The sequence below is a fragment of the Aythya fuligula genome, chromosome 7 (genome assembly GCF_009819795.1).
Source record: "Aythya fuligula isolate bAytFul2 chromosome 7, bAytFul2.pri, whole genome shotgun sequence".
Lineage (NCBI taxonomy): Eukaryota > Metazoa > Chordata > Aves > Anseriformes > Anatidae > Aythya > Aythya fuligula.
The window spans coordinates 36,728,329-36,871,426 of record NC_045565.1 but is presented as its reverse complement, the minus strand read 5'-3'; the positions used below and the strand labels follow the sequence as shown (position 1 = coordinate 36,871,426).

The window sequence follows — 143,098 nt, the reverse complement described above, 5'->3', positions numbered from 1 at the left end:
AGGATTTGACTTATGCTCTTCTAGATACCCCTCTTTGGCAAAGAGTGGCAAAATCAAATCTGTAGGTTTAAAAATCAGATCTACCTTTACATTTTCAGAAAGGCCTACCATTTTGACAAGGATTTTGTAGTTGTTTTTTTTAGAAGCTGATGGCAATATGTATTAGTAAGCACACATTATTCAAAGCTTAGCTTTGTTGAATGACAGCTCATTTCACAGTTTACTGAAACTTTGTGTACATCTTTTTAACGCCAAGGAGGCGAAAGTAGGCGGGGAGGACAGCACTGGCAGAGCTGCAGAGCAGGCGGGAAGCTGCGTGCTCCCAGAGAACCCTGGCAGGAAAACACTTGTGGAAAGGGAACGTGCCTCTGCAGTGCTTGTGCTGGTGATGGGGGCTGCTGAGCCCCAGCCCCCTAACCAGCCCATGCAGACTGGCCAGTGCCCGCTCATATAAGCAGATGAAAAGGCACCAAATACTCTCATTTTTACCCTATAGATAGAAAGGGTTGTGAGGTTTCTGGTGTATGTGTTCTTATACAGCCCAGAAGGGCCACGTCCCACCTTTGCATCCCCGTGGGCTATTTCTCACGTGCTTCAGCAGTGAACGTGCCTTTCCTTTTATTTGGCAGTATGTTATGATTTCCATGACAGCCTCTGCAGTGATGAAGTTCTATCTTTTGGTTTCTTTGTTTGTTTATTTTGGTTTAGTATTCTCAGCTCGAGTCACATTAACATAATTTTCCAATCTTTTCTACCAGATTTAGTCTGTGACAGACTTGTATATTAGCAGCTCGTCGGGAAGGATGGTGCAGATGCAAAATTTAAGAAGTCTGTTATTGTACTAGACCAAGTGACTTGCGGATATGTTCTGGTTTCTCTTTCTGCCATCTCTTTCACTTCTCTAACTTAATATTTTTGTTAAGAGAATATACTGGTACTTTGTGCTCTGCTGGAATTGCTGTTTTTATTAGAGGCATCGGAAAGCCATCACTGTGTTGTATTTTCTCCCATCATGCCTGGACACTTTAACTCTCGAGCCTTAGTAATTCATCTAGACACGTGGATCCTGCACGCCACCAAGCACTCTACGTACTGCACAGTGGTGCTCTTCAGCACGTTATTTAATCCAATTTTTATTCTATATATTTGGAATGCAGTGATATAAAGCAAAGAGCTGAATATCAGAATAACTTGCATTAAAGTTCAAGGGCCTGTGGATAAGTTGAAGTTCTTATCAATCTGTGTTTTGTTGTCATTTCTATAATGATAATACTTAAATGGGCTGGTTATACATTCTCAAATATAGAAATGTACAATTTCCTGCATGACACTGAGTGAGGGATTTGACCTGTTTAAGTCTCAGAAGGAAATAAAGAAAATCTGCATAAGAATTGTCTCCTAACATTGAAGACACACAGACCTGCAAATATTGCTTCTGACTTCAACTGTTTCTGCATGTCCTCATAGCATCAGGACACCTTGGGCAGCTGAGAGCTGTCACAGCACCAGTACAGCACTTAAAGGAGTGAAAACCCACAGCCAGATCTGCACTTTCCAGACCCATCTGAAATCCATTTATTTTTTATTTATTTATTTATCTGCAGGGAGCTCCGTGGAGCCAAACCTCTCTTCCCAGAGCTGTTGCTGAAGATAATTGGGTTCTGTGCAGGTTCCTGTCCACCTGCTACCAGGGGGCCATGTCTCAGGCCATGACAAAGAGTATGTTAAATGCAGAGACTCTGTCAGGGGAGGAAATCTGTGTGCCTTCAGGCAGAATAAGGATTCCTCCACCACAGAGGTTTGGTTTTGGTGGGGTTGGAGCAATGTGCATTGTTACCCCCCTCCTGCTACCTCTTTGAATGGTACCAGTGCACAGCCTTCATTTTCCATTGATTTTTGTTTGTTTAGTTGGTTTTGCTTGATAATTTCCACAGGGAAAGAAAAATGGAATTTTGTGTGGCAGATTTTGGCGAGGGGAAAAAAAAAGGAAAAAAGGAAAAAATGATTCATAGTCAAGCTGATATTTCATTATTATTTTTCAAGCTCCTGAACAGAAAACTCATGTATTTGCATAACTCTTCAGCTACAACTGTGACAGAAGCACAGGAAGATGGCAAATCTCCAATGCTTGCATGTTGTGGTCTGCGTTCAGATTTTTGTCATCATTCTAAGGAAAGCTGAGTTTCTCAGCACTTACTAGAAAATTTGTGTGGAATACTGCTGGGTTGGAAAGATGTACGTGAACATTTGTGTGGTGGAGGTAACTTAATCACGTACAGGGTGGAGTCTGTTTATAAATGACATGGAGGAGAGTTTGAAATCGTGTGTGTGAGCAGATGGTTAAACCGGACACCAACTGTTACTCTCTTTTGCTGTTTACTGCAGAAAACAGAATGGTTTAAAAGGCACGTTCTTGTGAAACAATGGAAAAATACTTTAATCCTGGATGAAAAGTTATCCTACTAAGAAGAAATGCACCTATTGAAAGTGCCATGACTCCTGGAGATGCAGAGGAGAGCTTTGCTGGGTGCTGGAGCTGGGGCTGCTGTGCACACCACTGCCAGGAGAAGACAAGCTGGGCAGGCTCCGCGGGGTGCTGCCCCCCTCCTGAATGCCTCTGCACAACCCGGGGACTTTTGGACGAAGCCTGCAAAAGCACAGTTATTTAACCCAATGTATTGCTGTAATACTTGAAGATGCACACCCTGTTTGGGCTGCCCTGGTGTGTGCAGGTGCGTAAGTAGTTGTGCAAAGCCTGCTGCACTCAGGGGCCGACGGCAGCACCTGTGGGACAGGGGAAGGAAATCTGCAGCGACTGCTTCCTAGATGGATAAATGTCACTGGGTACATTTGCCTTGCACCAGGAAACATTGTTCTGCCATGCACCTAGGCAGCATTTATAATATCACGATTATAATTTTTAAGTGGGCTTTTTTATACGCTGGAAGTATAGATTAAAGACTACTGCATAATTTTCATGGTGCGTTGTAGCTTTTCCTTCTTTCAAAATGCAGAGCAAAACTGCTTTGGAAACAGCAAACACCAGCTGAAGGTTCGCATGGTTACACAACCTAATTATAAACATTCAGCGAGCTCCAAAAGCACAGCGGAGTAAATAAATGTATCACACAGCTGAAGAATGCATCCCTTATTGTCAGATATTTAACAGTTTTGAAAGTAATTAAAAGCAAAGTATCCGTTTGAGTCTGCAATTTAGCAGAAGTTTAAATTTTATTTTATAAATTGGAACGTAGCTGAGGATAACCCCCTATGCAAACAATGGCAATGATTATTCAGATTTCTGGAGTTGGAAAATGAGCAATTTCTGTTGAAAAGATAAACATAATGATTTATTTTCATTCATCTTATAAAATGAAAGGCTACACACATTAAATAAATGACATCTCTTGTTCTGTTGTCGCAGGTTATTATACAGGGGACTGCGATGGGGACTGGACTGCAGGCTGGGGCTACTTCAGCACAGGGAGCAAATGGACCCGTTAGTTCATTAGCAGCATCTCCCCGCTCTGTTGTTTGGTTTGAGAAACCAAAGTCCATTTTACTGCTGAATTTTATGTGATGCTGGAGGAGGTATTCTTGAGATAAACAATATTATCCACCAGAGACTGATATGAGATGATAAAAGGCATTTTATTTACGGTATTTTCAGCTATCTTGTCAGTGTAATGTATAGCATCATGGGAAAATGCTGGATTTATTTTAACCTTGCTCTGAGAAGTGGATTTGTTGTATACCTGTCCACTGAGCCACAGCTCTCGTCTGCTGATTTTTGATGCTGTGATTTACGTTCAGCTTTCTGGGTCACAATAGCTGTGGCAACATACTGCATATTACGCCTCTCCTAGAAGTATAGCCATGAAGGCAACGTCTCTTATTTTAGCACTAACAAGTACATTTACTTCACACTGCCTCGGGAAGGGCAGAGGACACTTACATGTATACCTTGCCTACGTAAGGGCCGTTTCCTGCAGCTGCCCATGCCCTGCAGCCACTAGCTCTGCCACCGTGCTTGCAGGGCAAAACACATCATGCTAAGAAGGGCCAACTCTTATACCCAACCCAACCAACCAACAACAAAAAAAAAAAGTAGCCACTACATGATAGCAACTGCCCTACCCTGAAAATGAGTCCGTCACATTTTGAGGCAACTTTTCCCTCTGAGGGAAGTCCATTTTTTCATCTTGCCCAGCCAGGTGTTTGGGCTCTGTTTTTAATTCCAGAGCGTGCTGAGCAGAAGCTCACAAGGGTGTGATTGGCAGCCCTGCCGCAGACCTTCGCCCGGCCAGTACTGAGTACTGTCAGCAGGAACCTCACATCATTTATGGTGTTCATGGTGATGACAGGGATATCACGGCTTTGGGTCTGAAGAGAGATTGGCTGTGTGCTCTTCCTGCCAGTGGAGCTCTGTCTGGAAGGGATTTCATCCTAGAACGATGCCCAAGAATGGACCAAAAATGACTGCTGGTGTGGGAGGTCAGTGCTGGCTTTGCTGGTGACTTTTTGTGGGTTTTCCTTTCTGGTTTGCTGTTCATTTGCAATTTGTGCCTATCAGAGACAGTATTGGTGTAGCAGCACACCAACCTAACTCTGCCTTTTAACAGCAAAGAAATAGTAAGTACAGCTTAAAAGGATGACTGCTTAATCATAAAAAACTGCCTCCAAACATTGAATTCAACGTGGTTCCATTTGTACCAAACTCAAGAAAGAAATTTATTATTCAGTTGCAATGAGGCCTCCTATCAAGACATCTCACTTGCTCTCTGGATCCTCTCTCGTCCCTGACCTTTTCCATTTGTTTTCAGAGTTGATGTTGCTTTCAGTGAATGGATTTTAACTGCTGCCTTTCGAGGTTTAGCAGAGTTCTGTAGAGATAAAATTTGAAAGTCTGAAAAATTGAAAGTCTTACCAGAAGAGAAGCAACTTGGAGACAAAAACAACAGACTGTTTTTATAAACCATTTTGTCACTGTGTAGACTGTTCTGGTTTAAACCTTCTCACATGTGCTAATGTAAGCTGAGCTGATTCAGAATAACAATCTGCAGGTGTTTTGTTCACTTACTGTGTGATATGTTGTTGACTTTAAAGGCTATTCAGACTATATCTAATATATGAGGACATGTTTTATCTTTTGCCCCTAATACAACACCATAAATTCTCAATTATTTAGCTCTGAATTTTTTATATTTTAGATTTTTGTCATTAAAACTTTGTTTAGAAACATCTGCAGTTTTTGTGAGAGAGCCCCTGATATCATCCTTATTCAATCAAAGCAATGATTTAAATCTAAATACATGTATATTTAGTGAGATATCACTCGAGTTGGCTGTGGCCAGAGCACGGCAGGGCTTGAAGCACAGCGCATTTGGTGGTTGAGCTGCCTGCGATGACCCCTGAATGATCACCCCGTTTTGCATTTCCCCTGTACCAACACACCGCTGCTGCGCTCTTCTCAGTTTACTCCTCTGATGTGTGACCTCGATGTAACGGGTGCTGCATCCTGTCCGCAGCTTCCAGAACTGAAGTCCTCGCTCTTCCTCCCTCCTTACCCACACAGCTGGGTTGTGCTGAGCTCCTCCAGCCCTGCAAGCAGCCTGGGCATGGGGCTGCCAGCTGGAGGGCCCTGGCAAAACGCCACTTCATGTGGCAGCACGGCTCGTGGCAGAGAGGTGAGACCCTAAGCAGGCACATGTCCACGTGGGGTGGAGGAAATCAGCCAACTGGAATGAGCTGGAGTTTTGAACCCTGTCCCAAAACCTGTTTTTCTTTCTTCTGTCCCCTTGTCTCTATAAAGCCTTTCTTTACTTTGCCCAGAGAAGCTGTGGGTGCCCCATCCCTGGAGGTGCCCAAGGCCAGGCTGGGGGGCTTTAGGCAACGTGGTCTGGTGGGAGGTGTCCCTGCCCATGGTAAGGATTCAGAATTGGATGGTCTTTAAGGTCCCTTTCAACCCAAACCAGTCTGTGATTCTGTGATTTAAAAAGTAAAATACAATAGGTTTTTGAGATGTAATTTGGTACATGCTGGGTTTACCTTAGGAGACAATATTCAAATGCTAGAAGAAATAAAGGCAAAGGCTGTGGTTAATTTAACTGGTCAGGCAGGCTGCGGCTTCATCCCCAGCCCCTCTCCGTGCCGGCGTGCTGTGCTGTGCAGCAGTGCAGGGGCTGCTCCCCTGCCTCGTGAAATCGTGCTGGGGGAGTGTGCTTCTGGGAGCACTCTCACAGTGCTCAGAAATCCTGTTCGTCTCAATGTCCACCAAAATGTTTGCTTTCTGCCTGGTATTCCAGTATGTACATACAGAAACTGCAGGGCAAATTGAATTTCCAAAGTAGTTTGCTTGTTTTCTGTGATTATTAGCAACAACCCAATGAGTTTTTTGGTTTATTTACTGGACATCTGCTGTGCGTTTCCCTGTTTTGTCTGGGCTACTCAATTTTGTTTTCTTATAGCTTGAGATGCTTACAGAAAAGACTAACCTTACAGGTTTTGTTGTTGGGTCTTTGCAAATCTTTGAAGGATTATGTAGACTATATTTTATTACTGCATAACAGAACTTACATCCTGCTAGAGTTATTCTGATGTTGCCATGTTGAGCATCACTGCAACGTTTAGAATTATTTACTAACTTACTATTTACCTCACTGCATTGACCTAATTTTGCACAGGCTTCTCATTAGAGGAAGTCCTGTGCTTTTGCACTTTTCCTCTCTTTGCAGCATTTCTTTAACCAGTCATTGCAATGCACGAAATACGTACACACAGCATGTTCTAAAGGGTGTGCATTTTGCCATGGGGCAGCATGATTGATCTGGCTATCTGGTCCCACCACCCAGACAGAGCTATTCTCTCTGCCTTGCAAGAGAAATAATAAAGAAAAAATCAAATTAAGGATTTCAATGCAAAGAAGTTTGCCTCTGGATCCCAGCACTTAAAGGGAATGCATCCATCCTGAATTATACAGGAACGCACAAGAATGATAGTAAGCTGGAAAATCCAGTCAAGCACACAGCACTGCTAACCATCAGACCCCAAGGATTTTATCATCATGGTCTTGCTTACTGATGATCTGTTAAAAGTGATTTATTTGGTAATGATTTACGTTACATCCTAAACATAATCTCTGTGATTCGCCTTGGAGAGCTTTGCAAAAGTTTGCTGATGAGTTAAGGGAGTTTCTTCTCAAAATCAAGCCTGTTCCAAGCAAATACGGAGATTGCCTCACCAAATCATGTAAGAAGAAAGAAGTTTTTTTACCTGGGCTAAATAAGCACATGCTCAACTACTGGACTCGACCAAGATGTGACTCCTGCTGACTTAACAGCACTACTATGTAAGACTGGAGGTTAGTTTGCATTCCCATGAAATAAAGAAAAAAAACGGTAAGCCAGCATCTCAGTAAGCACTCACTTTACATTTCCTGCTTTTTGTGTCATAATGTTAATGCTATTTTAGATTCAATTTATCTATTCAATTTCTTCCCAGTGATATGGTTAGTAGGTTAGCATTTGAATGCTAAATCTGCCCTGGCAGCGGATGGCATTTTTTTGATTGTCAATGCACAAATAGGTGCAGTAACACTGCTGTTTTTTTATTTTTGTATTCATTTTGTTATATTGTAATTGACACTATGCCTTAGGCATAGCATTATCTTATTGTTTGTTGTTGCTGTTTAATAGAATAGTATTCCTGACAGTTTTTGCCTATGGATTTTACTACTTTTCATTCATCTCTTGTTGTTTGCTTAAATATTGCAAAGCACAGTTAATTGTAACACAGAAACAGTACAATACCTGTGGGTTTACTTGAATTCTTCATCTAAACATGGATTAAGAGCAAGAGGCTTCATTAGTTAACAAGAGATCTGAACAAGAATGTAGGCTACACATGCTGAAGTTTCTATCTACATATTTTATTTTATTTATTTTAATTTAATTTAATTTATTTTTATTTTTAAAGCATGATTTGTATCACATCTGCGTGTGGCAATGTCAGTTTTGTAGTCTGTGGTGAAGATGTAAAAACTGGAGTAATCAGGAGCATTGGCAACAGCTGGGGACTCAGGAAGAGAAATGAGATCAAGCAGGTAAAACTATGGAAGACAGAAAGTGGGAGAAGCCCCACTTCCCAACCTGTTTTGGACAGGGGATTTGTGAGGACATGGAATGCTAACCATAGAATCACTAAGGTTGGAAAAGGCCACCATGTAACTGATGGCAGCAGAGCTGCACTTTGCATGTTTTTTAAAGCTTTTAACTTGGAACTGTGAGAAATGAGACATCACATTTATCTGTCTGGCAAATTTAATTATTTAATTTGGAATCTATCCTTGCATTAAATATTTAATTTATATGTTAGTATTAATATAAGTAGTTGTTTATTGCCTGTGTTGCTACAGTAATTATTATTTCAGTCATATGAAGAATCAATAGCTAAAGCTTTAACTTTCAAATCCAGTTTCCAAGCTTTGTATAATTGATTCTGCTTATTCTGGTTTCTCAGCAATGGGATATCTTCTTTAAATGCTCAGAGCCCAAAGCCATAGTTTATTGAGTCACGAACATACATTCAGAGTACTCGGCAATATTGTGTCATACAGATAGTCTTTCTATTTTAACAATTTTCCACCAGGTTGTTTCTATCTGTATGGCTAGAAATTTCAGGATTTACTCATTTTTCCCTGCTGCCCTAAGATGATGAGTTAGTTTTATTCTAATAAGCCTCTTCTTTCCAAGGCTTAGAGCTGTGCTATCTTTTTGGAAAGAGAAATAAAAAAATATGTATATATACATTTTTTTTCCTATATATTAAAGGAACCTGACACAGTAACAGAAGTTCCTTGCTCTCCAGAAGCATTGGTGCTCACCTGCTGCTTTGAGTCACATGTAAAATACTGGATGCCTCTTCCTTCGGCTGTGCCTCTAGGGTTGCTGCACACTTTCCAAGCACTTTTGTCAATTTTTAATGTTAAGGGAAAGCAAATCCAAAGAACTGAATGGTCTCACTTTTCCTTTCTCTATCCTGTGATTATGTAAATGTAATGGAAGATGTTTTACTATAATTTTTGAGGTTTTGTATGATTTCAGGTTTAAAGAGGATTAATATTTTTTTTCTTCAGCCCACAGGAATTTTCTAACTCTTATTCTTAGACCTGTTGTGCTGGCATAACACTGAAATTATGTTGTCTTTTATTTTCTTTGGGGTTTGCATTATACATCTCATTTTACTGTGAGCATACATCAGCTTTTACTGAGCATGGCTCCAAAGCAAATTTTTCTTCTGGTGTGTCAGTTTGTTGTTTACTTAGTGCCAATTGTGGTTTTACAGCACACTTTGCCAGTTGCCCTTTAGTTATATTTTCAAGGGGTTGTCACATATTTCACAACAACTTTTTTTCTATGTTGCTTAGAGAAAGGTTAAGTACATTCTTGATTACTCAGGTACTTTTTTTTTTTTTTCATAGTACTGTTGAATTAAATGCATATGATTTGTTGCATGGCTTGAGTATCAAATGTACACACTACATTATTCTTCTACATTGAGTTGAAGCTAGGAATTTTTAGAGAGTAAATATATATGCAAATTGCCTAGGCTGAGAAGACTTTCTAGATTTTCAGTTTGCAGAAGATGTATTTATTCCTTGGGAAATATATCAACAAAAAGACCAAAACCTCTCTAGTCTGAAAACATTCCCAACCTAAAGTTAGATTCTTCTAGTTAAGCAGGAGATGCAAACTGGTGAGGAGTCTGAGTACTATTGGTAAAGAATTTGTTGTGCTGCCTCTTTGTTGTGCCATCAGTACCACCAAGACATCCAGCAGAGCCTCTTGAGGAACAGAGGCATGAGAGCTCCCACAATCTCCAGGGTGGTGACTTCCCTCCTGGGGCTGCAGGAGAGGCAGAGCAAGCTGCTGGAAGGAGAGGTGACCCACCAAGACCGTGTGCGTGGCTGTAGTTAATTTAGGATGAAGTGTGTGAATTCTGCATTTTATTGGGTCTAAATACACACACACACTTTTTTTCCTCTTCATGTAGGTAATGATCAATGAACGATGATCTCAGGGCACTGCTTGGAGAATGCAATGCTGAGCTTGAGACATTTTAACATTCCTGATATGTGCACATGTGTTCAGTCCCGTTGTCTGATGAGCTATATCTCAGGCAAGGCATTTCTCCTCTAATTCTGTCTTGATATAATTTCATAGTATATAACTTCGTAAGGTACAACATAAGGGTCATTTTTAGGTTAAGACTTTGGCAAGTTGATAGGGTCAGATTTTGTTCCTACGGGATTTACTCCTAAGGAGGTCTGTCTCGGTATGTTTTTTGTGCTGGGGACTGCGTGTGCTGGGAGTACAGGAGGTGAACTCTGCAAGCACCATCCCAAATTGCAAAACTCCTTTCCATCAGTAGCAGAAGTTCCTCATCCCCAACCCCACGGGGGAAAGCCGGGTCGCTGTGACACAGCTCTGCCTCTGTGCCATCAAGAGGATATCTCATAAACCTCCTTCCCAAACATCTTGTTGGCGTTGTGGGCTTCATGGGCAAGGTGGGACTTGGCTGGAGGCTGCCTGGCTGGTGCCTGGTCTGACCTCTTGCCATGGGTGAGGGCCCCTGAGCTCTGCTGCCCGCAGGCTCCTGGCACTGACGCTGCTTTGACAGCTTCCTTGGGGAGCAGCATGGCTCGGGAGCCAGTGGGCATTTATTCTGCTCGGGCTGCTGCCAGCATCGCACCTCCACGCTTGCCACTAGCGACAAGGCGCCCCTGAGGAGGGATTTCTGTCCTCCTTCAGCCCTGCCATTGGCACTCGGGATATAAATCACCACGGCTGCAGTTCTTTACAAAGCAACAACTTGCCTCCTGTCCCTGCAGGTGAGGGGTGCAGAGAGCACATGGCCAAGGCCTGGTTTCTGCTGGGAGCCGGCACAGCGACGTGATGGATGGCACCGCGCAAAGGGCGCCAGCTGTCCCGCTCCGAGGGCTCTCAGAAAGCTGCCGTGTGTGACAGAGCAGGCCACTGAAACTGTAATTAGTCCTCTTCCCGTTAAGTAAGGAAATTGCAAATTTTACGCACTGTTTTATAAACAAAAACCACATACAAGTGAAATGAGTTATTCCGTATGTACCATTCCTTTGGCGCACTAAATAGGGGCTCATTTATTATCATACTTCTCATGACTTGACATTGTTCTCTTGTTTATTTTTGCCTAAAAATATGTGCTTGCTCTGCTGTAGCAATTTCCAGGTTCCTTAATTTGTTTTGTTTGAAGCGTTTTTCTGGCAGTCACATACTACAGCATGATGATGGTATAGAAGTTGTTATTTAGCAACTAATTTAAATGAAAATAGACATAATTTAAATAGACTGAAATGTCTTTAATACTATTTTTAAAGACTAATGGAAATGCTATGCTGGCTTGTGCAGTGCAGTGTTGAATACAAAATAAACAGAATTGTTCAGATGCATTTAGATGATTCTTTCAGCCCTTCATGGGGTTGTTTCAATGCAGAAAAACTCTGCAGTGATAAGATTTATCAAAGGAATTGTGAATCGCTTTGATACAAAAGAGATATTTATTTCACTGCAGGCTTGCTTTTCCCCAAGGAGATATAAGTGTTTTTTCTTTTGCTGAAATATGGCTTTAAACAACTCCCAACTCCAGCACTACAGCACAGGACGGAGGGTGACGATGTGCATCCCTCACACGGCTGCAGGCTCTCACTGCTGGAGCTCTGGAGGGCATCACAGCTGGGCTGGGGGCATTGATGCTGCACAGGAGCATCCCTGCATCCCCAGACACAGACACCGATAGTGAAGATGGGGATTTTTCTTTATTTTTTTTCTTTATTTTTTAAATTATTTTTCTTCTTAATGTAAGAAACGGCTTTGTTCTTTCCGAGTCCAGAACTTGCGAAGTATCCGAGGCTTCCCCAAGCGCGAAGAGGAGTGCTGCGGTTTGTCCTCACCCTTTCTTCCCTGGCGTCTATCTGGTAAGTTGGGGAAAATTTAAGAAGGGTTTGGAAAAAAGAATAGAAAAAAAAACTCACAAAGTCCAAAGTTTTCATTTCTCAGTTCCTAGTGAAACAAATGCAGGTGAAAGTGAGTTCAGGAGCTGCATGCCTGGAATTCATGCTTTAAACAACCGTGAGCACCTGTGCTCGCTCCGAGCAGAGGTTCCAGTGCTGATCCCCTCCCGTGTGTACCAAATCCTGCCCTGATGGTCCGTCGGTGTGATGGGGAGAGTGGGCAGTGGGTGCCCCAGACCGTGCTGCCCGTGCTGCCCCTCAGCACCATGCTCAGCCTGGCTGAGCACCGCTTCCCCCACCTTGTCCCCTGCCTGCAGGCCCCTCGAGGCAGCTTGGACAAGGAAACCACAACGCTTCCCTGCTGCCCTGCCTTTGCAAGATGTTTCCCCACCTGCCTTCCTGGAATGGATGGCGAACAGAGGAGGGTCCTTTGTGCCCTGCTGTCCCCCCGTCATGGTTTGAGCCCCGGCTTGGTGCCTTCCCGGGGGCAGGTTCATCTCCTCTGGGACAGGTACCAGCTGCAGCTTTTCAGGGGTGCACGTTGGGGTTGGCACGGCACTGGCTGCATGAAGACATTCAAGTTTCAGATTAAAGTTTCTGACCCAAAGACACCCAACTGTTATTGCTGATTAAGAGATGTAAAGCAGATGTGGCTCCTCTCTCCTCAGGGCAGACAAGTGGCTGGGTGCATGGGCAGCACTGGCACAGCCGCTGCAGCACTCTGGATGTGCTGGCATGGAGAAGCATCACACCCTGCCTCGGGCAGGTGATGGGAGCACTGAAATCTGGTAAATTCAGGAGTGAGGCAAACTGTCCAGCATGGGCAGCTGAAATCCACCCAACCTGGGTTTGAAATCCACCCGGCCCGTGTTTGTCTATGCCACAGGGAAAAAAACTTGGCCCCGGCGTACACATAAGTATTAAATATTGGCTTCTGTAGAAGTTAATTTGTGTGACCTGTGCTACTTAATCTTATTGAATAGCTGCTCCAGGAGCCCAGTCCCTGGTGCATTGCCTGTGCCCGGCACCTGGGGCTGACAAGCACGACAGCGTGGGAAAGGCAAACTGCATTAAGGAGACAGCATCAAGCTGTTAAAAGAAAGGTGTTTTTTTTTTAATTTTATTTATTTTTTATTTTTTTTGTTGTTTTGTTGGTTTTTTTTAAACCACACACTACACACACACAATAGCATAAACTAGAGGCATTGAGAGTTTAAATTTTCTTCTGCTTGTTGTTAATGTATTTTTGCACTTCTTCCTGTATAAGAAGATTGAAATTCCTACAAGAGTAGTATTGGCATAATATAGTAAAATCAGACTATTGCAACAAATCATTGTCATAGAAGATTTAAAAGCAGAAAATGAATGTGGTTTGAAGTAGTGTAATTACAGTTGACAGTGCAGTATGTGTAGAATTCAAAAAATATTCTGCTTATTTATGTTTTCCTCATATGAATGTGGTTTTGAGGTAAAAAGTAGGAGAATATGTATATAAAAAAAAAAGTCCTTAGTGTTCCTAAATTCAGCTGCTTCTCTTTTCATTCCTGGGTAACTCCGAATGTTGCTTAATTAATCATAGAAATAAGAGGTGTGGAAAATGGAAGATGCAGCATGAGGCAGTCAGCTTCTTACAGGCTGCAAGAACTGGACCTTTTTTCCCCAGGTAACTCCACTTTTATGTAGCCAGGGATGTTTGAAAGAGAGCTAGCATGCTTAGACTTGGTTAGAGGAAATTTTTAATTTCGTCTTTAAGAATATTGTATAGTGTAAATTAATAAATGTTGGATTCCTAGGTTGGATGTCTCAGCTTCCCAGCATCACCCAACGCATTGTGCTCCTTGTCTGGTGCCCTGACATCACTCATAAAGGTTATAGAAGCCTCTCGCCTGGCACCCGGGGAACCCAAACTGAGGTGAGTCCTGCTGAGGAATTACAAAATGACTTTTTAAGATGTGATTTTGAGTATTGTTCCTATTTCATCTTTGCTTCGTATATCGGACAGGCACGCCTTGCAGCTGCTCAAGCAGCACCGGGTGCATGTGAACTGGGGTGCTATTTCATGAAAACAACTTGAACTGAATAATGTCTGTTTTAAGGCCAAAATGATCTGTTTGATGTGAGATGAGATCTCTTGGGAGGATGCAGAGCCCATGGGCCAGTGGCTGTGGTAGCTCCCTGCTACCTGACTGCTCCTGCTGAAGAAGAGGCATGGCAGGGGGACAGTGGGAGGCAGTAGATAACATCCCATTCTTCACTTTCCATGTTTCTCCCACTCTGGTTCCTTGACTTCTCAATTTCTTCTCATTTAGACCTCTCTAGATGGCTGCTACTGAATCAATGTAATGATAAATTTAGTTTACTTGCATGTAAAATTTATAAAAACATTGATAACGGTCTTCACAATATGGCCAACATACATTTATTAGGACAAGGCATCCAGTTTCTAAAAGCGATGGTTTAAATTGACTTCAGAATTTCAGAGCTGGGTGTGAATTATTTGCAATAATTTTCAGTACTTCAGGTTTAGCATCAATAGCCCTGTTTACAATTTAAATGACTGTAAGGAGAATCCAGTAATAGACACTAAAGTGTCTCGCCTAATTTTTAAAGCTCTGTATACATATTCATAAGGCAGGGTGATGGAGATGGAGAACGACAGTGAGGAGGAGGGAAATTTCTTTTATTTGCTCTCTCTGCTATGTTTCCTCTTATGGTTTCAGACCCATTTCTTTCTCCATCTCTCCTTGCTCTTTCTCCATCCACAGAGATGGGGAAATTCTTCCACAGTTTTGTTATATCAGAACCAGCTGTAGGGTATCAGCATTCACAACATAGCCACCTAATATTTTTATTCTAAAGGCATGAATTACTTATCTTATTTTTTTTTTTAAATATTTTCCCCCTGGGTGGTAGGTTTTAGCTTGTTTTGGGTACCTAAGAAATGGGAATGAATTTTGTTCCTGTTCCTCTGTGCCTAACAACGTGTGGGAGTGGGTGTATTTGTCTTCATTTTAGAAGTGTGCTTTTTTTTCATAGCCACTGAGTTTTACCAGGAAGAGAGCCAGACTCCACAACCAACATTAACAGAGATTTTATTAGTTGTTTTTATTCACTAAGAAACCCAAAATACCTCTTTTGACCCAGTGTTTTCTCTCTGGGGAGCCTGGCAGCCCCTAGCTGTGATGCTGTTGCTGGGGGATGGTTGGGCAGCTGCAGGGCTTCACTGTCCAGGTCAGGAGCAGCTTCATGAGTATTTCCAAATCAACATTAAATCCTTTTTACACATTGTAAGCTTTGCTCTGTTTGTCAGCTTCAATTTAAAGGAAATACTGCGTGATCTCATTGGCCAGAATTTGGGTTGAGGTTCAGGGTGAACTTTCCTAACAACCCTCCCAATTACGAACCTCGATCTTGCAGAAACAACCACAGTTGTATTTCGAGCACTTCCCAGCTCTGACTAGACAAAAACACTTTTAAAATCAAATTACTTATTTATTTTTTTTTCATTTTCATTTCTATTTCTTCTTCTGTTTGGAGTAAATTCAAAGGTGCAAGAAGAGGAGGAACTGCTAAGGTTTAGGTGTCGGATCAGAAACATGAAAGAGGTTTGCAGGAGCAGTCCCCGCAGCCTCGGGGCTGCTATGTAGGCCAGCTTCCTTTCTGCCTTTCTCAAGCAATTGTGAATGCCAGGACAGGGTGAGAATGGTTTGAAGGATAAAAATAGAAGCATTTCACAGCTTCCCGCTGCACTTCAAGCCTCCTTACATTCCGTGGGTATCCCAGTGCGGCTCTTTGATTTCTGCAGCTCTCCTGGGCTGCTGACTAAAAGTCCCATCGCTGTGCTGTGCGTACAGCTTTGAAAAGCAGCGGTGTGCTTAAATAAGCAGCAAACTCAGCCCTTCAGCACTGCTGAGCTGAAGTTGTTGGGCTGGGCCTGCCCTGCTGTAGGCACTCTCAGCAGCACACAGCCTCTGGTGCCACGGGCGGCCGCAGCAGGGCTCCATGTGCGAGGGATGCTCCGAGAGCTCCCACCTCTCCTTGGCGTTTCTTGCTCCTTTTCTCTTATTTTTTTTTTTTTCAACAAACAGGGGAGCCAATGTTCAGCCAACACAACTTGTGGAACACAGGCACGTGCCTCAACTTAGAAATATTTTTAAAATGACATTGCCCTCCTCTCCTCCATCAAGTGAAATCATCTCAAAACTGTTTTTATAATATCACAGATGCTTCTCATAAGCTTCCTAATGGACGGGAAAGTCCCTGGCACACACAGCAATCATGTTGCTCTGCGGTTGAGAGTTTAGTCAAAAATATTTTTTGAAAATTTTATTGACAGTTCTCTAAGCTTTTTTAAAAGCGTGATTTATTCAGAGATGCTTAAATAGATCTGTAAGTTAGGCTGTTACATTTTCTCTTGGACTTTCTGTGCTGTTCTCTGAATTGTTTGTTGTAAATTTTAGCAAATTTTGCTTCCATCCAGAACAGTGTGTTGTATTAAATGAAGTTCAGGTAAATCATGTTTTTCCCTTCAGTCCTGTCATCCAGCTAGTTCGATTGACTGCTTGTTCAATCCTTTCATGTCTGAGAGAAAGGGAGGAAAAAATGATTAACAGGAAAAAAATGTATGTTTTGTAAGAACAGAAAATTTCTATAATACTAACTTTTGGTTACCTTTGTGTCACAGCAACAGCGGAGTTGTGAAGGCTCAGGGATCGTTCCTTGTGCCTCACTTGTGGCACACACCAAAGGAGGACACAGATCAGGAGGAAGATGTTTCCTTGGCAAGATCGCTCCTGCTCGGCACCCATGGGTGGGAAGCTCTGGGGGTGCTGCTTCGTTATCTGCTTGCTTGTCTTACCGGCTGCCAGAGCTCTGGTTCTCCACAGTTGTGGTTTCATGCATGGTTATCTTTCTCCAATTTACCTTTTAAATAATTAGGTTATTGGTATTGTCTCATGATTTCACAGTTTTGTGAAACTCGTAGCGCAACGTGGAAATCCCTGCCTTTCCAACAGCTTGACTCCTGGCAGTGACTGGCATTCACACTCCAATTTTATTTTGGGGAAAAAAAAAGTTTGCACTACCCAAATGTTAGCACCCTTTGGAGATCAGTGAGAAGCCCAATGATGAGACAGCAAGGATTTAACTTGAGAAGTGTGCAGAGCTCCCCTCCACACCGGCGGGCGGCCCAGGAGGGCAGCAGCACTTGCACTCCAGCTGAACTCCCAGGGGACGAAGAGATCTGATCCTCTCCATCATCACGCCGAACACGGATGTACACCCTGTGAGTTGGCTTATGAAAGTAGATGGGGAGGCTAAAAATTCCCCCCACGTCTTGATTAATAGCTGAACACAGTTCTTAAGAATTGCCTACCTTGCAGAATGGATGAGCTTTGCCATTTGGGACCTGTCCAACCAATTATGCCCTGTTCAGACGATCACTCAGCATGAATGCTGGAGCTACTCCGTCTAAGAAAGCTGCTGGTCTCCATCACTTTTCTGACAGGTCACTTAGTGACCGCACCACTCGTGTACTTTTTGGTTCAGAATAGCTCCATCTTTCTACACCTGATCTTTTCAAAGACTTTCCAAAGCTTATCCATCAAGACTTGTCTCCCTCTTGGGGCTTTAAATACATCTTCAGCTTTCATATTGACCTCAACATTGTGCAGAAAGAGCATCCTGGGAGGCAATAATGTGAGCCGTGGGAGCTAGCTGAGCAAGCCCTAATGGTGCCACTGTGGTTGGCAGCCTTTGTAAAGATAACACTTTTCTGAACTTGTGTATATAAATTTATGTATATGTATATCTTGTTGATACAGTATGTATATATTTTGGATAGACCTATGAAGTGTGTGATGCCACCTCTATTTTTCCAGGTCTCCATCCATTGCAATGAAATAAAGCTTGGATTACCCAGCTCCTCCAGCAGCCCCGTCCCCCTCCTTTGAGGTGCAGCACTTTCAAGCTTCCTTGGGACTGTTCATTTATTTGCAAAAAGATCAAAAGGTCAAGCAATTTCAGCTCAGTGAAGCTTCAAGTGAAGCTTGAATCATGCATAAAATTTTGCTATTTTCAAGCTAACAAACTTCTCCTATGAGGATATTTTGCTCACTTGAGCAGAAAACAGGCTGTGTTAGCAGCTTTTCTGAGCAGTGCTCTGATAGCAGATCAACGTATGGGCCTCCGGACCTCCCCTGGACATAACACCAGCTTCATGGTCTTGTGCTGCCCTGAAAGGCTGCCCACAGATGTGCTTCTCATTTATTCAGCAATTGCTTGGATCACAGACAGGGAAATGAGCATGCACACAACAGCTGAGAGAGGTGTGCAATAACGGGTTTTCTTTAAGCAGCACTATGCACATAAACATGATTTTGAATATCTGCTGAAGGTCCCCAAACCTTCGGAAGGCAGCAAGGCAGACAGGGTCCCTCACGTCTCCACAAGGACACACGGGGTCTGACTCCCTCCTCCCCATCCCGGTGGCTGTGCACACCTTGATGGGACCTCTGCAGGCTGAATGCAACCTGAATGTTCCCATTTGCTGCCCTTAGGGAAAGGTAATTCCCAAGGAAAAAAGATTTTAAAAAGCTTTCTTGCCCATATGGACTTTTAATATGTGAATATAAATTTTGAATTCTAAACAGCTCAGCCAGGGAAGAATTAGTGGCACCCATAATAATCAGACTGCGTGAGTTTATAACCTTCCTCGGGCAGGAGAGCAGTGTTATGGAATTAGTCTTTAAACAACAAATTTTGGACGGGCTTTTGTACTCTATGCCTGTGAGCTTGGGAGCTTTGTTAGATGAGCAGAGGGACAGCCCGGTGTGGCATGGGCTCTGATGGAGACTTGTCCAACTTGAGGCCAGACTCTGCTCATAGCAAAGGCATACAACAGTTTAAAAAAGCAGTAGTTTTTCTGTGATTCTACAGCTTTGTAACATGGAGACTGACAGCAGAGAGTGACGACGAATTATGGGGGGGACTGCCATACCTGAAACAGCCGTCCGAGCAGCACCCACCCACCTGCCTTTTGCAGAACACCCTGCTGACAGCGGTTTGAAAACCAAACCTCTAATAAAGTGCTAAGCCATTTTCCCTGTGACCTCTGGCTCTTTGCTTGAGGACTTAGCGCTGTGGTTTGGGCAGCTCCAGGCAGCACTGTCATACCGCAGTGATACAGGAGATAGCACAGGATGCATAAGAGAGGCACGATGAAGCAGGATTAATCTGTTAAAGTACACAAAAATTTATCACAAATATTAGTTTGCAGCTCCTAAGTGTATGCCCTGAATGTTGAAACCAGAAATCTTTCGGCAAGCGTGGATCCATGAAAACAAAGCCCTTGCGAAGTGGAAAACAAGCAAGTTTCCCCGCCTGTCACAGCTCCATATCACTTGTCACCCGTTCGTGGGGAGTGAGAGGAAACGAAAGCAGAACTGTGTGGTGCTAAACACTGAGGAGTCTTAAAAAAAAAAAAAAAAAAAAAAAAAAAGGAAAAAAAAAGTTGCCAGCTGAATAAAGTAGGCTGCACAGTAATGTTCTGCAGGAAGGTGTTAGTTATGCTCTCCATGGGTTATTTCTGACCAGACCTTTGGTCTAACAGGGGATGAAGCCTACAGGCTCTGCCACTAGCTCTAATGAAGACAGATTTCCATGTAGATGGCTGTGTTGTGCTGAGCTGCATGTTGTTGCCCAGCTGTGGAGATGAGGAGGTGCCGCTGGTCCCCCAGCTCGTGGAGCACCTGGGCTGCCCGGGGGGAGCTGGCAGGGGTCAGCCTCCTGCTGCTGCACCCAAATAAGTGGCTGAGCTCTGCCAGGTGCTGACCAGGTCTGGGTTTGTTGGCTTTGCTCTGGGGGGTTTTAGAGCTCCCTGACCCACAGGATTTCCTCTGTGCACTGCTAGGGAGGGCGAGAGCAGCCCCGGCCTGGTCTGCAGGGACGGGGGAAAGAGGGATGCTCCAGCACACTGTGGGACACTTGTAATGGGGGCAAACCGATGGGTGGGGCACCCAAAACATGACTGAAATAGGTGCTGTGGGATATACCATGGCTGCAACATGAGCTGGAACAACTGCATGGAGAGGAACCCAGCACCCAGAGGAGAGGGGAGGGAGTCAGAGCTGGAGGAAACGCTGTGCCTGCCAGGACTCTGACAAGAAGACACCCAGTTTACCTTTTGATGTGGAGTTCAGCTCCGTTAAGCTTTCTCCATCTCTTTAATGCTGCTTAAGTATGGCAGCGCAACACAACTACATGCCGGAGTAAGATAACGCACACAATTTTCTTAGTGAATAGCAGCATTATCTCTTTTGATTAAACCCCAATAGATAGCACGCTGTATGTAGGTATGTGTTTAGGCAAGGCCTATGAATTTTAAGTCCTATCACCTCCAGAATCACATATCCAATTATTGCAAAACAGCAAGTCCTTGGAAACTGGCAGCTAGCCAACACTAATGAAAAATTTGTAGCGTGGGTAGGAAATGCTGAAAAATTGGAAGTGCTATGCTTGTGGCATCGCTCCTTGAACTGCAGGAGCTACACACATCACCCCTCTCAGGTGTGCATTTGCACTTTGCCTCGGTCAGATGGCACCTGAGGATGGGCGCTGCTCTCCAATGAAGCCTGTCCTGCATGCCCTAGTCCGAAGGCAGAGGCTCTTGGATCTGTTGGTGTGCAGTCTGTGTTTGCTCAGTGCAGAGGGTGGCTGGGCAGAGCCGTGCTTTGGGGCAGTGACACATGCCTGTTGCCACTCACCTGAGCTCCTGTTTTTCACAGATGCCTGCCGGTCTCTTCTGCCTGCAACTTTTAATTTATTTATTTATTTATTTATTTATTTTTCCCCATGTTTGATTTGTCTGGTGGTTTAAGCAGAACACAATGGGATTTTGCAGTTTGGCCATTTTTTAACCTTTGAACAAAAAAGGGGGTTACTTATTGAGAGGATTTTTTCCAAGTACCCTCATGCCTAGTTCCTAATCAAGTCAGACAAACAGCAAATGCAAAACTACACAAGAAGCGTTTTTCTATTTCACATCATAGTGCCTTTAAGGACACGTCAGTAGTGTCCACACACCTGAAGTGAGACCAGCTTGTTTTTCGTTAGCACCACAGAGCCACTCACTGCTGACCTGCTGAAGAAGGGGCTCTGCAGCAGCAGGATCCGAGCCCCGTAGGGCTGGGCTGGGCTGGCTCAGGTGAGAGATGTGTCCCTACTGACCCCCTTAGCGTCCTCTGCTTGGTCAGCTGCAGTTGTGCCAATGTGGCTGAAAAGCAACATTTGGACAGGATCTGACAGTCCCTGCACACACAGCCACGGAAAGTTAATTGTGTGTTACAGATTATTTGTATTTGGCAAAAGGCGTTGACAAGAACCCGTTGTTGCAGACTGATATTGGATATAAACAGAGCATTGCTAGTGAGAAAACACGCTGAAGTGTTCAGAGCTGGTTTTGTTTGGAAAAATACCGCGCAACTGAAAGCAGATTGGTAGCTCATAACATAAAAGTTCTGAAAAAAGAAAAAATGACAACTTTTGTAGATGCCTTTAGCTGCGTAATAGATTTAAATAGAGGCTGTGGTTTTGGTTTTGCCTATTTTACTTTAGCTTAGAGTTTAAGGTGCTCAAGTCCCTATATCTGACTGTCTTTCTCGTGCTGTTGGTGGTGGCTCCAGCCAGCGCCCTCCACGCTGACCTCCCTTTGCTCAGTGGGAAATTCAGTGCTGTGGTGGGGCTTTTGTGAGGCCAAATCCATGAGAAGAGACTCCTATGGCTAATGAACTTCCATTTCTAACGTGCAAGATTTTAAAACGCTGTAACCCTGCTGGTTTCCCAATTTTTGTCCTGAATTCTGAAATTAATTCCAAATGATTTTATTCAAAAATGAATTATGATCAATCTATTTTAATAGGAAAAATGAGACAGGCAGGTTGTTTCATCCAAAGAAAACATTTCAAAATACATTAGCTGCATAAAAATGAATATTTGGGGGAATCTTTTACAACTTAATTCTGTCCATACATTCTATTTTTAACCATTAATCAAAGCTCCTGGCTTTTTGGGAAATATAGTAAATCTTTGTATCCCTAAAGCTTTTAAATTATTCACTGTGCTTGCTGTTCTCTTCCCGACAGGAGATTATCCTTTAAAATTGGAAAATTTCTGTTTTTTTTTTTTTTTTTCTTTTCTTTGTGTGTGTCTGGGATGTGTGCAGGTCAAAGTGCCCAAGCAGGAGGGAGGCAGAGGGCGTGCGGAGCCTTCCCACCAAGCACACCAACCGTGGCAGCTGTGCTGGTGGCACCCAGAGCCCAGCTCTCTTTAGGACTTCTTGTGTCCACTAGCGAACTGCCGTCCTGCAGGTGCTGCCTTTAATCATTACTAACACAGGTGGTTTATGCAACCAGGTGTATTCACCTCATGCTTTGTGTGCTTTAGACCCAGCCCTGTAGGTGACCCACGCCGGGCTGTGTCGGGCCCTGAGCGCATTCCTGCCTGTTTGCCCCTGCTTCAGCGTGTGTCAGCTCCAACCGTGAACAGCAGTAATCAAGGAATCACACTTCTGTTACCTCCTCTCTAGGTTATTAATGAAAAAAAAATGTAAATCACTCTAAAAGTTGTTGGTTTTAAGTCTTTGGGTTCAGTCTGGAAGGAGCCACGGCCAGGTTTTACCTGTGATGTTTAATGACACTTCAAATTTTTCCCTCTTATTTCAAATCTATAGAAGTTACCTTTTAATTCTCTGAAGTTAGGCTCATGCTTTAAATAAGGCATTCTTCCTCGATGTCTGTCAAACTGGTGAGACCCTTGGGGCTGATCCCTGTGCAAGATGAGTGGGAGGCTTTGGCCCAGGGCTTGCAGCAGCCCCGTCCCCACCAGCCTCTTGCGGTGCCCACAACCTGTGAGCAAGCGCGCCTGAGCCAGGAGCAGCTTTGCAGGAATATTTCCACCAGCTCCTTCCCAAAGCTTTCATTTTTTTCATACCAGGCCCACAAATTTCACATAGTTATCCACTCGCTCTGAACCTCTTGAGCTGAAAATTTCATGAGAACAGTCTGCCTCACGATTTTCTGCTATTTCATGCTTTCTCTCTTGATGGCAAATTGCTGTGAGAACAGCCTCTTTTGTTGATTTCAGGAACTTGCCTTATTTTTTTTGCTGCTCTGAATTGCATTTGAAAGCATCTCCCTGCACAAGGCAAATATTGGGCACTGTGGAGAGCCATGAACTAAGCTGCTTTTGAATCTTAAACGATTTGTTTTGAGCTGCTGATGCCAGGCCACGACCTGCTGTGTTTCCACACAGGCGCTGCCTCTGCAGGCGTTTGCATGTGTGTTTGCCTCCAGCCCCTGCTCTGGCTGCGGGGGCTCAGGACCAGCTCTGTCCCATCCACCCCTTGCTGTGTGTTTCACTGCCGTGTGGCATGCATTCCTCCTCTGGTGTAGGACAGAAAAGGGTCAGGAATATGTTCATTTTAGGCAAAAGAGTAGAACACATCTACACAGCCAGGTGGCTAAACCAGCACCCAGCATGCCACGGACTGGCCTTCTCCTAATAAACACAACAATTATTCTGACAACTGCTTGGTTTTCATCTCCTCGCCCAATAATGCCATGTTTTGCCATTTCTAGTGGCAGCACAGACCAGCCTGGTCCAGGTGGCCGTGATGCTCTGGTTGCTGGAGGCTGGTGCTGGTTTAATGGCGTGCACGTAGCATCATTTATTTGCACCTGAGAGGCTGCTCCTGTCCGGCTGAGCATCCAAACCCTGCAGAATATTGGCCGAGTCTGATCTGTGACAAGCGGTATTTAAATGAATTATGATCTTATGATTTATTTAGGCCACGGTGCAGTTTAATCATTAATGGTGTTACGCCGATTTATAGAGGAGCTCTGAAGGACTCATTCACTTTGCTTTAGATGTTTGAAATTCCTAATGGTCCCCGAGGCCCTGCATGGGTAATGAGTTCTTCCTTCTGGTACTCATAACAGCAGCGAATGGAGGAGGGAGGGCGGGAAAATAGAACAGGGAAGCCGATACCCGGATTGTTGTTAGCACAGGCAGGTCCCATGGGCATTACACGTGTGCAGCCCGTGCCCCGCGATCGCTCCCTGCTGCAGGGTGGGTGCCGAGGCTGTGCTGGGGGCTGCAGGGGTTGGGGTGCGTGGTGCTGGCCTGACCTGCACGGGGTCCTGGCCTCCCCAAAGGGGAGAGGTCAGCCCTGCTTTTCTGCCAGTGACTTCCACTTGAGATGCCACTGAAGTCTTTGCTCATCCCGATTCCTGCCCCCTTTCTGGTTTGAATGAAATTTTATCCCTGAAAATGTTTTGTTTGAATAAATACAGTTACGCATTCTATTTTGAACAGAGATAAATGGCTTTTTGGAAAGAATTTCAGCAAATTCACCCTAGAAGGAGGATCGAGACAGAGGTATTATTACTGGCAATGGGTTAATGAACATGACATATTAAGATGGCATTCAGCGTGCCACGAAGCAAAACCACATTACAAGTGTTCTTAAACTCTAATACCTTAAATGTATTACTTACTACATCTCGACTACTAGCTTTGTGGCTCAGGAACAATGAAATCCCTTGAAGAGTGCACCGCAGAACTTTCCCTGAACAGGGCATTTTTTCAAAGAACTGTTGCTCAGCACAGGCACGGTAATAATTCAAAACCCAGAATAATTCGAAAGCCCCGAATGTTCCATGTTTTGTTACCAGCCCATTACCAACGACTGCCCTCAAGGAGTGAGCCAAAGCCCCTGCCTCCTTCCTGCTTCCCCCCAGGTTGCCGACATCGCCCGTTTGCACGTCCTTCTTCATCCCTGGCACACCACAGTTTACGGTGATTTTGCTGTAAATTAACTCTGAGACAAGCAGCCTTCAACGTAAGGCTGGTAAAGAGCTGCTGAAGGGATTTTTGTCCATCCAGCCAGCCAGCAGCGAGCAGTTCGGCCGCAGAATCAAGGGCAGGTGGCCGGGCGTTAAGCTGAGGGTGCTTTCGCTGCCCTTTAGCTCTTGGTATCTCTTCAGAGGTGGTGGGGAAAGGATTTTGCTGGAGAGCCATGATTCTGCAGCAGGTCAGAGCTCAGGGCGCGGGAGCCAAAAGGCAGGTCGGCGAGAGGCAGCTCTCCTTTCTCCTTCACCTCCTGCCCGTCTGCAGCAGAGACAAGAGAGCCTGATGAATACAAACTAACAGCGGCAATGCCTTTAACCAGTGCTCTCTGCTACATGCGACCCATGAGCAAGCAGGGAAGGAAAACCCATGCTCGCATTAGTATGGGCCTCGGTGCGTGCTGCAGCAGTGCTTGCCTCCGTCGGTGTCAGCTGGCACCGCTCCTGCTCTGCATGCAGCAGGGGAACCACGGGCTTGGTAAGCGTGCGTGTTATGGAGAGGCTGTGCACTGTAGCTGTGCTCCAGTTCAGAAAACAAAACTTCTATTCCAGCACTTCTAATTCAGTGCTAGAAAACCACAATATTAAAACATTTTTATTTTTATTTTTTTTTAAGTGATTTCTACAGCTTGAGCTACACCATGCAAGCTAAGAACAGGCATATGGATGATTTGATGCTTTGGTTGGGGTTACAGTTTATTTTTGGTTACTGCTGGTAGCACAGCGTTGAAGTTTTCAATGTCATTCAGTATTCCTTAAATACAATTAATCAATACCTTAATAACAAATGCACGGTGATGCATGCGGAGGTAATTATCTGTTTAGATTCTCCAGCTGTCTGGTACAGATGTCACTAATGGAGTCTGGGCGAAAGGCATCCTTTAGTGTCGGCCTGGGGTGGGACTGCTGCGGAGAGACATAAAGCTGCTCAGGGAGTGCTGCTGGAGGCTGGATCAGTGGATCCCGTGCATCGTCCTATCTGGGAAGCTCCAGGCTCTGTCAGGTATTCAAAATCCCTTCTGGCCTGTCTTGAGGAATTTTTGTGCTTGTTTTAAGACCAACACTTAAGGCTGGTCTAATAGCAAATTATCCGGATTCCGGATTTCCATTACAATATTCAAACCTTACTATAGCAACTCCGAAGATGAAAATTTGGGCACCAATTTTAGATAAACTGCATTCACTACTGCTACAGTCAGCTCACAGTCATGCCAAGGGAAATCTATCAATATAGTCTCACTACCTCTTAAAATACACAATGCTTGTGGTAATAAAGGATGGCTCTTCCAGAAAGCATGTGTGTTACAATTTTAATAGTGCATGTAAGTTGAACAATACCAAAAGTTAATTCAGGGGTTGTGGACCACAGAGCAGAAATACTGTCACACAGAGTGGATTTGCAGCTGCTTGAAAAAACTACAGATGTCTCAGGAAAACAGATAACACAGTTTTAACAGAAGGCTGAGACTACCAAAAAGTGCTTTGTCTGAGTTGCCTAATGGGAGTGGAGCTGACTAATGTGGGTTCTAAGAAGTGAACAAGGAAAATGTGAACATTTGCTGATTGCCTTCCATGGTCTCCTTACATCAAAATGCTTAAAGTTCATTGGTCTTTTTGTGAGTGAAAATTATAACGGTTATAACATACATCCACAAAATGCATGTGCATCTGTCCACAGACTGTCCAAGCCACTGCTGTTAAAACCCAAGTGAATGTGAATTAAAATTGCCTTTATAATGTAAATAAAAACAAAGCTTGTCTTAAGTGGCAACCTCCACTTGGTTTTAATTGATCTTACAATTACTGGGAAGGGTGGTTTTATTGCAGAAGGTCTGCAATAAAGATGGTCTGCAAGCCCATGAAATAAGCAGTGCAGACGGCGAATGACTTGGCTTGCTGTTTTCTTCTCTTTTTTGGGCTGCTCACCCTGGGGCCTCTCTTCCCATGGGTCACGGTGTGACAGGGACCCCATGCACTCCTTTGTGCCGTGCTGGTCTCTGTGCTCCCTGCCCAGCACCAGCAATATACACCTTGCTTGGTTACTAATGCATTTGCTGATGCTGTGGTAGAGCAAAGAGCAAGGCCAGGATACTGTCCCCATGCAAAGACCCAGCACCTCCCTGCTGCCGATGAGGGACCTGAACCCCAGGGGATGGTTTCACCCCCCGAGTTGCCTGTCATGCCCCAAATGTGCATGTAGCAGCAGTCCCCGTGCCTGCAGCCCCTTTCGGCTCAGCCCCGAGGTGCTGCAGGCACCGCACGTTGCAGGGTTGGAGGATCCCGCCCATACAGTCTGCAAGGCCAGGGAATGCATTTAAAAGATGAATTAGTTAATATTAGCACACACCCCGTACACAGGGAGAGCGGATAATGTATAGCACGAGCAGGAGACACTGTCTTCACCTCCAGCCAGAATTGCCAGCCTTTATTTATGGCCAGTATTATCAGCAATGTCCCGAGATTGTGTGCGAGGCTGTTGCTTGCAAATAGCTTAAATGTTTTTAGATGAAATACAAGATGGATAAAAAGGATCTTTATTCTGTCAGTTTGATGAATAATTACAGTATGGGAGCTACTAAAAAGCTCTGCTTGTAACAGGTTTCACCATCAGAGTTATGGTTGAAAGAGAAATGCTTTATTTTTACTATATTAACTAAAGCTACATTTACAGTCTGAAAATTGACTGGATAGCTCCAGTCCTTCAGATGTGGATTAATACCTGTTTAATTCAAATATATGATGCCAAGTTTGGTGGTGCTGAATGTAACGGTGTTTCTAGCAAGGTGGTCCTCTCTTAAATCCTCAGACTCCAAACATTTCCCCCACTCTACAGCTTTTACAGCACCCATTTTTTTGCAATTAATGAAAATATTTGAACTTTCCTCAGTGTGAGGCTTGCTAATTAAAAATCCATGTCAGTGATGAAGCTGTTACGCGTTTAAAAAGGTTCATTTAGGGGGATTTTTTAGTCTTGTGCCTACATTTTTATGCACCTAGAGTTTATCTGTGTGATTGAACACTGCCGTAGTAATGGGTGGGAAAACGTGCAGCCTCCTCATTTGCATGCTCAGGTATCTGGGTTGCAAATGTAGCCTCAGAATCAGAGTGTGTTTGCCCACAGCTCAGCTCTGTAAACACGGGCTCAGCGCTTGTTGACATACAGGGAATGGGCAAAAAGCCTTCCACCCTTCCCTGTGAGGAATCCTTCAGTGCAGGAGCACATACTGAGAATGAAAAGCTCCAAACCCAGGTTTGGGTAATGGCTCAGGATGCAACGTCTGCCGTTATCAGACTGGAAAGAAGGTGGGTGAAATAACCCAAAGTACCCAAAGCCTCCAGAAGGAGGTGAGTGGAATGTGCCTGACACCAGGGAAACACCAAAATACTTCTCTAAGTGCCTCCTCGTCTTTTGAGGAACATTTAGTTTGGAACTGAGCCCAGAAAATGCATCTGCCCCTGCAATTTACACCTCATTGGTTAAGGCTAAAGAGGGAGGAAATGAAGATGATTAATTAAGGAAAAGTAAATTAGTCTCACATTGTATGTAGCAACTGTTGGTGATTTTCCTTATTAGAGAGAACCTATTTGTGAGCTGGCTTATTAGCCCTTTGTTTCTGCAATGAGGGTGTGTGAGCGTGAGCCCCTAACGAGCTGCGGGGCAGCAGCTCAGGGGAGTGGGGTGCAATTTGGTTGGGGAAAGAAACTCACACTACATCCCCAAAGTGCTCCCTCGCCGTGGCTGCCTTTCTCTCCTTCCATGAGGTTTTGTTCTCCCTTTGTTGTCTGCCAAGGATGATGGTAATATTGCTATTTTTGATGCAAGTGATTAAAAAGAGAAGTCAATAGCTTCTGAGAACAGATTAAGCTCTCCCGAAAGTATGCTTATCTGCTTAAAACCAAAATAAACAACAACAACAATAAGAATAGTGTTTTGTTTTTATTCTTGTGATGTAAATGTTCCAAGTGTGGTTCTTTCCTGATGCCAGTGTAAATCAGGAACAATTTAAGGAAAGTCTGGCCCTCTTCTGGGAGTTACAGGGAATGAAGTTTTTATCCTGGACTGTTTGGTGGGAGGCTCAGTTTTGCCAGCTGGGCACCAGGACAGGTCAATGAAGACCCCAGCCGAGGAAGGGGCAGGAAGCCAAAGGGGCAGTTCTTCCACTGGAGGCTTGGGTAGGAGCTGGAAAACCATTTTTTCCTGGCCCTGTGCAGGTGGAAACACACTGAGGAGTGGGGGGCTTCCCCCCAGCCCTGCCTAACACCAGCCAGGGGCTGTGCGGTGCTGAGAGAGCATGAATGTGACAGGCAAAACGGAGTGCTTGCAGGTGAAGGGAAAGCTGTGCGGAAAGCTGTGCAAGAACAGCACCATTCCTTCATTACACGTAGCATCTGCAGAATAACATTCCCGTTGAGTGGGAAATGACAGGTTTGGCTGTTTTTTAATGCTAGCGCTGCAATTTCCCTGCTCTACTTTCTCAAAGCAGCAATGGGAAGCCTCCTCTCCTGCCGGTGAGGTCTGCTGCCCTGGGGGCTGCCTGCAGCAGAAGAGCTGCCGAGCCCCCGCCTGGCTCCTCGCTGCTCCCCAGCTGCCTGCATGTCCCTGGCACCCCTCTGGTCCCTGCCCTCCCCGAGGCCCCTTCCCTGGCTTTTGGGACCCCGGGCACAGAGCTCTGCTGGCCCTGGTGGGGAAGGGAAGCAAGCCTTGGAGATGTGGGCTACACCAAGGAACCCTCCCAAGAAAGCTACCACTTGCGTGCCACCAGGTCGTAAGGACCCTGGGGCACCTGTAGCACACGTCAGGTGCTGTTACCAAGTGCTGAGGCACATCCCAAGGGTTCTGCAGGTGGTCCTGTGCAGCTTCCCTCCTGAGCAGGGGGCTGTGCAACCCCTGCCTTTGGGCTCTCGGTGCCTGACCACCCCAATGCGCCTAGCGCCGTGCTTTAGAGGTGAAAGAAGCATTGTTTCTTGAGAAAGGACCCAGCCTTCCACTTCTTGTATTTCTGTAATGTGGTTTGATTCATTTCACCCTGTTCACAGAAATGGATGGCTGTCCTCTGCTCCTCATTACAGAGAGAGCTTTTTTGAAAATGCAGGCTCTCCTTTCTGGCACAGCAGAGGTTTAGGTTCATTTCAATTCATCATAATTAGAAAAAAATGATGAAGATTAAAAGACACATGACCATCTCCTTTGGACTTTGCTCTGTCTCCAGCAGCAGAAGCGTCTCTGCTGGCTCCAGTGGTAGAGAGAGAAAATCCTCTGAGATAATGAGACTGGCAACTTATATGTAAATACCGCGACTTTCGCTTGGAGTGGAGAGCACCTAATGAAAGCATCGCCCGTTTTCATTGCCTGGAAATCAAATAGCCAGCGGCGTGCGAGATGTCCTCCTGGGTGCCTTCCAAGGTCACCCCCAGTGAACGGAGGAAGTGGATGACGCCGAGAGCTGGCCTGAGAGGAGGAGGACGAACAAACTTCGAGCTGAACAAAGGCAGCGGGGGGGGGAAGCATTTTTCACAAGTATTGTCTGCATCCAGGAGCCACGTAGAATCGCTCCAGATATTGAAACAATAATTTGCTGGCTTTTTGTCTTTGGTGAGCTCCACACAAACCCTCTTATTTCCTGGCAGGTAGACATTTATTTATGTGCTTTTCAACAAAATCTTCTTCTAAATCTTTGTGAGAGGGTAATGGCTTTGCACTGCCAAAACTGACAGCTCATTGAGTTGCTTTTTGCATATGAAGAGTTTTGCTTTTACAGGTCGTGTCTGGACCCTGCTTGCAACAGCACGTCCCGGAGGAGGATTTGGTCTTGCAGAAGTCCCTTCTGGGACCGCTCTAAGACTGCAACTGGTCTGAAAGCCTCGGCTGGAGATCTGTGGGAAGGAGAAAGGTGGGGAAAAGCTCAGGCTGGTTCACTTCATCAGATGTCATCTTCTTGTTCAAAAAGCAGCCAAAGGAGCAGCGCTGTGCAAGTAGCACCTTGGGGGTGGTTGTGGTGGGACCCTTGGAGCCCTGCTGCGATTTGCAGGGTTTTTTTTCCCATCCTGGAACATGGCACCTCTCCACGGCTGGGCTTTGGGAAATTAGTTCTGTTCTAGCGAGACCGAAACTTGCTAAAAGTCAGTCAATTAAGATAATAGGAAGCGCATCCTCACTCTAGGAAAAGAGTACATAAATGAGCAGCACAGAGAAGTGTAGTATTTTCCTCTGCAAAACCACAGGTACTTAGATTAAATGGATCAATAAGCCATCTGTATCACAGTAAGAACGGTCATAAATCACTCAAAAATTCAGTTTTTGAGCAAGTCTTTGGGCATATGGGCAAAGACAGAGCCACTAAGCGCTGCTGCTGGGAGCCATCCTTGCGTGTGGCAGGCTGAATGGTTCCTTCTGCTGTCACGGGAGAGTGAGGGATGGGGCGGCAGAATGGGCTGCAGTAATGAAGAATTAAGGTAACACTGAATAAATGGAGTAACGAGTTTAATTTGGGTGCTGTGCAGCATAGCTAAAATCCAAGCAGTGGTTTCGTTTCTGAGCCTGAGCGAACCCCATAGCACGAGACGCATTAAACACCATCATGGGAGAAAAAAACAGATCTTCAGACTTCCCAGCTAACCATTGCTGGCACAGCCATGGGGAATCTGGGCAGGGTAACCCTGCTCGCCCTGTGCCACGGCTCACGGCACTCACTGCCAGCTCGTGGGGCAGCTTGGCCAGGTGCCTGCCTGGCTATCTGTGCTATAAAAGTGAGCTAATGATAATTTAAAGGCATTAACTTGGCCCTTCGTGCCGCTGCCAGCTCTGGTGGTTTTATAGCTATTTGCTGACAGCTAAAAGTGATTTTCTTTTCCCTTTTTGTTGTGTTACCCGTGCTGGGGAGATGGAGTGAATGAGTGCAGAGAGGAAACACGATGCTACACAAAATGGTGTTGAAAGCACAAAGTGGAAACAGATTTTTTCTCTCTCCTCAGCTCTCCAGTCCTTGTCACGATAAGGAGAGCTGGTGTTTGCAGACCAGACGCGCTTGCTCAGGTGTGTGCCATCGGTGGGAAGCAGGGACAGACCGCTCCACAAATTGCCCCTCACAGGCAGGCAGCTGTACCGTGGGCCGGGGGAGAGCAGCAGAGCCACCAGGGAGCAGCTCACACCAAAACTGCCTCAGTTCACACTTGTGCTGCCCCGTAGGAACACGGGACCTCAGCTACCGGGGCAGGTCCTGGTACTGATGCTGCGGGGAGAAGAGGCTGGATGGGTCCCGGTGCTGGGGAGGTGACCCGGTCCCTTCCCTCCCTCCCATTTCTGCTGGGCTGAGCGCTGTGGTGAGCCTCCTGCGCTCCCCAAGCAGCCGGCTCTGCTGGCCCCAGCTCCTGACAGTGACCATTCATCCCCTCTAAAGACCGGCACGCTTTAAGGGATACAGATTTCTTTTTTCCTCTGACTTCTGCTGAATTAGATTTTATGACAATGCGGCGTCAATAGGCTTGCAAGGTTTCCGCTGAAGAGACTCTGCGGGTCTGAATGATTCCTTTGGGGGATTGCTCTGCAGTTTGCAGCCTTGTGCATGAATCCTTCCTGTGACTTTAGCGGGAGAAGCAGCAGAGGGGAGGGGAGGATTCACCCATCGGTGACTTTATCTCCTGCTTCCAAAGGTCATATCAAGAAAATATTTTAGCCGGCTGTGTTATCTGCTACTCCATCTTCATATTGCATAGCATTTCTCAGGAGGATATTTTAATACCATTTTTTCTTTGCTTACCAGAAACTCTTATATTGGACAAACAAGATGCATGGCTCATAGCTGCCTGCCGGAGTTTATCCGTGGCTCAGAAATAAAGTATAAAAACATATCTTTAATAATGCAGGATAGGGCTGTTCCTTAAGTGATTTATAAACTTCATAGATATAGCGAGTCACTGCTAAAGTAGATTTACTGCTATCTCTACACGAACATCATAGAAATAATAAGGCAAGCAGATGCAAAGTTAAAAGAGAGTCCCCGTTTGTTTCAGCATGGCTGGGAGGTAAATCTGTCTTCCCATGTCACGGATTTGAGTTTTGCTTGTGGGCCAAGCAGAACTTCTAGGCAGAAAATAGAAACAAGTGCTGCGAGGAAGAAAATCATTAAGAGACAAGGAGGGGGCAGGAAAGTGTATGCAAAGCAGCCCTGGATCTACCGCGCATCTGTTCTCCAGAGAGCTGCAGCACCAAAAGCTCTTGTCCATCCTCCCCACCACAGCCCACCTTCGCCTGGACACTGCAGGCTTGGTGCAGCCAGCTGGGGACGGATGCCAGTTTGCCTGGCAGAGACTGGAAAAAGTCTTTTGTGCCTCGTTGTCCTGCCCACAGCCGGTCACTGCAGCGTTTTCATGGTCTGACCCCACCCCACAGTCCTGTCTGTGGCTTCTGCCCTGAAAATCAATCCTCCCCGACCACAGGTGGTGTAAGGGCAGGCACTGGGAACAACAGGGTTTGCTGACCGATGTCAGCTCCTGACCATGAAGTAGTAGTCTTGGAAAATCTGAAATGTTATCTTTTAATATGCCACGTTTATTCTCTGTCAAAAGGAACAGGCCTCAGTGGTGAATGGACTGAATGCAATGCAAAGCTTGAAGATCTCGTGGTGCTGGGTTTTGGCGTGTTCCTTCTGGAAGGGAAGGAAACCACAGGTTGAGATTGATGCCCACACAATGCCTTCCTCGGGATTTTCCTCTCAGGAGATACCCAAACGCCTCGTGGCATGCTGTACCAAGTGAGGAAGGAGGAGGTTTGTCAGTGTCTTCAGTCTCCGCTGCCGTCAATATGGAAACCCAAATGTTATAGCCAACAAAAACACAGCAGGAGTGGGCTGAAAACTTTGAACTCTTCAGGGGAAAAAAAATGTCATTTTATACAAATTCCATTAAAATACAGGTTCTTTGTGTTCCCGGGGCTGTAAGGGAGGAGCCTGTTTCCCTTCGCAGAATGGAAGAAAACATTGCTGATAGCTGCGTTAACTGATGAAGGGGTGGGCAGAGCTTTTAAACAGACTGGGAGAAGGACTCTTCATCCATCTATTTTCTGCCTTCAAATGAACAAACGGGAAAAATAAACACGTATGGTTTCTCGGTCCATTATTCTCCCTTCATTGTCAAAGCAGATGCTTGCTCAGTTAAAAAAAGACGGAAAGGTCCGTGGTTCCTGCAAAGGGCATGTTTTCATTTCAGCTGACACTTTCTGAAGCGATAAGGAAAATGATGTGCTATTTTTTCTTGCCAGATATCTGTTTATCCTTGTTGCTGTGTCTCAGCCCCGGACCACTGTAACACGGAGGACTTTTCCTCCCGTTGCTGGGTGGCTGCACAGCTAAACCTGGTGAGGACGGAGGTCTGTGGCGTGCCCTTTCCTCTGCCCAGGCCATTGCTGGGGTTATGCTGGGGCCCCACACATGGTCGTGGCCGAGCATCCCGCACCCACAGCCTCTGCTGCCTCTGCTCCTGGCCCCAGCCTCGGCCCCTGGGCCTCCTGCAGGATGGGGGCTTGGTCGCTGTGCTGCTGTCCTTGCAAACCCATGGCTGAGAGTTTCGGTCTGCGGCGCGCAGGTGCTGCCGCAGGTGAGCGCTGTTAAAAGCATATGTTTACTTACGCTGCTGAGATCTGGAAAAGCTGTTATTTAAAGAGAAATCCTTCAACAGTCTGTGCAAGCATTGGCAGCCCTATCTTCTCAGCTGCAGACGTAGTCAAATTGTATTTGAAAAACAATTTCAGGCGTGCAGAGATTCACTTAGAGCAGTTTAGGTACAAAGTCAACACTACAGACGTAGGGAGCTGGTGTCAGGTTCTGGGTGTATATTTAAGATCTGAATATGTTAAAAAATAGGTTTGTAGCTTTTATACTTAAATAGTACTTACAGCAAAGGTGGCAAGGCCAAAGAAATGTGTTTTCTGGGAGCTGAGGTGCTGGGGTCAGTGGCAGTGCTGGGTTTTCTGGGATGTCTCTGCAGCAGCCAGAGGCGTGCTGCTCCTGCCCCACAGGAGCATGGATTGAGGTTGCAGAGGACACCTCCCCAGAATAAAAGTTTCCACCTATGTTTCCTCAGAAATAACTAGTCAAAACTAATTCTGCGGTCCTTCCAATGAAATATCTCCAGTAACTTTCCGGGGAGCGTTTGGTAGGAGCAGGCAGCCATCCCACTGTGGGAGTGCTTCTGCAGAAAGCCATTGCAGCTGCAGGGGAAGCAGTAACTTGCAGCCATTGTAGACTCAATGACTACAGTATAATTTTATTTATGGGTAAATAATACTTAGCGCTGAGCTCACAAACATTAATCTTAAAGCAAGGGTTTTACTTCTAACATTTCCTCCTATTGTAAAATTAATAACAGGTAAGACGCACTGGTGAATTTAAAGGGCTGTTGCTGTGCTGTCACGGAGGCGCTGTGGAAGCACCTAGGTTCGCTTGTTTGCAGACACAGCTGCACCCCCAAACCTCTCCTCATGCAGATTTTCTGAGAGCCTGGGATTGCTCTGAGTTCAAGCAATAACAGCCAGGTGCAAAGCCAAGGAGACGTTTCAATTGCATCCTCTTCCACTGAATTAGAGCACTCTATTGATATAAAACCAAATCTGTTCTGAAGGCTTCTGTGAGCTGCGTTTCACTGGGAAATCTTCATGTATCACAACAGAAGAGTTGAAACAAAAAAAATGGTTTGCCAACCCAGATTCGTAGCTCTAAATATCTGTGATCCTGATGCTACCAGGATATGTGGCTCAAATCGAATACAGCCAGCCTGCCTCCATGTGAATTCCCTTTCTATTCCCTTCCTGTTCTCATTTCTCATGAGAAATTGTCTCTTAAAAAGCTTCCGTATGAGTGAATGCTTCCATCCACCCTGGACTTACTCTTGACTTTATGGCTTCTCCTTGACTCAGGACCCTCCTTTGATATGTCCTCCTGCAAATGACACACTTTCACTTCAAAATCCTTATTCATAAATGTCAACACCTCCAGAGACAGGAAAGTAAATGTGGGCTCTAAATCTTTACTTAAACTCCCGACGACATCCTCTGATTTTTAAAGTGCCCGGCGTTAAGCAGTTTCCATTGGATTCTTAGCCTAAATCAGCAGTAATAGGATGTCTCCCAACCTTGTACTACAGCCTCTCACCCTATCAGTCATGAAAAGTTTGCATCTCATACATACTCAGGGTGTGCAGCTCTCAGACTTACCGATCCATATTCTGAGATTTATTGGGCATTAACCTGTCTTTTAACTATAAATTTACTCATTTACGTTTGTGATGCGATGTGTCAAGGTAGTTTCAGCATTTGCATGATCCTGGTAGAATCGTGAAGTGTTTCAAAGATGAATTGAGTGATACCTAAATTATTCATGTGCAGTGTCTGGGAATCATTACATTGCTTTCCTAAATCAGAAGAACTAGGAAAACGGGAAACCTCAGCTAATACCCCTGTAATAACGTGTCATTCTGAAAGGAATTAGAAATAATACGGCCACTTTTCAGCACTTTTTGCGAGCACTGCTACATATAAATGCTTTGTGCTTGCTGACGGAAAGCTATGGATGGCATATTTTGACCATCATCACAACCACAATCCGAGGAATACAGCGGGCATGCCTCCCCGTGACAGCAATGTGAAGGAATCACTGACACTGCGTCCTCGCTGCTAGCCTGGTGTGAATGCCAGGTGCTCAGGAGCAAGGCGTTTTGTGAGGTGAGGGGGGGCCGAGCAGAGCAGAAAGATGGGCAGGGTGCCCTGGCTGCTGGATGTAACACAGCCCCCGGGGCAGCCCCCGTAAACACTGGGGGACGGTAGGCACTGTTATATGGACATTAAACTTTGATTTTTGGCTCTGAGACCTCTGACATTGTTTTTTCTTTAAACCTCCCCAGGGACATAAAGGGGGTAAGGTCACCTGTTGAAGGCGTTATTGCAGAGCAAGCACAACACTTTACCAGCGATGCCAAATGAGACTTTAATACTCGCTGCCTCTGAGCTTCCTTTTGCTCTGTTTTCCTCTAGGAACAGGATTCAGAATTACTGTATGATTACCAAAAGCAAATTGTACTCAAGGGATTAGAAGTGCAAGACTCCCCCTGGCCAGCCATACGGCTCAAAGCAGACCTCACTGGGTAGCCTGGGGCCGGGCTGCTAACCAAGGAGCAGGAGGTTTGGGGCTCATCCTGCAGCACGGGCTGGGTGGGAGGATGGCTTTGAGCTGTGCCATGCCATGTAAATGTCACCTGTGCTGCCACACAGACCTCACAGGGATGTCTCACGGGTGTATGTAGGACGTGCATCCTGGGCAGCAGTGTCACACCCCAGCAGCGTCTCTTGCCCAATGCACCCCATGCGCGCTTCCCCGTGCTGGCAGAGGTCACTCTGAGGAGCTACCAGCTGCCACCATGAAGGTGTCACCCCAAAAGGCCCCATGGGAGCAGGGACCTCTCCAAGAGGTCTCTGCAAGAGGCTAAGCTCCTCTTCATGCTTCTGCTTTACCGCCAGGATCGTTGCGTCCCTAATAGCTTTTATAGCGGCGATGGCCCAGTAACACCACCTCTGATTTAATCTCGTTCTCTGCTCTGACAGCTAATTCAAATCCCTGTTAGAAGTCATCAGATACTGAGAGGCAGAGCAGCGGCGTGTCACTGAAATAAGCTGAAAACAGGTTCCTAAAAATGTTACAGACTGCAATCCACCCTGCAGGCCTCTCCTGTGCATTGCTGCTTCCACGGGTACCTTCTGTCGGTGTCCCTAAACCGGCCCCAACCACCGAGCTTCTAAAGGGCTCAGACATTTCAGTCAGACCGTCGGTGTGTGTTCGTGATATCAGCCAACCCAAAGTTAATAACCCCCTATTAAAAGCATCTGTGATGTGTAGCTGATTTGGATGACCACCAGAGCTGTTCCTCTCCAATCCAAGTGTTTCCCTACTCCATGTTCAGACTGCACCAGCTCACATTGCCCCCTTGCATTTAAATAAGAAAAGCCAATTCCATGATGCTTTAGTTCACCAAAACGGAGAAATAAAACCTGCTATATTTTGCATTTCAAAGTTATCTGACAAATTTTATAAACTTCTGAATTTAAAAAAGTGATGATTCAAAGGTCCTTCGCAATACAGCAACTCAGTATAATTTGCTATTCTGTTTATCATACAAAATTTTTCACTGATCCCTTGCACTGTCCCCCAGAAAATCCCCACTCAAATTACTTGTTAAGTAATGTCATCAATTATATTTGGAGAAAAGACAAAGTAAACACAATCCCCAAACTTCTTAGTCGTTGAATAGTCAATGTAAATGATGAAAATGAGTCAGAAATTAAACCACTGTGCTCCAGCAGAAATGTTTTAAGCTTCACTTGACAACTTTGGTTTGCTTTAGACAGGAAAATGTTCCTGGGGAAACGTTTCTCTAGTTAAAGGAGGATTTTAATGCTGCAAAAAACACTGAACTTGTCAGAAACTTTGCAGCTATGCTCTTAGAAAAGAAAGCGTTGACTGTTTTCATGCCGTACTTTTCAGATCAATGTCAGGAGGCATTATTTGTGGCGCTGAGCCCGCCGTGCAGCATCGCTCCGCTCCAGTCCCTTCAGGCTTCGGGTCTCCAGCCCCTTGTTTTTGGCTTGGGCACATGACAAGCGGCATCCCTAAGGTTCAGCTGAATGCCGTCAACAAAAGGACCCTTGCTTCAATCCATCGCTTACTTACAGTAAAGCTTACATCTGCTTTTGTTTCAGTTGTCCATATGAGTCCGGGTAACTGCAACCTTAGCCATAAATCTCCCCTCTGATGTAAAGTCGCACCGCAACCTGCTCCTGTTGGTAATCAGCACTTCAAAGGAAAATCTCTCTCCTATAGGTTGAAGGGACCTTTACCCTAATGAAGTTATTAAAAATCTACCCACCTCTATCCAAAAACGCCACCTGAGGATGGCAGAGTAGGGGCAGAGCTGCTGGTGCTGCCTCCCCCCGAGGGCCACCTCAGCATCTCTCCATGCCCGCTGGCAGAGGATGTGTGGGGACTTGCTGCATGGAGCTGATCAGGCTCAGAATAGTCCTTCCATATGTTGTTTCTCCAGGAGCTGGCAAAACTTTGGTTAAGATAAGCTAAGCACACAACAAACGGGGAAAGTATGCAAACACGTTTGATTTATGTGGGAAAATTTTACTCTTCTGTCATTCAACTATGGCACAAGCTCTGCAAATGCTCATCCAAACCTAACGCTCTTTACAGCCCCCATCCTCGGGGACCAGCGGTGATTTTCTCTGGACAGACTCATTGGACATTTCTCCCACCACTAGCTTTATTTCCCCTTTTTATTACTCAGACTCTGTGCTTGCAAGCGAGGAGTCAAGGACTATAAAACCAAAGCCAAATAAATGAGATAACCCCCAAGATGCTTTGGCAGGCTGCTTCCACCCTCACCCATGGGGGCATTTTCTGGTCAGAGGACATCAGAGGTGGCGGCTGCTGCTACCACCAACTAAAAATCTCCCCTTTCTGGTGGCAGACCCCGAGGAAAGGGCTCTCCCACCTCCCCAGGGCACCCCTGGGTGCTGCTAGGGAAAACGCCACCTGGATTCAGGGTTGGTGTTGGCGTGATCCGAGGAGCAAAGCCCACGAGCACCCTGCCTTGGGCAGCCAGACACGCTGCCGACACCACCCCACACCAAAGGCAGCCCCTGTCTGTCTGCACTGGACGCTCATTTGTCATCATCTAGTGACGTGAGAGGGTTTGTATTAACCTCGCACAGGGCCACAGGAGCCAGCCAGCTGCTGCAGAGGGCCCAAAATGATCTGGGGCCTTGGGAGCTGGCAGCAGGGCTCCTCTTCGCTCAAGGGCAGGACCTCACTGGGGTATTTTGTCTTGGGGAGACATGGATACGGCCAGCAAGATGGTTCTGCAGGTCCATCTGCTCCGGCCCACGTGGCAAGGGTGTTGTTAATGCAGAAATTCCTTATTTTCTTCATCTACTGGTTGTTTATTGTGTTATAACATTGCCCATAGGAGTTTGGGGGGAATATTAGGGAGTTTAGGCACTGCAATGCTTGTGTCACGATCACATAGAAATTTGTTACTACAGTTAACATTTAAAGTGGGGAATATAAATTAAAGGAACCTATATTCCTGCTTTTCCCACTTAGAAATGTACTATCAGCGTACAAAATGTTGCTGTAACTCCACAGAAAACTAAAAACATGTTAGACCCCAGCTTCTAGCGAGCCAGATTTCTTCTGAGAGATTTCAGCAGGCAGGCTGCCAAGTTGGGAGCTGCAGCCACGGAGATATATTTCTTTTTGCTCCGGCTCATTAGCAAGAAGCAGCTGTTAGTTCATTCAGTATTAATGTCAGCCATAATGAAAGACACCCACTTGTAGGAAGAGGTGAATTTGGAGAGAACTATAAAGAAGGACTCCGTGCCAAATTACACGGTATCAGTCAGGGTGGTTGAATTATAACAAGACTCAATTTTTGTGAAACCATAAAGGAATAATGATAAAAGTAGAAAAGATGTGCATAGTCCTGACTCAGCAGACTCTAACCGTAATGCACACACTTGACTTGAAATTAATGCAACGTATAAAATTAAGAGGAATTTTGCTGGGATGACTTCAAATGTTGAAACCTAAGATATATACATATATATATGTGCGATACTGTTCATGCTTGATGCAACCCAACTCTGAGGCTGCTTAGGAAATTTGCCCTAGGGAATATCTGAAAAAGCCTCCTGAAATGAAACTCACTTCATTTATTTTCCACTTCTGGAAGTATAGGACAAGACTTTACAAACATTTAACCATTTTTCTGCCTTTTAAGACCTAAAAAGGAAGCAGTAAATCTGTAGGAAAGATATTCACTGTATAAGGAAGCTAGGAAACATGGAATCAAAGTATTCATTGGAGGCAATGTTTTTTTGTATAACTTACTCATTTTTTTCCTTTTTTTTTCTTTTTTTCTTTTTTTTTCTTTTATTTTCAGACACATATAGGGATGGGGCTACTAAGCAAGGGGAGGATAGGAAAGAAAATAACCCAGAATGAGTAGGCTTTGCTTGCAACCATGGGGAGTGGCTGGACTTGCTCCTTTTATATGAAATCCAGACAGAAGCTCCTGACTTTGCTGTATAAAAGAGGGGAGCAGCAGAACTGCCATCTGCAGCACCAAGCTGTGAGCCCACGGCCTGGGGAGACAGGGCAAGGGCTGGGTGCTCATGGAAACTGAGCTGTGGGCTCCAGAAGGTGGCTGGAGCAGGCTGCTGGGGGAGCACAGACAGCCCAAACACCTCCTGTGCCTGGTGCACGGATAAATAAAATACCTCAGCTGCCAATGCTGCAGATGTGGCACCATCAGAGCATTCTGCATGCCCTATAAGAGAAGAGAAAATAGCGCGATTGTGGAATAAATGATGAGTTCATTTCTGTTGCAGAGATGCTGCCTCGTCTCCCGTTGAAGACAGCCTCATCTAGCACCATCCTGGTGTGCATGCAGGCTCCTTGCTCCTAGCAAATCGTGTCAATTCTCTTTCTCCCTGCCTCCCTGTTGGTATTAAAATCCTTTCCAGCAGGACTCCAGCAAGCTGCCAGAGGAGAAGGCAACTGTGTGCCGAGCACTGCCGGGAGTAAACTGAGTGTGTGCACACCTTTGCCAGCCTGCTTCACTCGTACCCATTTGGGATCCCAAAACCAGTACATATGCTCAGGGCCCCAGAGCCACCACAGCCACCGCTGCTGTAAGCCAGCCCCATGCCTGGCGGGGGGACACGATGTGTGTGCCACCAGTTCGGGTGACTGACCCAGAGCAGAAAGCATTTGGGCTTGAGACGTGTCGTCTATTAAAGCTAGTAATGTGGGCAGAGCTAGGCTTGCTGTGCTTCTACAGAAATGTGAGACAATTTTTGTGTATGGTAACTTCAGGGAGTTTTATAGATTTAAAGCCGGCGTGGTTGCGAGGGGTGGAAAGAAAGAAAATGCGAGATGGGAGATAAGAGATGGGAAAGCAAACAGCGAGAGCTGATTGGGGCTAAGCAGAGAGAAATCAAATTCTCATTGCAGCTTCTCAACAGATAAAATCCAAATCAAAGCAAATGTGATGAAATGGCAGCGTTAGAAATGTATTGTAACGGGAAGGATCGTGTGCTGGTAACTGTACTTCCAAGCGTGCACGAGCCAAACGCCTGTGACATGTGTGAGGCCAGGCGGGCATGCACCCAAAGGAGCCCGGCTGCACCCAAAGGAGCCCAGCTGCCCCTAAAGGAGCCCGGCTGCCCCATGTGGAAGCTCTGGGGCAGTCAGGAGGGTCATTGCCTTCACTGCCTACACCTGGGGGAATCCCACCCCCTCGAAGCAGGGAGCAAGAAAGGGATAAAAAGGGTGGGAAGGGCAGGCTGCTGCTTCTTGAGGAGTGGTCAGCAGGGGGGACTGCTCTGGTGGGTGCCCAGAGTGTTTGCCCTGGGGTTTGGTTTGTGCCTTTTTGTTATCCTCCTGCAGCCAGCAGGGCCCCCGCTGCTGCCTTGTGTGCGCAGGCTGGGCCAGTGCTGTGACTGAACGTAACCTGCTGCAGGTGTGGTGTCCTTGTACCCTCCTGGCAACTGGCAAGCAGAAGGGTTTTTTACAGGAGTGTGTGTCTGGCATTCCTCTGAAAAGCTCTCGCACAACTTATGGGTGAGTAGGTGCCTAAAACTTCATTTATTTAATGGGAGGTAGGCAGCTGGACTCAGAGCTAAGCCAAGCATTGCTTTGTGGCAGCAGAATGGCCTTAGTTTTTGTATGTGCAACAACACCTGTGCGTCTTAATGCTAAACTTGTGATGGTGAGAGGGGAAACCCAGCAGAGGCTGGAAGAGGGCTGGGTGGTAAAATCAGGGTGCTGCCCTCCTCTTCCTCCTCCTCTCTGGCCTTGTGCCTCTGCTCCTGCTCATGGGCTGCTCACTTGTGGTGCTTTGCAGCTCTCTGTCCCGGCATGGTGCTGGGGTGAAATGTTCCTGTCCTTAACCTGAGTGCAGCACTGAGTTACCTCCTGAGAGCTTTGTGTTTTACTGGCTGTTGTTCCCAGACCCTAGCTGCAGTGTCTCCTAACAGTGCTTTTGCATCTTTGCTGTGTGGGAAGGCGAAGCGTGGGCACACAGCTGCTTCTGCGACAATAGGGGTGTCAGTGTGCAGGCTTTTAGGTGAAAGTGATGAAAATAACCACTTCTGGAGCTTGGCTTTGCTCCCTGAGGTTGCACCTCATTTAAAATCCTCAAACTTTTTCCACCAAGGGGATGATGCACAGACGGATTTTAGGTAAGGAAAAACAAGTGGCAGCTAAGGATGCAGGTTTTTAGGGGCAATCTGTTATGAGCTCCTTGGCTTTAGCCACATATTTTATGCAGACACTGGATGAATATATAAACTGTAGCATCTCTTCAGTTTGGTATGGGGTAGTTATAAATGCCTAGACCAAAAATAGGCTTATCAGGAAAGCTCTGTTCTCATTAGGAAATTCAAATGCATGATGATTTTGCATGTGCATATATTAAGTCATCTGGTTTCAAGGATTCCCCTGGAACAACATGGTGTGGTTAGACTATGGGCCAAAAGTGGTGGTGAGTGGGGAACAAGCCTGGAGCTGGTGTATGTGCTTCTACGTGGGTAGTATTTTAAGAAATTGTGTACTACTGTGAGCAGTATTTATGCTAATCTGAAGTCTGTTTTGCCCCTGTTGTGAGGCCTCTGAGCAGAGGACTGGGAGGAGAGGAGCAAAGCCTTCTGGCTTCCCTGGTATTTAGGAGTAAGATGTTCTGGCTTCCCTGGTATTTCTCCGACAAATCCTTTGCAATGGGGTTGTGGTCCTCTCTGTCACCAGAGCAGGGTTTCTCTGGTCCCTGCTTGAGCCTGGATGGGAGGAGGCAGGAGCAGATCAGAGGCTGGGTTAGAGGCTTGCTTAGCATGTAGAAATTCTGCAAGTAGACCAAAATGCATTATTTTAAGTACATCACGTGAGATACTTCAGCTTCTTCACGCTGAGCAGAGCCCCTCTTGTTGCTGGGGATGTGCTGCTGGCTGGAGTGCAGCTGTGACTGGTGCATTAAAAACACTTTTGAATGAAGCCACAATTAAACTCATTTTTTCCCTGAGTGAAGCAGTGTATGAGGTAAGAGGCATCTGTTTGCAGCTGTCACCATCAGCCACATGGCAGCAGGTCACTTTACCTGGTGGCTCACACAGCCAGCTGTGAACCCCTGCATTAAATGCATTGCAGAGAGGGAACCTCCAGGTGAGCCTGACTGAGAATCATAGCCAGAGGAGCAGTGGGTTTCAAGGGAAAATCTCCCTTTACAGGTTGCAATGAAGGTGTACAAGCTGTGTGCTTGCTTTATTTGCTAGGTAATGTTCTCTGTCTTCATCACAGGGCAAAAACAAGTGGGAGAAAATCCTCATTTAAGAGCATCATTGTGCTCTCAAGTTGAGGAAGAAAGTGCATGAATAAGTAGAAGACTTGAGGAAAATAACCATTTATAATAGCAGAGTGCAGTAATTACGGCACAAGGCAACATTTGTAACTTCTGGGATTTGTGGATTAGACAAGTTCTAGAAGCACAAATGTATTTTATTATCCTGAGAGGTGTTCTCTTATTCCCTGCCACTTCACAACCAGAGCGTTGCTGGATTTTATTGTTTGACAGCTTAATATCTTCTTTCCCTACAGTGGCAGAGCTGATGGCTAACACAGGTACAGAGGGGGGTGTTGCCAATGTTTTATTTCTGAGCCAGGTAAAGGACTGGAGAAATACCTGCATCTGATGAATTGGATGGCGTGCTGATTTCTTTGCTCTGCAGCAGTGATGATTACAGCTGTAACGGGATGTGAGCCCTCTCGGTGGGATGGCAGGGGCTATTTCCCTGGCTGTGGCAGGTTCCTGTGCTAGCAGCCGGGCACCACGAGTGCTGGGAGGGTGAGGAGGGGGTGTCTGTGCCTTGCAGTGGGCATGGGCTGTGCCATGGGCCTGCCTCCCCTTCCACCTCTCCAGGGGAACATTGCACTTTCGTTCACTGGCTAGTAAATACATAGTCTGGGTATCCCTGAGGGAAGATTGGGAGAGGTGTTGGAGAGCCTGGCAGATCATAGATCCAAGCTGTGTTTCTCTACATTTATTTTTAAAATGCTTTAGGAATGAGCTACTTCAAAGTGTATGTAAACTAAAAATATTACTTCTAATAAGCCATATCTTATTTAGCAGTATGAACACATTTCTAAATCCTCGCTTTCCAGAGAGATGTAATGTGCAATCCAAGACTATAAAATGTTGAACTCAGCAAGCTGCTCCCTGCCTGACAGCCAGGTAGTGATTAACTTAAATGATGCCTTTCTACACGGGGTGTTTCGATGTCTAATGAACTTCTGGATAATGCTGATTGCAATCAGTTCTCTGTCCAAAATTCACAGAATGATGGCTTTTCTCTTTTGCAAACAATTCAGAGACTTTAAGCGTACATCTTCTGCCAACTGTCCAATGAATATTAATCTATTTGCAATAAACTGCCTTATGAATAATTTGCTTCACAAATGAGTGAGTTTAAGATATTGCAGAGTTAAATGAACCATTAGCGAAGCATGTCTTGTAAATATTGCCTGTTATTGGGTCTTGTTTGAGTTTTGTTGCATACTTTTATTCCTTCATCTATGAACACATTGCAAAGAGGGGCTTAACTTTTCCTTATCGCTCTTTTTATTGTCCCTATTGAAATGTTGGATGGATTTGTCAGATTACAACAGTAATGGCCCATTGCTAAGTGGAAAAGACTGAATGGCTCCTGGCCAGTGAGGAACAGAAGGCAGAGGATGAGAGTATCTTGATTAAAATAAGGGCCGAGGGTGCCTGAGTTCAGATTTTGGGTTGGTCTTAAATTACCTCTATTAACCAGGGCAGGACTTCCAGCCTGCCTCTGTTCCCAATGTTATAAAGTAAGGATATTCCTTTTGCTTAAGTTTTTTGATGAGAATGCTTGGGCACCTTATTAAGCCAGTGTCCTGCTTAGCACAAAAGGAGGCTGACCTTTGCTCAGGGTATTAAATTCTGTTAATATATTAAAGTTTGCAAAGCTTAACCATAATGCAGCTTTGAGTATAAAATGAATGAATGTCTTAGGCCTGTGTTAGGGCTGCCAGGGGGCTGGGGGGCAGCAGCTCCCTGCTGGGGGGTCAGTGTGTTGAGAAGAGGAGGAGCTGCTCCTGTTTGCAGAATGATTGCCTAAATCTCAACAGATCAGTGTTGGCTTAGCGTGCTGTTTTCCTGTTGTGCTCTTAGTTTGAAGCGTTACTCATTTCTGTAGGTGAGCATCAAACGGGCGGTATTAAGATTGGCCTTTAAAAAAAACACAAATAATCAAACCCCATGAGCTTAGTTATTAATCACTTAAACTGCAGTGAAAAACTCTGTGAACTGCTTCCCTCGAAATAAAAGATCCAGTACACTGGAGAAAGCCATTTTAAAGAAAATGGTTAGGGCAGGTAGATTAGTTATTCCCTTGAAACAACTCTGACCTTGACTTTTTGGGAGCTCTTGCTTTAAAAAAGAATTAAACTAGAAATTAGCATAATGACAGTGGCATACTTTAATCTGCAATTTAAAGCATGTTAAAAAAATATCAGACTTTATTTGTATTTAAAGCTTTTAAAGCTGTTGCTATGCCTTATTATAGGAATATCTTCATAATTGCTCAAAATTCACTTTCTTGTTGTTGAAGAATGTCATTTGCATGTGGAGGAGCAAATGGGGAGGAAAATACGCCACTTTGTTTGCATTGTCTAATCCAGTAATGGAAGAATTTTTGAGTGAACATAGGTGCTTTGTCAGCAAGTTACCCTTTTCTTTTCCTTTTTAGAATGCTACCTGTGACTTCTGCTGAGAGTGCCGGTGGCTGGACTCTATTTTAATTCACACAATTAGTGTTTCAATATTGTGACGGGTTCATCAAAATCACCAAGCTGCAAACTTCTGACTAATTAGAAGTTGGCTGTACAGGGGATGTGAATCCATTTCCTCTGAGAAATGAGGTGAGACACGAATCTCTCTGCTTCCAAACCCAGAATGGTTAAAGAATTTAGCAATTTGTAAAAATATGCAAGCTGTACAGACAGATAAGGCTTGCTTATGAATAACATTACCCTATAACTCTCATCTGACGCTCTTATCCTTTTTATGCCATTGCTACGAAGATTGCAAAGTAGATAATAGAGCCATTTATAAATTAAACAAAATGGTTTTTATAAGTTGTTATTCTAACATTTCAATTTGTTTTTCTCTTTCTGCTTTGGGCATCTTGGAGACGACCTATTTCCTGGGCTCTCGTTAGCCTGTCTCAGTGCTGGCTGTGGGGATATTGCAGGCTCTGGGGGCACTGCATGCCCTGCCCAAGGGTCCGTGTCCATCCTGCCGTTGGTGGCAGTGCCTTTTCTGGCCAAATCCCCATACAAACAGGCAGTTTGTGCAGTTCCAAGCCAGAAGGCACTGCCTTCCCTGGGCTCACTTTGGTAATGAACCCCTCTGTCCTTGATGAGCTGGCAGCTCCTTCCCTCGTGCTGCCCCCCGGGGAAAACCATGAAGCCATGAAGGGAAGAGCTGCCACAGCCCAACCAGCCATGGGACCTCTCCCTGGAGAAGTTCTGTTCTTAACGAGAGGCTGTGACCCCAATAAAATCTATGCAGAGCAACAGCAGTGTCTTCATCAAGGCTCTGGCCACTCTCTCTGTCCCCAGAGCTGCCGCTGACCCTGCAAGCAGCTGCCTGCGCGTGGCTGGGAAGGTCAGGAAGGAGCTGGTTTGCGGAGGTGATTACTCAACTTTCTTCTTTTATAGAAAATTAATTAGGCTATTATCAGGGGCTCGGCAGCAGCGGGTTGCCATGTGGTTCTCGTGTGTGGGTGTAGTCCTGAAGGTTTTCTGAATCTTTTAATTACTAGTCATGAGCGCAGCGAAGTCTTGTGAAGAAGTGCCTTTGGAGGAAAATATTAATACATGGATGGGAGGCTGTGGGGAATGTTTCCAGCCAGGTACCTGCAGCCATACCCGCTTGAAACAGTCTCTGGGAGAAATAAAACCAGAAGGAACAATTCCGTGTGCTTGAATTAACGTTGCAACAGCAGCAGGGGTATATATGTTATGGTTTTAATTTCAACAATCTTATCAAATCTGGCTACCACAGAAAGGGTTTCAGAGGGCCTTTAGCATTGCCAATGTTTTTCTCTATTGAAGCACCCATTAGTGTGTTCTCTTCTGAAAAAGGTCCTTGTTTTTACTTGGCTAATCTGGGCTTTTATACAGATTTTAAAGGTTTATTGCTTAGGAACAGCAAATGCCACATTCATACATAGGCTGTGGTACTGTGTCAAACTGTTAAAGTTCCTCAGGTATTGCTGGTGAGGTGGCCAGTGGGTTAGCTGTCTCCATCAGAAGCTTTCTGTGTAGCATCACCAAAAATAAGTATTTTGTTGGTAGCTTTGAAGAAATGCACTGAAAGTACAGAATCACAGAATGGCTGGGGTTGGAAGGGACCTCTGGAGACCCCCTCATCTCATCCAACCCCCCGCCGAGCAGGGTCACTGAGTGCATGTTGCTCAGGGTGGCAGCAGGCAGGTTTTGAGTATCTCCAAAGGAGGAGACTCCACAGCCTCTCTGGTAGCATCAGATAGTACTAACTCTTCTCTAAATCTCCAGCAGATTACTGTTAGAGCAGTGTTTATTACCTGCAGCATTGCCCGTGATGTTGTGTAGTCCTTGGCAATCCTTAAATTCATAAAGATGGTTAAAGCTGGAGATGCTGGGCAGCTCTCACAGCAGCAGCATTCACAGCCTGACAAAAGCAGCCAACTTTCTTTTGTGGCTATCATTAGGTTGTTTATGCAGGCAGAAGTTTCTGCATGTGGTTTTTGTTCTGAAGATACACATTTAAGAACAAAATCACAAAACTAATAGCCTGTAATAACTCATCATGTCAATTCCTATTTTTTTCTGTGGCATTGAGATTGGCATTGAGATTACACAAAAGTTTCCTTCCAGCTGAGGATCTGAAAGACCTGTGTATTTTGTTTTGTTGATGAAGACAAATTCTTCAAATACTCAGGTGCATTAGCTTAATGTCTGAGTGTGTGTGTTTAGGAATATGATGATAAATTGAGTTGGTCAGTGTTTGGCATACATGTGCAGTTGATCACTACAAAGTTTGAGGATAACATACAGTAGTTAGCTGTTAAATGTATAAAGTCTCTATAGATAGCATTGCACATCTTGCTGCCATGTCTGCTGAAGCTTCCCTTCCACCCCAAGTTTGGTTTTGAGATTTTTGAGCTTTTCCAGAGCTACTCGTCCTTTCTCCCTTTCTGTGCAGAAACGTATCAGTGGCCTTCCATGTCCAAGTGAAGCATTTGGTAAAAATCTAGTTCTACCTGACCTTGGCTGCATCATGTAAGAAACAAATTTGCAAGAAGGCTTAAAACTTTTTTATTTTAACTGACCTTTGTTCTATTTTCCTTTCATAATTTGCTTTGCTCCTTCATCTTATTCTTCTTGCTTTTTTAATCATCCAACTTTGTCCTCTCAATCTCATCCTTCTTTCTATATCTTATCCTTCCTCTTGGTAATCTTCTACCAGACTGCTGTTTTTTATCTTAACACTGTCTTTTCATTTTATTTTAATATGCTATTTTGAGCTTTAGCTTCTGGACTTGCATTTTAAAAAACTGGAGGGAGGCGGCCAATGTGGAGTTGCATCCACTCCCTGTTCTCAATCCAGAAAGCTGACTTCTGTTGCCAGCCTTGAATTCAGAAACAACTTCCCCATCCTTGCAGACAAAACCAGATTTTCCTCCTGTATGGAGGTGATGGCTAAATTCAGGTATTGACATGCTGACCTTCAGCCTGTTTGGGCTCTTTGGGCTGGTTACATGAAAGGGTGAGCCCAGTGATGCTCGTCTGTACTGGTCAAGCACTGGCTAGACATCAGCAGAACATTTTCTGGTAATCTAATCTCACTAATTCTGCACTGCTATTGAAAGGGAGAAAAAAGTGATTCAGAATCTGTTTGACTCAACAGATAATGTTTATCCTTCCTGTAAATGCAGCTTGACCATCTATGGAAGAAATATGATCCATTTAGTTTCATATTTCAGACTTCAGCTTCAACTAGTGCAGCAGTAATGAATCATTGACCCTAGAAAAATATCACTGATTTGATTAATTAGCACTTAAAAAAAACCTGCTAGGATAGGAAACTTTCAAAGGTTGGAAATAATGCTGGTATTTTATTTGTCCTTTCATTAACTGGATTCCTAAGAAAAATTCTGGCATGATGATCTTTATGGGCATTGTTTCAGCTGGTGCAATGTAGCCTCTGATTAGGTCATCTTTATCAGAAAGATTATGATATGTTGATCACAAGAAAACTTCAGAGAAGTTGATTTTATTTGACAGAGTTGGAATTTCTCTTTAGAACCAACTTTTTAAATTCAGAAAGCATGGGATCTGTTCAGAATGGGTAATGTATGCATTCCTTCTTATTCATAAAAGATGGTATTAAACTGTTTCCCTGGTTTCAAAGAAATACATCCCACTCTAGCACTTCTGCTGGAAGCAGTGTCTGGCTTTGCCCATAACCAATGTACCCACGTGTGAGTGAAGAAGCAGCTCCCCAGGCTGCTGCAGGAGCAGCTCGTGCATCCTGTGTGCAGTGTTTGGTGCTGAGGGAGGTGACAAGCTCTGTGCAGCAGTGAAGTATGTAAGGGCTGACTGGTGCTGCTGCACCATCTTTATAATATCTCTGCTGTGCTGAACTACTGAGCTCAGTGCTTGCTCTAGATGCGTACCCAAGAGCCTTATCAGTGGAGCAAACGAGCTATTAAGGAGTCCGAAAAGGCATTAAAGCGCAACACTTGCTCTTGCTACAGGGAGTGAAAAGACTTGCATGTGACCAGTGAATGGTGGAGAATGGGTTGAGTGTGGATGCTCAGCAGATACCTGGAGGTGTGATTAAAGGGCTGCAGTTAAGGGATACCTGGGCTGTGATTAAGGCACTTGCAACAGAAAAGACTGGTGTCTGTCTGCGGGGGCCACAGTCTGACAGCAGCCTGGGGCTCAGCACATCTGCTCCTCCCTTTTTGGTGCTTTCTGGTAGACCATGGCAGAAATACAGAGGCTGGCATGAGGTCCCCTGGGCTGCCTTGCCACAGGAGGAACACGTCACTGGGATCTGCTCTCTGTAATCCAGAAAGATCTGTCTCTGAATTGAGACCTACGCATTTCACGAAACCCATATGCTAACCTAAGGACTTCAGTTTTCCAAGAACTGAAATCTGTTCTTAAAAGGCCCTGGGAAGAAAACAGGAAAATGTTTGCATTTTAATTTCCTTTAGGAATGGACATGTTCAGTGGTAATTTCGAATTTAATTTCAAAACAAGTTACAGTATTATCATTGTATGATATAATGCTATTACATGTTAATTAAATTAATTGAAGTGTGTTAACTGGTAATTAGTCAAATGTACTTTAATTGGATAGATGGCATTATGGCACAGGGAATAGAGCTTGACAGACATCTTACAGATGTCTGCACTCCTACCTTTGGCTTGTCTACCTCCGTAGTAAATAGGCTTTGCATTTTGTGTTGCTGAACTTTACATGAGCTTTTTTTCTGTGAATTGTGCCTTTGGGATATCCTTTGATCCATGCTGCTTATTGGATTAAAACTACTTTAATAACTGTATAAAGCTATGTTTGGATTAAGGAGGAAAATTAACGCTTTGAGGAAGGAAATAATGAGACTTCGCCTAGCTCACTGACTTCAGGCTCCTTGCATGAGCAGAATCTGTCAGCATGCAGCGTTCTGGTTTTTGTTGAGTATCACTTATCAGTACAAAAAATAACATGTTTTCTAAACTCAAATGTCCCTAAAAGTATGCCATTTGCGATTACAACATACTGAAACGCATCGGTGCCCCTCGCAGGAGGGTTGAGTAGCCCTGCCAGTACGAGCTGCAAGTGAGAGCAGGCAAGTGAGGATCTGCGCTGGATGCTGGATCATTTATAGCAGTAAATGGTGTAAAACCCAACACTGCACTTCTCAGCGCTGTGCTGCAGCAGTCCCGTGTCTGTGTGGGCCTGGGTGAGAGCAGCAGAGGATCGCCACGAGTGGAGCTCTCAGCTCAAACCAGGGCTGCGCTGTGCTTGGAGGTGAAGACCTGACGCTTCCCCGTTGGTAGAAGAGCCTCTACCAGAGCAGCCCCAACACCCAGGTGCCACAGCAGGGCCTTGGGGACAGGCTGTGGATGTGTCCGGCTGTTCTTGGGGCCATCCTGGGCCTCCTGGTGCTTGCTGTGGGCCTGCTGCTGCCAGGCGCTCGGCAGCCGGCTCCCACTCCTCCGCCGTGCCGCTTCCAGCAGCAGCTTGTTGTCATCTGTTATGACTAGCGATTTGATCGGATCTTATGGTTTGGCAGTTCTTGCTGGGAAGATCCCAGCACAAATCTATACTGTCGAGGGTGACTGCTGAGAGATGAGACTAACTTTTTTTTTTTTTTCTCCCTGAGTGTTATTTCACTCTGGTCTAGTGTAATGATCGTAGATACGTTGGGTTCTTTCTGTTTACAGCAGTGTGAAAGGCTGGAAAGGAAAAATCACATCCAGGAAGCTATTGATAACGTTTTCCTCAACTTCTTCACTCCAAAACAGAGTATGTCAGCATGAAAAAACCTGCTACAGACCCACATAAATGTAGGGATCTCTGTTTGGGAAGCTATTTGCTAGCACAGGGTAGTCCCTGAAGTTGTGTGTGTGTTTCAGACCGGAGTTACTGACCTCCCTGCACTGGTGAATGGCATGACTGGGAGGAATTAAAAACCTGCCTACTTTGAAGCACTCCCTTTTCCTTACACTGTTTTTAAGATCCTTCTGGTGCTGCCGGGCCCAGCACAAGCCTGTGGGTGCTCAACATGGGGGAGCTGGAGCTGCTCTGGACCCGTCTGGCTATGGGTGAAATAACGAGCTCCAGAGACGAAGAGGATTTCATTCATCTGCAGACGATGCTCTTAAATGAACTTACTGTAAGCTCTTGCTCTAATTAAGGAATAAATAGCTTTTTTAGCACTCATTTGGCAGGGGAAAAAAAAAAAAAGCACTTGTTTTTACTTGTGCTATGCTGGCATTGGTACACTGAACACTTCTTCTCTAGCCCTAACACCAAGGCATCCCTCATGAGCCCTGGGCAGAGAGAGACTGGGGTGCCAGTCATGCAAACTGGTTATCCTGTACTTCCCCTTTAAAATACATTTTTATTTTACATTTAATGTGCTTGCCTTAGAGCTACAGCACTTTTATGAGAACAAATCCTGCTTCGGGGCTGCTCGCTGCTGGGAGCTACCCAGTTCTGCTCCTGGCTGCTGCGGGGGCAAGAGGAGAAATTTCAGGGCTCTGTGCACCAGGAGCAAAGGAGTGGTGCTGGCTCACCCCTGTGTGTCAGAGTGTGAGCTGGGCATTGTGGAGCTGCCAGTCCTGTCCTGGGCATGTGCTGTGCCCTGAGGGAGGGATGTGCCCCACAGCTGGGGAAGATAAATGGCAAACTTGCTGCCTGGCTGCATCAGAAGATCTGCTCTGTGTCAGGTTAAGTCTGAGCTGAGGGCTGAAATCTCCACCTGCAGCTGTCAGGGCAATACTGACATTATTACTAATGAAGTTAAAACAGAGGATGGGTGCAAAGTTAGAGGGGAGAGGGAGGAGGTGCATTTATTGACAGGCAGGGGATCACTTGTGGTTAGGAGCATTGGGCCCTGGGGAAGCACGCCTGCTCGTTCCCCTCCTGTCTGCCATGCTCCAGCAGGTGACAAACTCCCTCCTGCCCTGGGAACTCTTCCTGGAGTTTCTTGATGGCTGAGCTTGGCAGCAGCAAATTTTTTAATTTGAGAAACACAGATAAAAGCCTTGCTGCTAGAATACAGAAGGCCAAGATGATTTCCCAGCCACTGGCCTGTATGGAGAACCCCCAGATGAAGAAGCACATTCATGCAGCTGCATAAATATTGCTACTAAAATACTCCAAGCACTGTTATGCCCATCAGCACCCTTTATTTGGACTTTAGCTCTGCAGCCAGAGAGCAGCCTTCTACCATAACACAACGGCTCAGCAATCTCATCTGATTATGGGAGTAAGTGGTGCATACGAAGCAAAGCTGCCTGATGACAAAGCCCTGATACAAGGGATCTAGAAATTAATCAGGCACATCAGTTTTTCTGTAGGAAACAGCCAATTTCTTCAAAATTAATGGATTGGAAGACTTTCTAGTAGATTTAGGGGGAAAAAAAGGGCAGATTTGTTTGGAGTGTGGAGTGCATGGGGTGTGTTGGGAGGAGTGGTGTTGATTGGTGTCAAGCACAGCACCGATGGTGGGGCTGCTCTGGCAGCAGGGCCACCGGGCCCCCATGTGGGACCCCCGGCTCCCCTCTGTCCCCTGCACCCACAGGGGATGGCAGTGCCATGGGGAAGTCCTGGGAAACATGAGGTTTCCTCGGTACTGCTGTCACAGCATCACTGCTGCCAACCAGGCAGTGAGAAGTCTCCTCTTGCCTGCTAGTGCCGGTATTCAACAAATAATAATATAATCAGAGCAATCAAATCTTCAAGTGCTGTCACATTATTTCTGGAAGTTGAAAGCATGAAATGCTCTGGCAGCTTTTGCGATAGAGGCTGAGCAAACCGGTGGGTTTGTGATGGAGCAGGGCTGTTCGGGGCCATGGGAGCTGTGCTGGGCTGGGCTTTCTGTCCCGGCTCTGACAGGGAGGGCAGGGCAGCAGCCCCTCTCCTGCCCCCTGCTACATGGGCTCAAGCTTAATTTAAGGGCAGAGGTATTCAGGAGACTGCCTGTCATTGCTGTTTTGCCTGCTGAAACATCAGGCACAAGGAAGTGAAGCCTGCCTGGTTGGGGTTAAATTTCTGGGTGTCTGTAAGAGTCCTAGAGAACAGAAAAGAGTCAGCTACAAGGCTCTGGCCATTGCTTCCTCCAAGCCAATGAACACAAATCTTTCCATCTTTCCTGAGACATGGGGCAAGGAGAGGTGAACAGAAAATGAATAAAATGAGGTCTCAGGGGTGCGCTGCGAGCTGGGCTGAGGTCTGCGGCTCCAGGCTGAGAAAGGGCTGGAATTTTGAGCAGCTTTTGTGTGTTTGTATGCAGTGGAGTTACAGGGTGGGGTGTGCTTTTAGTTATTTATCTTTTTTTTTTTTTTATCATATTTTAATTTGTTGGAGAAGCAGAGCTGCTTCATTTAGCTGGGGGAAACCCTTCACCTGTAGCGAGCTGGCGGTCTGTGCTGGAGACACCATGCTTTCCTCATCTGGTGCAAGACTTCTGGAGTTCATTTCACAAGTGGAGGAGGGTTTTTAATGGGAGGCCACAAATCTAAGTGGATAAATAACTCCTCAGGAATGGCATTAAACTTACAGTCTGTTAAGTTTTATTAAAAGGTTGGCAATGCCACTTCAAAATATTTGTAATAACTTCAGCAACTTATTGGGGAAGCCATTTCAGCTCCTTGCACCCTGTGCACCCTTACCATGGCACGATCAAGCAGGACCAGCAGTACATCGTGATGTCTCTGGATGACTTCACGAAGAACCCAGGAAAGACTTAAGAGTAGTAATAAATAATAATAATAGCAATAAAAAAGGCCGATATGTTCAGGGATCTTCCCCCCTGCTTCTACTTGGCATCACAACAAGAGACACAACTCAATTACTGAAAAAGAAGGACTGTGGAGGATGTAATTGCCATCTAGCAGCAGGACCCTCTTGAATTGATTACTTTTTCCCTTTAGGAGCTTGCTTGTCAGTTGAGCTTTGCTTTCATTAACGTACTTTTCCTCCCAATTTTAGTCTGCTCAAAAATATCCTAAAAAGCAACTTTTTTTTTTCTTCCCTCCCTCGCAGAATAGCACTACCAGCCAGTGCTGAGGCTGTTTGTAAATTAAGCTGAACAGGGGAATTTTCTGATAGGGAAGGATTTTGGTTGTTATCAGTCTCCCCTATGAGCCAGGGCTGTGGCAGAGCGTTCTCGCCTCCTCCAGGTGTCCCTGGGGAAGACACAGCAGGCGTGCAGAGCCACCTGGGATCGTTTCGCTCCCTTGCTTGGCTTTGTCTGCAAGCTGCTGTGATCAGGGAGACTGGGGCAGGGGTCCCAAGGTGTCCCCTGGGCCTCTCCATGCCCTGGGAAGGGGCTGGTGCATCTCCAGCAGAAACGTGCTGGGAGGAGCGCAGCAGGGAGCTAAGAAGGAATAAAATCTGTCAGCCCTGGTGACCTCTGCACAAAAATCCTGGGCTGCAGCTGGAGGTGAACCAACCCCTTCACTGAGCAGCAGACTGTTGTGGTGAGCAGTGCCCAGAGAATCGGGGGCGAGGTGTGTGTTCCTACCTAAGACCTGCATTAACAATTTTTTTAAGCTCTGTCCCTGTCAATCTTTCCATCTTTCCATCTTCCTATGAAGATTTAAGATCATGTGCATTGCACATTAAAAATAGCCATTCCCTTTCCTTCAGGGGAAGGAAGTGATATTTTGGGATTTTGTTCCGATGTCTTTTTAGTATGTATTTCTTTAAAGTGTTCTTGGATATTTTCGAAGAACTAATCTTACAGAGTTAGGAAAGCACCTTATATAGATGGGATACCAATGAACATTATTAGTTGAATGAAAGGAACCAATTTGTATGCAGTAACACTTAGTTTATTAATAATGATTAGCCAGAAGTGCTTTGGTCTACAAATATTTTTTAGGTAAGCTTGATGTATGGTTCTAGTTTATGAATTATAGCCACTACAACTGAAGTAAATGCTTGGGAGCAAACTGACAGACTTGTGTGATATTGCTACCAAGACTTCAGGAAGCACTGTACACCTGCTCCAAGGGAAGGAGGCTCCAGACAAGGAAAAATTAGAATAGAGAGCAACAGAAATTGAGCAATCAGATACTGCAGGCATTGCTCCAGCTACTACAGTGCCTACAGTGTGTGTTTAGGACCCCCAGGGCATGTGCTGGGGTCCCTGCTCGTACTGTGGCAGTCCCCAGGCGTTGGTGGAGCATCCCAAAGCACCGCGTCCTTTGGGCACATTAACCTCACCCAGCACCTGCACTGCTCCCGGAGCTTTGAGCTTTACATGGCCGTGTGCACAGGTCCGGTGCAAGGAGCTGTGTAAAAATGTAATATTGTGAAATCTTCCAAAACGCGGGTTTGTTCATGGTTACAAATGGCCTTCCACAGGAGGATTTCTGTGTGATCTCAGGCTCATGTGAAGTCACTCTTGCAGTGCTGTGTCAGCGGTTTGCTTGGCGCTGTCCCTGCCAGCTGACTGGGGCATCTTACCCGAATTTGTCTGTACGAGGAGCCAAGTGAAGCAGGTTCTGGGTGTCAGCTCATAGCCCACAGGAAAACTCATTAAGGGATGAGCTGCACCGTGGACCGTTCTGAAAGCAGAGGTTCTCTCACAAAGATCATTATTCAACAAAACGGTTTCTCCGAGCAGTAAACAAAATATAATCAGGCTTGTGATGTGAATGACACATTGTAAAGCAGTGTCAGCTGTGGGTGGGGCCTTCAAACAGAAAGAGCATCTGCCTGGCTAAGTGGAAGCGTGCTCTCGGGGAGACCTCCTTCCTTCAAGCACTGCGCACAGAGAGGAAAGCGGGGATCAGAGGGGGTCTCCGGCTAACGAAGGGAGGCATGCAGGAGAAAACAACACTGGCTCCTGGCCCCCAGTGTTTCCTCTTAACACTGGAGGGGCTGTCTTCTTCAACTGAGCACAGCATAAATAAGCCATGGTTCTGGTAACATTGAACCCAAAGAAAGAGATGCACAGCTCGGGGAGATCTCCAGAGATACAACATGCATCCGCCTGGCATGGACGGAGGGAACATCAGTCCTTACAGGTTTGCTTTTATTGTTACTGACTGATGTGTCAGGGAAATGAAGCAGGAAGACGAACTCCAAAGGCTAGCTGGAAAACAACCACCACAAATGACCCCAAATGTGTATTTTAAGGTTTTGAAATCAGTGGAGTCAGCCTAACCACCTCAGAGAAGGAAAAGCAGCCCCGAGGGTCAGGGCTGAAATGTCAGAGCAGTGCCCTGGGGAAGGCCCCGAGGTGCAGAGGGACTGCAGGGACACCCTGCGGGCTGTGGGAGCATCGGGGGCATCTCAGAGCCTGGGACTCATGTCTGGTGGGGTTATGAGGCTTTTAACAATTCCTGCTGCTTTCAGCTCCTTCCGAGCCACAAGCTTCTTTTTACTAAACAAGGAATTAACTTCCTGTAGGGCTTTCTGCCTTGAAGGGTGGATGCCACACCTCGGTCAGTGTTATGCACAACCTGTGAGAAACGGGGTGATCAGAAATCCTCTCCCCCTGGAAAATCCAACAGGCTGCCAGCGAGTCCCAGGAGCTGGAGCCAGGCAGTGAATCGGGAGAAGCCTCCTGAGCTCTCCCCAGCATCTCCTCCTCCTGCTGCTGCTCCCCTGGGCTCTCAGCTGGAGGCTGGGGGCGGAGGGAGCCGTGAGCTGGTGCTGTTTGAGCTGCGCACCCAAGGGACGGGGTGCCGGGGGACACCTGGCTCCCACCTCCAAGGGCAGCAGGACACAGCCCTACCCCCAGAAACAAGCCATGGGATCCAGGCGCTGTCTGCTCGCTGCACATCTTTCATCCAGCCCTAGGCTGCCTGGGGAAAGGTGGCTCTGTCTCCCCCAGCCCCCTCCTGCCTGTGGTGCGCGGGAGGGAGAGCTGCGGCACAGGCGGGCGGCGAAACGCAGAAACGCAGAAATGCAGAATTACAGAATCGAGCCCAGCTCAGGGGCTGGCAGCCACTGCCCCATGCTGAGATGGGAGCGGGTGCAGAAGGAGCAGCCCAAGCTGGCAGTCAGCTGCCAAGGGAGCTCTTCTCCACGTGTGTAATTAGGCAACGAGCTGTGGTAAGGAGAGACCAGGAGAGCCCTGACCTGAGAGCGCTGCGAGATGCTGCTTGGAGCAACACCTGTTACAGCTGAGCCACTGAACAATGATACTGGGGAGTTTAATGTCAGAGAAATTAAATATGAAGTTTACCAGATGGAAAAATTAGCCCTCAGTACATTTTTTTTTTTGTACCTTGACGCTGGTATTTTCACATTTGGTTTCCAAACTGGTTTCAGAGATAAGTGTGGGATCGGGGTATGCTGCCCCCACCACCAAATCCAGAATATTAGGGATGTTATTTAAGAGCAGTAATTTGGGAAGAAAGATAATTAGGAAACAAAAGTGTATTAAAATTACTATAAAAAAGATAAAGCTCATAAAAATGAAAATGCTTGGCTGATAAAGTGAAGTTTCAAACCTCTAGTGAGCTTAGACACAATGCTGTTAGCACAGGAAGGTAACACACCTAATTGAGAGGCTAAAAACATGCATTTATGGCCTGGAATAATGCGTAGGAAGCGGAGGTGGTGATGATTTCCCACCTTGTGGTGCCCACAGTGCCCACCAGTCGCCCTCCTGCCCCTTCCACTTCCCAAGTAGCCAGCGCTCAGGGTAAGCACCCCCGCTGAAGGGCTGAGTGGCCCACAGCACCAAGAAGATGACAGTTTTTTATCCCTCCGGGAAGAAATACAACTTGCTTTTGAGGGTAAATAAGCAAGTTGCTGTGGTATCTTCTGCTCACCCTGCTAATGCTGAGGGTGTGCTGGGTATCGCTCTTCACCTCCTGTTCTAGCTAGCTACCAGTGGATGCCAAGAAAAAGTGAATCTTTCTGCTCTGAAGCCTACCAGTAGTCTTTCTATGAGAGAGTTCATCTGACTCTCCGTCAAGACTCTCTTTGGAGCAGTAGGTAGATGTCAGCTGCCACCATCTGTTGTTTGGTGCTTTTTGGCTAGCGCGATGTTTGGAGCTCATCACGTACGCATTTTGCTGAAATTATGAAACAGTTAATTTCTAAACAAGCTACTGAGGGTGAATTAATTGATCTGACTTCACTGAGGACCTGCGATGCTCACAGTTTTTCCCTAGCTATGCAAGCATCACACCCGAGGTACCCAAAGTGCACGCAGACCTGCGGCGATGCAGAAGGCACGGAGGGGAGGCAGGCTGGCAGGTTAACCAAGGAGGGTTAAAAGCAGATCAGGCAGAGACTTGTTCCATACGACTGCATGAAAAACAAATCTTTCCTTAAATGACTGTGCTCTTGATTCCTCAACTCAACAGGAAAATGTGGACAGCAACTTGGTCTTTTGTGTGTGCATTCGGAATAAGCCATTTCAAGTATTTCTCTTGGTTTGAGTGCCTTTCTGTTTCTTTTCTTAGCTCCCTGAATGGATCTTCCTATATGCAAAGCCCTGCAGAGCTTAATTCTGAGTGATGCGTTTGTTGTTCTGATTTTAAGAAAAAGAGACCTGTCTGACCCCGGAATCTGATGTGCCGGGAATGCCCCTGGGATTTCAGCAAAGGGGCCTGGCTGTCCCTAGCAGGCCTGGCAGGTGTTTGCTCGCCCCTTTGTGCTCTCACTTTCCGTGGAGCATGTGGACGGTGAAAATGAAGTGCAGCGACCCCTCGTTTGTCTTCTCCTCCTAAATAATCAGCGTCTGAAATACGGATATCAATAACGCCACCTTTGTATAAAAATAACTTCAGAATGTTGTATGAGAAACTGGAGAACAGATCGATCGAAGTATAATGGGAAGGAAATTCATATTTTATAGTTTAACTTGCCAATTAATCATCTTTGTGCAATCGTATGCTCCTCTGACAGCTGCTTGAACTGCCACTGGGTTCGTCTCGCGCCCAGCAAGGTTAAGATTTACTGTAATCTCCTGATGCGTCCTCCTAAAAAGCCAGCAAGTCTGGGGACAGAGTGAAAAAGGGATGGATGGACAATTAGGAAACATAAAAGGTGGCAGGGCAGCCCGGAGATCGCCCCGCCAGCCGAAGGTGGTGCCTCTGCCCCTCTGCCCCTTCCCTCTCCATCCACCCCCCTCCCAGAGGTTATTTTCTGGTCTGCTCCCTCACGGTTTGGCATTTTAATTCTATATTGTATTTTAATTCTAATATTGTATGTGTCCTCTGGGAACTCAGCAGCGCTGGCCCGACGGCCGGACCCTCTCTGCCACCGCCACCTGCCCATGGTCTCCTGCCAGAGAGGGGGAGAGGTGTCCTGGGGAGCTGGGCACCTCGAGGCACCTCTCACCATCACCCTGGGAGATGGAAAAAGGGCTCCTAGGAACTCTGAAGTCCTGTGTCACCTATGTCTTGCTGCAGTGACTTTTGCTGCACTTTTTATGCCCTTCATTTGACATTTCTGAGAGTTTTCTTGGTGGGGTTACAGCAGGGGACAGACTATTTAACCCCGGGGACAGACTATTAGTCTGTGTGGTTAGGAGAAAAGGGAATAATTGCCTGGCTGGGGCATGCGTTTGGCTGGGTGTTTTGGCAGCCCTGCTTGGGAAGAAATAAGAGCTCCTCAGATGGGGTTCCTGATGGCTGCGCTGCTGCAGAGGAGTGAGCCGGGTGCTTTAGCACCTGGGAAGAGCAATCTGCTGGTGCTCAGGCAGCTCCAGGCACCCGAGGTGCCAGAGGAGATCCCTCTCCTGCTCCAGCCCCTCTGCGTGGTGTGAACCGAGCGGTTCAACCGCTGGCAAGGATAGCAGCAAACCTCATTCCCTGCGCCTCTCCCCTCGCAGACAGCGCACGGGGAGGGATTTGTTCATTAGGAACCTGCTGAAGCATGCAGTGCCTGAGGCTCTGGTCAGGGCTAACATCTAGAGGCAACTTCGGCATGTCCACACCTGTGTCTGCATGCCTCTGCACAGGGAGTTCTGTGTAATGCCTGCACAAAATGGCACGAAATGCTGTTCTGCTCGTGGTTATCACAAGTAAATTTTTCCCTCTGTGTGCCTACTGTGCTGGAAAGGAGATCTCTCTTCCAACGTGGTCCATGTCCAGCCACCAGCACTGCTGCTGTGGGCTGCAGCCAGAGGAGAGCCCCGGGGAGGGAATCCTCCAGGGCCAGCTCGTGCTGTGCTGGGAGCCACTGGAAGGGGTTGCTGCTGTACTGACACCCGTGCTGCTGTGCCAGCTTCTCAGCAGTACAGGCCGTTTCAAGCACATCAGCATTTAATGTGACAGTAAACGCTCCCTGGGCTTGCAGGCAAATCTGTCAGCAGCAGCAGAACACCATTGGAACAGGCCCTGAGAATAAGCTCCACGAGGAACTGGGGAGCTACCGGACCCACGTCACTTCTCCATTTAATAGGACATCCTTCCAGCCTTCCCCTCAATAAAACACAAGGGCTGGGCACGAGGATGGCTGCTCAGAGCAGCCCCTACCAGAACAAAGAGACCGACTGCAGGTGCTTTGGTGGGGGAGCAGGAGACAGTGGGGCTGCTGCTTCGTTCTGAGAAGCTGCTCCGTGCCCTGAAGATGAAGCAGAATGTGTGCGCATGAGTATGGCAAGTGAGTCCAGAGCCAGAAAAGTTTATTTGAAGCTTTTCACTTTGAAAAATGTGGCTTCAGAGCCAGCGAGTGCTGCACTGATCACCCTAGTTCTGTGCAGGGATTTGTGGAGTTTGTCCTCTTCCCCCAAACACTGCGGGGCTGTTCCCAAACGATGGCGTTCGCTGCCCAGGCGCTGTTTCTGTGCGCTTTGCTCCATCCCTGGATGCTTAAATTGAACTCAGCATCACTGCCACTCGCTGGACTGGCCAGGAAAAGCAGAGCACAGCACAGCTCACTGCTCCTGGCAAGTGCTGCAGCTCGTCCTGCTGCGGTCACCTCCGCCTCGGCCGGGGAGCAGGCGGCAGCGCCAAGCCTGGACCACGCCAGCATCCTGCACGTGGGCTGGAAAACACCCAAGGATTTCCCCAGCTCCAGGCAGGAGCAGAAGAACACTTTCCTTAGTATTCTTTGAGGTGTAGGAAAAGAAAGTCTGAAAGAAAAAGCAGCTGATGTTTGTGTGTGTGTGTGTTTAGCCAGGCTACAAAATGTCATTACAGCAGCTGACTTCAGCTGACCTGAGTGAGCTTGGGCTTTCTGAAGTCACATTGCCTGCACAAACCTTCACATCTAATATTAGTAAAGTATTTGGTAAGACTGCACACTGTTAAGAAATTATAATTCCCCCTCATCACCATCCTTCCCCCCCCCCCCAAAAAAAAAAAAAAAAAAAAAAAAAGGAAAGAAAAGAGTAAAAAAAAGTAAAATGCTGGCATTTGCCAGTAACTAAATTTGGATTCAACATTGCAAATAAACTCCTCTGAGAAACATTTTTTTCCTTCTGGACCTTAAATAGAAGAATACTCAAGGATGGTTTTGGTCCTTTCTAACTTCCCTTGCTTATGTGAAAAAAAATAGTATTGACAATGTTGTGTACCTTGGAAAAATGTAGTTAAAAGCTTCTCCCACTGACTGGCAGGGCTCTTACTCTGCCCTGAATGCAGAGGTGAGCGGATGCCAAGAGCGGCTGAACTCCTTCAAATTCTCCACATTTCTTCTTCCCCAAAATAAATCCCCAGCAACTATGTCCAACGAAATACAATTTGTTATTTTGCTTCTATACGGAGTATTTTAGAGATGAACTGCTCTTAAATAGACAAAAATCAATCAAACAAAAAAACTTTCTTAAATAGACAAATTCTACTCTGGGATTATTGCATTTCATAGGAAACAATCTTTTTTTCTGTCACTATATATATTTTTTTCTGTTTAGCTACAATCACCATTACATGATTTTTGTGTTTAAAAATGTGGCCAAGCACTAAAATATTTAGAACTGATCTTCTCTTTATCTGGTTTCTGTCACTTTGTAGATTACTCAAATCTGTACATCCCAGGATCTCTGAGGATGACTGTAAGCAATGTGTTTTCCTGACCTCGTGTTTATCCATGTATCAAAATAATTGTACTTCAAAACTTCTTGGTAATTAACTTTGCTACGGTTATTCACTGCCACGAGAGACCCAATTCCAAGGGGCCTTCCCAGGCTGTGGGAAGGAGCTGCCATGGAGCCCTTTCTCCTCACACCATCACACCGAGCGTGCTGCCCCTCTCCCAGCTGCTCGAGGCTGGGACGCCTCCACGGGCAGCCACGTGCCATGGGTTGAGTTTTAACGAGGGCAGTTAATGGGTAGTGCTGCTGGGGGCTTCTTCCCCAGCCTGGCAGGAGCTGAGGGCACTGCTGGTCATGGTGGTGGTGGCAGTGCCTGGTGACAGGATGAGGGGGAATGGGCTAAAGTTGAGCCAGGGGAGTTTTAGGTTAGATGTTAGGAAGAACTTCTTTAACGAAAGGGTTGTGAGGCATTGGAACAGGCTGCCCAGGGAAGTGGTGGAGTCACCATCCCTGGAAGTCTTCAAAAGACGTTTAGATGTAGAGCTTAGGGATATGGTTTAGTGGGGACTGCTAGCGTTAGGTCAGAGGTTGGACTTGATGATCTTGAGGTCTCTTCCAACCTAGAAATTCTGTGATTCTGTGTGTGTGTGGCGGTGTCACCCCTGCTGTGGGGCTGCTCTGGGCAGGCTGTGAGGGCTGCATGGCCCCCTGCCCTCCCCGTCTGCCCCACCTTGGGAGCACAGCCTTCAAGCAAGCCAGGGCAGGCTGTCCCCGCAGTACAGATGCTGGCAGCTGCTGAAAAACCCTAAAGCACCGTGACGGGGAGGGTGGGCTCGGTTCCCCTGAGGGGCTCAGCCCGCTTCCCCCGCGGGGCACCGGGCGCGTTGCGGGCGCCGTGCCCTCACCGTGCAGCGGGGGCGGCTCCGCTCCCTGCCCCTCCTCAGCCTCTCCCCATTCCCTAAAACACCGAGTGCCGCCCGGAGGGGCCGGGAGCCCCCTGCCCTGCCCTTCTCTTCTCTTCCCTTCCCTTCCCTGCCCGGCCCGCCCCACACGGGCGGCGCCTCAGCGGGGCGGCGCCTGGGCTCGCCTCAGCCGGGCTGGCACTCGGCGGCGGCTGGGAGCGGAGCGGAGCGGGGCTGTGGCAGCCCCGGGCCATGCAGGATGCTGCCGGGCCCCGCAGCCCAGCGGCCGCCGCCGCTGCTGTGGCCGGCGGAGCCCCCCTGGGGCTGGGCGGTGCCGGCGGCCGCCGCGGGGCTGCTCCGGCTCGGTGGGGCTGCCCCCCATCATCCCCATCCCCATCCTCCTCCTCCTCCTCCTCCTCCTCCGCCACCGCTGCTGCTGTCCGCGCCGGGCTGGCACGTCCCCTGCGAGCCGCTGCTGCCGCTGCTGCCCGCCGAGCACCGGCACCACCGCCGGCAGCTGCTGCCCGGGCAGGTAACGACGGGACGGGGCCGTGGGGGCTCCGTGGGGCTCCGTGGGGCTCCTCCGCAAAGAGCCCGGCTGGGCGCTGAGCCGCCGCTAGAGGTACTCCCAGCCGCGGAGCACCGGCATCTTCCACCGGACCTGCGGTGTTTTCATCTCTTTTTGTTCTTTCTTTAATTTTTTCTTCCTTCCCCGCGGCCGGGACCCCCCTAGCAGCTCGCTGCCCCTCGCGGCTCTGCCTCCTCCGTGTGCTCGCAGGGCAGAAGCACGCCTGGCAGAGCCCGTGACCGCTCCCGGCTCCTGTTCTGGGTTTGTTCGTGAGGTTTTTTGGTCATGCGGAGAAAAAGCCGCGGTTTGGGGGCGAGCCGCAGCCCCCCCGCCCGGCGCTGCTTTACTGGGGATCGGCAGGGCAGCTCCCGGTGGCCGGGGCACCTCTCGCTGCCCCTACAGCGCCTGCAGAAACCCAAACGTTTTTCGGGCTGAAGAGGCTTGTTTCTGAAATGTGCAGTCATCTCTTTAATTAAGAAACCATTTAAAGCCTCAGTTTACTCGTGGTGAAATCCCTTTGTTAACTTTTCTCCCTGCTTTTTTTTTTTTTTTTTCCTCCCCCCCCCCCCCTCAGTGGATATTCGGAGGCCATTCTCCCGTCATAGGATTTTCGCCGTCGTCGGGTGTGGAATTTGTTCCTCTCTTTCCCCCTGTGTACGCATCCACGGTTCCGCCTCACGCTGGGAAGAACTGGATAGATAAAAGGCTGCCGACCTGCAAAGTAAGCCCGGGTCTCGTATTCTGGAGTGTGCTTAATGCTGGTGCACGTAGGCTGTGTGAGCCGAGGAATAGTCCTGGTTCTGGAAACTGCAGCTGTGTGCAGGAGGGCAGGGGTTTGTCTGGGAACCCCCCAGGGAGGAGGAATGTCATGGGGTGATGGGCAGAGGAGGGCACTTCAGTGGCGTTAAATCTTCAGCCTTGTGAAGTTATGCAAAGAATAAAATATCTTCACTATTTATCCACGCTACGCTGAGTGAAATGCTTTAGCTTCGCTCCTGAATGGGATTTTAAGGGTTTCCATTTTCCTCTCCTGAGCACTTCCCTGTTTTCCTCAGGAGGGGACATGGGGGTGCAGTGCAGGCAGTGTTGTCGCTGGGAGCGCTGCCAGCCCCGGGGCTGGCGCCAGGGTTTCGCTCACAGTCCCAGGCCCTCGTGCTGCCCATCGTTATTTACATCCGTAAATTTAACTAGCTGAATAATTGAAATGAGGCTTTGTGACTGTACGTTCCCATTTCCTTCCCTCGTCCCTGTCACTCCAACCTAGAAGATGACTGAGGTCTCTGAATTGCAGACAGACGTGCTCTGCAATAGCTCTGTCTGAGGCACAATTGGCTTCGGTTATTATTTTCTGTTGGTGATGCTGCATAAGCTGATTATTCATGTTCAGAGCCAGTTAATTTTCTCGTCATCAGCTAAACTCTGTCCACAGTGCTTACGGAGCAGCAGCAATCTGTTCTTGTAAGTTTGTCCCCAAATTGAGATACTTTCCGTATCATAACAATGAGCTAAAGATTAAACAGAAAAAATGAGAAATAGAAGTGAGAATAAAGTATCTCAAACCTTAATGTTTTTATTTGTGTTGGACAGATATACTTAAATAATGCATTTGCTCTGGACTCAGCATGGATACATCCTGAGGAATCAAGACTCTTCCAGGGAAATGAGAAGCCTCTATTAATGACAAATCAAGTAGCTATGGCTATAGCCAGGCCAGCTACTGCCTCCAGGCCTCTTCCCACAGTGGTGTTGGCACCTCAGCTGATACCAGGTTAGTAAATAATTAAGTATTTACCGCTTTTTATGCAACTCCAGAGAGGCATAAGCCATTTTCTAAAGTAAGGGTTTCATTCCATTCATTTGAAAATCTCTCAATTGATCTGGAACCTTGATGGCAGAGTGCTTTTCATCCCCTAAATTACTTTAAAAGAAAGAAAAGAACATATTAATTATAGAAGATTGCAACAGATGATTCCGTAGCTAGTTGTCTACTTCCAGAAAGATGGAGCAAGCTGCCCTCGAGATACTTGGCTTATTTTCAACTAACCAGAAAAAAATAATACCGATAAGAGTTCATGTGTGATTCTTCTATTTGCTGTAAGTTGTACGGATTTGATGTGGTTTGTGTAGACGGTAATCAGTAGAGAAGAGTAACTGATCCATCATCTCATTGGGGCTCAGTTATGCTCGGTGATATTTATGAAATAAATGACATTAATCCGCATAACTCGGGTGTGTCACAGCTGCTAATAGAAAAGCTAAGCTTTGTGATTGGAAGAGAGCAAAGTGTGCTGCCATAAAGCTGAGTCTCTCTGTGAGTTGCAGTATTAATTTGGAAGAGCAGTTGTCTCACAGAAAGGATTAAGAACCATAATGCTACTGATACTTAAACCAGTAACTTACGTTCTGAAATTCAGGATCAGGATATTCTTAATGGGTTGCCGACTTTGTTTCTGTCGTGGATGTAAGGTGATGGTCATTTGGTTGGCAGAGGAGCCCTCGTTCCCTTGGTCTTTCTGTGTAAGGCACTTTGTGTTTTCAGCCTGTGTAGCATGCAGTCAGTTTCTTGTATTTTTCCAATAAGACAGAAGTTCAGTGCGAGTGTGCTGGAAGAGATTACTGTTTGGGTTAATTTGCCAGATTGATTAATTAGCGTGTTGAACAACTCGGATCAGCTCTGTTTTGATGTTTCCAGCAGCCCTTTCCAGTAAGCTGCGCTCGGTCCTTGCCACAAGCAGGCAGTGCTCGGCTGCGGGGACGTGGCTCTGCTGGGAGTGACGGTGGTCATAAATAGGGACACCACGGGTGAGAACCCATTGTGTTAATGCTTTCCCACCTGGATGCGGTAGGGAACGTCTGAGCGGTGTTCCCAGGCAGGATGCATCGCTTGAAGTGCATTCTTAATGACAAATGCAGCGGTGAGGAAGGAGTTTGGCATAGGCTGCACGAATGCACGTGTGGCGGATGGGTTGGGAGCCTGGTACCTGGTAAACTGGCTCGAATTTATGTGCTTGCTCTGGGTCTTGAGAGAGCTCTGTGCTGAGCTGTCGGCTCAGACAATGCAGCAAAGGCTGGGAGTTTGACACGTATCTTATACTTACTCTTTGTATTTGAATTATATCTCTATCTGGTAGCAGATGAGGAGAGCTCGCGAGGCAGAGCAGGGTCTTCCCAGCCGAACGGCAGGGTTGTGATCCCAGAGTAGCAAGGGGAAGCTGTGTTGTCGCTGAAGATTTCCTTCCTGGTGAACAATATGTGCACAGCCAGGCGTGTGTTGACAGGTCTTCAGATGGATCAAACTGGTGCTGATCCATTTTCTTCTTATTATCCCCCTGCTGTAAGAGGTTTCTGGTAGAATTACCCTGAATGGCGTCTTTTTTTCCTGCTGATACAAAGTCTGTCTGCTGTTAATTCCATCACTGACCTCTCACTGCTTACATTTCAAATTGAACTTGGGGTGCCACCAAGTTGTGTGGTTGCTTATTTGGTCTCTCCTCAGGCTCTGCCTTTCCCCTCTTTTCCCATCTCTTGGTTGTTTTCCCGTTGCCTTCTCTGTTCAGGGCTGTGTCCAGCACTGTGCTCAGCGCTGCAGCCTCACCTTCCTCTCTGCCCTCAGTTAAATGTACTCATGCTCCACCTAATTCTAGTTGCTGCTTTTACAGGACAGGCTGATGACAGAGCCTTTTTCTGCTCGTGTCTCTAAATTTCTCTTCCAGCCTTTTTTCCTTCAGTGTATGGCAACTTCTTTGACTACTGCAGCTCCTTTCAGAATGCTGCTCTTAGGGCTGCACAGCACGGGCAGAGGTTGCTGGTGGTAAAACTCCTGACTCATTCACCTCTGCAGGTTTTGCCCTTCGGGCTCCTTCCCCGTGCCACTAGCAGCCTGGCACGGTGCAAGCCCCTGCTTTTCTTCCAGGAGAGTGCTCAGCATTTGCTGCCCTCCTTTTCAGAAAGCTCTCCGTGTTCCCCTTCAAGTGGGAGAGGAGCAGGGGAGGGTGTGAAACACCCCCCAGATAACTTCTTAAATCCTCCCATCCCTCTCTAAATGTTTTTGTGACCGATGCAATCCATGCATCAGGTGGATGCTAATCAAATGATGTGCTCTGAGGTCTGTGTGCTCCGGAGCTCGTGAAGGCAGACGTGTATATTTATGACCCTGCTGCAAGAATGGGAAGATGGTATCAGTGCCTTACAGCCCGATCAGGAGCTGCTTCCAAACATACTTAAACTTCCTAGGAAGTGTTATGGCAGTACTTGAAGTGTTTCCTATATAATCTTTACAGTTAATATGAAGAGTAATAAAAATACTGAGAGCAAATTGCTTAGTTAAGTGGTTTAAACGGAGAAGTTAATAAGCTTTTTGCAGGCTACATGACTGTATTCGTTTAGAAAGCCTATCTTACAGGCAGGGTTGCCTTCCACAGTTATCAGTAATGATATAATTGTTTTCTCAGTGTATCAGCAATGTTACGAAGATAAAGGAATGAGGCTTTGGTGTTTGGTGAATGGTAATGCCCGTAATTTCACAGCTGTGAGTACGAGCTACTAGGAGGTGTTATTTTCTGCAAGAGAAGGAAGCTGCTATTATTCTCCAGTATATTACAAAACATGAATTTATGTGCTTACAGTTTTGTGTATCTAAAGTGAATAATGGCATTTTATTTTCCCACCCAGAAGCGATAGCTGGTTTTATGTCTGTCGGGCTCATTACTGTAAGCGAGGAAGGCAGTGTCGAGGTATTTTTGCGGAGGAAGGATGAATGCTGCTGTCGCCTGCGGTGTGCTGCCTGCCACGTGGACGGAGTCACAGCTGGTTTGGACCGAGTCAGCCATGCCCGTGTTAGCTGTGCCGTCTGGCTTTGCTTTGCTGAAGGAGCTTCCTGGAAGCTTTCCTCAAAGCACTGTGAATTAGCTGTTCTGGGTGGTTAATTCATTCAGAACGAGGTCTCTGCCTTGCGCTGAAGCTTTTGGGTTTCAGCACTGAGCTTCCCGTGGGGAGCAGCATCCGCAGGCACAGCTCTGCCTGGGGACAGGGGTACAGAGATGCACATTGCCTTCCTCCTGCTGCCTTCTGCACGTCCCTGCGCGGCTGGTGGCCTATGGAGGGAGCCTTGGTTCCACTGTTCAGGTGAAAGCTGTAGCCCTCTGGTCCTTGATGTTCGCTGCTGTACTGTTACCGATGGTAGTGAAGCTGCTTTCAGTATGCGTCCCTGCAGCTTGGCGTCTCCGGCTTTGAAGAGCAGTGCTGCCAGCAGTTCCCTGGTAAGCCACGTGTTCCTGCTGGTGCGTGGAAGAAGGTTTTCACGGGAAAACCTGGAGAACAATCCTTTCATCTCGCCTTCTGCAAGGGGAGGTTCAGGAGGTACAGATGGAAGTCTCATATCTCTCTAGAAGTGCTTTATGAACCACGGCGAGCAGAGCCCACCTGGGCAAACGCCGAAGCTGGTCCCACCTCTGCTTGTGTGCTCCAGCTGCTGGCACGTGGAGGGGGAGTGAAGGAGGCATCCTGGCTGAGGACAGCAGAAACCCAGAGATGTTGTTATGTTGAAATGATGGGTTTCAGCCTGTAGCTGTTGAAATCTGTGTATGGCTTCTGCTCGCTGAAGGGTGACTGAAATGTGAGGCTAGCTGCGTGGTGTCTCCTGTGACCGTGGGCACGGTCCCACATCGCACAGCTCAAAATCCTGCAGGGACTGGAAGCTTCCTGGCTCTGTAGCAATGCCACTAACACAATGTCTTGTGCTGTGTCTGACAGCATGCAGGCACTCCGGCAGCACCAGCAATATAACATCTTCCTGAGGGCTGTAGTACTGTGTAGCTTCCAGCAGAGCACCTGTGGACAGCCTCGGGGATTGTGCAGGGAGATTCTTGGGCCTGCAGAGGGACCTGGGCATCCGTACCTGACCCAAATCCTGTCTGCAGCCGGTGCTGAGAGGGCCCAGAGCTGAAGATTGCTTCTGTTAGTGCTGCTGATGGCTGATTGAATAAAGGCTTTCAAACTTCTCTGTGGGCGAGTGTCATGGGCAGTGGTCTAGCCCAACAGTTTGGGGACTTGGTAGCCTTGAGAAAGCGGTGTCTGCAGGAGCCTCAGTGTAAATGGAGCCTGGGTGCTGCCTTCTGCACGTCTTGCTCAGAGCTGAGTAAACTCGGGCATTTCATCATCAGTTTTCATTTTGAAACACTTGGCAGTCCTCAAACAGATTTTTTAAACATACTTCAACATAAATTGCAGTTTTTTACACGTCTTGTGTTGTACTGGCCCTGGTACTTGCCCAGAGAGGTTGTGGCTGCCCCATCCCTGGACGTGTTCTGGACCAGGTTGGGTGAGGCCCTCAGCAACCTGACCTAGAGGGTGGCAAACCTGCCCATGGCAGGGGTTGGAACTGGGAGATCCTTGAGGTCCCTTCCAACCCGAGCCGTTCCATGACTCTATGGACTTCTGCAGCAGTAGCTGCTAAGTTATGTGTGGAACAATATGTGATGGGAAACCTGCGGGAGCCTTGTCAGTCAGAGCACTAAGTGCTGTGAGTGGATACTGAAGAAGTGAAAGCCTTTTAATTGCTTTGATCTTTAACAAAATGCTCTCAGTATTTTTTTCATCAAGGTCAATCTAACCTGGAATGAAGACTGTGTTGGTCTCCTTGACAGAAGTTAGTCTTTTTAAAGCAGATTTTTTTTTTTTTTTTTTTTTTTTTTTTGTGGAAAGATTTTTCAACAGAAGGTGTTTTCCACCAAGCCAAAGTTTCTTTCCTTCCCCTACACTTCAACAGGGTCTCTTTGCTCAAAACCAGTCACTTTTCTCTTTCATCCATGGATATTGACAATCACAAATATCAGAAAGATGAGTTCATTTATAATTTCACAAAATTACTTTAGCATTACTGATCCCATGTGGATTAGGATTATTTGATCCTTCCTATTAGTATTCATCTTCTTTCTTCTAATCCCACTAACCTTTGCAGAACTGAGCCAGTGCCACAGCAAGTATCTGTGTTAGAATTTGTGTACATATACAGATGATTTCAGTTTAAATTGAAGACAAATCTATAAAGGAAGGTGATTCCTTTATATATAAAAATTTGCTCAATTTTACTTTGAAAAGTTGTATGGTTCTGAGCAAACTTGAAATACATGACACAAAAGACCTCTGACCTTCTCTGGTTCCTAAACCAGGCTGGATTTGAGGCTTTTAATGCCAGGAATCCTGTACAAAGCCTGCAAGCTGGGAGATATTTATCTTGCTATTCTTCTCATGCTTCCGTGTTGGCAAAGGCACAAAAAGAAAACCTCTATTTTGAGTAGGCTGTGAAAAGATGGACACTGATGGGACACGGCATGCCTCTGGATGCTCTTTTCATCTCTGGTACTGGAGAGGGGAGAGTTGGCTGGAGAGGGGGCTGAGCCTGCAGCAGAATGTGTCGGGGTTCAGACTGGGGGATGCGGACACCCCGGCTGTGAAAGCCAGGCTCAGACCTGGAGCCTGGAGGAGCTGAAATGTCATGAAAGCCTGCTGCGTTTTTGGACTGGTCAGGTGCCGCAGAGAGGAGCACTGAAGTCCTTGGGAACACTTGACTTCAGTGGCACTCAATAAACAAAACAAAAATATCATGAAATTTGTGTTTTTTATGGCTCTTTGTGTTACCTACCCAAACCAAGTCCAAACCTTAGCCCCAGTAAGATGGGTTTTCACTCCAGTAATGTAAATAAGGCTACAAGCTACATGTTTATGGTCAAAGGCTTGTAGTCTTGCCCTGCTTGTCATGTTTTCCTACCCGGTCCCAAGACCCCGTTGTACAGAAATTCATCTCTCTTGGGGCTTTGCAGAGGCTGTCAGTGTGTGTGAGGAGCCAGGTCTTTTTATTACATGTGGGCATAAAAGTGAGCCATTAGTGGTGCTGTTACTGGCAGACGTGTGCAATACCAGCTAACACACATAAAAGGCTATGTTTTTTTCTTCCCTCTTGGCTTCAGAAGATAGGGAAATCAATATGTTTTCCTTTGTATTGGGATAAATATACTATTTAAGTCAACCCATTGCTTCGTGATATTGATCGATAAGCGCTGCTTCAAGCTGCTCAGCACCTGAAATTTCGAGCCATGTGCACTTCAGGCAGCAGGGCCAGCAGATCCTCCACAGCCTGCATTCTGCAAGAATAAATACTGGTATTACAAATTTATGTGCTGTAGGCCTTCCAAATGTTTGTGCTTGATGAAAAGAAGCTCGGTGCTCTTCAGCAAGGCCGCGGCCTTCCTGCTCACCAGCCATCGTCCGGCGCCTCAATGTTGCTGTGACAGTCCGGCCTGCTGAGCAGGGGGCAGGCAGAACTGACAGAAACAGGTTCCAAAAAGTGCTTTATTGTTACTAGTAAGTATACTGAGCTTGAGTGGGTGGTTTGTATGTATCCTCTTTAGAGTTAAATTTACTCCTGAGGGGAGTATGGGACTGGAAGGACATCTTAGTCTGCCAAAGTGCATCACTCCTGTTGAGTCCATGGTACCAGAAAATATCTTTACAGTGGTAGAGACCTGAGTGGAGCAAGAAAGGACAATATCTAGTGTTTGATCCCAACGGTCTGTAATAAAAACCCTTTTAATCCCACTGATGAATGAAACAATGAGTAACTTATCTTCCCAGTTGCTGTCAATTTCAGGGTCTGAGTGCATTCCTTACATGTACTGGTCAGTATCGTTACATGTATCTAGAGGTAGGATAAGTATCTATATTTATTATTAAGGTGATACTTATTAATATTATTAATTGTCACGTTTTGTCCTGTTGTGTCATTTTACCGTGTGTTTCAACATCTGCCTTGCACTGCTGGCCAGGGCAGTCTCTGATACCACTGCTGTTGGTCCACAAAAGGGCCTGGAGCAACTGGCGAGGTGAGTGTTACGCCTCGCCTGGAGCAGCAGGGCCCTGGGTGGCGATGAGGTCTGAGGCACGGAATTCCAGAATCATCTAGGTTGGAAGAGACCTCCAAGATCCCCCAGATCCACCTAACACTAGCCAGTCCTCCACTAACCCGTATCACTAAGCTGCAGTCCCTGTGCACCTTTCCTTATCCTGTTCCCTCTGTTCTGTGGCTCGTCCTCCAGGAGGGAGGATGGGACAGCGACAGCCACTTTAACTCATTTGAACTACATTCTTTTTTTCCATATCAAAAGACAGTTGTTGTCAGTTTTAATACTGATAATAGTCTAATAAGTCTATTAAAGAGCTGTCATCTCAGACGTTATTATCTCTTTTTTTCTCTTAAAGACTCTGCAGATGAAGGGAAAGGGAATAAGGGACAGTAAACAATAATTCACACTTGAAATGCTTTGTTCTTTCTTCTGGAGTTGTTTTTTCACACATCTTCAGAGGAAGTGCTAAGTGTTTTATGACAGCTGTTGCATGAAGCTGAGTGTCCCAGGCACCCTCCTGCACCCCGTGCCTTGGGGGCACCATCTCCCCGCGCTGCTCTGCGAACACCCATGGGGCACACCAGGGTGCGGAGCTGCACGCCAGCACTTCATCCCTGCTCCCCACCTGGCTGCCAGCAAGAGCTCATCAGGGAGCTCTCTGTGACAGCTCTAATGCTTGTCAGAACTTATTAACCCCAGGCTGGAGCGGTAAGTGGCAACCCTGTGCTGCAGAATAGGTCCCCAGCCAGTGGACTAGACCCGAGGAGTCATCTGGTGGTGGTGTGGTGTTATGCAAAAATCCCTCTTCTAGCCTTCAGCTGGTTTAGGCAGCATCAGCTGGGATTCAGCAAACATTTCTGAAGTGTCTTTGTAATCACAAATGATAGACTTCTTATTTTTTTTAGTTAGTAGCCGGGATTGTGCCTACGTAGGTGCAGCAAATTCAGTAACATATGGACTGAGCAGGGTATTGGTGCCCAAAGAACAGCGGGGTACCTGTGGCCAGGGCTGGGAGGAAGAAAAGTAGCTTGAGCCTTGAAAGAAACAGGGGTAAAGGCAGTTATGAGGAAAGTAAAAAATACGTCTGGTTTAAAAAGAAGTAGAAGTGGTGTACCTCCCTCTGCGGGTGAGGATTAAGAGCTCGCTGTCACTAACTTCCCTGACTCTCAGGTGAAGGTATTTAACCAACCTGTGTTTAATTGGTATTTCATTTCATACAAGTTTCGTAACATGCATCTCTGCTGACAGCCTTCAAAATACCTATTGCTTTAGATGTACATGGGAAGAATTACAAATCCCTTAGGATGCTACTCAATACTTGGCAGTTTTTTCTGCTAGTACCGAGTCCTTGTGTTCTTTTCGTAAACTACCAAAGATCATTTGCATAGGGTTGAAGTTTTTGGCGATTGGAAAGCTTTGATAGAAATTGAGTGTTGTGTGGTTCCTTACATTTGGTGTCCACATATGTGGGGAGAGATACTTCAGCACGTTGATGTGGAACGCCATTTGTGTCAGAATTGTCTTTCAGTTCTTTCAGGTGGAAAAGAAGAGGCAGCAAGGTCAGTGTTTGAGTTAGTGTCCAGTTGTCCTCTTCAGCAGGAGGTTCTCCTAAAGCCACAGAGCTCTTACAGAGCCTTTGTTGGGCATTTGCAGGAGCTAACGGACTGAAAGGGGAAAAAAAGCAAAAACAAACAAACAAGAGGCATTTGAGTAGGTCTTTTAAAGAAGTGAAAAGGAAATACATTCATGTATTTTTCTTTCTTCAATGACAGCCAAAAAGTTCAGAAAGGTCTTTAACCTGTTTGATTTTTTTCCTCCTCTTTTATTTCTTTAATTTAGGTCTTTCAGGAGATGCTCATTTTTGGGGGAAAGATGTTCTGTAGGCAGAACTGAAGAAACAGACTGAAGGACAATATAGCCAAGTGTCATTTCAAATGTATTAAATTACACGTACAGTAAATTTGCACAACACATGCCTATATATGTCTTTTTTCTAAAAGAGAAGGTCTCGAATTAAATTACCCTTTTTTAGAGGAGTGGATCTTCATATCTCACAAGTATTAGTAGTACTTAGTTTTGTCTTGTTAAATTATTCTTTTTTTCTTTGAGGCAGAGAATCTTGATTCAGTTTTTCACGTGTTGGACCATGCTGATAGCCCAAAGCTGGGCTTTGCTGTGCCCTTCCATCCCGCTGGATGCTGCAGCCTGGCCCAGGCCCGCTGTCCTACAGTCCCTGGATGTCTGTAGCCAACTGACCCAGGTCTACCACGTGAAAATAGGTCGTCCACATCAACAGGGAACTGGATTTGGTTAAGAAACTTAAGCAGATGATGCTGTGCTCGAATAAAAGAGAAGGTGCAAAAGATACAGCTCCTCCCCTGTGCGCGTAGACCCTGTCCCACACGGATGTGTGCAGGTAGACATTTGGGGATGGCCCATCGCTCACTGTGCTGGGCTTGCTGCCCTGTTCCGTCGCCTTCACTGCATTTCACCACCTTCGCTTAACTGTCTCTGAATAATCTCTTCACTGCTGCTTTAGCTGCTCTCCAGTAGCATCACATACAAATCTCAGATGTCTCCCCTAGTCTGCTTGCTGGAGAAGCAGGGACGGCAGCCTAGGAAGAATAGCCGAGTGGGTGTTACACTGCCCAGAATGCAGCGTGCCTTGGGTAAACAGATCTGGAGAAACAACCATTGCTATTTTTTTTTCCCCTCAAGTGTATATTGGTGATGGTATTTTACTACTACTTGCAAAGCATTAGGCTCTTGAAATTCAAGTAAATGAAGTCATTAAGTGTGATTCTAAGAAACCCTTCCCAGAACTTTTTGGAAATGCTTCCAGCAGAATCGGCTTTGTTCCTGAGCAGAGCTGCTTCTCTCCAGCTATGCCGAATGCGGAAGAAAATCCCGATCTCTGAAGTGATGTCCTGGGCCAGGTTCCAATAGGAGTTTGCTTTGGAAATCATATTTTTTCTTTGAGCCTGATAAATTGCTGAGATGGGTTGCTCAGTTGACTGCAAAGGAAGAGATGGGCTTGATGACCCCCAGGCACCCTGCTGGTGATGTACTCTCAAGTATTAACAATTACAGGGGTAGTCCTTGCTTGATGGAATTATTTAGTAGGAGAGAGGGGGAGAGAACCTCATCAAAGGCAGGGAAATCACCGAAACTTCTCTTTCGGCTGACTCATGAAACTTTAATAACGGAATTGATGAAACTTTAATAAGGAAGCCCTGCTAACTCTACTGCTTCAAGAGTTTTACTCGTCTGTGCTCATAGAAGACTTTGGCTGTCCAAGCAGCGAAGACTTAGGTTATTTTGCTGCTTTCCTGGGCTCTTTGGGGGATTTGCATCTTCTCCAAAATAAGAATCAATTGAGAAGTAAACAACCTTGCGGCTTGTGTACCCTGTAGGAAGCCAGTAGGAAAGTAATTTTTCCATGCAACATTAATTTTCATAAGAGTTACGGAAGACGTTTTGTTGATTTCTTTCTCCCCACCTGAGGCTGGCTAGGATTAGCAGGGAGTGAGATTTCTTGGGGGCGAGGTGTTTAACCTCACCCACGTGCCGTGTTAGTTCTCAGGTGAAGAAACATGAAGACTGGTAAAACGGCTGGAGTAGCTGGACACTGCTATTTTTGAAATTTCCGTTGTGACGTTGGCAGAATACTCTATTTTTTAACCATTGGTGGTTGAATGGTTAAACCTTTAATATTGTTTGTTAGTGTGTGTGTTTTTGCCTGCATGCCTGTCCTATTAGTGCGTGTGCAGGTATTTTAAATGGGTTCTGCTTGGAATTGACAAATGCAGTAGCGATAATGGAATTTTTTCTGTGGTGCTTGCTGAGAACATTGACTTCTGTTCTGCTAAGAGAGAGAGCTTATTTTGTTGGCAATAATTATTACGAAGAGTTAGAAGCAAAGCTGCCAAAAGTTAGCACAACAGATAACCTCAAGAGCCCCAATTAGCTGTAACCAAAACATATTCCTTCCAAAACACTGACCCACTTTTCTCCCCCAGTGCAAACTGAGAGCAAAACAGCACTTGGCAGCTAAAATGCAAAAAAGTTTCAGGTGTGTGAATGCAGAGGAGGATCTGAAACCCTGGGTGAGGTAGCTGGGCTCCAGAGCTGGGCTGTGGCTTGCTGGGGGTGCGTCCACCACCTCTGACCGTGGCAGCACCCTCCTTGCCCAAGGCACGATGCCGAGCTGCCTTCGCACCTTCTGACGTGTCCTGGGCCCATGCCTGGTGGGCAGCGGGTGCTCTGGGGCCAGGCAGAGGTACAAAAAATCTGGGAAATGTCTGAAATGCCTGCTGTGATGTGTCTGAGCAAATAGTGTGTTTTTTTTTGTTGTTTTTTGCAGAGCTACAGTTGGCTCTTACTGCCTGAAGGATTTCCACATGAACTGCAAACATTTGCTAAATAACATAATAAGCTAATGATTGCTTAATTTTTGAATACATAGCTGAGTACAGAGGGAGTAACAGCTGGTGTTTGTCAAATTAGTTTTTTTCCTTAAGACTTTTTACTACTCATTTTCTTGTTTATTTAGCATACTTAGACAAGATTGAGCTCTAAAGGTCTACCCCTTAAGCTTGTTAGACTTTAAGGTAAATCTTACACAGTCAAAAGTGAATTTGAGCCTACGTTTGGTGGACAACTTCAGAGTTGCTCTGTAAGATGATCAGAATTTTCTGCATGGCGTGTTTTCAAGGCGAATGTTACTATTAAATAAAACTTGCAGAACTCAGGTATTTGCTGGCATCTACCAGGACAACAGTCCAGCAGGTAACACTAACATTGAATGCTGAATATAACAGGCAACACAAAGATTCAGATTTGGAATCAGATGGCTTATATTTAGGAAAAGTCAGAATCAGGCTGTTCGTGAAGAGCTGTGAAGCCATGGCAGATGAAGTAAATATGGTCGATACACTCAACCTGTTGACTTCATTTATTATTGATTTTTTCATTTAAATTTAATAACTGCACAGCTTATGTATCACCCAATATTACTCTGCTTTGTCCCTCCAGGTTATAGTGGTATGTTCACGTGCATGGGGTTTAAATATCTGAAAATGCACTAACCACAGGCTCGGACTTGGAATAATGGCAGTGAGGTGGGCAAGGGCTCTGGTGCCTGTGATGCTGCACGAGTCCCATAGCCTTGGACAAGGCATTGTATAAAGTAAAACTTATATTTAAATGGTGCCATTATGTGTGCTTTTTGCAGAAAACTCAAAGGTTTCGAAAGCAGTGTTAAAGTATTTTCAATGCCTAGCATCTCGTGAAGGTGGACTCGTGTAGTGGAAGCCAGGTGGAGAACGTTCCACGTCGTTGTGCCAACTTGTGTTAAAACTCAAAATGCTGAAACCATTCTGACGTAAATCCACTGGTTTCCAATTGACAATAAAATGTTGTATCTCGTTCTTCCACAGGTGGTTGCCAGAATAGCCTTAAACCGGTCAGCAGCAATCAAACCCTCGCGTTGGCCGCAGCGGCCACTGCGGCGATGATGTCGGTGGAGTCTGAAGGCCCTCAAGGACCTTCACCTCCGAGCATCCAACCCTGCCACGTGCTGACCTTCTCACCTATCAAAATTCCAGTGTTGACTTCGCCTTTTCCAGGTAAGGCTACCCTTGTTGGCATTAGGAAGCAGCTTATTATGCTTTGCAACGGAGAGAGGCTTCCGTGTATGAGCCTTGTTGTGTGCTCTGAGAAATATTTGCTGGTTACAAGTGTTTTTCTGGAATTCAAGTTATTTTTTCTGGTACTGTTTAGAGGTGCTTTCTGAAAGTGTGGTAATAGTGAGTTCAAAACTCTTATGCCTTAGTAGTTTTTAGATGTGCTTTGACATTTATGGGTATTATGCGAATTGAGTTGCATCCTTTATCACATCTATAAGAAAACACGGCCTTAGTGGCACTCAGCCTTTGCAACAGATCCTCAGGTTGTGGTGTTGGCAGCTGAAAGGTATCTGCTAGAAACAGAATCATGGAATATCCCAAGATATCCCAAGATATCATGGAATATCATTTTCTTAGCGTGACACCACTTAACAGCTTTCTGAACGTGATACCCAGGGAGATACTGTGGCATCCCTAACTTGCTGTGGAAGTCCGTCTGATTTAAGTCTTTGGGATAATTTTTGAAACTATTTGTGCTTTGAATGCTTAAGTATATATTTTTGAAATACAGTATATCAGTTAAGTTTAAAATTTTATTTTTGGTGCATTTTGCATTTTTTTGATGCTCGAAGTGTACCACAGCAAAATACAGCGAGATTAAAATTTGGGGAAAGTGTGCAGTTACGATATTGGCTGTTCAGATGAGATCTTTGTATGAGCAATGTATCTCCATGATTATTGTTCCTGTTGAGCAGTCATTAGAACCACTCAGATAAATGACTGCTGAGGAAGTACGGCAGAGTGTTTATCTTCAGGGAGCCTGAGGAGCAAACGTTCCCATCGGAATAAAGCCTGTCAGACTGTAGGACAGGGCTGTACTCTCTTCAGAATATTGTCCTGGTTTGAGGGGCCCAAAGGGGGGTTCCCTGCTGTGTGGTGTGGTGTGGGACAAGGACTATGGGGTGGCTGTCTGGGGGAGCTGCCGCTGCTGGGTCTGACCGGGCACCGACTGGTGGGAGAGGAGCGACTGTGTTGTGCATCCCTTGTTTTGGGTAGATGTTACATATCTATTTCTCTTCCTTTTCTGTCCCATTAAAGTGCCTTTATCCCACCCCCTGTTTCCTGGTTCCCTCCCCATCCCCGTGGGGGTGTGAGCGAGTGGCTGTGGCGCTGAGCTGCCTCCAGGCTAAACCACAGCAGCCCTTTGGGTGGCTGTGGGTTGGGATAACAACAGATCTGACCAGATTTTAATATCTGTGGGTTGTTCAGACTAGCACGGTCCTGTTGCCATGCCTCCTGCCTGTGTTTGCAGCTTTGTGTGAGGTTAACCAACTATTTAAGAATGCCACCCGGAGATCTGCCCCGAGGCAGGACGGCAGCGGGTGGCAAGGTGTGTGGGAGGACGTGGGCAGGTATTTATTGGGATTGTCGCCTCCCATGGCTTTGGAATTCAGCCCTGAACAAATGCGGGATCCTAAAAAGATGATAGAATGTTCTAGAAAGGTATGCCCTGATCTGCCTGGGACTGGCTGTGCCCGTCAGATGCTCTCAGGACTGTTCGGCTCTGTCAAGAGGAGGCAAATGGACCTCTGGGCCTGGACCTCTGGTTCAGGCCCCACAGCTGAACCAGGGCCAACCTGTGCTGGTATCAGCCATCCCTGTATTCGAGGAGAAGCAGTGGATGTGAAACCAGGTCTCTTATTAAAAGAAGAAACGTGACTAAGAAGGGGAAGGAGGAAGAAGAGGACGAGGCAGGCCACTCTGAAGCAGGCCCATCATGGGAGCAGGAGGAAGAGGCAGAGCTCATGAACGAGGCAGCACCTGCCCGAATCCCTGTTTTTGGGTCACCTACAAGATATGCAGAAAGACTTCAGTCATTGTCCAGGGGAGCACACTGTCACCTGGCTGCTCCAGTGCCGGGTAGCGGGGCCCAGGCCTGGAATTAGGGGCAGGGAAGCCAGGCAGCTGGGGTCCCTCTCTAGGGCAGGGGGTTGGCAGAGCTGGTGGCACTTCCCACAGAGTTATTTGACCCACAGAGATTATCGTGCCTCTTTGCAAGTGAGCATCTTGGAGGAGAATCCAGAGGGGAAGAAAATCGTTCTTCTTCCATGCCGAAAACCAAATGTGGATGCCAGCTGTGTTCCTGCTTGAATTGAGATGCTCGGGCGCTCTTGGAAGAAGCAGTTGCAGGACTTGTGATTTACAGCTGCAGTAGCGAGCCCTGCGTGAGTTGTGTTAGGCGTGATAGAATATTCTAATATCGTGGAGCTCTGCCGTGCAGATAACTGGCTCAGCGCTGCAATGATAAACATGTCAGGCCATGATAATTGTTGCTTTCCTTTCGAATGAGTGTGTGATAGGCTATCAACTATCATGCTTTGAGTGCCTGAGCAATCATCCTATTATCAATCTTTCTCAGTAAACCACACACTTCTGGGTGTGTTCTCCTACAGAATATATAGTAGCTTTTTAGAAAAGAAAGCTTGGAAATGCCCAGTACATACAAAATAAACTGGAGATTCAGCTAACCATTTTTCTCTATTAATCATCATCTCTGGAGGGATGGCTATTTCCTTTGCAAAGGCTTACATAAAACATTTTTATGAAATTCCTTTTTATTGTGCTCGCAGTAAAGAGGACTCTAAGGTGTTCATTTTAAATTATCTTTGTCAACATGAGCTTGATGAAAAGCTTCCTGAACTTGTGCCGCGCTCGGCTTGTTGTGGATTGACGTCTGCCCTTGGGGCCGGGATGGCTCTGAGGATGGGGCAGCATCGGCTGACCAGGTCCATAAATACAGACACAGCGACCTGATTAAATAAATAAATACGTGTGTGTGTGTGTTCATAAATGCTAATGAATGAATCAGAGTTTGGATAGGCATGAGTGAAAAGGCAAAGAGACACGCTGGAGAAAAGCTTTGCAGAAGTGTTAGAAATAAGCTCTGCTGTGCGTGCTGCAGCTGCTCCCGATCTCCTCCAAAATACCCCGCAGACAAGGTGGTGCAGCTGGATTTAACTTCCAGGGCAGAAATGGTCAGCTGGCCAAAGGCGGCTCTCTGCTGTCAAAAATAAATGTCTGCATTGCCCTGTGAGGTAATGACTGGGAAAGCCTCAAGAAAGAGTAATTTAATTTACAGATAATCCCAAGTGCATAGCGTACTTTGTAACCCTGTCTGCTTTTCCGTTAAAAACATCAGCGTGTTGACGTTTATTAGGGATGACTTACAGTTCTCCCAGAAAAATAAATCTTTGAGAGCACATAATCTGCGGGCCCTGGGGCAGCCGCGTTTTTCTTGTTTCATGTATGATTTATAAAGTAACGTGGTAATTAATGAACTTCCCATGTTCTCCTTGTCTAAAGCATGTGAGGCGACGTTCTGGTGGTATGAATGAACTAAAGGAACAAAGCAGAAGGTTAAATTATTCCTGTGTTAAACCTGCTCGTAGCTTGGTGTCAGGCTGAGCGGAGCACTTCGCTATCGGCCGCGAATGGATTACTCCGGAGGTGGGTGTTACACCGCCACGTGTACATTGTATTTCCAGTCACTGCAGTTTGTTCGATCAATAAGCCTATAATTGACTGATTATCTATTTCTAGGGAGGTTTCCAGCCCAGCTGTGCTGCTCCCTGCCAGCCCCACAGGTGAGGCCCTGTTGGTAGTGGGGTGCTGGGGGCGTCCCCGTCCTGCACTGCGTCAGCCTCCCCCAGGAGGGCTCCTGGAGCTTCAGGAGCACAATGCTGGGGGAACACAAGGCATTCAGCCCCAGGGGCTGGTGCTGCTGCTTCTGGAACTTCTCATTCCGGTGTTCCTCTCTCCTTTTTTTTAAAAAAATATATTTAGAATTTATATATATTGTGTGGAGGTACCTTGGGAAAGTCACAGAGCTTTGTGACTTTCCCAAGGTACCTCCACAGAAACCTACCCAGTGGCTGGGTAGGTTTCTGTGGCAGTGTGATACCTGAAATCTTTGCACATGAGAACTGGTGTCTGGCAGACTTGATTTCCAGTTTTTCTCCTCTTTGGCCCTTCTTGTGTTGAAATTGCTGATCTCAAGCCAGTCCAGATGAGCCCAGTGGTGGGCAGTTTATGAAACAAATGCGAGGAATCTGTACAGCTGCCAGATGCATTGCTCTGTTTGCTGTCTGCCAGAACACAGAATTCAAAGATAATGTTAGCATTTCCCTACTACAAGCTGAGCATGCTTTTTTTGGTGCCACTGTTGTTTACAAAAGTTCTTTTTTTTTTTCTTTTCCCTTGATATTTTTAAACAAAGCTAGACTCCTCAATTTTCCCTGGTTGTCAGGGCCTCTGTCTAGTCTCCCATACGCTCAGCCACAGCCTGCCCTTGGGTGTCTCGGCCAGGGCAGAGTTCCTGCTTTTAGGCTGGGAAGAACCAGCATAAGGCAGGTACCGCACAGTTCAGTAGAGCAAGCTGGTAAAATAGTGCCTTAGCTGCCTTCTAGTGAGGAATATCCGGAAGGCTGTGCCTCGACTGGCTCCTGAAAGCAGCTGAAGCTGTAATTAGGGACTCCTGGTGTGATTAAATCACTGCTTTGCTTCCTTCAAGCACTGCTAAGCTTGAAGCCTGGTGGGGAAAGGGAGCTGCAGCAGAACCTGCTGGTGGCCAACATCCCGCCTTAGGTTGGGAGTCAGGTCGCCAGCTACACGCTGGTGCTGCTGGGGTGGTCCTGGCTCAGCCAAGCCCCTTGCTCTTTGCTTCTCCTCCAGATGCCCGCAGCAGGGGTGTCTGGGTTGTCTGTGTGGGTTTGTTTGACAGGATAAAACTCGGGTAGCTGAGGATGGAGCCACTCAGTAGCATGGTGTAGTGAGAAGTGGGCACAGTGCTTGGTGAGCTGCTTGGTTCTGCTGAGCACGGGGGAAGTGGTTTAAGATCAATCAGCTAAAACTCAGAAAGGTCCAGAAATGCGATTGGAGCTCAGTTTTAGGTTTATTTCTTCCTTTTTTCCTTTTTCATCTGTTGGTGGTTCTGCTCCTACGTGTGCCAGGGAAAATGTTCCATGTAATGTCACCCTTGCTGTTAGCTTGGGTTTTGTGCCAGATCTAACATAAAGACTAAACAGGAGCTTGTGGAGATACAGCTACACAGCTATCTGTGCTGTATCTTCCTACTTATTTGCTCTGCTGGTAAAGAGGGAACTTAATTTTCCAGCAGTATCAAGCCAAGCCTTTGAAGAGGACTCTCTTAAAACAAGCAAGCAAAAAAAAAAAAAAACACCACCACCAAACCAAAATCCAAGAAACTTCCAGATTTCAAATTGCGTGGTGCTTCAGGTATACGATATCTGGCAATCTCTAATGCCTTTCTTATGGCTACTGTATTAGGAGCTGGGGTATTTGTTTCTTCACATACAATTTGTTAATTATTCAAATGGGAAAGGTAAGGTAGGAGTGTGTGGTTATGGACTCTCTAAATTAGCAGCGAGTACAAATATTAAAAAGGCACCATCTGCCATAGGAGCCATTTGCCACCTGTTCTCTTCCTTTCAGAATTATTTAATGGTTTAAATGTAATGTTTTACCCTGCCACAGAACAGCTGGGAAGTGACTAAGTATTTTTCCTATCAGTAACTTAACGGCCAAGCGTCATTATATGTTCAAAACACCTCTGAGTGCCAGGGTTTTTCTACATGCTCTTTCATGTGTCTGTCAGCTTGCTTCATTAGCAAATTCTGCTGATACAAAACACGTTTTCATAACAACAATTACTCAATTATTTTAATGGTGTTTTGGGGGGGAAAACCAGCTTCTTCACAGCCAAGAGAGGCGCTGGCTATGCGGAGTGCTGGGGTCCCAGTGGGTGGGGAGAGGCGATGCGGTTACGGCTGTGCCATCCTCACGTCCTGCTCCTCCCTGAGACTGAATGGCAGGGCTAGGTACTGCCTGTCTGTAGCAATCATTTTGTCTGGATGTTAATTAAGGAGTAAGGTCAGCCCTCTGGTGCCTTGAAGCTACCCAGAGCCACGTGGCAGCAGAGCTGAGCCAGTGTTGGACCGCAGCAGTCGGTGTGTCACTGCAGGGGGGCTTTATCCAGCCTCCGGTGCAACTGCAAAATCATGAATTAAAAAAAAATAATTAAAAAACAAACAAACACAAACTTGTACATGTCTGGCATTCAGACAGCTTCTCTGGGCTCTGCTGGTCTGGGTACACTCTGCGGGGCTTTGGTGGTGGCTCTTTGCTTTTCCCCAGGAAACACGATGATAATTCACATGGTGGCAATTTTCCTTCTGCATTTGTTAGCTGTGAGTGCCTGGCCCAGACATTCCCGGAATTCATAGATGGCAGGTGAGCAAGAGGTAACGTTTATGGAAAATCATGAGCAATTCCAAACATTCCCAACAAACATTTGGCATTAATATCCTTGGGAAGCTTTTTTCCTCTCCTCATTTCTGGGTGTCCTGTGTCTAGCAGTAAAACCGAGCTCGACTCTGAATACTGAGTAGTTCTAACAAGCTCGTTGTAAATGATCTGCCCAGCTTTAATGCTGTGTAACGAAGCAAGCAAATGAATGTTTATAGTTATTAAAGTGATAACTTCCTACTCGACCTAATATTCAGCATAAAATTACCTCTCGGTTTTATATCTGTGTTGGCACATGCGAAGGAAGGCGCGCGCATACAGCGGTTTTCGGAGCTAGAATCGTGCCAGGGATCACATTTAAATACCAATTTTCTCCTGCTGCTGGACAGCAAATCCCTGCTGAACGCTGAAGCGCTCAGCTGCCCGGTGAAGGCTCCTCCAGTAGCTGGGCGATCGTCCTGACGGCGATTCTTTGTGGAAATGCAGCCTGGTTGTGGTGGGCCAGCACGGCGCGGCTGGAGCGGAGGGGTCACAGAGGTAACGCTGCGGGGAGGTGTCGGGCAGGGCTTTGTTTCTGAAGTTTCCCACACCATCCCCACTGAAAGATGAAGTCAGTCAGGGGACACTTATTGATGCAAGTGAGGGGACGGACAGATCTGGACTGGCTTTCTGGATCACGGTTCAGTTAGCCTGCAGAGAGAGCTGGGGATTTCTGGAATAATTTCTGGAATAGCACTGACGTGACTAAGAGCAGGCAGAAGGCAGGGTGCCCTGGTGGGACAGAGGCACTCCGTGCAGGGGCCGTACCTCTGCGGGGCTCCATCCGTCTCTTGCAGGATCCCCATGCCCAGGGGCAGTGGGCACACCGGGCAGAATGGGCTCAGTGTCCCCAGTGTGCCATCAGGGTGTTGACAATAGCAAAATCCTAATTAAATATTTCATGTCCTAGTTAGAAAAGGCAAACAACCCAAATCCTTCCATTCATGCCCAGCTGTTTGCTTGGTAAATGTCATAAAAGTCGGACTTAATTTACTCTGTTTAACTACTTGTTAAAACAAGTAGTAGGTTTTTTTTTTTCCCCCCTTTGAACAGTGCTGGTACGCTGCTGCAGGGAGCTGAAATCAGATTCTGTGTTAGCAACAGCAGCTACTCTGCCAAAATACCTGCGGGGTGTTTCCTTCCCCGTTCAAGAGACAAATAAGCCGCAGACCTAGGCGGTTATCGCTGCTGGTACTTGAGAGATGAGCACTAATATCAAAAAGAGGAAGGACGAGGCAGGTGAGGAAGCAGTGCCTGTATTTCTCCCTGCTCCCTGTGCTGCACTGCACCCTTGAGCCCTTGGCTCTTCCACCTCCTGTCTTCTCCCGAGGCGCTGAGTTCTGCACCCCTGTGCTCTGTAGCCCTGCTCTCACACTTCAGTGCCGTGTGGGTCCGTTCAGCTCCTCCTCATCAGCAGCACGAGGCATCTTTTTGCACCCTGGGAGACCTTTCCATAAAGGATCTTCCTGCTCCACATTTTTTTCCCCGCTGCAGACTGCCATTTAGTTTCTGTTGCTTGGAGCAGTCTCGTATCCAAACTTCATATATTGTCAGAGTAGCAGGAGTCTTCGGAGAAAAAACAACAAAAAAACAAAAAACAAAAAACAAACAAATTAAACAACAAATTGACTGAAATGAAGAAATAGGCTGTGCCAGGATAATGGGATGGTTTGGGGAAGGCAGGCGTTAGCTTGCCCCCCTCAGGAGGAGACGTGTGGACAAGAATTACTGGTGGTGTTCGTGGGGCTTACATCAGCCGAGGGAACAAATCGTTTTGGTGACTGCTGGTGTTGTTCCCTGAAATTTATGTATGCAATTAAACCATTTGGAACTCCGTCTGCGTTTTCAGGGCTTAATAAAGTCAGGATGCGAAGCTGCTGCGGTGCCAAATAGCCCAGGGTGTGGTGACGCGGGGCTGCTGCTCGCTCGGGATCCCAGAGCACGGCGAAGGAGCACATTTTGCTGAGGTCCATATAAACGATGGGAAGGTGCTGAGGAGTGGTGGTGCTTCGGATTTCACCAGAGAAAATTTTAACTTACCAGCGAGAAGCTCGCTTTTTTTCTTTATTATTGGTTTTCGCCATTTTTGCAGCCAATTTTGTTGGCTTGTTTTGACATTGTGAAAGGAAGCTGTAGTGGGGATCTGACCCTGCACGCTCTTAACTTTTAATCTGAATCTGTGGTACCGAGCCCGGTCTGGCTGGTGGGTAAACCTGGTGCAGAAACAGCCCGGGAGGGGGAAAGCAGGCAGGCATCCCGTGCCTCCTGCAGCTGCTGCTCAGAATCTGCAGAGTTTGCTTCCTTCTTGTAGAAGATGCTCGTTATGGCCTACAAGGGAAATTATTTTTTTTATATTAATCACCATACAGAAACCTCTTTCTTTTATCCAGTCAAACAGCTCTGCCCGTTCAGCCTCTTTGGCGGTGGGAAAGAAACGCCGAGCGATTTCCACGGCTGCTTCAGCTGAAGTGAGGAGCCCCATGGATGATCTCTGGGTGACTTGCGTTTCTCAATCTGGCCCCACTATATGTGTAAATAAATCTAACGAGGTAAAATGAATCTTGGCTTGTTGGCCAGAATATAAATAAGGAAAATTAATTAAATTCCACACTCTTAAGCGTGCCATAGGTGCTTCCCTGGAGCAGCTAAATAGAATTTCATTGATTTTATTGCAAATTTAGTTCTGTTGATCGCATTCGGAGTGAGCTGATGATGTTTCTGCAAACAAGGCAGGAGTTCTGGCAGCCCCGCGGGGGGAAGGGCTGCTGCTGGCCCTGCACAGAAACCAAGCACGGATTATTTGGATAAAGGGCTGGGCTGGAATTACAAAATCCATCGCCAGCGCTGGGCAGGCTGTGTCTGCGGTGGCCGCTCTGCTGGACCCCGACCCTGCAGAGTGATGTGAAGCGAGGGCAGATGTCACCCAGCCCCAAAAACACGGGGTGAGGAGCTGGGGTGAGAGCTGCTCGGCTGAAGGCTCCCCAGGAGCTGTGCTGATGTTTGCCCCATGGGCTGGCAGCAAACAGCACAACGGAGAGGCCGCCTGGCTTGGTACTGCTCTGGGGAACACCTGAAGGAGCAGGCAGCGGTTTAACCAGCCCTCTGTGCTTTCCAGAAATGAAAAAAACACACCAAACCCTGCCAGGCACTGCATCGTGTCAACTTCCCCACTAGTTTCAAGAACCAGTCATTGTAAAGCTTGGCTCAAACCCCCTCGTTGCTCAAGCGTGTAAGGAATGGGGAAAAAAAAGCTGGAATCACATTTCTGGTTCCTGTGTTACTGATTTTAAAATTCCCAAACTAATTTATAGCTCAAATCCTCCCAGAAATAAGTATTTGAAGATTTTTTCTCCAAAACACAAAAGATTAGTTCATGCAGAAATAATTACTTCGCTCCGACAGCCAGCAAGCTGGAGTTCGGAGGCTTGCTGCCGCGCAACTCGCTGTATTCTTTCAGAATTACATCCTATTAAACTGCAAGATTGAAATTTTATGCTGGAGTTGGTTTTCATACGACTGGAAATAGATGATAAACGTGGTGCAGATGTGAATATATTAACGAGCAGCGTCACCCCACAGGGGTGCACTGGAGAGCAGCCACTGCCTGGTGCCTATGGGGACCCCCCGCTGCCGGGGTTAGGGACGGGCAGCACAGGGGGGGCATGGCACCGAGGTGTCCCTCTGTGGCACATGGCATCGTGCTGCCCAGCAGCATCCATGAGCAAGGAAGCGATGGGGATGTGATGCCCTGTGAGACATTTCCCACCCCGGGGAGGAGGCAGCTCTGCAGGGTGCAGCCCCTGTGCCTCCAGCTTCACCCATGTGTATTTGGGGCAGATGTAGGCTTACAGCTTCCTCTCCTGGCAGGAAAGAAGGGGTGTGCGGTCTGGCTGCTTTCAGAGGGAAAATAAAGCTAAATGGAGGCCTTCCATCAGCGTGGCAAGCAGAGGCAGAGCAGCGGAGGCACTGGAGACTCCTCATGAAACGAGGGAAAAGCCCAGGGGCTGCTCTGTGCCCAGGGGCCGGGCTCTCACTGGTGCCTGTGCTCTGGGGGGGTGGCACAGGGGGCTCTGTCCCCCCGTGCACACGGATAACCCCAAAAACCATCTGCTCGGTGCCTGGTGTCATGGACCTTGGGTGAGAAAGCGTGGCAGCTCAGCAGGTGAGGTGTTGTTGGATCGTGGCAAATCTCACGCTAACTTTTTTTTTTGTTCAGCTGAGGGTGAGCGCTGTGCTCTGCCAGGCAGCAGGACCAGCGCTGCCTGAAACGAGCTCGGTGGCTGAGCCGCGTGTCCTCGACACGCACACGAACCACTGCTAGAAAAACAGGGGCTCAAATGCCGCTCCTCAGCCATCAGTCACGTCTCATTTGTGTCTTACTGAGGAGTAAAACAGTAATGTCCCGAGTGTGACCTTTGTGAGTGGGAATTAAGGGGAAATAATCTTTAAGAAGTCTACAGCAGGGAATTCAGGTATGTTTAAATTACGGAGATTTGCATATCAATCTTAATAAATACGTTATTTTAAATATCAGTAAGTAATTAAAATGCTGGTAGCGGGCTGTCTCGGTCCTGGTGCTGTAAGCCTTCCCCCAAGGAAATGTCTGTGCACATTGGGGGAACCATATTTTTATGTATTTTAAGTGAGCAGGAAGGCTCGGCTTCACTTCATGCACGGCTTGTTTTCCCGGTAAATCCAGAGGATGCTATAATTCTGTGGGCTTTGTAAATCACACCAAATAAGCACCCTGATTTCATTCACTTCTCTCAAACGAGTGGTTTGACTTTCTGTGCGGTATGGCATGGGCACCACGGCCTTGCTCTTGTGCTGGCTAGCAGGCGCACGCTGGTTACCGTAGGCAAAGATGATTTTGCTGGGAGAGTGGCAATGTTTGATTTTTTTTCTGTATTAGCATGTTGTTTGCTTTCCAGAGGATCGTATTCACTGGGCTGCTTGGTTTTAGAAGGCTGTAATCGCTTTGAAAAGGATAAAGATAACTGTCCTGCTGCTGCTCGCCGTGGAGCGATTCAATAACGCTGTGTACATCTCCTCTGCAAACACGCGCTGCTGGCCGCACGCACCCGAGGGCATTACAGGAATTAATTTAATTATGATGTGGCAGCGAGTTCATACTGCTTGTGGAAATGCAAACGAAGATGAGTCCTAATGCACTGCATGGAAATGAACTTCAGTCGTGGCGCTTGGAAGGCAGAGGAACACCAGCACCGTGCCGGGCTGACCGGGACAGAACTTCCAAAAATGTTTGGGCTGTTTGTCTGGTTTTGGCCAAAGAGTTGGAGATCGGGTGTCAGACTGCCTCAAACGTTGTCACGTTAGGGTTGGCACCCAGCTCTTAGGCGTGCAAGCTTTTGGGATAGTTCTAGCAGCACCACCTTTATAAAGTGAAGCTGCCTCCCCCCTTAGAGCAGGCAGAGCTGGGTGCACACCTCTGCGCCCTTCTGATGACAGCGTTTGGGCAGAAGGAACACGGCCAGGTTTTAATAAGGCAAAACGGGTAAGTTGGTGCTAGGGCAGCTTTGGTTATGGTTTGGTGCTTAGAAGAAATCTTTGTTGGCAAAGGCAGCTCTCCTGTTTGGGGGAAGAGGAGCTAACTCGGCAAACGCAGAGCTGGAGCCGGAGCTGTGCCCTGGATGGTGCGCAGTCTGCGCTGACTGGAAGAGATTCAGGGAGTTAATTAATGAAAGCGAGAGCAGGGAATCTAATTTCACACTTGATGTATGTAGCTGTTAGGAAGCATACTTTAAATGGTGGTTAAAAACCCTGTAACTAAATAAATCAAGACCGGTCCTGGAGTTGAAATTTTACGGGCGCCTCTTTTTGGCGGTTCCTGTCCAGGACCATCCGAGCCCCGAGGGGCAGGACGAGGACTGGTGGCCGTGGGGAACCCTGTCTGCAGGGCTTCGGGCAAGGAACCCGCCTGCAGTGGCTCAGAAGCTGGATGTCTGCTGGGTTGTGCTGTTTGCCTTGAATGAGAGAAAGGGTGCAGAAAATTAGAAAAAAAAAATCAGAAAAATATTAGAAAATTAGGAAATAGAAAAGGGTGCGGAGCATAGGGGGGCGCAGAGCCTCTGTCCCCTGAAAGGCGAGAAACGAGGAGGCCAGAAACCCATCTCAGCACGATTCCTCCGGGAAATCTTTCCAATTGAGAAGCCTCCGCCTGCCTATGTGCAGCAGCGAGGCTTTCTCAAAAAGCAATTAGAGGTTTAACGGGCTGCAATTAGTGGCTTCTGACTGACAAGTGGCAGCGCTGCGGCGCGGGAGGGTGCTGGGGGCTCCCCGCGGTGCCTGGCGGGGCTCTGGGCGCTGCGGTGCGGCTGGCCCGGCTCGCCCCGTGTCGGGAGCACTGCTGGGCCTGGGGCACTGCCCCCAGAGCTGTTCCCTCTGGGAAGCAGCCTCACGAGAGGAGGAGGTGTGAGGAGCAGCAGAAAGGCCAAAACTCATCCCTCTGCCTGCCCACCTGCAGGGCTGGGCTGTGGGAAGGCCCTCCGCTAACCCAAAGATGCACAAATACACCCTCGGGATTTTGCAGAAATGTTTTGGTCTCTGCTTAATTAAAGAATGGGGCAAGGTCGGGTGCTGCCGTGGCACTCCTGCAGCCGTGGTGCCTTCTGCCCAGGCTTTTTGGAGGTTTCTGCAGCACGTGCTGGCGTTTTCCTCGGAGCATGGCATGGTCAGGCTGTGTCCTCCTACAATCCACGCCTCACAAAGTTATAGCCTCGTGTTATTTTCTCGAGAGCAGCTTTTCTGGGAGGAACAAAACATGTGTCAGGGGTCTGCCTGGTATTGGTCTTTACCCAGCTCCTGTTCCCTGCTCGGAGCTGACGGACAGCAGGGACCTGGCTGGGGGGGAGTTGCTCCGGCTCAGCGTGTGCCTGTGCAAATGTGTGATTTTTCACTCAAAATGAGTGAAGCCGCTTGGAGTGCAAGTGGTGCGAACGCCCTGCAGGGCTTGGGGTGACGGGGAGCCCAAGGGCGAGAGCAGCAGTCACTTGCTAAATGTTTCATCACCAGCGTAAAAGGGCTGATTTTCCTCTCCTTTCCCTCAAATTAACATCTTGGCATGTGTGCAGCGTGTGTTTGACAGCAGTAGGGATCATTTTGGAGGAAGAAATTTCTCAGATAAACTTTAGTGGAAGAAAAGTAATTTAAAACAATGCCAGCCTAATGCAGGCTGAAATCTAATATTTGCGGCTGTGCTGTCGTCGTGATTTGTATCTTGTAAATACCTGCTTGCATAAAACGAGATGAAATCGTATTTTCTCTTCTTTGCTAGGAATCAATTGTCCTGTTAAAATCACAGTGAATGAAAATTACCCAGCGTAGAGCGGTTTCGTGATTCACAGTCCTGCGGGGCAGCCTGAAGGGTTTTCAGAGATGTGAAGATCGTGTCCCGTGCCTCTGCAGAGGGGCTGGGAGGGGAAGAGGGGACAGGAGGGAACAAGAGGGGAGAGGAGACCTCATCCCAGTGCCTCCTGCGTGGGAAGGGCTGGGGGGACCGCCGGGACCCCGGGGTGTCCCTGCTCAGGCTGCTGGTGCTCGGGCGAGCCACCCAGCAGCGCCTTGCGGCTTCCCTGCAGGGCCAGGGATGGGTGACACCGACCCGTTGTTACCAAGGAGCTTGGTGAAAGCCGTGGTTTTGCTTTTCTGCGAGCTCTCGAGATAATTTAACAGAGGAGTTTAAAGCAAGACAGTAATGAAGACGCGGGAGGAAAGTGTTATATGATCTTGACTGGGCTCTAAGTAAGTAATTGCCATATTATCGGGATTTGGCTCTGCTCCAAAATGCATCTCATTTAATTATCTGAAACTGATCTGGACGCCCAGCTTGCCAACTTTTTGACACGATAATTTATTTTTGACTTTTATCTTTAAGGGAACAAGTGATAATTGCGCACAAATGAAAATCACAAACTCAATTTTTTTTAGTTTTTATAAGTTTCTCTTCGCACCTCATCATGCTCTTTTTTCCATTTTGTGCACATTTTCTTAAAGAAAACTGAACCAGTTCAGCCTCAGTCAGTGCTTCTCTGACAATGAAAACATAGCTAGAAAATATATATAAAAATAAAAAATAAAAAAACCTTCAAGGACTTTCCTTCAGACAGCCCCAACAGCAGAACCCGGAGCTGCTTCATGGGAAGCTTTCAGCCCAGGACCACAGCTCGTCCCAGCCACAGGGGAGCTGCCCCGCGGGGTGGCAGAGGTGTGCTTCTGCTGGCCTCGCTCGGGGGCAGTTTTATCCCAAATAAATGTGCTTCTGGGGTCAGGCTCCAGAGGGTGCTGAGAGGCATCTTCCGTCGCCAGTCACTTGTTTTATCTGTTACAGCTTAATTTCAAAAAAATACTAAGGAAAAAAAAAAGGCAGCCCGACCTGTGATTCATGTCTCGGGATTCCCTGAGTGCTTCCGAGCAGCTGCGAGTAATTCAGATTATCAAACAAAAAACTGTTTGCTCTTCTCTCAGCCCCAGAACGGCTCCTCTCGTGATGTGCTCTACAACCAGGCAGTTGAATCTCCAATTGTTCCCAGTAAAAGGAAGCAGAGATAGGTAAGGCTGTGGAGCACGGCCCCACCAGGAGTGCCTCCATCCATCCCCACGGACCCACTGTGCCTGGCAGCACCGGGCGATGCTCTCTGCGGTGGTGACATGGGGACACAAAGGCAGAGGAGACTTTCTGTACTGGGCATGAGGTGAATGTGACCCTTGTACCTGCAGGGATTTTCCACCTGAGGATGAAACAAAACACGCCCGAGTTCATTCTCCTCTCCATTTACTGCTCCCTTAACTTGCTGCCTTTCTGTCCAATCTGAGTGATTTTAGTTTTAACTTTGAAGCGTTTAAAAAGCAATTATTGCATTACTGGTTGAAAAATCTTAGTTGTAAAATGGAGGTGGGGACACACTGCCCGCTGGGTTTGGGTTCCAAACCCAAACTGCTGGGGTCACCTCTGGCTCCTGCATCTGGGACAGGCACACCGGGGTGCTGCTCCACTGCCACGGCGTGCGTGGCTTTACAAAGCAAAAGCAGTAAGTTGTTTAAAAGCCAGAGTGTGGGTTCCTAGGGTAGAAGCTGTCCCACAGACACAGCTTGGATACATGTTTAATAAATACATTTTGTCATATTTCTCTTCTGGCATGTCCAGTGAGGTGTAAAGGAGATCAAATTAGAAATTAATGGGTGGGAAACAAACCACTTGAATTATTCCCTCATTTATATTTCCTCTCAGCCCTGCAAGGGCACGTATGATTTCGTTTCCCACCTTGCTATACATTTAACTCTGGGTTCAGAAGAGAAACAAATTATCTGTAAATATTTTGCCAGGTTTGTAATTTGTCAAAGTACTTTCTCTGCAGTTTCGCTTGCCGGTAGGTCCCAGTATTTCTGTCTCTGTAAATGACTGAATCCCTGCGTGAGGCAGTAGTCAGGTTTCAGGGCTGCCCTCATTAGTGGGGGAACACCGACTCCCTCCAGCCTCTCTGTGTTTGGCTCTCCCAAGCAGAAATTTTGGGCTCCCCAAACGCTGGGTTTGGGTTGCCACCACGGCAGCTTTCCATGCGGCTCAGGGCTCCGGCCGTGTTTGGATTCAAATAGTTTTGAAACAGTCTGAGATGTTCTCAGATCTAGGAGGGAAGCTCAAGAGTCCCATAAATCCTCACCAAATCTGTGCAAATTTCATCTGGAAATAATGCTCAGGCTCAAATTATTTAAAAAAAAAAAAAAAATAAAATAAAATAAAAAGACCTGCTCAGCTCACAGCAGAGCCAGCTGAAACAGCTGAAATTCTCACCTAGCGTTGTCTTTTTCTTTAGTGCACTCAGAGCAGATTTACACAGTTCTGTTTTTAAACAAATAATGGCTCATTAGCAGATGTTTGTTGAGCATAATGGCCTTCAGAGGAAGGGAGGACTTAAATCCAAGTCTGTCACGGCTCTTTTCAAGGAGCAGAGTAGAATTGGTTTCAATACACAGATTTACGAAGTGGCTAATTTTACCCCGAACACATCCGATCCAGCCCAGCACTAACATGCTGCTCTGATTTACACCATCTGCTTGATCGCTTCTGACTTCACGTGGTTGTTTCAGAGACGTGTTCTCCTCTGCTCCAGTTGCAGAGCAGAAAATCTGTTTGTGCTGTGATCCCGGCTGGTGTGGCTCTGGTTCCCATTCCTATGCCTCAGCTGGAGGGCCCGAAAGCTTTGCTCATCCCCCGTGCAGGATTGCCTTTGGAAGAACAGCAGAAAGTAGCTGCCAGCCCCCGGAAGATAAATTTGTGCTCTGCAGGTGTGCAGGGTAGTCAAACACGGTGTAAGCTCAACAAAAGGCCGATGGAAACCAATCTTCTGGGAGCTTTTTCCTGGCACTGGTCGTGGGATGGGGGCAAGCAGGTGGGAAGCACGCTGCCCAGAGCCCCAGTGAGAAGTGCTCGGGGTTGCTCCGTGCTCGGGCTGAGGTCTGGGGGTGCTGCTGGCAGGCACAGGAGCCTTGATGTGTGCCTTGGCTGAAGTGGTGTGGGTTTGGTGGTGCTGGTGCTGTCAGCACATTAACATTTGGGCTTCGTGTTCAGGTCTCAAAAAGCATCTCTCCTCACTTCCAGTGCTTGTTTGAGGTGAAAAATTGAAGCTGGTTGCAATTCTTCTGGCTTGGGCTAGCGGTAATTTACATGATTTATCGAAGCTTCTTTAAGCTTCTAAAAATATTGGTGCTTTTTCAAAACGTGGATGTTATCAGGATGAGCCGCGCTCGCACATCTGTAACCAAATAATTGCAGTTTCCAGCAGATGCAGTGCTGCAGGAGCGGTGGCATCGTTTCAGGGGCAGTGTCTGCCTTCACGTGGGGCGTCTAAGCTGGGGAGCTGATGGCAATGGGGTATTCAAGATCCCAAATCTGGCTGTAGATCGGAACTGGGCGGGTTGTGCCGTGGTGGCACTGTTGGCAGAGCAGAGCTGCTGAGCCTTCGTCCTCCTGGAGACCCATCTGAGATTTGTCAGAGAATATTCCCAGATTCCTGCCATAAACCTGGGAAAATGCCAGCAGTGAAAACCCTGAGCTGTGCCCCTGAAATAGGAAAAACGGCGTTCTTCAGCACTTCTGAGGCTCCCTGGCTTTGGGAGAGGACATCAATCAGCAACAGAACGATCTCAAATTATTTTGGTTTTGGTGTCTGCAGAAACATCTTTCTGTACCTCTCAGCACTTGGAACTGCCCCACCTGGTGCTCTCTGTAGGTAGCCAGGCCTGAGCAGCACTGAGAACAGAGGGAGCCAGTGAGAGACAGGGTGCCAAGGTTGCTTTCTTGGGATCGCTGATTTCTTTTTAATGAGCTGTAACATCATGCAGAATTCCAAGCAGCTGTTTTGCGTATTTTTAAAATGTATTTTTAAGAAAAAAACCTGTAGCCGTTGCCCGTACCTCCCAGATGATGCAGAGCTGGTGCAACGTTCCTTTAAAATTTCCTTTAAAATTTCATGATGAAAAATGTTCCTTGCCCACAGGGCTGCTGTTTGTGTGGTGGGCAGGCAGTCAGGAGCACAGCAACCCAGTGAGCCTGTGTTATCACGGGGTGGTTTGGACCACGAAGGATCTCATTTCTTTTTTTTTTTATATCATTTTTTGTGCACTTTTTTTCTTGGCACCTTTGAAGGTGCCCACTGCTGTTTGTTTTCCATTGTCGATGCATCTCCTCAAACACTTGGGAAGCACTGCCTTCAGCCTGAGCAGAGCAGCTGCTGCACGTGTGGGCAGGCGAAGGACGCCAAGACGTCTCCATAGGCCTTGCAAGCTAACTGATGGAAACCTGACAGGGCTGCGGATGGTGCCCGGCCCCAAACACCTTGCAGGCTCAGCACCAGCTATTACTGAGTGAGCATGTGTGTTCATACCAAAAAAAAAAACAAACCAAAAAGCCCCAGGACTTGCTTCCCGGTTTGGCTGCACGCCTGCTTGCTGAAGGCCAGAGCTCTGTAAATGTAAAAACCTCTCTGTAGCTGTAAGGGTTTTTATTTTAATGGGTGTAGCACACATCCGTGGACAAAAAGAGCCCATTAAGGATTATTCCGTTCTTTGAGCTGTGGTTATTGGAAGGTCTGGAAGTGCCCTGCTGAAACATTGTGCTGGTTCTCTGCTTTATCCCTACACCTTTTCCCCATGTGTCACTGCATCCTAGCCACGTTGTGCTCTTCCTTCAATGTTTGCAATTAGCTGTGTGTTAGGAGCAGGGTGCCGGCCCAGAAGGACTTACCCCATGTGTCCATCTTATGCTTAATGTTCATATGGACACAACACATCTATCAGATCGGGGAAATACGGCCCCATTTCAAACCAGGGGTCCTCCTGCAGGCAGTGGGAGCACTGTTTGCAGCACTTGTTATTGTTGTGGTATGGGCACAAGTCCCTGGCTTGTTGTGTGATGTTTTCTCTTAATTTGCTGTTGTATCCCATCAGATTGTTGATAGGTGCTTCCTTGCTTGCTGTGCACAGGTTTTCATTTGAAAAACCCCCAGAAGCCAGGAGACTCTGGAGTCACCCGTGGGAGACGAGGGAGTTTGGATTTGCTCGGGGCCAGGATTTCTCCTTCGGTGTCGTTCTGGGTTGTCCAGCACGGCTCTCATCTGCTCCGTGGGGCTGTGCACATTCGGGTTTATTATCAATAACAAATCCGGAATCAATGGCAGGTTTCAGGGTGATGCTCTCTGCTCCCCAAGGACTTGCTTTCTGTACATACCCAATGCGGAGATAAACAGCAGCCAAGCCAAGCAGCGAGGACACCTCTGCCAGCATTTCAGGTTCAATATTAGCATTTTATTTCGTATTTACAGGTTGTGTCCTGGTTTGGGCTGTTCTTGTTTTGGTTGGTTGGGTCTTGTTTGTTGTTTTTCTTTTCCAAAAGAGGAAAATTTCCAAATGGTATCGAAAGGGCAAAGCCTGTGAGACGTCAGCGTTGCTCGCGGGTCCCTCTGGAAGTTTTAAGGTAAAGCCTTTGCCGAGCAGAGCCAGAGCGCTGAATATTTAATACTCTTTGTTAATAGATTCCCTCATTACATTTCAATTTGGATGTAGAAAAGAACCATCGCAGCTCATATTTGACTTAGAAAGAAGCATATCTGGGAGTACCTGCTGGGCTTATTACTGACTGTGGGATTTTCAGCGTTGCATCAGTGACTTGAAAGTCAACAAAATTATACCGTTAATGGGTTTTCTGCTCTTCAGCCGTGGGTACAGTTCTGAAAATCATATTCTTGGGCTTTATTCCACTGACATATTTTGCCATCTTAAAAAATAAAAACAAGGGTGATCCTATCTGTACGCAGCAGAGTGTAATGAATATGCATGCAGACAGCAAGAATACGTTTCTGACAAAGCAGAAGAACCAAAACAGCCGTGTTCCAAGCACAAAACAAGGTGCAAAACAGGAAACCTCCCTCGCCGAGCAAACCTTCGTCTTGCCAGCTGCATTCACAGTGCCCAGCGAGGCACATCCCTCGTGCCGTGCCGTGCCATGCCTCGTGGTGCAGAGAGGAGGTGAGTGGCTCCCCGGGGGCTCAGCTGGCCCTGACGTGGCCGCGGGCTGTGCCCAGGGGGGTTCAGCTGTCTGGCCTTGTCCTCCTCTGGCCTTGCAACATCATTGCCACGGTTACATGGAGAGGTGGGCTTCTTAAATCTCTAAACAACAGTAGAATGCATCTGCGCTGAGATGATCTTAAACACGGACAGATGTTCCCAAAGTCATAGAACCGTTGTGGGATCATCAAGGTTGGAGAAGACCTCCGAGATCACGGGGTCCAAAACGCACCACTCGCCAGTCGCTGCTCTGCTGGGCACAGCAGCATTCGGAGGCTTGATAGGAAAGATGACTTTTCTACTCCTCCCTCTCAGAGTGGTTTTGTAGTAAAATTTCCCTTAAACTTAATCACAAAGCGCAGGGGGTATGTGTGGGTGGGTGCCGGGCTCTTTATGGTTCACATTTTGGTATTATTGCAGCCCAGGTTATATTGAGTTCATCCTGAAAGCTTGGATTGCATGGTGACATTCAACTAAATCCACCGGGTTTGTTTGTATTCTAAATTCATCCATTGCAAAGACGGCTTTTTTTTATGAGCACGAAGAACTAGAAAGCATAAATATTTATTCCTTAAATGTTATGATTGCCTTAAATCATTCCAGCTTATTTGGTGAGCGTAAGATAAAATTAAACTAAGCTGTTGAACTTGATCTGCAGTATGAAAAAATATCCGTGTGTATATGCTTGAGTCAAGTCTGGATGGGAGCTCTGAGCTAATTGCTTCCATCATGTTGAAGGATGCACTGATAATTTTATTTTTGCTGGATGTGATAATAAATCACCATAAAGAGGCAGTGAAAACTGTGTAACGCAAAATCACGTTTCAGCGTGCAACATATGTTTTGATGGAGGGAAAAAAAAGAGGCGAGCTAATCTACAGCGACACGCGGGAGATAATGAAGCACCTTATGAAGTTGCTCCAATTTTATCTGTACGTAATCGTGGTCATGGCCTGACGTTGATTTGCGTTTGAGGTAGCACAAGAAGCATCCCGGTGTCCTGTTCCTCTCCTGTAAGTACTTTACTTGTCGTTCTTCCTTCAAAGTAAGTGTGGAGTAAATTTATTATAGCACAGGGCAGTTCGTCTCTCACACAAGTGATCATGTCTGGCAGAATTTCTCCTGTACTGACTTAATGGCTAAAGATAAAGAGAAATAATAGACGGCCTCCTTTCCTGGAGCCTTCCCTCCAGCTGCTTGCAGTTAGCCTTGCCAGGCTCTCCCAGGTACCCGCATCGCCCTAGCGAGGGCAATGCTCTGTCTGTCCTGGGGAGGAGACAGCCTCGCTGCTGTGCTCCCTGTCCCCTTCCCCCTACTGATGGCACTGAGTTATTGCTCAAGAAAATCAGTGCTGTGCAAATCCCTGCTGCGCCTGCCAGCTTGAAGTGTTCCCGTCCCTCTCCCCTCGCTCCGTGCTCCCAGCAGCCGGGCAGGCTCAGCACTGTCTGTGCACTGGTGGTGCGGGGGGCTCTGCTCTGGCTGTTTGGGAAGGCCGAAGTGTGGGAAGAAGCCCATAAAAATATTAAGCATCTTCTTGCACTCTTACAATTTTCAAGGCTCGGAGGAGGCAACAAAACAGAGATCTGAAGCTGGATGTGTCGTGGTGCCACAGCTGCGGGGTGTGCACGCCTTCCTGGGGTGTGCACGTGTGAGAAAATGAGCCTGTGTGTAGCACCAGTGCCGTTTGTTTGCAGAACACGCACCTTAAGGTGGCATTTCGCTTCTCCTGAGGTCTGAGGCTGCACCCTTGAAGCCCAAAGTTAAGGATTTTTTTCTGAATAACACTGAGTAATGCTGTCTGTGCTCCATTCTGCACATCTGGAACTCAGCTTTTCCTTGCTGGACTGCGATCTTGTTTTTCTGAGGTGTTTCATTTACATTTAAAATGAATACCTCATCCTTTACCAAGTAGTATATTCTTCAAGGCTAGGGAAGGCAGCGTGGGCAGCAGCGGGCTGTGTGTGCCACCTCCGTGTTAGAACAAGGAGGAATTACCCCTCTGCCTGGGCACTAGGCGAGCTGGTACCCGTGACCATAGTTTTGAGGAAGAAAAAGGACATCAGAGTAACCATTGTGGCAATATAACATAATGAGGTGTCTTAGTCATGTTTGGGGAAGCGATCAGTGTTCCCCGTGCCAGTGAGAGCTGTGCTTAATCGGCTGCCCGGACACCTGGGAACCAAGACACAAATCAGTGCAAACACTGACAGTGGACACGGAGTTGAACCCTACAAGTTCTGCAGTTTGAGACGTGCCTGGGAAATGAGGTTTTATTCTCGGTTCATATCAAACTTTGATTTGTCCCTGCTGCCAGCTCAGTCTGGAAATGGCAGCTGGTCAACGGGGCATGGAGGCAAAAATGGGAATGAGATGGTGTGATCTCCTCCAGGTTCTGAAAAATGTGTAGTGTCCAAACATGCAGATAATAGGAAAAGAGTGCTTAAGGTTTGACCTTAAATTTGGCAATAGCCACAAGTTCTCAAGGATTAAGTAGCCTAGTTCAATTATGATTTTAGCAGCATGGCTGGGTCACTACCTTATCACGAATATCGCGTGTGGGCGATGCAGTGGTTTTCTGTTTTGTGGATTGTCTGTGAGCAGGCTGTGATTCACGTGGAGAAAGCTGCTGGTGTAAGTTATTGGCAAAATATTTCCCGTGAGCAGAATGGGACACACATGGTTGGTGATGAGTAATGAGCAGAAATCGGAGGTGTGTTGTTTAGTCTTAAAGAAGAAAACTGATCTGGCTGTACGTCTGTTCTGAACACCCTAATGTGTTCTTGGAAATTCTTGTTTTGGGGAATGCATTTATAGTAATTTAAAATATCCACCTGTACTTATTTGCCAAAAATCAATGGGCATCACGTTCAGACAAGACGTGTAATTCGAATAAACTCAGCCCCTATTGTTTTAACCATCCGAGTGAGCGTAGAGAGAAATGTTTCACAGGAGCTTGAACAAGCATTATGTGAAATCCGGCTGAAAGAAGAGATTTTTCTGAAGGCGTTTTTGTCTGCTGGAAAGAAAAAGTGATTTCATTATGGTTCGAATGCAGGTTCTGCCTCCAGAGTGGATGCTCATCTGAGTCCTTTGATGCCAACGCAAGTCGCCAGGGTAACTGCTGTGTCTGCACCAGCTGTGACGTTCATGACAGCCAACCTGATGGATCAGGCATTCACAGGTGTGTTTCTGTTTCTCTGGACTGATTATATTACTGGAGCATATGTTGGGGATCTGTGTACGTCCAACCAAACCATGTTTTCCATCCTGCATGGTAATGGGGGGCCCTTAAAAAATCCGCTCAATTTTTATGGCGTTTGCTTTAGCTAATTACAAGTGTTTGCAGAGCGTTTCAGATCCCGTTTGCTCGGTCTGGCAACTGGCAGTAGCTTTGCATTTGATGCCACAAAAGGCAAGTTTGTGAAATGTCCTTGGGCTTTTCATTTCCCATGCCAATGGTACTCACAAGCATTGCCGTGATAACGTGGTTATCTTGTGGGTAGTTGCTCCATGAAGCCTCGTTGGCTGCAGTCTCAGAGGATGCTTTGTGCTGTACTGAGTGATAAAACTGTTTTATTCATCTTCATGTAAATGCGTGTGTTGTTGTGAGAGGGAGCCGGTGCTTTCTCCCAAAAGCTGGAAGAAGTCTTGTGGCTTTGTTCAGATCCACACGGACACCTTGCAGATCATGACCAAAACCAGATCGGATTTCGATAGAAAATGGAGAACATATTTCCTACTGACAAGAAATCCTTACACACTGCCATGTTGGGAGGACAGGAGCTCTGGAGGTGGAGGTGAAATCCTACCTCTGGAGTGAGGATGTGCTGTCCTCTGCCCGCCGGGGTGGCCGCAGCCCTCCGTGCCTGTGCGTGCTGCAAGCTGGTTTCATGGCAAATGCTGGGCTTTGCCAGGAATTACTAGGTATCAGTTCTGGTGTAATTCTCCCCACCTAGAAGATGACACCATTTACACCATTTTTTCACACCTAGGCGGCATTAGCATGGCTGTGGAGGGGTTGCAAGCTGCGTGTTAGAAGCGGCTGTACTTGTGTGTGTGCAGGGTTTTGTGTAAAAGCCATCGCTCGTCCCGCTAAGCCCCTTGCCGTGTGGGTGCATCATGCTCACGGGCTCTACCCACAGCTACGATAAAAGTTTCAGGGACAGCTGTGCTAGGCAAAGCCCTGCCTGGAGCTGCAGGCTCTCTTTGCAGCAGGTCTGTCCGCCCTTAGACCTGTCTTGCGTTAGACCTTCTGATGGAGTTTATTTTGCTGAGCATTCCACTTCGGGTTGAGAATTTTTGAAAATGTTCTGACAGATACAAGACTGAAAGAAGGTTCATACACGTTTCCTGTGATATACTTTGACTTAAAGTTTCTTGTCTGGCTTAGTTGGCTTTAGCTAAGCACCTACTTCTTTTACCCTCAGTGCAGTTCCTCTGTTTAAGATCCGTGTGTTCCTCTGCTATTGACTTGCTTTCTGGGCAGGAGCAAGAGATGGAAGAAATGCTAAAACTGGTTAAAGAATGCATGTGCAGAAGGACAAAGTTCTGTGTGAGAGTCCTGCTGCTCTGCAAAACCGCAGTCCTCATTTTGCACTCCGTTTCACGCCAGAGGAATTTCATGGACGTGTGGACACAAACCTCCCTCTTCCACCCATCGTGCTGATGGAGGGTTACACCGTGTGAAGCCTTCGATGCCCAGATGGCTTTTGATGACGAGGCCCGTGTGGCGTTTGGTCAATAGGTTGTGTAAATCAAAGGGCTGTGGTGTTGAAAGGTCGTGGGTTTGGAAGAGCAATCGTTCGGTTTCTGCACGTATACAAGTGATGTAAATAAGATGAGCGCTCTATTTTTGGTTCTGGCCTTACCTTGAAAATAGAAAACACATTCATCTTCCTCCGATTGTCATCTTTGATTTGCTGCTGACTGCATTTAAAAGAAAAATGGCAATTTCACTCAAGTTTAGTATGGATTTTTCTTTAATGTTTTTCAGGAGATCACACGCTTTTCTATAGGTTTCTACAAGCTATCATTATTTCCATTGGAAAGGCAGTCAAAGAAAGGATCATAATTAGGGGCAAATAACAGTAATAAAGGTGTTTTCACACATCAGTCTCAAAGTGCTGCAGAAAAGGAAGCGTGCACTTCAGAAAGCTGTTATGAAACAGCGAGAATTGGACAAAACCCCGGGAGCTGCCCCAGTTGCGGAGTCAGCTAGGGAGACAGGGCCCCTAAGGACATGCAAAAAACTTTCCTTCCTGAAGACAAAATTAACCTGTTTTTTTTTTTTTTTTTTTTTTTTTTTTTTTTTTTGTATTTCTGGAGCACAAGCAGTAAACTTTGCAGTGGTCCTGGCTTCTAGTAAGCATTTATTTTTGTGTTGGAAGCTGGAAATATCCAACAACCAGTAGCAATGATTTTTTTTTCCCCTTACAGTCAAGGGCAAAACACCTCGTACACGACGCTCCGTACAGGAGTGGAGCTGGTCCCTGCCAGCCGCACAAAGCTCCGCATAACCTCACAGATCTTCAGCGCTCAGACCATCGAGTGCTTCGGGTCAGGGCCGAGATCTTGAACTCGATTTAAGTTTAATAGGAATTGCACATAAAGAGCAGGGCAAGGAGCGGCGCCAGGAGCTGGCGGAGCTGTTTGACTGCAGCTCGCCTGGACAGCCCTGCAGGGGTGTACAGAGCTGGGAGAGAAATAGCACAGGGGCTGCAGCCGAGAGAAGAAGGTAAACCCAGGCAGAAGACTGCAGACAAGCACAGATTGGGTGGTTTTGGGGTAAGTAAGGGTGCCTGGTGCTGGGGGAGGCCGAGGCACGAGCCCGGTGCTGTGCCTGGTCCCGGTGGATCAGGACGGGGGGTGCTGTGCGCCCTGCGCCCTGTCTGGGGAAATGCCATCTGTTGGAGAGCGTTGGCTGCTCGTCTCCAGCCTCCGCACCAGGCACAGAGCCCGTGCCGTGGTACAGCAGGCAGAGAATTTGTCCTCGTTTTGCTGCCGTGTTGTTACCAGCCTTCGGGAAAATAAGGGAGTGAGTGGGAAGGGGTTGGTGGGGAAGGACAAAGCTGCTCAAGCAGAGATGTGCTAAGGTGGGAAACGCAGCGTGTGGCACATAACAGAGAAAAGGGTGAAAGCAGAATATCCACACCAATTAAGGGGTGAAATAAGCTGTGTGGGAAGGAGCAGATGATGCCAGGAGGTGCCCGCTGCTCTGAGCGGTGCCGGTGGGTGGAAACTGGACCCAGCCGTGCGGGAGCAGGGCAGGGATGGAGCCAGCAGTGAAAGCAGCCCGTGGCTGAGCAGTGAGCAACAGGGGAGGAGCTGGGCATCCGCCCCATGTGGGTTTTAGGCTAAGCTCAAAAAAAAAAACACAAAAGAAACAAAAAAAAAGCTGTGGGGAGAGACAGGACTGGCATACAGCAGAACTGGTGGGCTAGCACAAAGCAGAGCGCCTGGATTGTGCACTTGAAATAAATCCATTTCTCTGCAACACTGAGTCAAAATTTTAAACCTACATTTGAGAGTAACAGGAGTGTGGCCTCTAGAAACCTTTGCCAAACAGTTTTATTTGCTCTTTGTCCAGAGCATCTCGTGGGGTAAATCAGACCTCCTCTTCCTCATCCTCTCTAATTCTGCATTTAACATGTTTATAGTCATACGCCTACATCCTCTGTAATAGATGTCTGATAATTTTGCTACTTCACCTCTGCTTTTCATCCTGTGAATTATTCATGTCTCTCTACCTGCCACAGAGGCTGGGAGCAATCTCTCTAATCAGGCCTCCTTATCCTCCAGCCTCCGGCGCATCCCCCAGCAGCGCTGCGGTGGCTGCGGGAGCGCGCTGCTGGTAATTATGCTGCTAAGTTTAGGGGCAAAAAATGCCGTGCGATTATGCTGGAGATACGTCACGGTGCCTTAATTGTCTGCCTGCAGTATATTTTATGCACTTAAGTTAAAGAGGGGAAGAAAAAAGGTTTGATTAATGAGAAAAGAGTAAACCCGAGGAAAGACGTGCACCAGTTGCCAATAGCGGTCAATGCCGCACCTTGCCCACTGTTCTTTCTGGCATGTGCCGAGAAGAAGAGATCCTTAATGAGCTAACAAGGCCCAGAAGAAGTCTTCAGTGATCTGAGCAGCCCTGCCCGTGCTCTGTTTCACGTTCTCCTGCACACGCATGAGTCCCACCTGGCCTCTGGCCTCACCGCTTTCGGCTCTCTGCATCTTTTATCTCAGGCTTGGGTTCCCTTGTTCACACAGCCCCACCTGAGCCCGGGGAGTTCAGCCAGCTCAGGGTTTTGAAGCTAGACGGAGGAAACACAGGCTTGAAACTTCGGTGTCTGGGGAAAACCCATCTCAGTGGTCACTGTGGATATAAAAATACTGACTCCTGACCTGCCCAGTGACTTTCAGCAGTTCAGCCCAATTCTTTAGTTGTTTTTTTTTTTTTTTTTTTTTTTTTTTCCATTTTATTTCGCGTGTCCTGACTGCCCAGCATTTTGCAGAAGGCTGTGTCACGTGTGAGTGCTGCGCGAGCTGTGTGCTGCAGGAGCCCACGTAGGTGTGCTGCGCTGGCGGCACGCTATTTCTGGCAGAAGACGCAGCACCCAAGTCCCTCCGTGAGGCCTCAGATCCCTGCTCAGATGATGTGAGAGAGCTTTTCAAAGGAGAAAAGCTGAGAAGTTGCTTCGGGCGTTGCCAGCACAGAGAGTCTCCGAGTGGAACTGCGTAAGGTTCAAGCAGGAGTGAGCACAGCGGTGTGCGAGGCTCCAGGCGTGGTCAGCGCGGCCGCCTTCGTGCTTCGTACTTCAAGACAGCCTCCAGCTGCTGGAGAGCAGGGTGAGAGCAGCGGTGGCAACAGCAGCTGTGCCGTACATCGGACCTTCCTTTGCATCAAACCTGAACTGCCTGAGCTGTGGGAGTGTTGGAGCTTCTCTCTCCTGTTTCACTCTTCAGTGTCAGGGGTGCAAAACTTCCCCTGAGCTTCACATGTGCAACAGTCTGTTTAAATCCATTTTTATTAATTTATGTAATTGTCAGTTAAAAAACTATGCCAGCGAGGTAAACGTGCTCCTCATGCATGCATACGTGTGCATGTGGATGAATGAGAGTTCCTGGCTACTTCTTAAATCAGCATGAGGATGGAGACTCCAAAAGAATCGAACTAGCTTTTTTCTTTTCTTCTAGGATTAGAGAAATAGGTAGGAAGAGAAAGAAATAGAGCTGGAAGTGGAGTTGATGTGACTGCCCTACTAAAAGAAAAATACACCCAAGGTCTGTTCAGCATTGTCCAAGTGTGCTGCTCCACATTCAGCTGCTCCTTCTTTGCATGGCAGAGTCAGGGCTTTGCCTTGTCTGAGCAGCAGCTTGTGTATGACAGTTTCACCAGGAGGTAATTAGCCTTCCAGAGCTCTTTCTTCTGGGATTACTTCTTGGCAGGAGCAGAAGAGCCAGGAGCTGGATGCGCTGAGGCACAGCACGACTCAGCAGCACTACCTTACACCGTGCTGGGAGCCCACAGCCTGCAAACTGCCTCCAAACCGGGGCTCTTCCTCCTGCTTCCATGCCACTGCACCCGCACTGGCTTGTAAAGGAGCTACAAGGGAGGTGTCTCAAGGTTCCTTTCATCCTCCACAAGCATGTTTCCAGAAGGCATGTTAATGCTATTTGGATTTAAAACCTTTGTTTGATTTAAAACCCACACCAAGTGGCAGCAGAAACCAAGAATATCCCTGGGGTAGCAGCAGTGCCAGAGGCAGAGATGGAAAACCATGGGGCAAGGTAATGAAGTACCTTCGTGAGGGTGAAGAAGCTGCACATCTTTTCTCTGCCATGTTCTAGAGTGTGAGAATGTGTTAGCAGAGTGGAATTTCAGCCAGGTGCTATAATTGTGCCTCCAGACTTCACAAAGTGGTGAATGAGAGAAACATCCTTGGCTCTCAGGCGTCCTTTCTGCCATGCTTTTTTCATCATACAGCTCTTCTGGTGTGAGTTTTATGGCTTGTGCCACCATTTATGGACATGAACAAGAGTGCATTTCCTTTGTAGGTTGTTCTTTTTTTAAACTTTGTAGTAAAATTTTTAGTTTCAGATTGAGGAATGAAATGTGCCTTCATATTTATCAGCGGGACCCTGGTTTTTCTCTTGGCTGAAGATGAGTGTCCTGGGGTCAGTTTCTTCCTACTGGCGCTGGTGTCCCTGGTAGGAAAATACCCAGCTGTATGTGTGGCATTGCTGTGCCTGTCATCACTGAGAAATTCCCTGCAGAATCCAGAGAGGTCCTCTGATGTCTCCAGCCTTTGGCTCTCTGGCTGTCTGCTCTGAGCCTTTTGGAAGTTCGGGAGGAGAAGGCAGAGGTGTGACCACCTGCAGGCAAAATGAAGCTGGATGTAATTTATCCGTGTTCAAAGCTGAACTTCTGCAGTAATGCTGTGATTCCCTGCTAGCAGATGTCCAATGAAGAACGATAGATTTAGAGATCCTTTTGATATATATTAGCTGCTCCCTTCTCCTTGCTCCTTTAATGTGGAAATTAATTGATATGATTTGTAAATCTTCTTCTTCATTACCCATAAAAATTGAGTAAGTTGTCTTCTGAGAAAAATGACTTATACTTAAATTTTTATTATTGTGATATATTCAGTGGAGAAAGGGAATCAAACACTTTGTGGGCTCCAGCCTTGCCCTTGATGTGGTTCCTGTTGCAGGTATGTCTCCTCTGCTAAGCAATTTCCAAATTAATCAAATGCCATTTCACACCCGAATCGACTCCGTAATACGCCCTCCTGGAGCAGCAGCACATGCCAACAGTTCCTTCGAGCTCCTCTACCCAAGTTTTAGTCCATCCTGAAGGCAAAAAGTGCCCTGCAGCAGCTGGGGATGGGAGCAGTCCGTCCGTGCTGCCCCATCTGCAGCGCGCCGAGCTCTGAGCCCTCGAGCAGCGTGCTCAGGGTGCAAGCAGTGCTGCACCGGGGTGCTGGTGGCGTACCCCACATGGGCAGGGTGGGCAGGTTGTTGTAGCAGCAGTTTCAGAGGGGTTCAAGCCTCCTCTGGTAATTCTGGTGCGGTGCTGGACCTCGTCGGGGATGTGTGCACAGTGGTGCTGGGGGTCAGGGTGTTGCTCTTGGGGTTTTATCTTGAGTGAGTCCAAACGTTGTCACCATTTGTTGTTTAACGGTGCCAAAAATGTTGTAGGATTTAAGGCAAGAATCTAAATGTTGTGTTGTGGGGCCCCAATCATAGTTTTGGGGGCTTTTATCCTCGGGGGGATGCTCAGGGCCGCACGACACGGCCACCTGCATCCCCAGCCCTGTGTGCTGCCTGCTGGAGCTGCTACCATCACCACTCGCTTTCACCATTGTGGAAAAAAAACACTTTTTTCTGGTTGTTTGGCTTGTCTGATGCCCGCTGCCCTTCTGCCTTTCCTCGCTGTTCACCGATCTCCTGCAGCCCGTGGAAACACCCCCAGTGCTGGGCACCTCGCTTGGAGCCAGCTGCCGTGTGAAAGGGGAGGGCTGGGGGCTTGTTCTTACAGCGGCTCCAATTAAAAAGCAATTAAAAGCTCAGCCACGACTGCTGCGGAAGGCGAGGCAGAGCCCAGCCGCGGCCTGCAGGCCCTGCCGGCCCCTGCTGCTGCCACCGGGCCGGGGCTGGGGGGCAGAGGGGCAGGGGGCTCAGCCCCACGTGTGGCCGGCCATGCCCTGCCTGCACCCAGCCCAATGACCCTTTCTCCTGGCAGGTACCGGGAAGGAATCCAGCCGGCCCTCCTGCCCGCCAGCCTTGATTTTGCACGCCGACAGAAAAAGCGCGCCCGTGGAGCGGGATGGCGATAAGGTCTGCTGTGGGTTTCCGTCTTCCTTTAAAACCCTTTTCAAGCTATCGAGCTGCGCGGATCGGAGTCACTCTAAAGGACTGCTCTGTGACCTGCAGCTCTGCTGTCGATTGAGGATTGTTTCCTCCAGTCGATCGTAAAGAGCTATCTGTTTAATTTGTCTTAGTGCTCTGCGGAGCTCTGTCAGTGCAGTGTCAGGGGGTCGGCCCCGATGCTCTCGGCTGCAGCCTTGGGGCTCAGGAGGCAGCGGTGGGGAAGGTGCCCAGAGCTGCCCTGCAGTGGGCACTTCACCCACGCGTCTCCTCCGTGCACGCCAGGAGCTCTGTCCTGAGGGGGAGATGTGGAAGGAGTTCAAATATTTGTTTAAATTTGATGTTTCCATCACGCTGCCTTCTTTAGGCTCTGTGCAAGCAAAACTTCTCTGCCTGCCAGGCTCTGCAGGTGTTCCCCACATTTGCATCTGTATTGGTGCTGGGACACATCCTTGGTGCTTCAAGTGCTTTCAAAATAAAGACCTCTGCATACATGGTTTATTATATTTGCCTGAAGTACGTGCTTCTCACGTCTTGATACTGCACTGAGCTAGATTGCTGCCTTCCTCCCACACCTCCTCCTCACAGTTTGTTTCTGTAAGCCACTGAAATGCTCGCTGCCCGTACATATCAGCTGTGCCCCAGCACCCGCCTTGGCTGCTGTGCCCTCTGCACGGGCCAGCCGTAGGCAGAGGGACCCATCCCTGTGGTGAGGGGGTTGACGGGGACAGGAGTGGAGCTGGGTCCCCACACGGGACCCCCCATGGGGTTTCAGCACTTGTCACTGTTACGTCTTTGCACAAGACCAGAAAAAACGCACACGAGCAAGCAGCAGGTGGTGGTAGCCAGGACGTGACATGGCCAGGACACGACCTCCATGGGGTGCTGAGTGCTCCCTGGTTCTCCCCCCTGCTCAGACGGCTCCCTCCAGGTGTGTGCTTGCCCACTGAGGTGTGTGCTTGCCCACCAGTGCCACCCGCAGCCCTGGCCCTTGCTGCTACCCCACTGCTCCCTGAGTTGCTGCTCTGCCCAGGTGCTGGGAGCGCTCCTCCTCCAGCCTGCCCCCCTCGTTAGCCAGCCCTTCTGGGCAAATCTCTCCTCGTGGTTGCAATACACAGACCCCTGTCCCAGGTGAGCTATTAGCATGGACAAAAGCGTGCCTGCTGGTTTTTCATTTGTACTGAAAGTGGGGCACCATTTTTGATTATTTCCAGTTTATCCGGACTGGTGTCAAGGCAGTTGGTTGGTCGTGAAGCTGTCAGTGGAATAAAGGCAATTTGCGTAATCCACTTTGTGTTAACGGGAGTGATTTGTGTGACAGTAGCAGTCTTACGTATCGGTTTTACTCGTTGACTAATCTCTATCTTTCTTTCAAGGATCATTCTTTTAAACTAGTAAATGAGGATGACAGTTCTGCAAATGGCAACAAGCCCGTGGCATCCACTCCAGTGCCAGGATCACCATGGTAAGCAAATGCAATTAGAGCTAATAAAAGTCATTCATCAGTGCTGGTTCTCTTGCCAAACATGCATTAGTTGTCTTTACGTGGGGAAAATACACTATCCTGGGTGTTAAGTAGCAGCACTGCATTCCTTTCCAAGCTTCCAGTGTGGCTTTTCCTCATTAATCATGTACTTAACGAAAATGAGAGGACAGAGCTGCAAACATGGTGTGAGCCACCTCCCTGGGATTCGTGAGGTACCTCAGCTCGGCCAGAAACCACTTCTGGCAGAAAGCAGCTGCTGGTTTTCCTTCTGATTTGGTGGGTGCTTCACTGCTGGAGTTCTGTGCAGCAGTGCTCAGTGTTGTTCTGTAGGGCCCTGGTCTTCCTAGATCTCTCGTGCTGAGGACCCAGTTTGTACAGTTCTTGGGTAGATCAAAGAGGAAATACAACTTCCATGAGAAATGTTCTTGCTTTTTAGGGCCAGTACTCATGCTCAAACCAGTTTCTGTAGGGAAAAATGAGCACAGCAATATCTGCATCTCCAGTTTGTGCTCGGTGATTGAAACAAAATACCATGCGTTCCCTGTGGATAATTGGAACTGTTATTATACCGAGGAGGAACAGGTGACGTGTTACATGGGGAAAGGGACATTAATTTTAAATTAAACGTCAGATGATATTAGGCGCAGAAAAGTAAAGGGGTGTCACGAGGGAGCCCAGAGCCTCTAACCCGAGGTGATGGCACATGAGACCTGGTGGCACTGGGTGATTAATGAACACCAGCAGCACCCACGTGAGCGGCCAGAGGAGCCGTGGGCACAGCAGCATGTCAGCAGAGACAGAACAGGTTTCCAAAAACGCTGGTTATAATCTCTGTCAAATAATAGCTTTGCCAGTCCCATATGCGTGGGGCAGCGTTGCTGTTCCCAAACAAGATGCTAGTTTCAAGTTTACCGAGTCTCTCTCCTGCAGAGGTTATGCATATATTTATTTTGTGTATGGGCAAAGTCAGTGGTGATGCCTTACCAGTGGTACACAGAAAATGTTGGGTTATAATCCTATCGTACCTTGCAGGGACTGATGGAGGGTTTTTGGGTTTTTCATATTTGTAGTCTTTTACCCAGAGCAGATTTATTTTTTTTTTTAACCGCTTCTGATCCCTTCTTTTAATAACAGCTAAGCATTAGGGCTTCTACTAATAACATTTGTTCTTTCCAGCACTTTATGTATCAGAGAACAATGTTTTCCCATTATAAGCGTGTGTATGTGCTTGAGGAAGGCAGGGTGAATATGTGCTCTTTATTAGTTTCCTTTACAATTCAGAAAGAGAGGCTGTAGATGACTGCTCTGCTGGTTTATTTACATACAGATTTGGCGGCGTAAATCTGAGCTTTACTGACTGTGTCATGGGGCTGTGTTATTTACTTTCATGTTATGTTAGCTGTTTTAAAATGAACTTAGGTGCAAAAACTGATGTCAAGCTGAGACAGTTATTTAACTGAACAAGTCCAAAGACTGGCTTGCACTGCAGCAACTCGGTCGTGTTTCCCAGACTGGATCCAGAGCCCATGGCTATCACCTGGGCTCAGTGCTGTGGGCTGCAGCCACCTGCACATCCCAGTCCCAGTGCCCATGGCTCTCGTGTTTTCCTGTGGTTTCTTTGGCTGTAAACAAAGCATTCACTGTGTTTTCCTCTCCTTTTCCTTGTTCCCTGCCCGTGCAGGTTGCCTGAGATGAGTCTCAGCCATGCACTGCTAACGGTGACAGACGAGAATTCAACTCAGAGTTAATTTCTTGGTCATACATGTATCTGACATTATCTAAGCATAGTTTATCACTTGAAATAGGTGTGTAGTCTGGACTGGAGATGACCGGGTCTTCTTCTTCAACCCTACAATGCAGCTATCGGTGTGGGAGAAGCCGCTGGACTTGAAGCACCGTGGCGACATCAACAGGATCATCGAGGACCCGCCGCACAAGCGCAAGCTGGAGGCCGCAGCAAGTAACTAACGCCCTGTGATTATTTGCCTCTACTTAAACTCACATGTTGAAACAGTCTTGATCTCTAAGTGCGTACGGTGAGAATTTGATAAGCGTGATTAGAATGACTTTCCTTTAGAGATTTTGTGCCAAGTATCATATTAAAATTGATGTTCATTACAGGGTATTTATCCCTCCTGAAGTGCTGAACTAGGGGATGGAGCGTTCTCATTACTGGCAATAAAGAACCAGGTGGCTTCTTACACTGGATGGATCTGTGACGTTTAAAATACATCTCAGAAGACACTATGTTTTATTACACTTATTTCCAAGATGTACATTGCAAATGCATTACCAATGCATTATTCAGTTATTCCACAAAAGCAGATACGCCATAGTTAATGATTATTCAACCAGGTTGTAGAGGAGGAAAAGATTCCCAACAGTAAATCTCTAATGGCTGCTAAAAGGTTAGATGGAAACATGGGTGCTTCAATCTCAACGTAAATCTACCACTTTTAAACACTGTGGATTCCTGAAGGGGAAATTTGTGGCCCTGGCTAAAGAATAACATGTTGATGTGCAGTAATACATGTTAAGTGGTTCAAAATACAGCTTAAAAGAAGGGCCTTGACTTGTCAGCGACCCAAGGTGTCTGCTCCTCTACAAGGTTTGTGGAGGCAGTTCTCCCATCCCATGCTTCGTATCTTTTCTTCCTGTCTTTTTATTCTGCTATCCATAGCTTAGCTGACCAGTTCAGATTTTGTTCCCTCTGGTGACCAGTCAAGCAGTAGCCCCGCATGTCAGCCTGGGTCTGCTAGTGTACTAGTGGCCCCATAGTTTGTTCCGCCACATTTCTCTCAAACTTCTCTTGCTTCACCAGTTGGCTCCCTGTGCATCGTTACTGGGAGTGGTTCCACTCGCAGTGCTTCCTCTGTTTCCTGATGCTTTACGCTGGCTGTCACGTAGGAGCTGTGTCAATAGGATCTGCCTTTACTGGGGCACATCTAGTATGCGCGGCAGTCACTTGGAACACTGCCTGTCTTGATTAGCTGTTTGTGCTGCTGCATCCTTGAATACTGTGCTTTGCAACAGTTTCACAGCAGAACCTCCTTCAGCTGATTAGTGGCGAGGTCTGGAAATACCAAGAGGGGGAAAAATTAGGCTTCTGTCATTCCTTTAAAATACAGCATTTTATAATTAGAAATAAGATGGCATTACAAGCCTCATGAAGTGACCTGTCTTTTATATGCGTGCTGTCAGGAGCCATAATGCATGCTTTGATCCAGAGGGAAAACTTCCAGTTAACTATTGAAAACCACATTGTGAGTGTGCCTTTTTGGACTTGAAACTTGATGCTGACAGGTAGATAAAAGTGAGTAATAAATCAGTATTTGTGTTATCGTCACTAGCAGAACGTTACTGAGGAAATGCTACAGAGAAATGCTGCAGAGTGCTTTTCTGTTAGTGTAGTCCTTATCAGCATATAATGTCATTACAGTATTTCAATATTAAATATTAAATTTAAATTGCCAGATGCTTCAAATTCACATAAATTCTTTTTTGTATAGAACTTTGGTTCAGTATCTAAAATGCCAAAGCATATCTGCTGAATTTCATTCTTCAGGAGAAAAAAAAGAGCATATGTTTTTATTACAGGATATATTGAAAGATCGATTAGTTACTGACGAAGCGACATGGTAGCCAAAGACAGAAGTGAGGGTCATGGTTCACGGTCTATAATTAATTAACAACAAGACTCTAAAACTATTGCTGATGTCTGCCAGTTCACTCCTATCCTTTGTTATCTATCTATAAGTACCACCAAGATTTGATTCATGGACCAATTTTGTTATGACTGTGGTTTTCATTGCTGCTAATAGTCTTCATCTTCCTTGATATAACTGGGACTTGTGGTTGCTTGGTATTTGAGGCAGTCGGGTTATAATTAGTATATATTAGCTGCTGAGGTGAAAGAAATTATTTGTTGCCATTTCTCTTAGCTTCTAATCTCGAGTGAATAAATAACAGAGATGAGCCGTGTGTTTGCAACAATGGCTGCCAGATGTATTTAGCTTACTTGCTGCCGCTGAGTTTTAATTAGAATTTTTAAATCAAAGGAACGAGAAAGTTAGCAAGCTTAATTATTCATGGGGTGTTATAGGTTATCTGCGCATCACTCCACTGCAAGATCAAGTGCATCTGTAATTTAGGCATAAATGAAAAATTACTCATTTATCAATTACTCTGCCCCCACAAAGTGCTCCTTCCCGTAGAGGTGTCCGAGGCCATCACGCTCCTCGACCAGTGGGTTCCCAGCTGGCCATCCCTCGTGGTCGAGCAGGACCACAGCCTCTCCCGCGCCTCTACCAAGGAACACAGCTCACACCAGCAGGGAGAAGTCACCTGAATGGAGAGCCTGGTGGTTTCTTCCAGAGTCCTGATGTGCCTCGAGTTGTGCCGCCTCCTGACTGACACTGTGCCTCCCTAAAAAGCCTCTCTGCGCTCCATTAAGCCCCACAAACAAGCACAGGCTGTACTTGCTTGGGAAGTAGAGTGAGTATAATGCTGGGGATAAGAAACTTTTCCCAGGCTGTAACCTCTCCAGTCTTCCACTTTACTCCATCATAATTATTGGAATTTCTGTCCATTTATTGTAAACAATCAAATGGTGAGGAAACCCAAAAGCTAGTGCAGCAGGAAAGAGCACCAATTCTTTAAAGGAAAACTTAATTAAATCCAGAGGTGAAACTTGGCACATCAGCCTACAAGTATGGTACTCCTCATCAACCCCAAAAGACATGTTTGGGCAGGGGATACTGGAAGGTAAGAGAATTGGATAGGAAAACTGAAAAAAGACTTAGGTGGAAAAAGGATATTTTCCTTCTGTTTTTAGAAAATTGTTTGTCTGGATGTTAGGGTCAGGAATTTATATTTTTTCAGACAAAGAAAACGAATGTTAACAAAAAATTGCATGTTGATTCATACTTGGTATGATCCTCATTCAGAATTAGGGATGATTTAGTCTACTCTGTTCCCAGAAATATTTTCAACCAGTTAGTATTGAGACAAAAAAAAGAAGCCTGGTCCTTACAAATAGCGTAGATAGTTAAGCATTTAACTCACAGCCTTACATGTAGAGAGCTAGAGCTCTCTACAAACCAGATTTGTGTGTGTTGCCAATGGATTGGCAACGCTTTAACTCACCAGGTAAATAGTGGTAAATTTTTTTGTTCTGGAAAATGAACTGAAATTCATTACACGACAGATTAGTTGAATGATTTAATTAATCGGCACTAAGCTCGATAGGCCATCAGACTGGGGCAATGCTCTGGTTCATGATTTCATGGAAGGATTACTGCCAAATAATATTCTTCCTCAAAGCTTTGAATTAATTATTAGATTCTGTGCTCCATTGCCTTTCTTCCCTTTCAAAGTCAGTTTATAATCTTACCAGAGGTCCAGCGATATGATGTGATTCAGTGGGTTCCTGAGTGAGAGTATAAATACCATTTGTCATCTTTTACTGAGTTTTCCATCGCACCGAAATGTTAAGTGATGATGCTGACTCCAATCTTGTTCCATTTGTCCAAGGCAGCATACCCAGAGAAGTCACTGATGCAAGCAAAGCAAGAAGGATTCAGTGTCCCTCCTTCATACAGGCTGTCATCATTCAGTGGAAGAGCTTGAGATTATATAAATCAGGAGGCAGCGGGTGGGAGTAAATAATGAAATCAGGGTGTATTGTATCGGGCTTCTTTTATCTGAAAGTTATATGGTAATTAAAGGTTTGGTTTCATAAATATACAGTCCATGGATTTTTTTCACAAAAAGAATCCAAAATGATATAGCCTTCTTTTCAGAAATCTGTGGTAGATCTTTTCCTAAGATGGCTTCAAATGGAGTTCAGGCTCAAGTAGCTTGAGAGCCTCACATAATCATTTTTCATCACTGGTGAGTTTTTCCCTTGCCTTGTTGAAAATGTGAGCTTTCTGCTTTGGACCTGACTTCCTCACCACTTGCTTTCTTTTCATTCTTTACTGAAAGAACATACTTTCACGTCAGGATTTGTAATGTCCAGGAGTATCACTGAATGCATCCTTTAGCCAGCCCTGGAAAGGCTCTGTGTGGCATTTGATAAACACAACTGCTCTGCTAGCCATGGCTTTTTCTTCTTTTTATTAGTGCTGAAATTTGGTAGGAACAGGATTATGCTTGGTCAGTCAGCACTGAAGTAAAGTCATCCTTACCTTCAGCTGTCTTTGAAAACAGCATCAGGTACTCTGCTTTTCCATGTTATGGTACCAATCGTTAAAGCTAAGAGCACTGCTGCTTTGGCAGGTCCAACTTCTCATTAATAGCTTTATACTATCTCTGTTGAACTACGTTCCACCATCTAAATGAACGGATTATTTTTCTTACTTCTTTGTATTTTTAATTGGGTGTCCCAATGAAGAAGTCAGCAAAAAAAGATAATAGTTTCTGTGAATTTGTATATAGTTAAAACATTATTAAATTGATTAATGTATTTGTAATGCTGAGATCAAACTCTCCTTATTTTGAAATGACATTCACTTCTCAGTATTGTCATTTAAGTTATAGTTAGTAAAATATCAAAATAATTTCAATTTTCTGTGTATTTTCTTCTTATGTGGTCTCTGTTCCTACCCCTGGTCTTCACATGCCAGAATGTTACAGCTAGCATTTATGCTATTGTTGTTTTTGAAGTGATTTAGTGTGTGCTGTGCTCATGCACCTAGTATAAATAAACCTTAATATTTGCTGAAAACCCTCCAACATGTAAGTAACTTCCCTAAAATAAGGGGAAAAATGAGCCAAGAACAAGTTTCTTAAATTGAAGCTTGGTTTAAATGGCCAGATTTCTGTTAGCTTCAATGATTGTACCTGGACAAGTAAGAGGGACTTGAAATTAGTTTATGCATTTCAGAATAATTACTGATCTCTATTTGTATTAAATTATTTTACTGCAGACCTCTTGGAGTTCTGGATGGGTTTGATTTCAGTAAGATCAGATCTCAGTGTACAAAGTTATTTGAAGCAGTGAAGCCATCAGTTGAGTTTTATCTCCATAACCCGTTCAGTTTTAACTTAATTTTTATTTATTTTTTAATAGTTTCCTAAATAACAAGAGCCATCTCCAGTACCAACATAATAGGCTCAGCTTAGTCTTTCTGGTGTCCCCAAGCTAAGCACGTACAGTTTGGTGTTTGCGTTTCTCAGCTGATACACGGTGATCTACTGAGAAATACCCAGCACGAACCAGCCACCAGCGGGGCATTACTTCTGCTGGTCTTTCCGTGTCAATTTAGATGAAAACCCAGGGAGGTTGTGGAGTCTCCTTCTCTGGAGATATTCAAGGCCCATCTGGATGCCTACCTGGGCAGCCTGCTCTGGGGCACTAGATGTGCTTATATAACAGAGAAACGGGGTAAGAAATAAGCTCTGGGGTGAGTTACCGCCGTTGAATCCTTCAGACTACAAGGACTGAAATAATTTTGCAGAAGCATCTTCGTGGTTGTGTTTTTAAGGGAAGAGAGGTGGGAGTAATGAGATTTTATAAAAACGTCACAAATGAACAGCGAGCAGTTTTTCAGAATGAAAATGACCCTTGTTTGTTGCTATCGCTTCCATTTGCATGAAGGGATTTCTAAGGATTGAATGAAATAAGTTATTTTTAAAATACTCTGTGCAGAGACAAAACAGTAAATACCTGAGTGGAAATCAAAGAACGAGAAATGAAAAGTTAATGTGGGGAATTTGGATTCCCATTTATCTAGTTCAAATCTAACTGCTCTATTTATTTCTCTTTAGCAGATAAAAGCGTTAGCTCTTGTCCGGGAGATGAAAATGATGATCTTAGCATCAAAATAAAGAGAAATAAGTAAGTTCTAAAGTTTACTTTTTTATATATATATAATGTATATAAAATCTTGGGAAACTAAAGTCTGGTCAAATCGGTGCAAAGAGAAATAGCACTATTTTCTTCTGTATGGATAACTAAATCAGTAAACTATGAAACACATTCCCAAAGTATCCACTCTTCATCCAACACCATGATTTTTTAAAATATTTATTTCCCATAAACATCATCCATTTTTGTGTGAGTTACTGTTATTTATTTTTAAATTGCTTAAAAAACATACCACAAGGATAAGTCCTTATTTTAAAGAGATTGGATAAAAGCCTTATCTTGATTAAAGTGAAGTAACATTTTTTCACTGCAATCAGGGATTCCAAGGTTTCAGTCATCTCTTTTGATGCTGTAGTCAGGCAAAACTGCAGCCAAGCTACCAGCTTGGAAATGTCCAGAGGCATTTGTATTGCCATGCTTTTGTTTGACCTTTATCACCATGTGTGCTTCAAATCCTTGTGAAGTAGGAGGCTGAAAAACCTGTGCCAAATAAGCAAGCCCCTACCCTTGCCAAAATATTAAGAAACAGTTTGGTTTAAGCAGTGCCTGAGGAGCATTTCATTCTACGTAACCTTTGGCCAGTAACTGCATATAAGGTCAGCACAGGCTGGCTATGATTCGTGTGCTGGTTTGGAACAGTACAAAAAAAATCTGTAAAATAAATATGTATAATGCTGTTTTCTGTATTTGTGGGCATTTTGATTAGGAAACAACACATTTCTGTGTTTTGCAAGTGGTGGTATTGAAAATAATATTATTCTCTTCTATATTGCCGTTCTTGCCTTGCTGCATTGAGTGGGGAGTTTGACCTCAGTAGAGTTCCCATGGGTTTATATTGTTATGAAGGAGAAATCAGATACCTTGAGTTCAATACTCAGAATATTTAAGCATTTTATATGTAGTATAAAAGCATGCATTTATACTTAATATATTGTAAATACAGATACTTTTAATATTTATTCTGTATTTGTAAGGTTAGGATAAAAGTTGATATTTAGTATAAAAGTATTTAAGAACACTTCTACTGAAATCAGTGTGTCTAACAATAACGGGCTGCTCATGGGACCTGTGCATAGAAGCAGGTATTTTCTGTGTGCCATTGAGATGATTCCTTTTAACGATTGCTTGAGGTGATGAAACTCCAAGCAAACAGAATTCCAAAACTACAGAAGCTTGTTCATAAACTTGAGAAAATGCATTTATTCAGAGATTTCTGCATCAAAGAAGTCTTGGGCTTATGGTGCCTGTGCCAGTCTCTATTTATGAATAAGGAATATTATCTCAGCTGGATTGGATTTCTGTGCCTTATTCACCAGAGGACATTGAGCAGACGTCGGCTGCGGGTGTGCAGGTGCCAGGCTGGACGAGGCTGCGGGGCCTCCACGCCACTGTCCCCCACAAGCCCTCATCTCAGCACGGTGTCTTCCCGCATCATGCTGGCTTCGGCTTCTTCAGACAGCCAGACAAGCGAGAGGCAGGTGTTAGGTGGACATTTGCAGTGCTGTGCATGAAATCTGCAGGAGAACAGAAAAGTGAATCTAATTTTTACACACAGGCACACGTTACTTGCTTGTTTTTGCAATATCAACATTTTTTCTTGGTTAAATATAACAAAAAAGGAGATGTTGCATGCTTTCAGGGTTTGTTTTAAAGCATGCTGCAATCCCTATTCCAGTTTGGTTGTGCTCTCTCTGGAAGTTCAGTTACCTCAGTAAATCCCTTGGTTGCTCTGGCATACAATAAATCACCTGCTAGGTGATCTGCTGGAGGAAGCCCGGTGCTAATGATAGGATGCAGTTGCCTCAAAGTTCCAATACAGTTCATCCCAATTCAGCTAGAGGGGTCACACAGGTATTGGGTAGAGCTTCTGATTGCAGCACTTCTGTCATTTCCGATACTCACACTAATGTCTACATCCACATTTACTTATTAAATTTATATTGGCAAAACCAGCTCTGCTCTTCTACTTCTTCTTCTGCTTGCTTGCTGCTGACGAAGCTGGTAGGGGACCTGACCCAAAGCTGACTACAGAACAAGGCAGAACTCCCTTTTTTCTCACATGGACATTTGCACGAGACTTGTTCCAGAGCTGCCAGCCAGAATCTGCATTTACGGGTTTAGGAGCTCTGCACTCCACAAGCTGCTGGTGCACTTGCCGTGCATTTCTTTGGGGTGTAAGGAAACTGCTTCAAAATACTGAAGGCAAATCTTACTCAGGTGATGTTTTAACTGTACCCTATACAAAAGAAAAAAAATCTTCATAGAAACTTGGCTCAACTGGGTGTTCTTCACAGGATGATGGAGGGCATGGGGGTCTCTGTCCCTCCCTGCTGGCAGCAGGTCCCCACGGCTGGTGGCTCGGGGACGTGCCCAGGAAGGTGTGAGCATCTCCACGGCTGGAGCCCCACAGCCTCCCTGGGCAGCTGACTGCCCTCACAGTCAACAAGCTTTGTCCTGTTTAGATGGATTTCCCTGTATTCCAGTTTGTGTCCTGTCCTTTTTGAGATTTGCAGCCTTCCAAAATTGTGCTAGTTGCAAACCCGTATGTGTCCTTCTGACTTCGAAGTCACATACTTTGTTGTGCAGATTATTGCATTATTTGCTAAGGAAAATTGTATTCTTTATTGTAATCTTTGGCATGAGAAAAAAGCAAGTCTGTATAATATTCAACAACATTTTCAATCGCCTGAGAAAGATTGAAGAACAGAAAGGCTCCTCTGGTGCCGAGCTGATTGAGCAATGTGCTGTATTTCTCACAGTTTCATCTTGCAAAAGCTCTTTGTGTGTACTGGAAATGGGATTGGACCTTTCATGGATCATGTTACAGAATAAAATTTGCTATTGCAATGTAAAAAGCACTGCCGTTCTGTGAAGAATAACAATTTGATATCTTTCAAATCACTGGTACTAGAGCATTCTAGGATAAATGTAAGTGTAATGTAATTATTTATAGAGGGAAGATTGTGAAGTAGGACTCAGATTACATACTGATGGAATTCATTTGCTTGGAAATATTAAAAAAAAAAAAATTGTTTTCATGTTGAAATTCCAAACCTAAGTATTGAATAGCATGTATTAGTGAAAATTGCATCATTAGCAAACGCAGCCATGCCTAGTAGGAAGCTAAGAATCAAGCAGCTTACTTTCATTATCCTCACTTGTACGTTGTGATCACTTTAGGGTTCTTGGCCTTCCCAGAAAGTACCTTAATTTTTTATTGAATCCTTTTTTTTCTGAAAGCCATCAGCAGCAGTAGGATGGATGCAGAGCAGTGTGAATTCGGGGTATTTACCTGCTGTAGAAGTGTTTGGTTGTGGTGATTACACCAGTTTTGTAGGGTCACAGCTGAGGAGATCACCCTTATGCTGCTCTGTGCTCCTTTTGGTTACAACGTGCAGAAAGCTGCCTGGGAGCCCTTCTCTCCTGGGTTAGCTGCAAGTTGTTGGGGTGCACGGGAACATAACGGTTAGCATTGCCTCTCACGTGTGGGAGCACAGAAACAGAGACAAGAAAATAGAAGAGAACAAAATGAGTCCCTTAAGTCACTCTTAACATCTTTGCTCTTTGACAAATTGTATATGAAGCTGTCACTGTTCTGTAGCTTGACACACAGGTCAGATTTTGGTGCTGAGTTGCTCTGTGATCACACAGATGGGCTGTTCTTCCACCTAACGAGTCGCTGGAGCTCCCCTGCAGACCTGCAGTTAATAAATAGCTGCCTGCAGGGCTGGGGAGCGGCTGCTGGCAGAATCTGCTCCCTGCCTGCAGAGGGATCCCGCCGTCCTGAGGCATTTGCTGGAGAGGGTTAAAAATGCCCTCCGAAGGTTACAATTTCTGAACTGCTTTCTGTCTTCCCTTGTTAAAGAACAGAAGATTCCCAAGCCGCTGACCAGGCGGAGGCAGAAGTGGAGGAGCAAAAAGCGAAGGCATCAGGACACCAGATCACACCTCCCCTGGAAGAGCGCATCACACATTTCCGAGATATGCTGCTGGAGAGAGGGGTAGGAAGCACGCCTAGGTGATCTGACAGACCTCGTTTGTCAATTAGGGCATCCCATATGACCACTGCAGGAATCATTTCGTAATTCTGAGTTGGCATTCAAATGGAAAATTATTGGGAGTGTATTTTTCTATCTATTTAACCGGGTAGTTTTTGTGTTTCTTTGACTTTTCTTCCAATGCCCTCCAGTAAAACATGGCCATGCAGCATTAAAGCCCTTTTGCAGGTGCAGTTCTGAATAAATCCCTGTGTAGGCACCCAGAGATGACCAAAATTCGTGAGGAATTCTGGATGCGGTTATTTATAAACATAAAGGTGCCAGCACAGAAATTCATCCCTCAGCGTCCCTTCTCCGTCCAGAGAGTGGGAGTGGGAGTAATGAACATAACAGGCTCCGTCCTTAGTCCTGCAAACGTAAATGGGTGTGCACTGGAGTAGTGTGTGCAGATTTTACACCTTCTTCCAACACTCTTCAGATATGTATTCTATAGAGGTTTATGTAATTTCTGTAAAGAAAAAAAAACCCTTTGTTAGACAGTAAAGCTTGTAAAACTTATCAGTAGTAATCAGACTTTAAAGGTGTATAATCAGAGATTCAGAAGCTCATCAGTAAACTATTTCCAAACAGACCTGCTTTATTAATACATTTTGTTAATTATGCTTAACATATGCAATAAATGAATACTGCTTGAAAAAACTTCTGCTGAGAAATTTAAAGTAAAGGACAATAAGTCAAAATTATGAAGGCTATTCTATATGAAAGGTATTCTATAAAAAGCTTCCTCATTTCCTGTTTACTTGCCCATCAAGTAAGAAATGTAGTCAGTTTACTGTTTGTTTTTGCTTTTAATTAAAAACATTTAGAAAATAGGTTACTTTACTTTTACCCTAGGCCTTTTTAAATGTCCAGACAAGCTGCTGGTTAGTCTCAGCTGGCTGGCATTTCTTGAAATGCACTGAGGCCATTAGTGTTATTTTAAACGGGTTATTTAAAAGGACGTCTCCTGCCATTTTCTTGTAATGTTGTTATTTTTCAAGAGGGTACTTGACAGCATTACCAAGAGCTTGAGCTAGATCTAGTTCTTCAGCGTAGTTATGAATCTTCATATAAAAAATATATCAACAAAAGAATAATATACTGTAGCATTAAAAATAAAATATGATATTGGTGCAACCCCAAGGTGACAGCACTATTCCTAAGCCTGCGGCAAGTTTTCCTGTGTAGAAACGTAACCTCTGTTAGTATCCTCCTGAAAGTTCACCAGTTTTCTCAGAATCCCGAGGGTGGTGCCTGGGTGCACACCCAGCTTCCCATGCCAGAGAACAGAACAAGGTAGGAGCCTCCACATGGAGGTGGTGACACCTACACCATGGGATGGAAGTGATAAATTTAATATGAATATCAAATATGAATATAAATTTGATATTAATATAATGCTTCGAAGATTATCGCTATCAGTTCTTCAGTGTATGATGCACTGACAGCTTCCTTTGGGTTAGCATTAAAGTTTTGGAAGAGGGGGAGTTAAAGCTGAGGTACTTAAATGGAAATTGGTGCTTCTGTCATAGAAAGAGGATAATAAAAACAGCATTTCCCTTTCTGCTGCAGATCCTTTCCATCAAAAAATTGGGAGTTAACATCTCCCAGATACTCACTGAGATGTCCTAGAGCAAACCAACAATAATGGCATGGGTGCAACCAGAGCATTGCCAGGACCAGATTGAAATGCAACTTCCAGCTGCTCTGAGGCATCTTTAGAGCGTTCAGTAGCTTTCTGAACCGCTCTTTCGCTTAACCATGGAACATTTGCTTGTTTTCAGTCCTTATTACAATTCTTTAATGCGGCTGTATTTGTATACTTCACAGGTTTCAGCATTTTCTACATGGGAGAAAGAGTTGCACAAAATAGTATTTGATCCACGATACCTTCTGCTAAATTCAGAAGAACGTAAACAGGTGAGCATTACTGCCAGCGCCACTTCTGACTGGTGGCAAACATTTCCCAAATTAGCACGGGTAAGGGAGCGGTTATCTTGGTAAGATAAAAAGCATCGCACAGAAATGAAGCTTCTTTTTTGAATTTGTCAGTGGGGCTTGTAATTTAGGTTGTGTTTATAGGAAAGTGCTGTTGCCCTTGAAAGGCAGCAAGTAAGTTGGCATGTAGAGAGGAGCTGCAGTTTCTTAGGTTGTAGGACCAAAGCCAGATGAGTCGGGGGAACTCAGCTGTAGAAAGGCTAATGACCATAAGGTAATGCTTCCACTCTGATTTATGTTACATATTGTGGGGAGACTACTTTATTACTTAGAATTTTTTCTAGGAGTTTGGCAGTATTTATTACTATATTTTTCAATAACTAAACTTGCTAGATGTAAATGGAATGAGCGTGTTGGCTGTGATTGCATGTGTTTGAATGGCTATAGCTTCTGTGGCCGGCTGCAAAGGGAAGTATACTCCTTGCTGCCTTGTTTATTTGGGCATTAATTATCACGAGGACCTAAAAGGACTCCAGGACTGCAGATTAGTCTAAAAAATTTAGGGGAGATGCAGGGATGTGGCAGGGAAGGTGAACTCTTTTACTCTGTGGTCGTATATCTTCCTTACTAGTTCTTTGTCACCCTGGCAAAGGAAGAATTTTGAATATGGAATTGTCCATTTTTAAAATAAACATCATGAAAAATGTACTACTTATTTATATTCTGTTGCACTGAGACCCATATTGTCTTGTGGATTCTGCAGAGAGCTTGCTGTAGGTAGTTACTGAGGGGCTGGGCACATGCATCTTCATTTACCACCTTTCCAATATTTTATTTCCCGAGAAAAAAACCTGAAATAAAACAATAATGAAATATGGGAATGAAAATGTGAGCGAAACTGCTAGAGTGGAAAATACTGCTAAATAAGAGGCTAAGCAAGGAGCCTTGTATTTTATTTCAGGGAATCAGCAAGGACAAAACCTAGACCTTGATCAGTCAATCAAGATACATTACTTCTTTTATTTTGTCAGCCATGGAGATGATATAATAAAAATACATAAGGAACACACATAATATAATGTGGAGCTTTGCTTGAAGCGCTGCTGACAGGGACCTCATCTGTGGGGTGCGTTTAATTCAAGGAGAGGCTGTGAGAAGCGAGCAGTCCTGTAGGTAGAAAGCCTCTGTCAGGCAGATGTTGGCTCCGAGAATGATTCAGGGCTGAGGGTGGTTCAGAACCGTGGTGGGAGAGGATGATCATCAGGAGCTCTTCGACTAGCCAGGGCTAAAAAAAAAAAAAAAAAAAAAAAAAGGAAAAAAAAAAAGGTTGGGAGGACATGCCATGTATGTAATTTATTGTAGCTGCTAAATTTGAAGTTAAGAGGTCTGGACACTGACTGTAAGTACTTCCCTTTAATTAGACCTCATTTTCCTCTGGGAAGAAGTTTAAGGAGAAAGTTAGAGCTGGACAAGGATCGATGATTTTATGAAAGTGCGTACTGAAACACAACTCACGTTGGTAGAAGACTTCATTTAGATCCACGGAAACGTTTACCATGACAGATGCTGACTGTGTGGCCCAAATAGCAAGCCTCTCCAGTGCTTGTGCAGTTACACAAATGGATTAGTATTTGAGGGGTGTAGGGATGAACACTGGCTCACAATGAAAGAGAGGTGTGAGGGAGTGATGCATGCGTGCATGGCTGGCTGTACCACAGATTTCTTCTGCCTGTGGTCAAGCAGGTAGCCTGCAAAGAGCAGGGAAGGTGTTTTGAGTGTGGTGTGCACTTGTCAGAGGGAACTTGGTCTTGACTTGACCGTCTGTTGGGGCTGGGTTTGACTTCCAGGACTGCAAGCTGCGGTGGTGCGTGTCCTTACACTGCCTGAGGAACATAATGACCCCTTATTGAATATTTACAGATTGATCTGCCTACTGAGCAATATGTTCCAAGGGGTTATTAACAGTTGAAAGATGCTACTGTGTTTTAGTCAAGGATCAGTGAAGGGTAAAGAAGCGACTGTATTAGATAATGAGCTATATGTTAATTTTGATTTATGACTGTCGTTAATAGCTGTACTGATAGCAGAAAAGCAAGCTGTAACAGTTTCACAGATTTTATTTGCTCCATTTTTCCATCTCCTCTCGTATTCAGCTTATGCAATTGCATGCAGTATCATATATTCAGATTTCCTGCGTTGTCATAGTAGGTCTTGCATGGCCACCTTTGATGTTTACTTTTCCAGCGCTGTTTCTTCCCCTTTTCACATACCATGCCCAGTACCAGTTGTAGTGCTGCTTTCATGAAACGTAGATTTGCACCTGTGCATCTTCACGGCTGATGAGAAATCAACCATGGCAGTAACCATTGTAATAGTATTCAATGTACATCATGTGTGGGGAAAAGAGAAGGATGGTAAACACGGAAAGCTAACAGCTTTCGGAGGAGCAGCTCCTCAGCAGCTTGGTGTGCCTCACTTTTCAGAGCACAAAGTCAGCAGGATCAGATTTTTGGTATTTTACAATGTGATTAAAGCAGTTGGCAGAATTTTCAGATGTAGGGAAGTCCTTAGTTCCTTTCCAAGACACCAAAAACCCTGACGTTGAGCACTCTGCCGCATATTTAGCAGCCAAGTGCTGTTAGGATGAAGACTGTCAATGCTTCCAAAGGCAGTAAAGCTTTTGGGTATATGTGTAGAGAGAATCATGTGTAAGCTCGTGTTTTTTGACAATTGAATTGAAGGGTCTTCAGGCTTTTTTGGAGTAACATACAGGATGCTGATGTTTAGTGTTACAGACGTTTTTGGGAATTAATGCAAGTTGGGAAAGACGTGAGATCCCAACTAAATATATGCAATTAGTTGTACAGACACGGGGTAGAAAAAAACAACAACAGTGCTATAGGCATGAAGATGTGAGCAAGTCAGGAAATTGTGATTTATGTTGCACTCGATGTTTGAGTGATTACATTATCTGTCAAAATTATGCCTGTTTCCATCTGCCTGTTTCTGAAAACACGTGGTCAGTGCTCCGTGAAGCAGATTCAGCTGCGTTTGAGTCAGCAAGTACTGAGGGCAGATAAGAGTTGTACTTGTTGAGATTGACAACCCTTTAATGAAGCACAAATAGCATAAGCCTTTTTAATAAATACTGTATCTTGTTTCCCTTATTTCAAAAGATATTTGAACAGTTTGTCAAGACCAGGATAAGAGAAGAGTACAAAGAAAAGAAAAATAAATTGTTGTTAGCCAAAGAAGAATTCAAAAAACTCCTCGAAGAATCCAAGTTATCACCAAGGTATGGCATTGCCTTATGAAGATCTGTTCAGACAAGGTTTCTCATTTAGTGTGTGCTTATCAGTCCTGGAATGCTGTAAAACTGAATGTGCTCTTTATAGCAAGGTTTCACATCCATTGTTACAGTGCCGTGTTGACATTTCTTTAGTAATATTTGATAATATTTTCTGTTATTACTGGGAAAGAGAATATACCATTTCTCCCTTTCTGTTCCTTTTTTTTGTTTGTTTGTTTGTTTCTCATTTAGAATGTGTAATATTTTGCAGAACACATTTATTTTATACACACATATATGGCATAATTATATAAAGCACGAGTGTACATAAAATCTGTACCTTAATGCACTTACATTAGGCATGCAGTTAAAACTAGTGAAAAACTGTTTGGGTTTTGATGGAAGAGAAGTATAACTGAACAAAGTTGTTAGTAATATCACATCACTAAATTAAAATAAAGCATGCAGTACAATAATTTATTTTTCTATATTTTTAAGTAATGGATCCAAGGTTGCACGATAGCAAATGCAGTGCTAAGGATGGCATTTGCTCATTTGTAAATGATGTGGAAATAAAGAGGTTTATATATAACAAGTCTGGTTAAATTGTTGGAACTAAGAAATTACAGTTTTCTCTACTAAAATCTGCAGGTGATTGTACAGCACTGCCTGCCTAGACACGTAGATGCAAACAACACATCAAAATCTATGGAAGTAATAATTATAGAAAGTTGTTTTTTTTTTTACAATGAAACAGAAACTATTCCGGGATAACCTAACAGCTAAATGCTGGTTCCAGCAATCTCTTTTTCAGTTTGCAAGGGCAAAAACATGCTGGCCTGCAGGAACTGAGAACGTTTTACCATTTAATGTTTTTCTTGAGCTAGCTGTGAGATCCCAATGTCAGAGAAATTCATCTGCCTGCAGTAATCTCTAGCTTGATGTTAGTGTGCAGTAAGATAAATAAATAGAAAATATTTCAAATAGAACCAAACCCAAGTGACTGTTACAAATCCACAGCGTTTAGAGCCAACAATAAATGTTGTAAAATTCATATGACAGAGTGTAGTGAGCTCAACAAAGTCCTTGACAAGACAAAGAAGGAAGCGGTGCAGTGCAGCCGGACGGTGTAAGCCCAGAGATGTGCATTGCAAAGCGCCCCCAGCACTGGCTCAGGGAGCAGCCGGAGCACAGGGTAGGCAGGCTTGGCAGCAGCAGAGCAAACACGGACGGGACCTGGAGCACCTCCAGCATTCCCTCTATGCCTTTCAGGTCTGACAGAGACAGCACACGATAGAAATCATGTGCACGACACGGCGATTGCTGCCTTTCCTATCATAATCGCGCTGCTCCAGTTCTTCATTAACTCCAGCTTCCATCATTTATCCCAGCACTGTGAATGCAACCTGAAAGCAAATTAAGCTAGAAACCATTGCTCGGGCAGTGTGTACCTAAGAGATTCCAAAAGTCTGGGAGTTTAAAAACAAAGTCCTGGCCATCGCTCTGTGGGTGCCAGTACCTGGAAGTGCCCGGCTGCTCTGCTCGGTTCTGGGAGCAAGGGGACCCGCAGAGGTGCCCACCCGTATGGGGACCTGCAGAGGTGCTGCCAGGCAGTGTTTTGTCCTCAAATCCTGTGTTTGCATCTGAAAATGTTGGTCCTGCCCGTGAAATCCCCAAGCAGAGCTCCCGGCGGATTTCAGTTGTGTCGTGCCTGTAACTCTCAGTTTTACAATTATTTGTTGCTGATTTAAAGGAGCTGAAGCTACCGCGGCCGTCCATCAGGCACCGTGTGCTGCTGGCTGTCAAAGTGCATTCATTAGCAATTAGGCGTAGGCTTGTGCTTCTGCTATTATGGGCTAATTATTGAATTGAACTGCTGGGGAGAGATGAAGGCAGGAGTGAGTAACCTGCCTGTGTCAGTGCAGTGCTAATGATTCACACTTGGCCCCTCAGCTATCGCCCAGGTGTCCCCAAACCCAAAGAAGGGAGTTAACCTGTGCAAGGCGATGGGGGAGGCAGCAGCCCAGGCAGCTCTTGCTCTGGCCTTGCCTTCCTTGTCGCAGGGGTTGCCGAGATGTTCTCATCAAATTTTCCCCAGAACACACCTTATTGTAGTGCCCCTGAAAAGTTAAGCGTGACATCCAGGTCCAAGAGTCGGGGTGGGTGGACCAAGCTGCAGTTCAAACTGTCTGTCTTTTCTGCAGAACGACGTTTAAGGAGTTTGCAGAGAAGTACGGAAGAGATCAGCGGTTTCGGCTTGTTCAAAAGAAGAAGGACCAAGAGCATTTTTTCAATCAATTCATACTTATTCTTAAAAAGAGGGACAAAGAAAACAGGATAAGGCTACGGAAAATGAGATAAAAGCTCTTGAAACTGGCAATAAGCACAGAAGTCAATGCTGTGACTGCGGTAAGAAAATAAATGAACGCTAAAGCAAAGGTTAAACTTGCAACAGCTGAACGAAGAAGTGGCTATCCCTGGAAAAAACTTCCTCTAACGACGTTTGTTGAACACGCGTAGAAGTTGTGAAGGCTGTTCTGCAGGAGTCTGAAGGATATTTTGTTCTCAAAGAATTAATGTTTCATATTGAAGCTCTCTTTTGTACAACATCCAGAGTTTGATGCATTTCTAATTGCCATGATATGTCAATCCCTTAATTGTTTTAATTATGCAAATTACTTGTAATATACACAAATTATGAATCCAGTGCAGATTTGTAATTAAGCAGAAGCAGATGCCATCCATAACAACCTCAAGATATTTTCATCATTTAGGGGAATTATCTATCGCAATCTTTTGGCAACTTTACGCATTATCATAAATTGTTTAGAAGTACAGTGGTATGCAGGGATTCATTACCCAGTGTTCACACGTCTATGTCCAGTTCTCTGAGTAGTAGTAATAAGATATTAATTGTTAATCTTAGTGAAGAGTGTGAAAATCTTGGCATATGTTCCATAGGAAAACTCTAAGTTTCAGAAATAGCTCTCTAATTCCTGTGAACGGTGCTTTCAGGCACACGAGTGGTAGCAGCACTTCTCCGTCAGAGTTCCTATCAAGCAGTTATTTTGTAAAACCATCACAGTATGATTTGAATTATGTTCCTGTATGTGGAAAGTCTGCATGAGATTTTTCTCATCATCTTTGTATGAATAAATATTTAACTTTTTTAATTAATAATAAATATTTTAAGCCAATTTTCAGGGGTTTTTAAGTTTCTAAACTTTTGGAAGGACTGGGTAAAATAATGCAGGGCTCAATCGTTTCAACTTGAGAGGGAGGTAGCCACGGAGAGCTCCTAGGACTGCTGATTTGTATGCAAATTTCCACTGATGCCAGTTGGCCTTCTGGAGCATACTGAGAGCAAAGGCATCCCTCTGCCTGTGAAGATCAGATCTCATGGCTGGAGGAAATCAGCACAGCTCCGCACCGACCTGCAGCGTGTCCCTTCTCTTTACAGTACGGGGAGGACAGACTCTCCTCTTCCATCTGTGATCGTAATAATTTTCTCAGTTGACCTCATTTTTAAGTTATTATTCATTAGATTTATGGATTTATATTTTGTAGGAGCGATTATGACATTTTCTCCTATGAATGGGGATTTTTCTTTATGATGTTGTGGGTATTTGTTATAGTCAAGGAAATGAATGGTATTTTCTGTTGCTTTGGAAAAAATGAACTCAGAGCATTTCAAAGCAGAGTACTTAATGTAAGATGTAATTTAGGAAGTTTGTAGAGTTCCAGAGCAGGCTGGCAGCTTTATTGAAAATTGTTTCTGTTTTCCAGTTCTTTTTCACTTTTGTTTGAATTTCTTTTCTTCCGTGCCTATTTTTCTCACTTTCTTCCACGCCGATCTCAGAAATGCCCCACGCAGCAGAGCAGAGTGCAGTGCCCACAGGATCCATTCCTGCTGCTTCTGTGTGAAAAAAAAAAAAAAAAAAAAAAAAAATCTCATTTATTTCTATGAAAGCAAGATCTGCCCCGAAGCGTACACTGGTGAGAGGGGTGGTGGGACCAGACAGCAGTGACCCCCGCAGAAGGTACAGGGCTTCCAAAGCACAGACTTCATGGCAGTTTCCATAGGGTTTTGCAAAGTTTCCCATTTAGAGGGAACAGATGTAGAGGAGCGATGAGATCTTGCTTTTCTGGATGAAGGCTCTGCTGTTTCAGTGGCTCGTACCGGTTTTGTGGCTTTCTGTCCTAAATGTGTGAGCACGTCCATACCCTGTACTGCCACCCCCTCTTTCAGAGATGAATAAAATGGGGTATTGATATCTTGGGGATTCTCCGTGATTGTAGCATTTCCTGACAGCATCAGAAATCTTACCACAGGACATTCACAGGAGTACCCGTGACTGGGTCGGTCTGTTTGGTTTTCTTGTGCAGCTCTGTGAAATGCCAGAAGTAAGAGATCAGTGCAAGTGGTGATACATCTGTTATAATGCCTCCAAGTGCAGCTCTGTTTTGTTACATTTAAAATGGAAGAACACTACAATAAATGCAATTAGCCCCGTGGTGCAATAGAAGAAGGTTGTGTGTTGTCACATTGCAGTATAAGCTGCTGAGGGTCCCTGAGCTACAGCTTCAGAGAGGAAGGAGCTGAACCTCTTCAAAGGAAGGTGCCAGCATCAGCAAAGCTGCCCGCATGTGGGGGTCTTCTTGGGCCAGAAAAAAACTTTTATCAGGGTGAAAAGATTTTGGTGCTATTGCAGTTGTTCAACATGACAGTATTTCAGCAAACGAGGTCCTGGGCTGCTCTGGTAAAAGAGTCACAGAAAATAACCTTAGAATATTTGAGGGGAAAAAAAAATAAATAAATACAAATTGCTCCTCCAACCCCTCCCTCTTCACCCCATTAGGCTGCAGCACCCCCAGCTGTGCATCTCCTGGGCGTGCATCGCTCCTGACAGGCACCTGCCTGCAGTCTGAGCCCATCACATCTTGGCCCACAGGGGCACAGGGAGCTGTGTATTTGCTTTTTCTTTTCTTTCCCCTGGAAGCTGCAGAGGCTGGAAGTGTTTCGTGCTCTGCTCTGAGCAGTGCCTGTCCTAGGGCTGCCCCCGCTGCTGCTCCCTGCCTGGGATCCGCCACGCTCTGGGCTCCTTTTCCTCAGGTAGGGTTCCTGTGGGTATTATAATGTCTTTAGTTCGGGTTTTCCTGCATTCCTGGCCCCTTCTGGGTGCAAAATGCTCCAGAGCAAGGAAATTGTGATCTAAAACCCAGCCGCGGTGAAATGCCCTGCCAAGGGCTTGAGCTCGCCGTGTGCTGGCTTCACAGGTTGGGAAGCTGTGCTCCTCCAGGAGTAATTTGTCTGCTTCCACCCTTAGCGGGATCACATCGGGTAAAAACAAGATAAATAGGAAGAAACAATAAGAACAATAATGTTTGTGTGGTTTTGTTTTCCTTTAGGAAAAATGAATATTTAGGTAACAAAATCTGGCCAGAATGGGCAACAGGAAAATAAGCCAAGGGCTGCTGCTGGCAGCCTTCTGTGGCTTTGGCTTTGTTGGCTGCTTCGTTTTCTGCCTCTTGGCCTCCCAGTGCGGATAAACATTTTTGGGTGGAAGTTTAGTGGTTCGCTGATAGTTGAAGTCATTTTGTTTTCCTTTCCTAAGTAGTTCGTGTGTTGTTGTTGTTTTTTATACAAACTTAGTTCTTCCCATTTTATTTCTTCACTTGGGTTTACTTTGGTAAATATTACTTTCATCCCGTTCCTCTGGGAGCGCGTTTTTATATTGCTGTGATCATTGTTCGGAGAGCTAATCTCTAACATAAATGAAGAGAAGTCAAAGAAATGAAAACAAATGATGGCAACGCTCCCCTGAGACTGCAAATTTACTTTTCTAGATTCACAGCGAGATGCTTTGGGTTTGCTTCTGTGAGCAATTTAACTTGATTTATCCCTCCAACCGCCAATGAAATATCTATATATTGTATTTCTTCAGCAGTGGCTGTGACATCCAGAATTGTTGCCTCTCCACATGCTTTTCATAATGAATACACTCCTGGCAAGTGTGCTTGTGTCTGAGCTGTTCTGTACCCAGACAATTTTTCATGGTTGTCTTCCATTTACTTGTCTTCAGGTTGTTTTATTTAATAATGCCTTCACATCGGGAAGGAAAGCAGGGCAGCTACCAGAAACGCAGCAAAAATGCCTTTTCTTACAAATGGGACCAAGCTTCTCACCTCACCCCGTTCCCACATTGACGGGCCTCAAACAGATGCGGAGTGTTTAACTTGGAAGGCTTCTGTGAAAAGTTACCTTGGGAAAATAACCGGGATGCTCGGTGTAACCCTGACGGGGGGGGGGGTTAGCAGAGTTTTCACGTTGTCGTAGGCTGCACTGCTCCTTTTTTATTGCTGTGTGTTTCATGCAAGCGATGTCGTGTGTGTACAGTGCCTGGTGCTACCGGAGGCCGTCACCTTCTTTCGCACCTGATGGAGTTCAACATAAATGCGAATAAATGCTGGAGATGGCCTAAAAGGAGGTGTTTGCAAAGGGTGTGCTGCAGGAATGTGGTGAGATGCTCAGGCAAAACCCTGCAGATGTCTGTCCAGAGTTTCAGTGGGCATTAACCTGTCCTGTTTTTTTTTTGTTTTTTTGTTTTGTTTTGTTTTGTTTTTTTTGTTATGTTTTGAGTATATAGGGTGAAATCTGTAGCTGTGCAAATGGAGTAGGGGGGTGTATGAGATGCGTTGGGAACCCAGCCCCTGAGTCTCAAACACATAAGATATTCTAGTCTCCAGCTTGGCCAAATGCACATGGAAACTAGAACAGCATGTTTATTTTTAAAATCTAATAAATCTCCTAATAACCCGTGTTTTAAAATTAATGCATAGATAAAATGCTTTGACAAAGTTCCTGCTGACATCAGCGGGGTCAGGCTTCTTGGTATGTAACTGCTAAAGTCTGGAGAACAGCCGCAGGGGTTGGGGTCTTTCAGCCTGTTCTCCTGCAGGGCGCCTTCCCAGCCCCCAGTCCTTCCGTGCTGGCTGTATTTATGCATTCTGTGTGATGTTTATGGTCCAAACTCAACCAGTTTGTGCTGGTGTGTTGGCAGAACCCTCTCGTGGCCCTCCTGCCATCACCCACCCAGCTCTCAGGCGTGCCTCTGCCAGCCTCTTGGGTGAGGTGCTGCTTCTTTTTGCAATTCTCTCAGCTGCTCTTTGCACCTGCTGCAATTTGCACTTCCAGAAGGTTTTCCTGTGCTCACAGCAAAGCGTGGTAATTAGGTGCAGTTGTATAGGTATAAGGTAAATGTAAATTTGTCATGTTTCTGCTTGATGATCGCCTTTGTTGGAGCACAAATCAACCTCCAGGTGCTGTTAAATGTTTCCCATCTCCATTCACTCCCCCAGGTTACCATTTCTCCTTGCTAAGCCTCCCAGGTTCATGCCAGGCTGGGTCTCACCAGCATCATCCACCAGCAGTGGTGGTCCTGCACAGCCTCGGACCGGGCTCTGTACCCCAGAGCTTCTCCTTCAGCACATCCCGTGGCTCCTCTCCCTTAATGGGGTGGACACCTAAAGCTCCAGCCTTGTCCCCACTGCGAGCAGAACCACCACTGACACCTCCTCGGGCTCCTCTTGTGGGGTCTTCTCCCCCAAAAGGAGCCCAAAACAGGGCAAGCTTGGGGGTACCAAAACTCCAAGGGGAACTTCTGGGGGGCCGTGTTCTTCATTGCCTTGCCCCAGCCTTGTGAGTACCCAAAGCAGCCACGGTTAATCAAAGGGAGCCCTAATTACCTGCACGGCAGCTGGAATGCCTGTGGTGGAGGGAGCAGCCCCAGGCTGCACAGGAGCAGCCAGGGGAAGGCAAGCTGCGAGAGTCACCTTGCCTTGGTCCTGGGTTGCATTTCACCAGCAAAATGTCTTCTTTTTTTTTTTTTTTTTTTTTTTTTTAATGTTTTCCTCTTTTTTCCTCCTTTGAAGAGAAAAGTCTTTTCCCTGGCACCAGAAGAAAGCAGAGCTCCTGCTCGGAACAAGCACTGCATGAGAAACGCGGCTGTGTTTAACTTTAAAGAGCATGCTTAATAAAGACGTTCTGCACCTGAACAGGCTGTGATCGTCGGCACAGGAGGCTGAGCTTTTCAAGGCCTCTATCTTGTTGGTGTGAAAAAAAATAAAATAATTTTCTATAATCAGTGGTATTTTTCCTCCAAAAAGAATAAAATATTGGCTTAATCCAAACATCGCAGTCAACCGGAGGTTGATACACCCAACCCGCATTGATGTTGCATGCTGCAACCTCAGAAGCTTTTGTGTAAAAATAAAGCCATGATACCTCCTCCAGAATAATCAGCCTGGCTGTGGAGTTACGAAACGGGGAAATTTCCTTTCCCACTGCCCCTTTCCAGCCCAAAGGCCGTGCAGGGAGGGGGGCTGCAGGGAGGCAGCAGGGGTCCGGTGTGTCCGCGGGGCTGCGGGTGCTGAGTGAGGGGTGAGCAGGAGAGCCTCCTGCCCTCCTCCATGGAGATGCCGTCATGGTTTCTTCTTTCCACGCTGCTGCCATTTCATACTTGTAATCCTGGAGGATTGTAAGGCGTTAAATTCATTCATAGGTTTTGGTAAGTGGCCTTAGGTGAAACCAAGGCCTGAATTAAAGCGTGCTCTGCACAGGGCACTGGAGAGCTCTCTCCTCTGCTCCATTTCCTCGCTCAGTTCCCTCTGCAGGGCACAGCCTCCTTGATTTCAGCCCACGGCCCATGAAGCATCCCTGCACCAGGCTGTGAGCATGCCATGGGGACTGCTCCCTACCTGGGAATTGTGATGTGAGTTATGCAGCATGGGAAAAGTCAGCTGAAACTGTTGGGAGAAGGAGTCGTGTCCCTGCACAGATCCATTCACCCAGCATCTGCTGCCCCCATTGAGCACAGGCTCCAGTTTCCAGCCACAGCTCTCCTTAGGCCTCGGGGTGGGAATTTCCATCTCATGCAAGACGTGTTTCTCGATTTCTGCCCATGCTTCTGGATTTCTCTGATCTCGGTCATTAGGCTTTGACTACGAGAAGGAAGAATTTTATTTCCCACAGCGGAGTTGTCAGCTGTGTCTTGGACAAGTAGCCCGTGATTATCTTTCTCTGATAAAACCTCCGTGGTGAGGAGACCGCTGTGTTTTCCAGTGGGCTTTTTGTAGTCTTGGACAGAAAAAGGAGTTGTTTTTATTTTTTTTGTTTGTTTGTTTGTTTTTTTTTTCTTGTTTTGTTTAATATCGTTTCTGATGTTTCCAAAAAATAAAGTTTTACCCCAGCAGTCTGCCTGTAATACCAAAGAAGATGAGACATTAGGAATCTCACCTATTTTCACAGTGGCTTTGCTGTGTTTAGCAGGCTGTCTCCCAGCCACTGGACCTGTACCTTGAGGCAGAAATCGCTGTATTTGCCTCCTGGGCCATGCTGTGGGATCGGCTGCAGGGTGGGCAGGCAGTGGGAGCCCAAGCCCCACACCCTGTGAGCATCCCCAAGGGCTGCCGGGGAGCCCAGCAAGAAGCCAGTTTCATCCCAAGTAACTCAGAAATGCTGTTTTTCAGTCCAGCCAGCTCCAATCTGATTTCCAATTAAATGAAAAAAAGAAGCAAACCAAACTGGAAACCTATTGCAGCTGATGCCCTTGATAGTTTCAGTCAAACCCGTGGCAAGGCGGATGGCTCGGTGGCTGGGAGTAACGCCGTTCCCTCTGGCAGTAATGACAGAAGCAGATGGTTTTGCACATGGTTTTTATTTCTAGTTCTATAAGCAAACATTTACTCTGCCTGCCATGCTAACTATATCTGCTTTATTGAGCGGCCTTAGCTGCCACCACAAGCAGCAGTAATCACCAGACCCCTGCGTTGGGGTAGGGCCAGAGTCTGACACCTCCTTTCCAGCAAATGAGTAGAAGATATATACAGGTATGGACACGGTGACACCGCTCCAAAACGATGTGAATGTAGAGGAATCGCTCCCAAGTTTAAGAGGAAAACATGGAGCCACCTTTGGTCGCTGCTCCCCAGCCAGAATAATTCATAAAGTGGTCTCCAGCTGCTGCGGGTAGTCCCCTGTGAAATCCTCAACAGCTCCAGTTCTCGTGCTTCCAACGTGAGGCTTTTGATAAGAAAATACATGGCACACCTCGGCCGCCCCCTGAAGCTGAAGTGCCCAAATACCTGCACAGAGCAGCGAGCCAAAGTCCTTCTCCTGACTTTGCCTCCCCGTTGGTATGCTGCTCCGGCGGCCTCCTTCAAAACCCCACCTCCTGTTTTTCCACTTTAATTCCTAAACTCTATTATCCGCTCTCCCCTGTGTTTAAGCCAGTTTTGGTTCACTTACTGCACACTTATCTTTTCCAGCAAGGGTCTGTGTTTACAGTTTAGCTCATTTAACTTTGCTTTTCTCTCCCTCGCCACAATTATGTGTTGTAACTGATAATTTTTGCTTGGGGGATATTTAAAAAAAAAGGAGGGGGGGGGGGGCTACCTTTTGTTCCCAAACACAAATGTAGCTGCTCAGCACTGCCTAACCCCGTGTGTGCCGGGGCTGGGGGCAACCCTCCAGTCCTCAGCCCAGCAGGACGCGGGGCATCCTTTCTTAATAGATTCAATTCCGTTTCTTAATAGATGAATAAAAAAGATCCCTCAAGGCATGCAGCCAGGGTTACAGCCCCCCTCGGTGCAGCTCTGCTGCCCACAAGGAGCAGGGGCCAGGTGCCCAGCGTTGCTCTGGGGGCCCCGCGGTGCTCTCTGCTCTGCCAGCAGCCACAGGAGCTGCACCCGTCCTGCCCAGGGCTGGGCCACAGCAGCTTGCTGGTGGCAAGTGCCTGGGACACGGGGACAGCAACACAGCTGGTTGCTTTGGGGTAATCACAGGTTTCTCTTTGAGCAGATTCATTAGGCAGCCCAGCGTACTCGTACATGCGTGTGATCAACTGCTCCCATCTACTCCTCTGTCTTCTTTACTCCTGATTAAAAGGGAAGCAATCAATTACCAAACAGAGGCTTTAAAAGAGCTTGCGAAATAATAATCCCATTTAGTGAGCGAGGACTTTTTAGACTCGCCATTTCAGCTACTTTCACTGAGGGAAAGAGCTCTCCAGCCCAGCACGTGCCCAGCACCATACAGCACGTGGCTGTTTGCATGGCTCGTGGGCTGCGATGCACAGCGGGGCTCTGCCCGGGGCACTTTGGGCCAAGCCACCCCCCTGCTGCCTCCTGCCGTGGGGGCAGCACCCTCCTGGAGGGGTGCTGAGGGCCCTTGGCTGCAGTTTGCTGTGTAGGAGAGGGATCTGCTGCCATGGTGTTGAGCACATCCCTGTATTTAATGCCTGGGAAATGGTGCACTGAGCACGGTCAGTTGTGTTTGCACGCACAGCTGTGAGGGTTTCAGATCTCTGTGAGCAGAGGAGAATCAGGTGCCCAGCAGGTGTGAATCAGTGCTGCAGCAGAGCATGGCCCATGGGCTCTCCATGTGGCTCCGTCCCCAAATCCAGCACCTCCCTCCTGGTGCCCCCAGCCCCCTGTGGCTGTGGCTCCACTGGGCTGGGTCGCTGTGCCACCAGCACAAAGCTCCTGGGTTTAAGGAGCAAGCTCACACTTTGATCAGGATGTGATTTCTGGTTTGAAATCTGGGTTACCATGCTCCTGACACAGCAAAATTGCTGTCTCTGCCTCGGCTCCGTGTGTTCCCCTTTCTCCCCAGCTGGCAGTCTCTGTTTCCCTGCCCGTCCTCCCCCTGGGGCTGGCACTGTGTGTCCTGCAGCAACAAGCAGGAGCCGAGCCCCAGGGGACAGGAAAGGGTTTTCCAAAGTTGTTAAAATTTGTATCAATCTCCCTTAATGCCCACTTTTATTGACGTGGTGCCACTTAGCAAAGCAACAGCTCCATTAACATCTGCACGCCTCCCATCAGACCTGCTCCCTCCCAGCTGAGCTGGCTCCCCAGGGTCCTTTACTTCTGCATTAATTCCCCCAAATGGATGCTTGCATCCCTCTGCAGCACTTTCAAGCCTCACATTAAGTCAAGCTGCTGTTTGCCCTGCATCACCCCTCCATAACCTTGTGTCAGGCTCTCGATGTGTCTCTTAATGTGCTTTTAATTGGCCTCTGATACCGGCAGCATCTCCTCCGGAGCAAGCCCTGCACTGGATGGGGCCCGGCAGCCTCCTATGCAGATCCAAGCTCCTCATCAGTCAGCTTCAGTGCAATGATTTAAAAGCATCAAAAAATGATAGCGAAGTTGTTAGAAATCTCTCAGTTTGGATTGGAATCAAGGTTGTAAGGGGAGCAAGAGCCGGGCAGGCTGGGCAGAGGGTTGCGACATCCAGCCTGTTTTTCTGTAAGTCTCTGTGGGCACTGGCCTGCAAAAGCCAGGCCAAAGGAAATCGGATTTTGTTATCACGAAAAATTCTCATTTTTGCAAAGAAGTGTCTCTGTAAATATTTTCTCTTAGTAGGGAATCACTCTTTTTCTCTGATTAACTATGTGGCAAAAGCAAGCCCGGAAAGGGGAGCAGATCGTGCCTCATGTAAGTAATTTCCTTAATCTCGTGGGCTGCCTGCAGGCTTTAATCCTGGCTGCGAGGATCACAAAGATATTTTATTACTGCTGGTATCGCTGATCTAGTCAGGCTTACATTCTTCTTAGCAGAAATCCTGCGTGTACTTTTCCTGCAGATCCCAACCTCCTTTATTAATCTTTTAACGTGGCTCGGTGAGAGCAGAGCAAGGCAGGGCTTTTAGCACCGCCGTGCCGGAGCCTCCCTGGGACGCGCCCGGCTGTCCTCTCCGTGTGCTGGTCAGCACAGCCCTTCACACCAGCCTTGTTTTCCAAGATGCTGGATCACAAACCAGGTCCAGGCTAAGCTGTCCTCTGAGCCGGGGCTGCCCTGCAGGAGCAGCAGGCGCTCAAGGGCAAAGAACATGCGATCGATCTAATTTCCTAGGGAAAGGAGCAAAGGCAGCACAGCTCTCTCTGCCCTGGGATAAAATGCCTTGTGTGTAGCAAGGGGTGGAGGTGAGCAGGGTTGTGTTGGTCCCCTACGTCCCCCGTGCTGGAAGGTGGGTGTGCTTTCAGCCACTTGGACCTGGGTTGCAAGAAAAGTTCCTGCAAGATTCAAAGGAACGGCGAAAACCCCATAATTTTAACAAACCTTTATGTATCCCCTATCTAAATCTATGTATAATCCTATAATCTATACATAATAATCCTATAATCTACATATAATCCTATAATCTGTGCTAGATACAAAAGTAAGGTGAAGTGTTTTGCTCCCACAGCTGAGGCCATGCAGGTAGCCGATGCACCCCCGCGCCCTGATATTGATCTGGCGCTAGAGCAGCTTGTGTGCAGATATTTATATGCCTGAACTGACAAAGTCTTAAAAAAACAACTGAATAAGCAAAGAGTAAACATGCATAAAAGCTAAAAATAAGCATATGAACGTGGATAAAGCGAGAGGTGTGGGTGCCCGAGGAGAGCAATGCGCAGCCCGGGGGCGAGCTGGTGCCAGGAGCCCCCCGCAGCTGGTGGGGGCCGGGCTCACCCCTGGGGCTGGGGGTGATGAGAAATTGGGTGGGGGGAGGCCCCGCAGTGTGTGCCCGGTCCCATTTCGTGCAGGGAGGCATCGGGGAGATCCGCAGCAGAATTAATTTATTTTAATGTGATCGGTGAGCTCTGAAATACGCCCTTCTTTATCTGCTCCTCGGGGAGATCGCTAAATACGCCTCGAAAGGATTAGCCTCTCCGTACCAAATCTGCTTACATTCACCCTAAAATAGCTCCATGAAAATATTCCATGTCCGGATTTTATTCCTCCTGCCATGGAAGCTGGCGTATAATAACATTGTCTGCAAATACTGGGGGGGAGAAAGGCAAACAGGCAGAACAGAAGAGGGCTTGGGAT

At 46.3% G+C, this 143,098-nt stretch overlaps 1 protein-coding gene across 1 annotated transcript; it reads left to right on the top strand.

Annotated features, from left to right (window-relative positions):
• Positions 1-64,930: 64,930 nt before the first annotated feature.
• Positions 64,931-132,367, top strand: TCERG1L (transcription elongation regulator 1 like). Its single transcript, XM_032191658.1, has 13 exons — positions 64,931-65,239; positions 65,850-65,996; positions 66,863-67,043; positions 79,614-79,802; positions 102,799-102,924; positions 110,482-110,576; positions 111,983-112,071; positions 113,898-114,052; positions 119,863-119,932; positions 123,828-123,963; positions 125,830-125,919; positions 129,114-129,232; positions 131,431-132,367. Exons 1-13 carry the CDS (start codon positions 64,967-64,969, stop codon positions 131,585-131,587), a joined length of 1,827 nt encoding a protein of 608 aa, XP_032047549.1. The 5' UTR covers positions 64,931-64,966; the 3' UTR covers positions 131,588-132,367.
• Positions 132,368-143,098: the final 10,731 nt, after the last annotated feature.

Excerpts from the sequence above, each read along its gene's own strand:
- TCERG1L (XM_032191658.1), top strand. The coding sequence starts at position 64,967 with ATGCTGCCGGGCCCCGCAGCCCAGCGGCCGCCGCCGCTGCTGTGGCCG. Across the intron at positions 67,044-79,613 it reads GGCACCTCAGCTGATACCAG|GTGGTTGCCAGAATAGCCTT; the intron begins GTTAGTAAATAA and ends GTTCTTCCACAG. Across the intron at positions 79,803-102,798 it reads GTTGACTTCGCCTTTTCCAG|GTTCTGCCTCCAGAGTGGAT; the intron begins GTAAGGCTACCC and ends GTTCGAATGCAG.